Source organism: Cryptomeria japonica, chromosome 9 (assembly GCF_030272615.1).
Source record: "Cryptomeria japonica chromosome 9, Sugi_1.0, whole genome shotgun sequence".
NCBI classification, from domain to species: Eukaryota; Viridiplantae; Streptophyta; class Pinopsida; order Cupressales; family Cupressaceae; genus Cryptomeria; species Cryptomeria japonica.
Window position 1 is genome coordinate 103,781,981 of NC_081413.1, and position 144,179 is coordinate 103,926,159.

The 144,179-nt window shown below is 36.7% G+C and overlaps 1 protein-coding gene across 1 annotated transcript; it reads left to right on the top strand.

The window, feature by feature from the left end:
* Positions 1–14,214: 14,214 nt before the first annotated feature.
* On the top strand, positions 14,215–79,564 carry LOC131062802 (26S proteasome regulatory subunit 4 homolog B). Its single transcript, XM_057996544.2, has 6 exons — positions 14,215–14,878; positions 33,210–33,455; positions 50,981–51,150; positions 51,256–51,472; positions 52,417–52,557; positions 79,268–79,564. Exons 1-6 carry the CDS (start codon positions 14,402–14,404, stop codon positions 79,349–79,351), a joined length of 1,335 nt encoding a protein of 444 aa, XP_057852527.1. The 5' UTR covers positions 14,215–14,401; the 3' UTR covers positions 79,352–79,564.
* Positions 79,565–144,179: the final 64,615 nt, after the last annotated feature.

Here is a 144,179-nt window from a genome sequence, read left to right on the forward strand (position 1 = left end):
TTTACCAGCGGCTTCACTCCAAAAAGCGAAGACCATTTTTTTCCTTACCTCTATCGTGTGGCTCCCCGGTTTTGGAATCTTTGTCTTCCACTGATTTGACTGTCTCCTTGTCCTCTTCTGTACCTTGGGATGCCTGGAAGCCAGCTTGATTGCCAGTTCCACCCCCAGAAAGACTGCCATCCCTAGGGAATCTGCCATTCCCAGATTTGAAATTTGGGATTCCCGCTCGCTGCTCTCCTTGCCGCTCCACACCCATATATATATTTTTTAAATAGGGCTTTGTTGTTTTTTCATTTTTATTGTCTATTTTAGCATGTGGCGGATAAAGTGAGCAGAGATGAATTCACAATCAGTCGAAGAAAAATAAGAACCCAAACTACTAATAATTTATGGTTGCAGAGGTAGCATAGGTGACTGCCTTTTTTTAAGATTATATAACACTTCAACTGGTGCAATAAAATAAACTTTTGTTTGTTGTGTTTGGAGCCTTAATCTCATTTTTGCTCAAACCCCAATAGAGGGCCTGCCTCCCAATGCAATAGGCGGGTGAGAGGGAATGACTCAAGTAGGACTTTAATTTGGCCTACTTTACAAATAAGGGTACGACGTTCAAGTCAAGCCCTGCTAGTATTAACTCCTACCATTCTTGTTAATTCGAAAGGGATTTCACATCCCAAGTATGGTTACCTTGGTGCACGTAGAGTGTTGGCAACCCTGGATTCTAACTAAAAACTGTATTCTTAGAGGCCAAAATCCCTACATTTGATGGTTTAGGGAGTATACCCTTAAGAATGAGATACAAATCCCCTGGTTACAAGATCTCCAAATCTTTGGGGTAAAAGAATCTAGTGTAATGAATAAGTGAGTGTCGCGATGGGGAAGCCAATGTCATTAGAATCTCTATTTGTCTATTCTATTTGAGGTATTTTATCATAGAGGCCCCATTGAATAATTTCCTTTGTATCTTGAGTAGGCATGTTCTTGTCTTCCGATTGCTTATAAAAACTTTAATGTGTTAAACCCGTTGATTCAGTCCAGATTTAGGCCAATCTAGGCCCTTTCATGTGTAACTTTGATTTTCAAAGCTTTCAAAAAAGTCCACTGGCCATACCGTCTATTATATTTTCCAACTGTTAGAATTTCACCATTAGACCAAAAACACCAAAGACGAGTCAAACATTTCCCAAAAATTAGCTCAAAATTTAGAAGTTTGCATTTAACCTCTTAGTATTTCACATTTGACCTATCCATATTTTGCATTTTATCTGTCAGTCTTCTGCATTCGACCTGTTAGTCCTTCACATTCTCTTTGACAATATTTTGCATTTGCCTTCATCCTGCATCGCATCTGCATACTTAGTATTTTGCACTTGTCCTGAACTGAATCTCGACAAAATTGGTGTTTGAATTGACGACCATCAAGTCACTGTTAAATTCCATACTCTTTTATTCCTTCTATGATCAAAAGTGTCCTTTAGAATCCCTAGTTGTCCATAGGTTGCAAATCCTTAGCAGTCATCATTTTGGCATCTTAGAATTGTCCTCATCATCCAAGAATCAGGTTTAAACACTTTCCTAGAGAGTCATTGAAATCAAAAGACTCTTTATTACTAAACAATAATCAGACAATCTTTGTGCCCATACTCATAAGTCTAGTATAGGGTAGTCTTTTATCTATAATCAATCTTAGTCTCAACCTGGGTCAGAACAATAATTGATATCTCTTGCATAGTGTCTACAACTTGGTCCTTGATCATGTCATCATTATTGTCAACCTCATCATCTTAGCAGTCACATCATATCATTTAGAATAGTTCCTGTTGGCCCACTTGTGGTCCACCCAATTGAAAAATTTTAAGTCGGGCCCCTCTAGTTGTGTATCATGTCTCCATAGACTTTTTCCCTTTAAAGTTGTGTGTTAAATTCCAGTTAAGTGAAAAAGAACATCTTTAAAACTCTCTGAACCATTGAACCCCCTTGAACCAGTTCAGTCAGGTTCATTCAGTTCAATCAGGTTCAAAGGTTCAATCAAGTTCAGAGGTTCAACAGGTTCAATTGGTTCAGAGGTTCACCAAGTTCAACCAGTTCAAATAGTTCAACAGGAAGTTGTTGGAAAGTCATCATAACCAGAACATGGGTGACACTTACTGCAATCATTTAGAAATCCCAAGGAAAGCACCATGAGCATATCTGGATGTCGCATGTGCAGAGAGAAAGAATACACATAATCTGCAAAAAAAAATGTTTATGACCTTGGGAAAAAATGATGATGAGTGAGGTACTCCACATACAACCTGATAAGGAAGTTATGGTGCAGTGTGTTTGAGAGCAGAAGATGTGAAAATCACTGAGAACATTATTTTGACAAGTCTGATTTTATGATAGTCATATAGACCCGCATACAGTAGCACATATATTTCGACTCAGACATTATTTTTGAAATCTCTCTGGTCAGAATGTAGAAAACTAGGTTTTAGCTAACATATCCAAAATTGAGAAAGATCCAGCGGTGCGAACAATAGTTACGGACCCCGCACCGAGGCAAATTTTGACTGTCACAAACATTTTCAGTTCGTCCAGCATAAAGAATATTTTCATTTTGGGTTAAAATATTCAAGTGCCACTTGTCCAAATATTCTTATAAACTTTAGAGAATTATATTTCTAATTTTTATAAATATTTGATGCTATAAATAAGAGTAATGGGGAAAGTGAAAAGGAAAAAGTTAAAAGGTTTTTCAAGATTCAGTTATAACACTGAATAAAGATCTCATGTAACTATTTATTGCAAAATCATTGAAAGAGGTGGGGTTCTTTTTTTTTCTTTTTTTCTAGCAGCCTATGGGTGAGAGGGAGTGGATTTTTTTTATTTGTAAGGGACGATTTGAAGCTTTTCTAAGCAATGTTTTGTACAAAAAATATCAATCTTTGAGTTGATTTTCAGACATGAATAGAATGCAGATGATATCTTCAATCTTTGTGTTGTTGATATTCTTCTCATGACTGTAGTTGGACTTTGAGCCTTTGCAGTTGTTTATTAATGGCTTTTTTGCTATAATCGATTGTGTATGTGGATTTATTACAAGACTGTGTGCTTGAAAGTAAGCCATATTGGAGCAACAACATTCTCTGTTAGTTTTTAGTCCAAATGTTATCCATAAGTGCAGACAATTAAACTATGATTTAATGGTCTTCATTTATATCTATTTTGTAAATCTTTGGCATTCATTTTCATGGCTATGGATGAATGTTATTTTCCTTTATTGCTTTCTGGTTAAAAGCATATCAGCAATTTAATTCATTGTAAATCTTCTAAGAGAAAGTTGTACCTCTCAATTCAGAGGAAGATTATCACTTCAATGATAATCTATCCATTTGTTAGTGCTTTTTTTCCTTCATTCTGGGCATTTTGAGTTTATTTGTATAATTATTTTAGAAGAACAAATTTGTTAACTAGCAGTTCCTTAGTATGCATCAACATGGTCTTGCCCCATAACGACGTATTCTCAATCTTGCAACCCAACTTAGGATACAACAATGACTAGGAAGATATTATCTTAGGTCTGAACAACCTTTCTTAGAGACTAAATAAAAATGCACCCCAATATATAGGATTCACCTTTGTTTTAGACAAGGAAGAGAGAAAATCTCATAGAATCCAAGTTGCAGCTGAGAGAGAGATCCTTCTACAAAGGTTTGAGAAAATTCGACTTCAGTAACAATCACCATATTCAAATTCTTGTGCTAACATTATGCAGGTTTTCAAGTGCAACTTTGAGAGATAACATTCCACAAGGAGGAGAGGATCAAAAGGAGACTCAAATACCTCAGAATTTCACATTCACTCAGCCACAATTTTGCATTTGTCCTAATCCAAACTTGCATCTGACTAGTAAACTAGTGCCTTATAGGGTCAATTAGAATCTGTCAACTAGGAGATCCAAATCATTTCAAACCTTGTGATTAATCAAGCTCTTGGAGTCTATAGGTGCATCTAGTTCCTATTTTTTTAGTCATATTTAATCCCCAAAAAATCCAAAAACATAGGTGCATTTTAGTTGCATTATCATCCAAAATCCCAAAAAGCAAAACATTCTATCAAAACCAATTATAATGGTCACATCCAAAGCGTCATCCTCTTGATCTTAAACATCCTTATTCTTAGTCCAAAACCAATATAATAAACATCATGGAATGGCGCTACATGTTTTGTAGGGAAGGCGAAGAATTTACCCCTTACTTCCCTATTCCATCATCACCCACATAAATCCTAGTGCAACAGGTCTACAGATTACAACAACAAATAATGGACATTTAAAATAGTAGACCCAAAACCTCCTCATTTTCATTACTCTAATCCCAATTAAAAGACATACAATTCACAAATCCATTCTACCAACACCCTTCTCACAAACAAACATGACAAATCAACTTCAACCAAGTCCTAAGTCAAAACCCAAGCAATCAAGACCATAACCAAAACCAAATTCATTACAACCAAACACAAAACCAAAACTCAACCATGTCGAGGCATCAAAATAATTCACATTCTCCTCCAAATAATAATCATATACTAAAAATTCTCATAGAGGCTTTCCATGATACACTTTCCAAGCAAGATCAAAAGCATATACCGGTGTCTAGAAATGGCTTATCCTCTCATAAAGAAATTAACTCTCAAGTAGCCCTCATATCTCCCACCATTTTTCCATCCCATAATCAATCCTTACCATCTCCATCAAACAATGCATCCAATGATGAAATCTTTCAAGGACTATCCAAAATAGAAATCCAAGTTGATCCATTTCTTCATGCTAATCCCTTGTACAATTCGTAAATCCTAGATCTAATGCCACCATATGCTTCATTCCCAGTTAAACCTACTCCAAAAAGCCCTATTCAAAATCCTTTCTCATCATGCCAAAATGTTGAATCCTTCCAAGAATCCCCTGCACATATCTAAACTCCTACCCCATGTTAAGAGGATAATCCACTATCAGAAGAAACAAGTCCTGGAATAAATCAAGATCAACAACAAACCCTTCCATCCCATCTAATTTTTTACCAAGATCCCATCTCTCAAGATCCTTATGATGATCCCCTTATCCCTTTTAATTTCATCCAAGATGATTCCATTACACCTCAAGAGCAAAGTGTCCTTTCAAGTCTCATTCAACACCCACCTCCTAAGCAAGATCATGATATTCTTTCCATCCTTTCCAATAAATCCATTCAAAATCAGAAGCAAAATGCAAATACCAATGATACTATTCCAAATCAAGATTAGACTTTCTCTTCACCTCCATGTCATTATCCTCCATATCCACTTGAAGATCCCATCATCCCTTCTTACCCCCTTCATGGTCATAATCTTCCACAAGATCCCATCACCCCTATCAAAGCGAGTCATGAACCGCTTATCTATCAAATGGGTTCCCCTGCTTTCATCCAATTTGGTCTACTTAGTGATCATGTCATTCCATCCATACCATATCATCCTCAATATGGACTCACATCTTGTTTAAAAAATAACATGTATCCCATTGCCAAAAAAGATTTGTCAAAAAATGCATTATCAAGGCAAAGGGTTAAGCCTGCATGAACAAGGTATAGTAGAACCCCTTCATATCAAATCAAATCTCAATTATCATGGCCTTGGCTACACAAATCACTCTCAAAACATTGGTATCCCTACTAAATCCCACATTCTTGTTAGTTAAATGAGAGGGAGGGTGAATCAGATAAACTCACAATACAAACTCTTCATCAAATTCAACCTCAGTAGAACTTACTTGACATGCAACTATGAATGTAAATCATTCAAACTCATAAACTGATAAACTTGAAACATCAAAACACATTTAACACCAGATTTTACGTGGAAACCCAAATAGGGAAAAACCACTGTGGGATTTCGAACCCACAAAGAAAATATACTCTTCTAGAGTATGCTCGGTTAAAAGCTCTCCTGTTAAAGATTACATAAACACATTTGCTAGATGTGACCTGGTCAAGGGATTTCCCTCAAATCTATCAGAATCTTGCACTTTGTTAGAAGTGACCTTGTCAAAGGATCTCAAACACTCAATTAGAATGTTACCTTGCTAGACGATTTTGAAATAAGACTGTTAGGTCCACTCGGTTAAGAGATTTTCTGTCACTTACAAAAATAAATAACAGTAATAAAATATATCTGCAACTTCACATCTGAAATGTTATGGCAGACTCTATGTGCTCAAAATCATCTTGTCATAAGCCTTATCTTCCTCCTTGCTGGGCTTCTCACTCTGTTCTTCAATCAGATCTTCAATCTTTTGTACTCTGTAATCACTTCAACAACATCACTGTTCTTCTATTTGCCCGCATACATTGTTCATCAACTTTTCCTTATTTATAAGCAATTCCTAACTGCTTAATCTCCTTGATCACATTGCCCATGATTAATCTTAGCCATCAGATCTTCAAACTTGACTAGGTTCATTGAATCCATCGAACTGAAAAACATTTTATCTTGCCTTGAAACTTGTATTCCTTCCTTGGTACTTGTGCTCGGTTATGACCGTTCAATTTGTGTTGTAGATCTAACTCTTGAATTTTCATTGTCGTTGATCCTTAACAAACTTCTTGCACGACATTCCAATCTTCTATAAATCTCTAGCTCATTGGCATCCTTCATTTAATAATGTATTTATTCATCCAATGCATTATGTTACTGCTTGGTTGATACTCGGTTAATTCTAAACTTTACTCGGTAGACATTCTGTATTCATCTCGGTTACTGTCTCGGTAGCTTTGCTTGCTGACGATGCTCGGTGACTTCTTTCTTCTTTAACCGACATCGATAACCTTGGAATTTACCGACTGGCTCCTTGCTCGGTAAAATATAATAGTATCAAACCTTTACTCATTCTATTACATGAAATCTTTTCTCCTTCTTATTCAGTCTTCGAATACACATATATAGGTATCAAAACAATCAAAATAACATAATCTCATCACTGTCTAACTTGGTAATAGTTGCCCATTGAATAACTTATTACTCCCCTTCATTTTCACATTCTTTCTGTGTCACTTACCGACATCTTTATACTCATCAAAACATACTCTTTGAGATATGGCAACATCATACCGAATCAGAAAATCAATTGCTTGACATCAATGACAAAATAATATCATTAAGACAGTAATCATCCTTTATCAATTATTTCATCAATCTCCAACAACCTTCTCAATATCATCATACCAACAAACTTAATGTAATGCCAACAATTCTTCCATCTAAATCCCAACATACATAGTCCCTATCCTCCAAATCCATTTTGGGTCTTTATCCCAAAATCAAAGCCTTTGTCTCTTCCATCTATCTTAGGACCTTACATCCCTCCATCCACTATCCATATGATCCCTAGCTCGCAATCTAATTACCTTGTTATAAATCAAGATCGACAAAGGGACACATCTTTGAGCACCTTCTAGCCATCTACCTACATCAACTCATCCAAAATACCTCCATATCATTCCTATCCATCCATGAACCCCATTCCCTTTGGAAGTAATTTGGATGTCAAGCATAATATCCATAAGTCCAAAAATCCATATTCATCAAAAGATCAACATGTCCCATCTAAAAGACATGTAAAAATAAAGCAAAAATTGATCATAAAGCAAACAATAATATCCAAAAGGCCATAAAGGCCCATTAAGAAAAAAGAAAAATCCAAAACTATGTGGATTCCTAAGTCGCTCATAGAAGCAATGCATTCCAAAGAACCAGAAAGAAAAGGGAATAAAAATAATGTGGATTCCCATAAGAGCATTGTGTCCCAAAGAGAAATCACAATTGGCATGCAAACTTGTTGTTCCAAAAGCTTCCTTCAATCATCCATCTACACATCTCCCACTTTCTAAATTTATTCTTCTATCATTTCCTTCATCCATTTTGGGTCCTTATGTCCCGAATTCCATATCCACTCCATTATAAAAATCTCAAAATCCAAGATCCACTTGTCCCCCATCACTCCACCACCTCTCAAGGTGTGTGCCAATGTTGATCTTGAGGATATTTCCATCTATCATTGAGCAAATCTTCCAATATCTTATTTATTATCCAACACCTATTTTCCATCCTTCCATCCCTCCCATTCAATCCTTTGCATAAATCCTTCATCTGTTAAATAGGCGTTTGTGTCATTTTGGCACACGCTCACCCATGCTCAATCGTATGTTCAATCCATTTCTTAGATATATATTCATGAAACACTTCGAAATCCAAGGTTTTTTCTCTTTAACGCTATCTTTCGGTTGGGTTGCATACTTGATCCAAAAAGAGAATCACTTGTATCTTGATACCGACATCTTTTGATTAATAATTTCATACACTCAATACATCAATCCAGGTCATTGTAGTTTCTTAGGTGAAGACGTGACTAGTGAAAAATCTAAAATCCCGCTTCAGCGTTGCAGTAATTTTCGAACCCATGTGAGCTTCGTTGCTTTCGAGCTAACACACAAAAGAATAAATGACAAGAGAAAACACAATATCAAAAGATCAAAACAAAATAATGAGCAAGCAAATAAATATCGAGAAAAGCAAAGCAAAAATGCAATCTCAAAATGCTTTGATTTGGGAACATGTGAATAGCTCTATCGGGGCTATAAACACCTAACTAGAAATAGAGCAATGTTCGTGAGATTACAATGATAACCTCATTAGGGCTATGGATGCTCGCAGGCAACGAGACTCTTTCGAGGATGCTTTTGAAGTGGCAGTGGCTAAACTGGCTCCAAAAAGTCACCAAAAAGTATGATTTCCACATAACCTTTGTGCTAGTCGAAAATTATAGATCCTTGATCGTGATCGATAAAACAAGCTGGGACTTTGGATTATTGAAAAAGTTAATAACATGAACTTTTTGGAGCCAATTTCGTCGCGTCCTTTGAAGTTAAGGTAACTCGCGTAGCTAGTCACGCCAGATTCTAAGGATTACAATGATCATATGGACTAGAATGAATGCATTTTCACACACACGGGTAATCAAAGACTAAGTACCTTGACCTAGTTTGGGATTCTTCTTCCCTTTTGTGCATGCTTGCTAGTCACTAGATATGTTCAGTTGAATTTCCTAGAGATTCCAAGAGTGGGTTGGCTCTCTATCTTTAAAATGTTCAAGAACACTTATTTGAGCAGTGCTAGATGTTGTGACAACTTCACACATCCCCCTTTTGCAAATGGAGACCTCCATACTTGGGGGCAAATTTTATTCATTCTATCCCATCCTACCATATCTCCTCTTATTCTTTGTCCACTATCCATCACCTTATCTATATTTATATTCACTTTTCCATCTCTTGGTCTTGATCAAAACTAAGGACATAAAATATAAAACACGTTTTTAGAATCCCCTTGACATATCCATGCATATGGACCATATACCATTCATTGCACCAAGCTATCACCTTACCTCATTATATCTAGTCCCCTAGCTTGGATAAACAAGCTATCTCATTGCGAAATAGTCCTTGGAAACCAAATCAACTCCGATTTCATAATAAGCCACCTCCATCTTTCACTTGTCCATTCCATCCCACCAATTCATCCATACATTCATAATGCTCTATGCCTTGCTAGACATTGGGACAAATAAATACATCTTGCTTAAGAATAAATCTTGACATGTCTTTTACCCCAATTAGTGATACAAACATCTCTCAAAATCCCTAAAAAACATAAAAAATACAAAAAAAATACAAAAAAAATCATAAAAAGTCCTGAAAAAATCATAAATTGTCAAAAAAAATCAAATAATGTCTCGAAAAAAAAAAAAGGCCTTGAAAAAAATCCCCAAAACATCAAATAAACTCTAAAAACCCCTAAAAACTAGAAAAAACAAAAAACAAAATAAAAATCCATCAATCACGATTCACAATAAATTATCCTTTCCAAATGACAAGCATTTCAACAGACACAAAACACAACCAAAACAATATTGAGCTTAACAAATCATGTATCAACACACAAATAACCAAGCTAGTCTACAACCCGACTAATCAAATGGCTATCAATTTTCAACATCCTTATCACACAACGTGCCTTTAAAGATACATCGTTCCTAAAATAGGCACCCTATTGGATATCATGTCCTAACGGATACATCTTTCCTATAATGGGCATCCTATCAAACAATCATCCTATCTAGAAACACTTATCTTTGGCAAGAAGATCAGTATGGATGATGACTTGTTTGGTCAAGTTAGTCTTATCTTTTATTTTATTTATCTTTATTGATTTATGACAAGTCATGTTCTTATGCTACTCATGGATGTCCACAAGTGACTAGAGGAGTTGAGATGGTTCATGATCCTTTTTATTTGTCTGATGTCTATGGTGTGTTTCCATGAATTTCTGGGGCACAGGTATTTTGGGTGTCTGTGTTGGTACGCTCATTTGGCAAGTATCCTATGCACAAATGAAAGTCAAGGATATCCATGCTTGTGACTATCGCACATACCTCAACCCTTAATACAACAACCCTAGAAACGATGGATTCACTCCTTGTCTGCTACATGTTTTTTACTGCAATAGGATACCATTTGCACCTTGGCCTTTCATATCCTGGTGTACACAATTCCATTGATACATAATAAGGCTCAATGATGAAAATATTGCGCTATAATAAAGACACAAGAATTCGTGACAGTTTAATTTCCTCGTATCAACTATTCTATCCATCAATCAATTCTATTTCCTATCATTCTTCACTTTCATAACATTTCATTGTTCATCCAACTTTCATCAATCATTTGTCTTATACGGGATGTATCTTTCCTAAAATCAAACAATCATCTATCATTTGTCTTATACAAGTTGCGTCCTTCCTAAAATTGGACTTGATCTTTATCCAATCAATCTGATCGATCAATCAATCTACAAATCACTCCAACCATTTCTTCTACCTAAGCACACCCATACATGTCATCAACTAACCACTCTTCTATCTGTCATATAACACATTCTTCTTCTTTCGAGAGATCATTCATACCATTAATGCACAAACAATCTCTCGAGGGGGCATCCTACCTCCATTCCTCAACATACTAGGGCATATTTTTCACCTTTTCTTTGAAACAACGTTACTTCAGACATTGTCTCAAAGAGGGACAATATGTAGGCACTCAAAATTGTTTCGTTCTAACATCACTAATTGTTCCTCTCACTTAATTAAATAATCTTGATTATTTAATTCATCTAATTTTATTCTTTTGAAATTAATATTCATCGTTTCTCATCGTAAATTAATTACTCAATTTATATCTTAATCAATCAATCATTAACCATTCCTCTTTAAAATAAATTAAATAATATTGTTATTTAATTAATTGCAATTTAATTACCTTAATTAAATAATTTTAATTATTTAATTAAGTTCAATTTCCATTTTTCTATAATTAAATAATTTCTTTAAATTATTTAATCATGTCTTCCAAATTAAATAAATTTCTCAAATTTAATTTCAAATTAACCAAATTCAATTTCAAAATTCAAATCCCCCAAATTCTAATTTTAATTAATTTCAAAAAATTTGCATGTCATTTCATGTTTTCGAAAATCCAAAATTCAAATTTAAATTCAATTTCATGCCAAATTTCCTACAACACGTGCTAAAATTCCAACTACCACTGACTTTAAGAACTTTGACTCCCAATCAGCTTTTTTTGACTAATCAGTCAATCCAGTTAACTAATTAGTTAATTCAGTTAACTAATTAGTTAATTATGTTAACTCTTCAATCAACTTTTTCAAACAAATCCATCAATTTAGTCATCTCCTTAATCTATTCAGTTAACTAATCAATCAATTCGGTTCATCTGATCAATCAAGCCAATCATCTATCAATTAGTTCAGTCATGCAGTCAGTTCTCATTGTAATAATCTCCAATCAACTTTGTCTTAAGTAATCTCAATTATTGATTGAATCAGCCTTCGAATCGATCTTAGCCATTCGAATCTTCATTCTAGAATCTATAAATTCAACATTTATCCTTCATTTTCAACAACCACCATCTTCAAATTCTTGTGCTAACATTATGTAGGTTTTCAAGCGCGACTCTGAGAGCCAACATTCCATAAGGAGGGGAAGAGCAATGGGAGACTTGATGCTCGTGATCAACAATGGATTACGTTTAATTGATTGATTTTAATTGTTGATTTTAGTATCTTTCTTATTGTTTGTATTTCAAAATCTGTTAATTAGATAGGTTTGGTGGTTGCCTATTGAATTTATGATTAACGATGATGATTTTAGGCATACAACATGATTTTCTCCATAATTGGACTTTGAATCTCTTCAAGCACCACCTTTCATCAAATCTTCAAGGTGACCAAAGTTTGAAGTTTCTAAATGTTGATAATTAAAATTTTCATCATTTTCTTTCACTTGGCAATCTTCTTCCTTAACATCTACTAATTGTTCATAGTCTTCATAAACATTGTCCTCGTTCTTTTTGTTAATGCCTTCTATGAGACATGGCTCTGCTACAAACTTGTTGTCTTTGACTTCTCTCAGATTCCTTGCAATCACAACAAAATTAAGAAAATAATTATTTTCCAATGCATCCATTCTTCGTGCAATCATGTTCAACGTCTCATGGCATTTCCTTTTCTCCACTTCATCCCAAGACATAATTCTTATGAGTCTTCTTACACTAATCTCCATCCTTCTCACTATTACAATCCTTTTCTCTTACTCATCAATCTTCACTCACACTTCTTCTCTTCTCTACCCATAGGTCCTAGCATAGACTGCCTCCCATTCAGCTTTGGGCCTACACACTTAGAACCATTGGCTTTGATACCAATTGATATTGACAATTTCCATAATCATAAACAAGCGCCAAACATCTTTGCCCTCAAGGTGAGAAGAATTAGAATGCAAACACAAACTCGTTAAATTGATAGAAACACAATTATGATGGAAGTTATACCCAAACAAATAACTAATGCCAATTATCTCTATCAATTCAAATGACAGGAGCACATAATAACAAAACAAAAATATGTAATGAGCCCAATGATTCAACTGTAAATCTAAGAGAATAAAGCCAAAAACAAACTGTACTCTCCCATATTTATTCTATTTTGATCTTTCCTTTCATTTGTTTCACCTAATTCTTGCCAAGCATCTTCCTTTCGCCACTTTTTCCCTTTCCACCTCACAACTACCAAACAAAACACTACACTACATTTTCTAATTCGACCCCTCGGGTCCTCCTCCACTCTATCGATTTCACATGGAAGGGGTCTCTTGCCCTCTACTCTTTATCGCACCACCTTCCTTTATTCACTTATTTTCATTTTTTGTTTCTTAACCATTTGTAACTGCTTTATAATTGTTCTAAAACAAATTCTTTCCAAAAATGGCCAAAGACTTGATGCCCCTCCATTAAATTCCTCTCTATTCTAAGAAAGTTAATAAAAAGATCTACTAATACATAGAGGTAAAAATATCAACTAATACATAGAGGTAAAAAGATCAATCAATTATAATTTAAAAATTAATTATGTTCTACACAATTGTTGAAAATAGAAACTCTTATACATTAAATCTTCTAAAACCTCTTCAATTTTTTATATAATAACTAACAAATTTATAACAAATCTACCATAACTTATCAAGTACAATCAAGGGAAGCATTTATAGCTAACTTTGCGCACCCATAGATTCTAAACGGTACATTGGATTTTGACAAATTTTTTTAATCGTCTCCGCATGCGACTTAACTGCTTATAGCTATTGTTTTGGCTTTTGGGTAGTAATGATACACGCTATGGGATGCATTATTGGTGCAAGAGTAGAAAAGTACACATTTCAAAGTGTCACTCGATACCTACTCAAATATGCTCGCATAACAGTGCACTTAAAATTGTCAATACTTATGCACAAATGCTCAAGTAGTCGTATGCTATGAATGTCAATAAAAATACATAACTGAACTATAGACACGATTATTGATACATGTGACATTTATCAATGAATTTTTAATTATCTGTCTTTTAATTTTTTAAAAATTAGTAATTGAAAAATTAAATATGAGAGGTTAAAAAATAAAAAAAATTAATACAAATATCCTTTCAAAAATGTTACCAATCACAATTTGTATAACCAATTAAACACCTTCACACCTCCAAATCTAATCACATTATCCAAATCACAGCAGAACCAAAAGCATTGTACCTACCGAGTCGAGTGTCCACCCTCAAAAAGAAAATGAAGGGGAATTTCCACCATTAAAGAAAACGTCGAACCAAATCAAAGACAAAAAGCAATATTTTTCGCAAATCTGAGCACTGAAGGGAAGGAAAACTGGTTTTTCCAAATTGAAGCAGCGCAAAGGGAAGAAAAACAATGGGGCAGGGGCCTTCGGGAGGATTCAGCAAGGGAGGCGCACCAGGGGAGCGCAAGCAGGATGACAAGAAAGAAAAGAAGTATGAGCCGGCAGCACCGCCATCGCGCGTTGGTAGAAAGCAGCGCAAGCAGAAGGGCCCTGAGGCGGCTGCGCGCCTCCCCACGGTAACCCCGCTCACAAAATGCAAGCTGAGGCTTTTAAAGCTTGAGAGAATCAAAGATTACCTGCTGATGGAAGAAGAGTTCGTGGCGAACCAGGAGCGCCTCAAACCGCAGGAGGAGAAGAACGAGGAAGACAGGTCAAAGGTCGACGATTTGCGCGGCTCTCCCATGAGCGTTGGGAATCTAGAGGAGTTAATTGATGAAAATCATGCCATCGTTTCGTCCTCCGTGGGGCCTGAGTATTATGTGGGGATTTTGTCTTTTGTCGACAAGGACCAACTTGAGCCTGGCTGTGCGATTCTCATGCACAATAAGGTCGGAAACTCCGATTCTCTTTAATATCTTTTTCTATGATTAGTTAGTTAGTAGTGATGTTGCTTTGATAATTGACCACCATCGTACAAGGTTTCATTTCCGGCGTTTCTATTCTCTCTATTGAATTTGTCTGCAGGGTTTCAAAGTTTATTGATATCTTTCATTAAAGGTTGATTAGTTAGTAGCGATGTAGCCGTGCTAATTGGCCCTCCATCATATTATGTTTAATTTCTGGCATTTCTAGTCTCTTTGCTGAATCCGTCATCAGGGTTTCGAGCTCATTAATCTCCCCCTCAAATTAATTTGTTAGAAGCAATATTGCTTTGCAGTTGCCCCTCTATCGTATCATGTTTAATTTCTGGGGTTTCTAGTCTCTGCTCAATCCGTCATCAGGATTTCAACGTTCATTAATCTCTCTTTCTTAAAGATTAGTTTGTTAGAAGCAATGTTTGTTTGCTAATTGCCTCTCCATCGTATTATGTGTAATATCTGGCATTTATAGTCTCTCTACTGAATCCATCATCAGGGTTTCAAAGTTCTTTTCTCCCTTTCTAAGATTAGTTAGTAGCAATGTTACTTAGCTAATTGACCCTCCATCATATTTTGTTCAATTTTTGTTTAATTTCCAGTGTTTCTAGTGTCTCTGCTGAATCCATGATCAGGTTTTAAAAGTTGATCATTTATTAACAACGTTCTAGGCAACATAGAGCTACTTGGACAGTTTTTGTTTTAAACAGTTTGGTGACCTGTAGCTAAGGTTGGGGTCGCATGGAGGGGGGTTTCCTAAAACATAGAACTGGAGCTGCTGAGATTTTTTACAAATATTTTAAAGCTATTAGTGTCATTAATTTTGTACTGCAGTTCAGCTTAAAAGTTTAAGCTCCTAAATTTAAGGATGTTGATGGTCCCGTGAATTGTTGTATTGCAGATCAACTTGAGTTTAAACTCCTAAATTTAAGCAAGCTGGTGGTAAATAAATTTAGTTTTCGCTCTAAAATTCAGATGATTGACAAGTGGCATAAAATATTTCTTAGCTAGTGGGGCAATTTCTAGCCCCACCCCATTTTCACTTGCTTAAATTTACAGGCCTAAAAAGTAGGGGCTCCTATTTTTTTTGGAAAAGATTCCAAATAATCCCATAGCAAAAAAAAAATTCTTCATAAGACCACCTCTTCCTTAAAAATAGAACTTAAGCCCCCCATAGGACCCCTGCCTACTCTCTTCATAAAATGTAATTAATTCTTTACAGTGATTGTGTTCATACTGTATTTACAATTTTTTTTTGAGTAGTATATCTTTCAAATTTCCCGTGGGGTATGCTTTTGCTTAGATTACAAAACTGAGGGTTGGAGGCACCTTGGACTCACACTCAGCTTTGTTTTTGGAGCTATGCCACAACTAATTAGATGTGGAATTTATAATGTTGGCCGGTTCTTAATGTTTTACCATCTTTCTTGGAGACTGGAAACCTGAGGCTCTTCTTTGAAAGAACATGTACCAGACACCTAAAGAGAAGTATGTGGATGTGGTATTTATCCAATTTAAACTTTATATCCTTGATAGTGAAAATATTTCAAGCAATATTGTGAGACTAAACAAGCTCCTTTTGAGCAATGTAATGAGATTAATACAAGTTCCGGAAAGCACTAATTATAAATCCACGCTAGAAATTACCTTTGGAAGACCAGAGTCGCAACTTAAAAATCCACTTACTAAGAAACCATTCCAACACTAGAAGGCAACTTTGGAAGACCAAGAGTCACAATTTAGAATTCCACAGTAGATGGCCCTCTAGGGATTTCAATTTGGGTTCTCCACAATGAGAACACAACACTTTAACTAATTGAGCTTAACCCCTTGGATGGTTTTTCAAGTTATTGGGAAAGCTAAGGAAATCAATAAAGGCAGAGTTTTTTTTTTAAATTTTAGAAAAATACATTTTTCTGTTTGATTTCATGCCAGATTAATGGCATAGAGACAGAAAGTGAAACAAAATGAGAGTGTACCCCATGAAATATGGATTTTGTTCATTAATTTTGAGTTTTCTGATTAGACTGCATTGTATATTACTACATAGTTTGACTTCGTAGATTGTAATCACCTTAACTTGTGGTTACTTTTGTCCTTGGTGATATGGCACAACCAACTCTTTGGATGTGGTATTAATAATTTTAGTCAGTTTCCAACATTGTATCTAGTTTCTTGGAGACTAGAATTGAGGCTCTTCTTTGGAAGCTCATTTACACCCTATCCAGTGAGGAGCATGTGGATGTGGTAGTTATAATTTTTTCTACTTTCTAACATATTATCGTGTCTCTTGAACAGTTGAACCTGGTGATCTGCTTTGGAAGCTCAGGCATGCCACACCCAACAAGAAAAATATGGATGTAGCACTATAATCTTATCCAATTTGTAACATTCTATGACGTCTCTTGGCAGTTGAATAGCCTCTACAACATCTTCTCCAACAGTGTTTTGAAATAAATATTCCAAATTTTTTGAAAGAATCTAGCAGAAAAAGCATAATGCCTTGGTGAATTGTGTTTTTGAAATTAATGAACTGCCTCATAGAGTTATTTTTCTGTGACTTCTGTTGTGACTATTTTATTACCTTCATTATTTACAAGCCTAGGGATTTTATACAATTTTTTTCTGTCTTCTTCCTACCTATCTATCTGATCTTCAGTTAGGAGGTTTTCAGAGTATTTAACTGTTGCTTCTCTTATCTGTTACTGATTGTCGATCTTATTTCCTTTTAAGCTGACCGATTTGGTTATTGTATTGAGGTTCCTGTTGTCTATAACTGATTGTAAAAGAAATCTGTGTTTCTAGCTCCTTTCTTTAGCCACTAAGTCCATATTTTCTTCAAGTAGGGAATTTCCTCTTCCAACTAGGTTCTATTCAGATCTACGGTCAACTTTTCATCATTTCCTTTCAGTTATTAATTTAATCCTCGATGCTGAATTTCATATAGCACCAACTGTAAAGCAGTTTGGATCTCCCATTTCCCATCCCTGTCAATTTTGAACTTCTACCTATATGCAATTTCAATTTTGCCTTGTTTTTTCAGCCACCACGATGATTATCAATTCATTGGTCTTAAAGGTCTATCAGTCCTTAATTTTGTTTTCAAAGTATTATTCATTTAACCAACTGTGCTCAAATTTGAAATGGCACCCCCAGGCTTCTCTTCATCTCTTTATTAAAAACTGGGCTTGCCAATGATCGTATCCAACCTTGCAGGACTTTTGACTCAATCGTTTTATCTGCTTGGATTTAGTCTATAATCTATATTAACTAGAAATTTGTCAAACTAGTAACATTTCATACAATAATTCAGTCCCTGCTTGGAAAGAATTCGGTTGAAATTCTTGGCAGATGGAGGAATAGCATAACATCCTTGAGATCTTTCGGTTGATGATAGAATAGCATTAAAATCCCTGTCCACAATCCAGTTTCTAAACAATCAAACATGTTCGAAGGCCTTTAGGAATTTCCAACAGAAACTCTTGCTGCGATATTGGGCCATAGGAATTTTTTAGAGTAAACTCCTATCACTTTGGAGCTCTTCATATATAATTGCTAGCCAATTGGATAGCCTTCTAGAGTTTGAGATTTTGTTTGGTTGCAGGCAGTTGCACTTCTTTCGGAAGTCTCATTGAGGCCAATTGCTACAAATTTAATTTACTGTTTATCCAGACTGGGCCTATTCATATCACCAAAAAGAGTTAGGTTATTTCAACTGCTATTGTAATGCCCTCTTTTGGGGATATACCTGAAGTTGTCTAAAATAACAATTCCCACAATACAATTTATATACAAATAGTATTCTATTCCATAATTGCAATTCAATTTAGGGAAAATTGTAATCAATTAATATCAAAGATCTATGATCATATACAAATAATAAATAATTCCTATTGAAACATAGTATCCTAAATGCTTTGAATTCAATTAGTAGCATATTTCCAACAGCCAATCATAGTAAGAATTTAATCGGAAGGCCTGGTAGGGTGCCTGGAGATTGTCCTCACAATTAAGCCCAAGAGTGTAGAACGACCAACCAAGTCAATTCAACCCCTTGGCCCACGAGCTAACCAACTTGGGGTGCACTACTTAATTGAAGGACGCCCAGATACTGGTTCCTCACAACTAAGCCCAAGAGTGCAGAATGACCAACCACGTCAATTCAACCTCTTGGCCCACAAGCTAACCAGCTTGGGGTGGGCTACTTAATTGGGGAAAAACTGGTACTGCTGCATCATCCGAACAGATTTCTATGGAGATTAATACTATAATGTTTGCATACCAATTACTTCCATTTATATTATGGATTGCTCTTCTTAATTTCTAATTTAGCTTTGTTTCTGAATTCTTTTCCAAATCAGACTTGATGATTCATTTCACTCGAGGATTAATGGATTGTTGCTGAATGATTGGTATTTGTATGAATGACGGATTGATTGTGTTGTTTGAGGTATTGGTGAGTGATGATTAAGTGATTGTTGATTAGAGGATTGATGAGTGATGATGTAATGAATGCTGGTTTGATATATTGGTGAATGATGATTAATTAATGCTGATTTGATAGAGTGATTTGCTGATTGATTGTTTGCTTGATTTGATAACTGATGATTGCTTTTGTGGATCCACGAGTGATGATTGATAAGTGATCCTTGAATGCTTGGAATGATTTCTTTATAGTTTGGTCACCACCTTTCATAAGTATTGAGTCACCACCTTCCATTGCCACCTTTTGAGAATAATAAATTATTCTCCAAATTGATCTGCCTTGGATGTCTTCCTTAAATGAAACCTTCTTTCCTTTATATCTTCCAATGTGAGGGAGAGGTCACATCTCTTCATCATGTCTGCCCTTGACAAGAGACACAACCTTTCCCAATTATCACCCTTTTAAATAGTACAATCCTTCATAATTTCTGCTCTTTGAAAGAGTTACAACTTTTCACAATTAGCACCCATTGAAAAAGTACAATCTTTCATATAACCTTTTGCCTAAGGAGGTTAAAGAAGAACTTGGAGGCCTTGTCACCTTGTTCTAACCAATTGATTCTGGTACTCACCTTGATACCCTTGACCTTATGATTCTGAATGCCCCTAAGAGAGTTCCTGATCTAAGATAGCGAGAGCACCAGGCCTTGATTAGTGGGATCCCTTTGGGCTTGAGCTTCCAACATCATAAGGCTATCAACCAAGCCCCTTTCAGGTTTCCTTCCATCCTTAGCTTTCTTCTTGCCTACCGTCTACATCAGATTCCTCTAGCTATTCACATTTTTATTCCATCTATCTATGGCTGAACTAGAACGACCATCCCATTTATCAATCTGTTGAATCATATAGATAGCACAACTAACATCTTGGCCCTTAAGAAGACTAGTGTTAAGGAGAAAATTATCTTCTCTCATAATAGGAGGGCCAGCATTTGCATTAAATGCAATCTGAGCTTTGATTGGATGGTGATCTGATAGGGTGTAGGGGTATACCCTAACAGTGGAACCATCGTCCTCTTGTTGAAAGGAGAATAAGTCTTTATTGGAGTAGATCCTTCTTCTACCTTGCTGAAAGTTACATCAGGTGTACCAAATGGACCTATATTTGCTTTTCTTACCAACAAGGGGATCAAACAACCTAAGCTTATTTTTCATTCTGGCCCAATAGAGCTTATTCCCACTTTTCCGTTCCAACTCCAGGCCCCCTGATTCGATTACAAGAAACAATATAATAGAATAATTAATAATTATATAAGGAATATATTATATTATATTGATATCTCTTGGTGTCTTTTAGATAGATGTATTTAAGATATCTATGCTAGTTGAGATCTCGTTCTTCAGTGTTGTATGCATCACTGATTTTGGGGTCAACCTTTATAATCTCTATTTCATAACTCACCATTGATTCTATTCATCAGCTTTGATGATAGGATGAAAATGCTTTAGGTTTGTTTTTAAAACTATGGTTTCCTTGGCATCCTCAAACTATTACACTTCAATATTTTCACTTCCTAGGATCTTAAATTTGTTATCTGCATATTGGATACCAGATACAGATATGCTTTCCTGGATGTGATATGGATACCATGTACAAACATGCCCATATACAAGCCCATATTTGGCTGTATCTGATATGTTTGGATACACTCTATCCAGTTTAAGGCTCTAAAAACACATCAAAAAATTGCAAAAGAAATAAAACATTAAGAGTAATCTGTTCGAACACAAACACATACCTAGAATCTTTGAAGTTAGATGTATAAATAATTGAATATGTATGTTTCTATGATTATGTAATCCAGCTGTATTTGTAGTAGGCGTCTTGAAATTTGATGCAACTATAGTTGATACTTTATAATAGTTTATATGTTTGAAATTTGATGCAACTATAGTTGATACTTTATAATAGTTTATATGTATCCCATACTCTATCTGTTTCTGAAAGCCTATCTGTTTCAAATTTTAAATTTTGGATATCTGGCTCAAGATCTACATCCTCTAAGCCTATGAGCAAAATGGCTCATATATCTGGAAAAGTTTGTTGTGAAGCTGTGACATTACTGAAATGCTTCCTATATTCATTGCCCTGAAGTTGTCTTGTTTGAGGAATTCTCCTCTTTCAGTTCACTCGCTAGCCATCCTCCTAAACTTTGTTATTGTTTTTGCTTAATTATGTTTTATCTCATCAAGGGAGCTATGGGACCTCAGTTTTTTCTATTTTTCAGTGATTCTTTTGGTTAAAAATCCAAAATCCAATATGCTTGCACAAAATTCACCGACAATGAATCCTGCACAGTAAAAGTCCTCTTTTTTGTCGCATGGATGTTGAAAACAGAAATTTCGATGTTAAAATGAGAGAGGGATTCCATCCATCCCTTCACGCCCTCCGCTGCCACACACATTATTAGTATCAACTCCAAAATTGACTGCAAGGTACCACGGTTGCAGATGTTCGTCCTGGCAGGTGTGACCCAAACTGATTGCAACAAAGCACGATTTTGAGGAAAAAATCGTCAAACCCTGAAATAGGAAAGAGAATTTACGATTTTGAGGAGAAAATCGAAAAACCAAGAAATCTGAGGTTACAAATCATCATTTTTGTGGAAAAAAAAGGGTAAAAACCAGATAACTAAAATCTTATGCGAATATCGCGGATTACAGATGAGATAATTTTTAAGGGAAAATTATAAACCCTGCAAACATTTTTTGAGGAAAAAATCGTGAAAACCCTCCCATGATTTTTTGTGGAAAACATCAGAAACCGACAGACAATTTTTCAGGAAAAAATCGTGAAAACCCTGGGACTTGTAAGACGAGGTCTGGCCTAAATCAATCTGATCAAGGCAACGATATTCAGATATCGTGAACATACATTGTTTCCAGGTGTTGTGGCAGCTGTTGAACTTTTGATTGCGTTCCAACATGATGTTGGTCAAAGATGCCATCACAAAAATGGAGGTTGAACGAGGTCAACCTAGTGAAAGCATGAGACAGAAGAATCTGATTCAAAAATCAGAATAGAAGCAGCTGCACAAAAAATCTGAAACCCTGGAGGAGAATTCTGGCATGAATTGTAAGGTGCGAATTTTGAGGTTTTGAAGAAACCCAGAAATGAAAATTTTCTGCAAACTTAAAACAGCATAAATGGTGCCTAAAGAAAACAGCAAAAATCCCAACGTCCACAGAAATAGCAAAAATTGTGAACTATTTTTAAATTCCAAGGCAAATTTGTTGGCACAAAATTCGAGGTGCGGAAAACGAGGCACCCAGAAAAATGAGACCAACCCAGAAAAGCTCTCGAAAAACCCACCAAGAATCTGAAAACAGAATGGAGATTTGACGGCTCAAAAATTGAGGCACGGAAAACGATGCACCCAGAAAAATCTGATGACGACCCAGTTGAGGTCTCGAAAAATCCACCAAGAATCTGCAAGCAAAATAAAATTTCGACTTGAACTGAAAGGTCAAAACCCTAGTCGAATATTGCAGAAACCCTAAGAAAATTTTCAATATGCAAAAAAAAACTCCAGGTTGCAGGCCCGAAAATCTCCAGAACTCTTAAAAAAACATGAACTGCTGCCCAGCAGAAATTCACCCACGAACTAGAAACCCTCGAAACCCTAAAAAAGCCTTAAAAAAAGCAAAACCATTTTTTATAAAAAACACAACTAAGAAAAATCTGGAAAATATTCCAAAAAGAAGGCCATGAATTTTTATTAAAAAATTCGCCAAACATTAAAGAATCCCATTGACCGGCTCTGATACCATGAAAAATAAATTGAATGAATGATTCAATAATCGGATGATTACATTGAACGATATACACAGGTATATATAGAGGTTACAAGACGATGTTCTATAATTAGAACTTAATGTTAAAGTAAAAGATTAAAGAGCTAAAAGCTAAATTAAGCTTAAAAGCTAATTAACTAAAAAAGAAAAAGCTAAATGCTAAATAAAGCTTAAAAGCTAATTAACTAAAAAGCTAAATGACCATTAAACAAGGAACTAAATATAGGTGACTAAAATATAATTAAATATTCTAATAGTGAGAAGCTCTAGAGTAGTACTTTTTTGAGCTGAAGTTTGTCTCCATAAATGGTTTTCATAGCTGGATATCTGGAAGTGTCATGTTTTCATTTCCTTTGTTGCCCAATAATGTTTGCAAAAATGTATTTTGAGGCAACTTAGTACCCTTAACTGAAGAAGTAACAACTTTTTTTTGAGGGACATATATGTAATGTCCCCTAATTAGTTATACTTTAAATTAACCTAAAGAGTACCTTTGTATATTGTTTTCTTGCAACGCAAAATTAGAGAACACATATGAAGTAATACTTATGAACTGAAACATATACTAATGAATTATATTGAGTGATAAAATTCTTTTTTATGTATTAATTACTATTAGCATTATATTTGTTAGATAAAACTAGATTGTAGGTTAGTTGTCATTCTTTATTGTCCATTTCTTAGTGCACTAGGGTAGGCTAGCTGGATAGGGTGTCCAAAAGACCCTCCACCCTAGGCCCAAGAGCAAATGCTACATCCCTCTTGGCTCCATGTGGCAGGTGTTAAGCATCCATCATGGAGTGGCGTACTGTTGTGACCATTTCACACATCGCCCCATCGCAAATGGGGACCCCCTCTTTTTGCTTGTTTTTCGCTCGTTTTCGCTTCCGTTTTTAGGGTTTTGCTAGTTAGTTCGTCGTCTGGATTTAGGGTCAAGCCTTAGGGTTTTAAATTTTGTCTTTTCAAGCCAAAATCCAGTCGTTTTTGAGAGCTTTTGAGCTTCCTTTTCTAGGATGCAAATTTTGAATGCAATGAATTCGCCAAAATGGTCTAATTTTCAATTGGAATGTTGATGCAGAGCTTAAATTTGTCTAAGTATTGAAAGTGAAATGTGAATTTTTGTCCGATTGAAAATTTTGACCAAATTTTGACTTTTTTTTGATTTTGATCCTGGGCATTGGAATTGATTTGTTTTCGCCTCGTGAAGTGTTAAAATGTGAAAAATCATATTATTTTGGCCTATAGGAGCAAGATCGCTCCTGTCCCTCAGTGAAGGACGGGAGCTCGTTTTCAAATATCTCATCATCCCTGCAGAGTCCAGACAAATTTCAAGTTGGAAGTGATGGAGAACGGCGGTATCTTTCCATTGAATATAAATTGAAGATTTTCATGAGCACAGAAATGCCTCCAGGAGGAAAATCGCTCCTGTCCCTCAGTGAAGGACCGGAGCTACAAATCAAATTTCGCCTTGTCCTTGCAAGATTTTGATGACTTAATGATTTGAGGACGTCCAAAGGAAGATGCTTCGCCAAATGAATATAATTTGAGATGCTGAAACGAAGGAAAATGACCTATATTGACCAAATCGCTCCTGTCCCTCTCCAAGGGACCAGGGCGAAATACCTTATAGCTCCTGTCCCTCTCCTAGGGACCAGAGCGATTTCCTTCATTATGCAAAATCCAGACAAAGGTCAAGGCAAGTTTACGTTCGAAAACAAGGAAAAACATGAGATAAATGCGTTGAATATAAATTGAAGATTTTTGGGACGTCCATAACAGTGCTAAATGCCTAGTTCGCTCCTGTCCCTCTCCAAGGGACCAGAGCGATTTTTGATATAAATGATTTTCTTGCAAAGTTACAGATGATGTCAAGGCATGGACGAATGGAGTGAAGAGGGACGAGTCCGTTGAATATAAACTTGGAACCTGGCAAAGTGAGGTAAAGGCTACAAAAGGAGGATCGCTCCTGTCCCTCTCCAAGGGACCAGGGCGATACAATGGTGATGTTACTTCCTATGCAAGTTCAAGGTCGATACAAGTCAAGACAAGGTGGCGAGGGACACTTCAAGACTTTTTTAGCAAGCACAAACATTCAAAGGTCGTCGCAATGATGAAATTCGCACCCTATAGCCTAGTTCGCTCCTGTCCCTCAGGAAGGGACCAGGGCGATGTTGAATATATTAGTCATTTCATGCAAAATTTACGTAAGGACAAGATGTTGCAATGTTTTAGAGGGTCCATGGTATGATAAAAAGATGATATACAAGGGTTTTGAACGTAAAATGATCATCATTTTGAGCATGGAGACTATATCGCTCCTGTCCCTCTCCAAGGGACCAGGGCGATTTGCTTTGGATTCATCGTTTTGCTTCAAGTTCAAGCTAAGTCAAGACGTCATGAGATAGCATATGGTCCAAGGCATCGTTTGAAGATAATTCGCAAGAGTTTTCAACGTCCAAACATTGCCAATCAAGGTGAAAAGCTCCCATCGCTCCTGTCCTTTGGACAAGGACCAGGGCGATCCTATCAAAAGCACGCATATTCCTTCAAGATCAAAGCTAGGCGAAGTTAGGTAAGGTCAAGGACGGCGTCTAGAAGACATTGCAAAGGAGATCAAAGTGTAAAGTTGCCAAGGTTAAGGAGAAAACATGGATCGCTCCTGTCCCTCTCCAAGGGACAAGGGCGATGATCCCTTTAATACACCCAAAACTTCATGCGAACAAATGGAATAAGCGCAAAAGACACAAGTAAAGGATGTTATTCGCCAACAATGAAAAGATCGAAGTTAAAAGATGCAAGATGGACGTGGAAACAAGGAGATCGCTCCTGTCCCTCTCCAAGGGACAAGGGCGATGAACACTCAAAAGGCACTTAAACACACATGCAAGATGATCAAATGCGAAGAACCCATCGAGATGATCGACTTTCAACGTGGAGATGAAGGAGTTGGACGTAAGAAATGCAAAATCAAGACCAAAATCATGGATCGCTCCTGTCCCTCTCCAAGGGACCAGAGCGATGAGGTACGTCCCTTCCTTTTTTCCAAATTTGGCGCCAAGTAAACAATTCGAAATTTCCTTAAATGCTAAATCGATTAAAAAATTGAATATCCATTTTATTTAGCATTTAATATGGCGTTATCTTTTATTAATTATTTTTTGCCTTTATTTAAAAATCGAAATTCACATTTAAAAAACGCAAGGCATTAATAATTAATTAATTAATTAATAAAAATCGATTTGAAGCGCCCAATTAAGCAAGTCGGCCTTGTTATTTTATTGCAAATCATTTAAAAAAATGGTTTTATTAAGCAAGTCGGCCTAAGGGGTGAAAGGATGAGCGCGCTATATATGAAGGGTGAGATTTCATTTTCACATAATCATTTTTACCTTTCTTCATGCGAATTAAGAAGAGGCGAATATAGTGCGAAGTATGTTCAAAGGTGGTGCGAATTCAAACTAAGGGTGGCGCTTAGTTATCAAGGGTGGTGCGAATTTGAAGACCACACCAAATGCGAACTTGAGGATACATTAAGGCGAATTTGCTAAAGACTTGGAGGATTTGTTTGAGCGATTTGTCAAGGACAAATTTGAAGATCATTTAAGACCACGTCTAAGGCGATACTTGAAGATCACGTTCACTCCAAGGGTGGCAAAGTCAATTTTGAGGAGATCATATTGAAGATTATTTTATACCTCAATTTTTGCCTAGGCGAATTTTGTTTTTGCATTCTAGAGATTAGCTCTCTACCGAGGTATGGCGATTTTAATTATTATTGCTTTATTCATTCATCGTCATATTTCAAGTTTTGAAATTTTGATTTTTGAATTTCTCTTAGCTCAATCGTTGTTTTTTAGGAAATGATAACTCTAGAGACTTATCATGAGGTTTCCTAAAAGCTTTTCTCTCTTATTTACGCTATTTATTGCAAAATCTAGTTCTTATAATGAAGCGTTGTGTAGGTATGGCGACCTCGAAGGCGGGAGCATCCACCAGTCGCTCGGCTCTCATGAAAGAAGATCAGAAGACCGAAGAAGTGGAGACCAAGATCGTGTCTAAATGGAGCAACATTGGAGATACCAACTTGGGGAACTTTAGCACGAAGAAGTTTCGAGAGGTCCCTTACATTGGCAAGCCATCACCTGTCGCCCGGAGAATAATAGAGAGTGGCATCATCAAGGCGGCCGGTTTTCCTCCAGCTATTCAGTGCCACGAGTTGATGATCGAGTGTGCCCGTCACTACAATCCACAGTCCAGGACAATTGTGTCCAATGAGGGAAACACTTTGGCGTACCTTTCAAAGGAAGCCATAAGTGAAGCCTTCCATCTTCCAGAGCACAGGGACATGATATACAAGAGCATTGAAGGAGCCAGATCAGTGTACGATGATGATCCAGATGCTTGCCTAAGCATAATCAACAAGAATTGGCTACTCAAGAGTCGTCCCCGTCTAAGCAAAGTACCGAACACACCACACAGGATTGATTTCCAAGAGGAGTACAGAGATTTGATTACCATGCTCAACAGAGTTACAGGAGCACCTCATGCCTTCTATTTTGAGAAATGGATGTTTTACTTCATCCAGGTGATTGTTCAAGGAAAGGGTACAATACATTGGGCTAGGATAATTAGCCATTGCTTAGACGTACAGTTGAGGAGACTCAGGGCTACTAAGTCCTTCCACATGAGTTCATACGTCATCTATGCCTTAATCAGGAGCGTTGAGTACGCAGGACTACCTCACAGAGGAGTGATTGGAAGAGGACCCGGCGAGGTCAGAGCTTGTGAATCCTATACCTACTTGCATCATCCGCCAGGAAAGAACTACAAGCTAGTCAATGACACTTTCACGATGAACATAACAAGGACGTTGCAAGGTGGGATTCACAATAGATTATCTCAGGATGCCCAGGAGTTCATCAAGAGGTACGGTGCTTGGTTCCTTCAGTTTCCCAAGTTCACTTACATTAGAGTGCATGGATGTCCTTTACCTCCATACATGTTGCCGAGGTATCCGACAGACAGAATTGTGTTACTTGAAGTAACAAGGCAGTTGGCAGCATATGTGAAGGCATTCAGACACAGACATCAGAATGGAGTTCAGGTACCTATTATTTTGGGTAATTCAGTTGAGGTATGTCCTAATGTCTTAGCCATGGATGACGCAGAGAAGGAGTTAGCCTTGTATTCTTTTTCATCTTTTGCTTGGAGGAATAGCTTTGATCCCCATGGACATTTAGAGGAGACGGTCGGTAGAAGATTTAAACATGAGCACCAAATTGAAGATTTTATGATGAATCTCCTAGATGATCTTGAAGTGAAACGTAAGATACATTCTAGATTGCCTTTGGATTTCATCAGGAAATGTAGGATTTACAGAGTGGCCGACCAAGCTCAGGACAATGGCAGGCACATCCAGTCTTCATATGATAGAGAAAGCAAAACGATAAGTTTGAATTGGAATGAGCCCGAGGTCGTGGATTTAGATGATTTGATGGCACCAGTCTTGTCTTGTACTCGCAGATGGGTAGACGTTCAACATCAGAAGTTGAGAGAACAAGGCATAGCTATGTCTTTTACTTTGGAAGAGAAACCAGCCGAAGGTGGAGCCAGTGTTAGTGAAGGCAATCCTAATCCTAGGAATTCAGGTGAAGGTAACCTTCGATGTGCCAGTGAGGGCAATCTTCATTCGAGAGGTTCAAAGAGAAAGGAAAGATTAGAAAAGAAAGAGTCTTCCAAGAAAAAGCAAGGTGCCAACAAAGATCAAGCGCCAGGTACTTCTTCTAGACCAGAGAATAGAACAATTCGAGTAGAAGAGTCTATGGAGTCGATGGTACAGAATGACAGGCAGGAGGAAGGACAGGCACAACATGTTTCGTCAGATGGATCTCTTCAAGACTATGATTTAGATAATGATAATGAAATAACATCTCCTCTCAGACAAGAAGAAATAGTACATAAAGAAATTCAAGTTCAAGAGACAAGATCGAATATCCCAGATTGGTTGAAGGAAAGATTGACCAAGGTGATCGTAATTGAGGACGAGGACAGTGCAATTGATTTAGAGAGCCTTGTTGGACGTTCACATATGACAACAGAGAAGAAGAAGGCTACAAAGATGTCCAAGATGATTCGAGATGAGACTGGATCTAGAAAACTGCAGATAGCTACACCGGCAGCAGATAAATACGAGGGTGAGATCCTAGCAGAGGATTATGATATACAGACTTTTGAGTTAGGACCATCCACAACAGAGCAGACTTTAGATGATGCCACCGACACATTTGAGGCATTGAAGGACAAGTTTAGAGAAGAAGTAGAAAAGAATAGAAAGCTGGAGAGAGAGGTCGGTGCATGGAGGACATATTTCAGTCACATCAATGAACCTTTGGGACGTCAGGATCCAGTTAGATCACCAGTGCAGGCATTGCCCCTTCAATCGATCAATGAAGCAGAAAGATTCAGGAACCTGGTCCAGCGTACATGTAGTTGGATGGATAGATCTCATGCAGTGGCCATAGAATTTGTTTCGAGGATGTCGAAGATCATTCATCAGGCTATCCAAGTCCTTGAGATAATCCACAGATTGATGGCAACAGTAGCTGCATTTGCCCATACCAAGGACGTTGTCATCCCTGTCTTGAAAGTAATAAGACACACATCCAGAAGAATTTTAACGCAGGAGAGGATCTTAGAGGGTGATTCTCACAGTTTGTTTCAGTGGTCAACCTTACTCCATATAAAGAGTGTTCTCTTCGAGGACATCAGTGTTAGATGTGGTCAAGTTGAGGAGGTGATCAATCCGATCCAGGACAGAGTATTTGAGGTACTTCGTACCATTCTTAGCAGAAGGATCGAGGTCGAGACAGATGTGGATATTCAGGAATTTGAGGATAAAATCAAGATCATCTTTCGCAAGGACGTAGATGTTACAGATGAGCAGTATGATCAGATGTATGCCACCATGCTCCTGATTGATAGAACGAAGGAACTTGAACCTACTTGGGACGCAGCTCTTCTAGATGCATTCGATCAGGTCATTCACTTAGAAGAGAGTATCAAGAATCTTCCCGAGATTCCAATCACAGAAATCGAAGGAATCGTGACAAAATTCATTGCATATGCTAAGAAAGAGAATTGGAAAGGGAATAAGATTCTAGATGAAAGGTTGTTACAGATGACATGACATCTTATTTCTCATTGGTTGATACCTCCTAGATTTTTGTGCCGAATTTAATATTTGGCTATGTATTTAATATTGTTCAGTAAAAAGGAGGTCATTTGTAACAAACCCTAATTAGGGTTTAGGTGTCATGATCTTGTCCGTTGATTTACTTTCAATCTGGACCTTTCATTGTAACTGGGGATGCTATTTATACCCCCATTTTTCATTTCATTTGGGAATAGTGAATAGTTAATAGTCGAATAGTCAGATAAGAGTGAAATAGAGAGATTAGAGTTAGAAGCAATTCTTATTTTGTAGCAAGATTGAGTCTTGAAGAGAGAAATTCAAGCAATTGTTGTATATGATGACTTGGAAATCAATAAAATATTGAAGTTATGGTGTTTTGTTGCAAATTTCTTAAGTTATCTTCATGGTTGTTGGATGTACTTGAATCACGCTCAATCAAAGTAGTTTGTTAATTTGAAAGACTAAGTGTGAGATTTGATATTTGGTGGGATTCGCAATCCAAACCACTAGCTTCTTGCTGATTGTAGGAACGCCTTGCGTGGTCGACTGGAAAACATTTTGAGTCCTTAACCTTCAAGCATTTTCGTATCTAGGATATGTACCTTCGTAGTAGTGTCCTTGGTCTTTGATGCATTGAACATCATTATTACCTTAGAAGATCGCACTAATTTCAATTGAGTTGTTATCTTATGGCAAAATTGAAGTTGGTTGAGTCTTGCCAAATCTCATTCATGCTAAGTCGTTCATAGGGTTAGGCTAGATTAGACTTCCTTAAACCCTATCCTTTTGCTATTTTTTGAAAGTTCCTTTTAGTTTAGTAGAATCTTCGAGCCTTTGGAATCCGTAAGACGCCTTGGAGGAAACAGCAAATCACATCATACCACTAAAAAAGCTTGTCCACACGTGGACACCCCACTAAAAGAACCTTGGAGTCCATCTAACTGATCCTTTTTGCAGATCTTCAGCAGTTAGAGACTATTTTCTCAAGAGAGGATAAGATGCCTGTCGGTATTTTATTCTGTGTATGATTGTGTACAAAATACACGTCAACACGTACCCAGTGAGGTGTCCTATCGCCGTTCCCCCTCATCACAATCACCACCTCTCTTAAGCCCAAGAGCAGATGCTACACCCCTCTTGGCCCCATGTGGCAGGGTTTAGGCATCCACTATGGAGTGGCGTACTTAAGAGAGAGTCCCTCATATGCAATTAACCATTTGTGATATTCTAATGTAGTTATATTTGTTATTCAATTCAGCTCATTACGATAATCAATTATACTTGACATAGTTATTACAATTCCATTATATTACATTAGTGCCTTATATTAGGTTGTCATCAATGCTTTCTGTTATTACTACTTTGTATCAGTATTGATCACTATTTGTCATTATTCGATTACAATTACTAGACTGTTTCTTATATTATTAACTCTATGAATTATAACAATCTGTGAAAACTGAATTATTGCCTTATTCATTCTTGGATTCATTATAACACACACACACATGTATTATGTCTAACAGTAATGTTATGTGTAATTATTTTAATGTTGTTTGAATTATTATATATTATTTTCTTATTCAACTTTATGTCGTATTTGTGCTGCTAATTTAATTGAGATCATACACAACAGTGTAGATTTAAAGATATACATATAGGATTTTAATATAAAGAATACTGGCCGTTATATTCCAATATTAAATCAGAAACCCTTTATATACGTACCTGTCACTGAGCTCTTCCTCTTTCCTATCCTTGCTGGCAGTCTTTATAATTTCCTCTATGTATTATGAATATATATGAAATTAAGTATGACAACAAGAAAAAAGATGCCACCGCTGTAACTTAATAACAGTTCTGATCTGATCCAATCCATGGTGATGTTATTGGATGCTTTGATTCCTTTCCTTTATATCTCTCAATGTGAGGGAGAGGTCACACTTCTTGATCATGTATGCCCTTTGACAAGAGATACACCCTTTCACCATTAGCACTCTTTGAAAGAGTGCAACTCTTCATTATTTTTGCCCTTTGAAAGGGACACAACCTTTCACAATCAGATCTGCGCTTCTTATTTAAGTCAGTTCTGCACTTCTGATTCCCAAATTATCCCCTCTCAAATGAGGCTCTCTTCTCCCTTTTATACCTCATATTTGGGAGAGTCGCAACTTATCATTTCATGCCTTTTGTCCATTCGTTAACTTAATTAAATTTTTAATTATTTTTAATTATATTCTTTTATATTTTAAATTTTAATTTATTTTATTCTTTTAAATTTAAATTTTATTATTAATATTTACCATTAAATTCTATTTCAAAGTGGGGACATTACAATATAGTTGAATGAGAAATTTTAGGAGACAATGCAGTCAAGAACTTTATAACCGGGACCGACCCTTGCAATCAAATTTGTCCCCTTGATTTTCTCTGCCCAAATTAGTTAAATATTAACTAAATTAATAAAACCATAAATATGAAAAATAAATAAATAATGTTATGAAAAAGAAAATATAACTCAATATTAAAAGCTTTTTCTTCATCAGCTGTATTAACTATAGCTCAAAACCTAGCAGGTATGCTTTCTTTTAAAACAGGAATAATTTTAGCATTTCATTGACCTTCACCTAGCCACCTTTATACTGAATCATTGATATGATCATTGTTGAGAATCAATTTATGTACACAGAATTAAGGACTTACCTTTGTAAGCCTTTCCTTGAAAATAGTATTGACATGTTCTATTTCCCTTCAATGTTGGAGAATTATTTATGATAATAAGCTTTCTGATAATACTTGTTTAAGCATAATTATTGTATTTGTTTCTGTGCAGGTTCTTTCTGTTGTTGGTCTTTTGCAAGATGAGGTAGACCCCATGGTGTCAGTGATGAAGGTTGAGAAAGCACCGCTGGAGTCATATGCTGACATTGGAGGTTTAGATGCTCAAATTCAAGAAATTAAAGAAGCAGTGGAGCTTCCTTTGACCCATCCTGAATTATATGAAGATATTGGTATAAAGCCTCCAAAGGGAGTTATCCTCTATGGAGAACCAGGAACAGGGAAAACTCTTCTTGCAAAGGTATGCTATGCAGATAACTTAAAAGTTAAAAGTAAGCTTTTATCTTGTTGATTTTTTAAAATTATCAATGACAGTTTTTTGCAAAATGTGAAGTATGGCTGCAGGGGCGTTTCTTTTATATTAGGCTGATGTGCCTGGCTAGTTGGGAGTGAAAGAAGCTTGTGCTTTTTTTTTTCAAGAAAATCAGTAAAATCTTATTGCTATGATTTAATAGGCTAACATACACCAATTTTAATACAGAAAAGTTACAAATAACCCAGAGCAAGTGATTGTTTACAAGGTAGGAATTTAGGTGAGTTTGTTGTACAAGACAACAAATTGATGCCTTAGGTAGATCACATCAATACAAATTTGCTGTTTGTATTTTAATTTTGTTCTTCATATTGAACAATATTTGTGTAGATATCACGCAGCATGCTTTATTTTGTAAATCCTATTTTTGCTAAAGATGTTTTGCTTGGATAAATAGACTATCCTTGTTTGTACTTATATTTGTCTACCTTCACATAAAAAAATGTATGAAAATTGTGAAAAGTCAACTTCAAATTCTTATGGTAAATGAGCAAAGCTTTTTATTATTCAAATATATGTTTAAAAAGCATTTGTATGTTAGGGTTTTTAATTTTTGCTATAAAATACACCCAATTTGTTTGGTTCCATGATAGACGAGAGCTCTAATCCGAACAAGAGTGGGAGAAAAGTTTAGCGCACAAGTGGAGAGCAGGATGGAGTCGGTGTGGTTAAGTCAGCTGCCTTGTTTGGGCTGGGTGGGTGTGGTTAGGCAGGCATAGGGTCTTGCTATGAAGGGTGAGACCCAGCAGCTTGTGCTTGTAACTAAGTGTAAAGCATGCAGCAAAATGATGTTGCAATGAAATCGAGGAGTGATGCTTAGGGTTTTGAGGTCAAGTTGTGAGCCTGACATGTTGCAACCTTTGCTCGCAAACCTTTTAGTTCACCTTGATCTCCATCTGCACTGCATGACAATTCAATCCATTTAGGGTTTTTTATTTTTATTTTGTTATAATAAACTAATAACTTATAATTTATTTCTGTTTAAAAACTTTATATTATATATTTATAATAATATTTTATTTTTTTGTTTTACTTTTCTTTTAATTTTATTTTTTAATATTAACATTTACTAAATTAAAATTTTAATATCTTAGAATATTTAATCTAGATTTTCAATTATTAATATATAAAATTTAGTAAATATAAATTATAATATTTAAATTAAATTAAACAAATATAGTATTAATTATTTTGATAATTTTGTAAATATATCACTTATTTTTTTAAAAATCAAATTTATATAAAATGAATTTAAAATTGATTGTTTTTTTGATTTTTTTTCTCCTTGCTGAATTTAATTGCTGCTGAACATGAACATGAACCTGAACTGTGTGTGTGTATGTATATGTGTTGAAATTAAATAGCTAGTTCGAATAATTTGATGGCAAATATATATATTGTAATAACTTAAGTGATTACAATACTTGTAACTTGTAATAAAAAGGGCAGGCCCTATTTGGGCAATTGATTTAACTTGTAAATTGTATATGGGTCCTGACCCATATGTAACTTGTAAATTCAAAATTATTCTTGGCGCCAAAATATGCAAGGCCGACCAAGGTTTATTGTTGACATGAATTTATATATAAGTAAGATGATTTGAGGATCACAATTCATCAATCACAAGCGAATATATATCTCTCTACCTTATGCAATATGTTTCCGGCTGCAATCATCATCATCAGCAAAAGGATATTCATCAAGTTTGAGCGAACTTCAGTGAATTGGTTTCCTGTTGAGTGCGAATCTGATCTAGGAGTGCGAATCTACATATACTTTGCCGAATATCCGTTCATGCTAGGCGAACTAACTCAGGGACAAGCGAACATCAAGTCTGAACTGCCGAACCTGATTCAGACTGGGCAAAGCACATTGGGTCTGCCAAATTCATTCTCAATTTGGTTGACAGTGATCTGCACTCACAGATAAATTCACTCTCATTATTGTGTGGCCTAAATAGGGTAGCTATTGTAATTTGCTACCGAGTTAATTATAATCAGATCTGAATCTTGTTGCTGGGTTTTTTTCTCCAAGAGGAAGGTTTTCCCAGGGTATATGTGTGTCATTTGTTTGCTTTACCTTGCATTCTTATTTCCTATTAATTAATGTAAATCTGATTGCTAAAATTAATATGGTATCAGAGCTTGGTTTATAGATATTAGTAACCTACTATTCAAGTTTAGACTACATGGCTTCCTCTCTCAGGGCTGAAGATAGGTTGGAAGGTTCTGCAAATTACACCTCTTGGAAAGTCAGAATGCTGATGGCTTTAAATGACCTTGCTGAATATGTTAGCAAGGATGCTAAAGAACCTTCTGACGAAAAGGAAAAGGAAGAATGGAAGGAGGACTTTCAAGCTAGAAGGTTGATCATTGATTCCGTCAAAGATCATATTGTGTCATCTATCTCCAAGATGAAGTCTGCAAAAGAGATGTTCAACAAATTGGAGAAGATGTATGAAGTCAACAACACTAGCCACATTCTTGCATTGAGGAATCAGCTCATTCACATCTGATTGGAGAAAGGGGAATCTATCACCTCTTACTTCATGAGGATGACTGATCTAAAGGATCAACTTTCAACAGTTGGGAAGGAAGTTGAAGACAACGATCTTACCTTGACTGCCCTCAATGGTCTTCCTTCAACTTGGGAACCATTCGTTCAAGGAATCAACGCTAGGATTGAGCTTCCCAAGTTTGAACGGTTGAGAGGAGATTGCATCCAAGAAGAGTCTCAGTTAGCTGCTAAGACAACAATTAGGAGCTCTCATGGAGATCATCACATGCTTGCAGCCCAATTAGTCAAGAAGAAAGGTGGAAATTGGAAGAAGAGCAACTTCAAGAGGAGTAGAGATTTCAGACCTTCAGCAAGCCATGATTCAAGGAAGAAGCCAAGAGACCTCTCACGCATTCACTGCTTCAGATGTGACAAGTTTGGTCACTATGCGAAGGAATGTCAATATCAACTCAAGCAAGGAGAAGCGAATCTCAATGAAGTTGAAGAACAGAAAAACAATGAAGACTTCCTCTTCATCTCTGCCTTGTCAAGCAATGTGCCGATTGACTGCAACACATGGCTGATTGATAGTGGCGCATCTAGACACATCACGAGCTACTGAGAGCATCTTTCAGACTTGATAGAGAAAGAATCCAATCTTCATGTGGTAATTGGTGATGATGCTTGATATTCGGTAAGAGGTTTCAGTACCACTACTTTAAATTTAGATTTTGGTATCTCTCTACATCTCAGTGATATTTTATTTGTGCCTGGAATTAAAAGGAATCTTATCTCCATTTCTGCACTAGAAGATAAGGGTTATCAAGTAGCATTTTCTGAGGGTAGAGTACTTGCATTGCCTAAGAATTCTAGTTTTAAATCTGCTCGTGTCATTGGTAATAGATATGATAGCTTATACAAACTTTCAGCTAAACCTATTCAAGCTCTCATTCATGAGGCTCCTGAGATAACAAACTATGGCATAGGAGGCTTGGTCATCTACACTTCCAAGCACTTCCCTTACTTGAGAAGATGGTCAAAGGTATGCATAAACTTAGTCAATTTCATGATGATGCTTGCAAAGGATGTGCTTTAGGTAAGTTTACTAAAAGTCCATTTTATAAAAGTGAAAGTAGAGCTAAAGAAAAACTAGCACTTGTTCATTCTGATTTATGTGGACCTATATCTGTTGCTTCACCTAGTGGATGTCTATATTATGTTATGTGGACCTATGTCTGTTGCTTCACCTAGTGGATGTCTATATTATGTTATATTCATAGATGATTTCTCTGGAAAGACTTGGATTTACTTTATGAAAACTAAAGAATTTGATGAAGTACTAAGTAGGTTCAAGGAATTTAAGGCTTTAGTTGAAAATCTATCTGGAAAAAGAATTAAAGTTTTAAGGTCTGACAATGGAGGTGAATACATCTCAGGTAGTTTTCATGACTTTTGTGTAGAGATAGGAATCAAGAGGGAGTTCTGTGTTCCCTACAATCCTCAACAAAATGGTGTGGCTGAAAGGAAGAATAGATCCATTGTTGAAACGACTAAGGCAATGATTCATGATCAGGATCTTTAGACTTTCTTATGGGTCGAAGCATCTAAGACTGCAGTGTATATTCAGAATAGATGTCCTCATTGTGTGTTGAAGAACATGACTCCTGAAGAAGCCTTCACTAGAGTCAAACCTGATATCAGCCACCTAAGGATCTTCGGAAGCCCTGTCTATGTTCATGTACCAAAATAAAAGAGAACTAAGCTAGAGCCATCTAGAAAGAAGGGTATTCCTTGTTGGATATAGTGAATCCTCCAAAGCATTCCGAGTCTACATTCTAGGGCAAAGGTACATTGAGGTAAGTAGAAATGTAACCTTTGAAGAAAATATTACTCTTAAGAAATCTAAAGGTTCCTTGGCTGATAATGATAAAGGAATTAATGAAAATCAAGATATGGATGTTGATATTAACCTTGAGATTCAGAGGGAGCCTATTGAGCCCTTTGAACACATTGAGCCTTCTGATCCTTCTAAGCCTCTGGATCCAACTGATGGACCTAGAGACATTGTAGTTAGTAAAAAGAGACCACTTTGGGTTAGGAACACTATCCAAGAAGCAGAAAAGTTTGCAGCTCCCAAAGGAACATTTAGAGAAAGGATACCTCAGAAGCTCTCCAACTATGTTGAAATGATGTGCAACATTATTGAGACCAAACCATCAAATGTAGGAGAAGCTATGAACCAACAAGCGTGGACGAAGAATATCAATCCATCATTAAGAATGACGTCTGGGATATTGTGCCTAGACCTAAAGGTAAGTCTGTTGTATCCTCTAAATGGTTGTTTGAAATTAAACATACTGCTGATGGAAGTATTGAGAAATATAAAGCTAGATTTGTAGCTCGTGGTTTTTCTCAAAAGGAAGACATAGATTATGAGAAAACATTTGCCCCTGTTGCTAGATATACTTCTATTAGAACCATCATAGCTATTGTTGCAGCTAAGGGCTGGAAGTTACATTAGATGGATGTAAAGACTGCCTTCTTTAATGGTGTCATTGATGAAGAAGTCTATATTGAACAACCAAAAGGTTATGAGATCCATAATAAAGAATCTCATGTGTGCAGAATCTCATGTGTGCAGACTGAAGAAAGCTCTTTACGGCCTCAGGCAAGCTCCTCGAGCTTGGTATGAAAGGATTGATAAGTATTTGGTTAGTTTAGGACTCTGTAAGAATGATGTTGATTCTAACCTTTACTTGAAAGTATTTGATGGTGAAATGTTAATTCTAGTTTTATATGTGGATGATTTATTTCTAACTGGTGAAGAAGTCTCATCATTAGATGTAAGAAAGAATTAGCCACTGATTTTGAAATGAAGGATCTAGGTCTAATGCATTACCTTCTAGGTTTAGAAGTATGGCAAAGATCTAATGAAATTATTCTTAGGCAAGGAAAATATACCATTGATATATTGAAAAGATTTGGTATGATGGATTGTAAACCTATGTCTACTCCTATGGAAACTAACTTGAAGAAATTGAGTTTATCTGCAGTTAACTCTGATTTTGCAAATCCATCGGAGTGCAGGTAGTTGATTGGATCCTTGATGTCTCTAGTTAACACTAGATCGGATATTTGTTATGCAGTGAGTGCCCTCAACCAGTTCATGAACAAGCCTAAGCATGTTCATCTTGTTGCAGCCAAGCATATCATGAGATATTTGCGAGGCACAGTTGGCGACGGGTTGAAGTATCCAATCAACACTGTCATCACCTTGGAAGGCTACTTTGATTCTGATTGGGCAGGAAGTGTAACTGATAGGAAGAGCACTTCAGGAATTTGTTTCAGTTTGGGTTTTGCCATGATCTTCTAGGCCAGCAGGAAACAATCCTCAGTTGCATTGAGTACTGCAGAAGTTGAGTACATTGCGTCAAGTGTGGTATCAAGAGAAGCAGTGTGGCTTCACAAGCTTCTTGTTGGGTTGTTTGGACAACCTTGGGAACCCATAGTCATTCATTGTGACATTCAAAGTTGTATTAAAATATCTGCTAATCCAGTGTTTCATGACAGGTCAAAACATGTGGAAACTCATTATCACTATGTTCGTGATATGATACAGAGAAGTGCCATTCAACTGAAATATGTCAGCACTAATGAGCAGATTGCAGATGTTCTAACCAAGCCTCTAGCTCGTGTGAAGTTTGAATACTTCAGAGAGAGACTTGGAGTTGTTGAGAACACAACTCTGGCTGAGAGGGAGTCTCAGTCCTAGTGATGCATTGAGTTGCATCTTCCACCCTCTGCGGGCAATGCAAGGTGGAGTCACCCTCTGCAGGCAATGCAAGGTGACATTGAATCCTTCTCAGAAAGAAGTATGAGGTTAAAGACCTCTTCCACCCTCTGCAGGCAATGCAAGGTGGATCCATCCTTTGCGGGCAATGTAAGATGGATTTTATGGAAAGGTCCATGATGTGTTATTACAATATATGGTTACTCAGTATAATCCTCCCTAGCTAAGAGGGAGTGTTGAAATTAAATAGCTAGTTCGAATTATTTGATGGCAAATTGTTGATGTGTATTTTGTACATGACCAAACACAGAATAAAATACCTAGAGGTACCTTATCCTCTCTTGATTAAAGTCTCCGAATGCTGAAGATGTCGCGAAAAGGATCAATCGAGATGACTTCAAGGTTCTTTGTTGTAGGATCTCTACGTGTGGATAAGCACCAGTGGTCGTTGTATATGCTGTTTCTTCAAGGGGCCTTACGTACTTTCAGAGAAAGCTTGTTCGTGTTATTCTCTGTCCAAATGCAGGAATAGGATTTTCCTAACACTAATAGATTTTCAAAAAATGTCAAAAGGTAAGGGTTTCAAGGAAGGGATGCTTAAACTATTCCTAAGAATGACTCAATGAAGATTAGACTTGATAAGATTTTACCAATTTCAGTTTCGCCAAGAAATTACAACTCTACTGGAATTGATGCAATCTTCTATAAGGGGATTCAATAGTTTTTCAAATCATCAAGGATATAGATACTATCATAGAGATACATATCAATACTTCTAGGAATGATTGAATTCTTAATCAATCTCAAGGTTTCCAGTTGACCACACAAGGCGTCCTTACAATCAGTAAGAAGCTAGTGGTTTGGAATATGAATCTTATCCAAGATCAAGCACAACACTTCGTCTTTCAAACTTAAAACTTAAATGCTACTTCAACTGAGAGTGATTCAAGAAGATAAACAATCATAGTGATAGCCACAAGTATTGCAATAAAACACCATAACTTCAATATTTTATTGATCTCATAGCCCAAATGGACAACAATTGTTCAAAATTCTTTCTTCACTACTCAATCTTGCTACACAATAACTTTCTTTTCTCTAAGCTCTCTCTCTCTTTCTCTAACTTTTCTAACTGTAACCCTTGAAAATGAAATGAGTGAGGGTATATATAGCATCCTCAAATACAATGAATGGCCTAGATCAAAAGAAGATCAACGGCTGAGATTTTGACACCTAAACCCTAATTAGGGTTTGTTACAAAAAAGTCCCCATTTAGATAAACATCACTAATCCATAGCCAATAAAGAATTGGCACAAAAATCGAGGAGACATAGACCAATAGGAATTAAGCTGCCACATCATCTTATAATAACTTTTCATCTAGAATGTTGTTCCCTTTCCTATGCTCTTTCTTAGCATATTCAATGAATTTGGACACAATTCCCTCAATCTCAGCAATGGGAATCTCAGGAAGATTCTTCATTCGTTCTTCCAAGTGAAAGACTTGATCAAAAGCAGTGAGAAGAGCTATCTCCCATCCAGGTTCAAGTTCTTTGGTCTTCTCAATCAGGAACATAGTAGTGTACATCTGATCTCGTTGCTTATCTGTGATGATGTTCTCCTCTTTGCAAAAGATGACCTTGACTCTCTCCTCCAACTCTTGGATGTCCACATCTGTCTCAATCTTGATCTGCCTGTCAAGAATGGTACACAATACCTCAAACACCTTATCTTGAATTGGATGAATGATACCTTCAACTCGATTGCATCTGGTGTTGATGTCTTCAAAAAGGACCTCTTTCATCTGGAGCAGAGCTGACCACTGTAGGAGGTTATGAGTTCCTCCATCCATTATCTTTTCTTGTGCCAGAATCTGTCTTGGTGTTTGTCTTATCACTTGTAAGACAAGAATGATAACATCTCTAGTGTGAGTGAATGCAGCTACAGTTATCATTAGATTATGGATAATCTCAAGGACCTGAATAGCTCGATGAACTGTCTTCATCATTCTTGTTGCAAATTCAACGGCTACCGTGTGGGATTTATCAATCAAAAAGCTCATAAGCTGAACCAAGCTCTTCACCCTTTCTGCCTCGCCTACTGATTCAAGAGGGAGTGCTTGTAAAGGAGATACTGCTGGATCTTGACGTCTCAAGGGCTGATTAAGATGACTAAAATAGTTCCTCCAAGCACTGACCTCCCTTTCAAGCTTCTTATTCTTTTCCATTTCTTCTTTGAGTTTATCTTTAAGTGCTTCAAATGAATCAGTTGCTTCTTCCATCGCTTGTTCAGAGGTAAGTGGACCAAGCTCAAATGTTTCTAGGTCATACTCATCTGCAAGAATCTCATCCTCATATTTGTCCACCACTGGTGTAGCTACCTGTACTTTCCTGGATCCTGTCTCATCTCTAATTACCTTAGACATCTTTGTGGCCTTCTTCTTCTCCATTACCTCATGAGAATTTCCTATAAGGCTTTCCAAGTCAAACACATCTTCTTCCTCTTCAACCACAACTACCTTTGTCAGTCTCTCTTTCAGCCAATCAGGAATGGCAGATCTTGTTTCCCTCACTTGTATTTCTTTAGGTAGTGGCCTGTCTTCCCGGAAAGGAGATGTTGCTTCATCATCGTTCTTTTCTTCGTGTTGCTCATTAGCATCAACTTGGGGAGATTGACTTGATGAATGTTGAGGCGTCTATCCTTTCTCTTGCTTATCATTCTGTACCATGGATTCCATAGACTCATCAACTTCATATACTATCTGCCTCTGATCTTCCCCTTGACTCGCCTCCTTTTCATGCCTGGAAGATGTGCTTGGTGGGTGATCAGGGTTTGTTTTCTGCTTCTTCTTGGAAGGTTCTTTCTTCTCAGGTCCTTCTTTCCTCTTTGAGCCTTTGGAATGAGAAGTATTCTCACTCACTCTTGCTTCTCCTCCTTCTGGTCTTGCCTCCAAAGTAAATGTCATTGATACATTCTGCTCCTTCAACTTTTGATGCTGTACATCCACCCATCTGCGAGTGCAGGATAAAATGGGAGCCATCAAAGCTCTCAAGTCTAAAACCTCGGACTCATTCCAATCTATCTTCACTTCTTTGTCCTCTTTCTCATAGGACGACTGGAGGTATCTACCATTATCCTGGGCTTGATCGGCTACTCTATAAACTTTGCATTTCCTGATAAGATCTAAGGGTACCCTGGAATGCATCTTTCTTTTAACCTCTAAATCACTTGGGAGATTCATCCAAAAGTCCTCCACCTGAAACTCATGCTTGTTCTTTCTACCGACTGTCTCCTCCATATAACCATGAGGATCAAAATTCTCTCGCGAGGCAAAGGATGTGAATGAGTATAAGGATAATTCCTTCTCTGCATCTTCCGCGGCTTGAGTATTAGGACACACCTCAACTGAATTCCCTAGTATGATGGGCACGGGAATTCCATTTCCATGCTTGTGTCTGGATGCCTTCGCATAAGCTGCCAACTGTCTAGTCACCTCAAGTAGTACTATCATGTTTGTTGGATATCTTGGCAACATGTAAGGTGGTGAAGGACACCCGTGAACTCTGATGTATGTGAACTTTTGAAACTGGATGAACCATGTGCCATACTTCTTCACAAGCTCTTGTGCATCCAGAGACAGTCGATTGTGAATTCCTCCTTGCAATATCCTGGTAATGTTCATCGTGAAGGTGTCATTGACTAACTTGTAGTCACTTCTAGGTGGATGATGCAGATGAACATAAGAATCACAAACCCTTATTTCTTCGGGTCCTCTTCCAATCACTCCTCTGTGAGGTAGCCCTGCATATTCGAAACTCCTGATCAAGGCATATATAACATATGAGCTCATGTGGAATGATTTGGTGGGTCTTAGCCTTCTTAACTGTACGTCCAGACAATTGCTAATGATTCTGGCCCAATGAAGCATTCCTTTTCCTTGAACTATCACTTGTATGAAGAAGAACATCCACTTTTCGAAGAAGGCTTGAGAAGCACCTATAACTCGATTGAGCAAAGTTATCAAGTCTTTGTATTCCTCCTGAAAGTCGATCCTATGTGGTGTATTGGGAATCTTGTTCAGACGAGGCCGACTTTTGAGCAACCAATTCTTATTAATGAAGTTCAAACGGGACTCAGGATCATCTTCATAGATCGACCTTGCTCCTTCTAAGCTTTTGTAAATCATGTCTTTATGGTCCGGAAGATGAAGAGCTTCGCCTATAGCTTCCTCTGAAAGGTAGGCTAAGATGTTCCCGTCTTTGGTTACAATTGTCCTTGACTGTGAGTCATAGTGGCGGGCACACTCGATCATCAGCTCATGACACTTGATTGCGGGAGGGAAACCTGCCGCCTTGATGATGCCACTCTCGATCATCCTCCTTGCAACAGGTGATGGCTTGCCAATGTAGGGGACATCTCGAAACTTCTTCACATTGAAGTTTCCTAAGTTGGTGTCTCCAATATTACTCCACTTGGACATGATCCTGGTCTCCAATTCATCGCTTCTTTGATCTTCCTTGATGAGAGCCTGCCGGCTAGTAGATCCTCTGGCTTTGGGGGTCGTCATTTGATGCCTACACAAAAGATTAAAGTTAGTCTTCGAGCATCATACCTTAAAGCATGGAACTACCTTTCAAGGGAATAGTTCAAAACATTAATTTGAAAATGACATGATAACTCAAGAATTATGAATTTTCAAATTATGAATGAAAATCAGATTGCACAAGACTTAGATTTTCAAAGGATTGCTATGAGATCAAAACAAGTCTTGAATATAAACTTCAAAAATTTAATTCTTCATACCTCCTTCTTTGAAAGCTTAACTATCAACCTTGGAAAAATGAAGAAAGAAGATCAGACTTTGCTGGAAAAGGATTGAATTGCTGGCCTTCTTGGATGAATTATGTCTTAATTAACCTTCAAAAGAGCTTCACCCTCCACTAGCTTTTCAAAATCTGGAAATTATCCTTCAAACAACTTCAAAATCTGGAAATTATCCCCCAACTCGCTAAGAAATTTGCTCCTATGATCTGCTCCTCAAATTCGCATAAGAAGGAATGAATGAATGATTTTGAAAATGCTACAACACTCCTCCATTATATAGGGCGCTCACCCTAATTAAGCATAAGGCCGACCTAGCAAATAAGGCAAAAAATAAAATAAAAACCACTAAAAAGGAGGCCGACTTGCTTGTAAAGGCAAGTAAATATGTTTTGAGCGCTCACCTTTATATTTTAAATTTTAAAATTAATTTTGATGCCTTCAAGGTGGATTTTCAATTAATTCAAGGCCTAAAAATTAATTAATTAAATTGCCAATGCCTTAATTAATGCGAATTTAATTCAACCTCCCAAATGTCTTGAATTTGGGTAATTTAGTGCAAATTGGGGAATATCAAGGTTTGATTGAGGCTTAATGAAGCTTCCTGATGATTTCGCCTTGGACCCTTTGGAAGGGCCAGGAGCGATTTTTTCAATTTGGTCCCGAATATCCCATTCCTTGACTCCAAAATCTCCTGGAAGGTGAGTTCATATGTGTCTTGACCTAATCAAGTTGTTGCATTTCAATTTTTTATCATTTCTTATGAGTAATTAGGTGAAAATGTAAATTTCGCCCTGGACCCTTTGGAAGGGTCAGGAGCGATTTTTGCTTATTAGGTCAAAATTCACTTTAATTTGATCGTTGACCTCCTCCAAGGTAACCTCCAGAGTTCATTTCTCTCCATCACTGGGTTAGCTCATCAAAATTTTGAAGGAAATATTGCATTTTCAAGAATTTCACCCTGGACCCTCTGGAAGGGTCAAGAGCGAAATTCTCTCCTGAGCTCAAAATTCTCATTATTATAAGTCCAAAACCTCACCAAGGCTTTCCAAATGGCATCTTTCACTGAGGTCCAGGCTTAGTCTCACTCAAATCTTGGAGAAAAAGGTGGATTTAGGGTTTTTCGCCCTGGACCCTCTGGAAGGGTCAGGAGCGATTTTTCTTGTTTAGGCTTACTCTTTCATCATTTTAACTCCAATCCACCTCACAAGGTTAGGCAATGATCCTCTTCATTCACTCCACCCAAGTTTTGCTTGTTCTTGCAAGGTAAAATAGGGGTTTTTTAGATTTTCGCCCTGGACCCTTTGGAAGGGTCAGGAGCGATTTTCCCTCTCTGACCTAGAATCATCAACTTTTGAAACAAACAATTACTCATCAATGGTCTTAAAGGTCATTTCTACCTTGGTGTATCCTTGCCTTAGCACAAACTTAAAAGGAATATGTTGATTTTATGATTTTCGCCCTAGACCCTCTGGAAGGGTCAAGAGCGAATTTTGAGTTTTAGGCCTATTCCTTCATGCTTTTTAACTTCAAATCACTTCTAAGGCATAGAACATCATGCCTCTCTCCCATCCAAGTCCTGAAAACCAAAATTTTATCTTGAAATGCAAGGAAAATAGGAGGAATTGGAAATTTCGCCCTGGACCCTCTGGAAGGGTCAGGAGCGAATTTCCTTCTTGGCTTCAAAATTTGCATCCTTAGCAATCCAATTCAACTTCAAGGCAATTCAAACGTCTTGTCAAACCCATGTCTAAGCTTGGTCTAGTCCAATCTTTTGGAGGAAAAGATAGGTTTTAGGATTTTCGCCTTGGACCCTCTGGAAGGGTCAGGAGCGAAAATCCTTTTCTAGGCTTGGTTGCTTCCTCTTGACCATCTCAATTATCTTCAAAGGACAAAACATACTTCCTCACATTCGTTCAAACCATAAAAACCAAAAAGATTGTTTTGACCTTGCAAGAAAAAGGTGTTTTTTAGGAATTTTGCTCTGGACCCTCTGGAAGGGTCAGGAGCGAAATTCACAATTGTGCTAAATTCCTTCACCTCTTGATAATTTCTTCCAACCTCAACATATTCCCAGGGACAATTCCTTCTATGTTTCACCTTATCCCCGACTTGACTTAGCAAAATTTGATAGCAAAAAGTGCTTTTGAGAAAATTCGCTCTGGACCCTCTGGAAGGGTCAAAGAGCGATTTTCACCATTTTGACCAAAATTTTTCATTTTCTACCTTGAAACTTCTTTGCTAAGTGGGATTTCATCTTGCACTGTGCTAGGAATAGGATTTCATGTCCAAGAAGGGCTAAAAATGTGTTTATAAGGAATTTCGCTCTGGATCCTTTGGAAGGGTCAGGAGCGAATATCATGATTTGGGCTTGATTCTTCCTTTTTCCAACTCAAAATCACCTCAAGAGGTAACTAAACAACATCCTTCACCCAATGGATAAGGTCTTAAGCCAAAACAAGGTTAAAAGAATAGGCTTGCAAGGAATCTCGCTTTGGACCCTTTGGAAGGGTCAGGAGCGAAATTCACCTTCTTGGCTAAAATCCTTCATTTTCATCACGCCTTTGACACTTCAATTCAACCAAACCAAGCAAGAAATGCCTCCTATAAAGTTTTTCGCCCTGGACCCTCTGGAAGGGTCAGGAGCGAATTCCTCAATTTAGGCTCAATTCAATCATCATTTCAAGTTGATTTCACCTTTCAAGAAAAAGACACTACTCCTCTTTCATCTATGCCAAGCTTGACTAGATTTTTTGCAAGAAAAATAGAAGGATTTGAAAATTTTCGCCCTGGACCCTCTGGAAGGGTCAGGAGCGAATTCCTTAATTTAGGGCAAAATCCTTCATTTCTTCATGACTTCTAACATACCTAAGGGTTTGAATATGCTCATTCTTTCTTTCATGATGCCTTAGGCTCCTCAATTTGATCAAACAAGGCAATAAATGTCTCCTATAAAGATTTTCGCCTTGGACCCTCTGGAAGGGTTAGGAGCGAAAATTAGGTTTTAAGCAAAATCCTTCATTCTTCAAAGTTGAAACTTCTTCAGGAGGCAAAAGGGAGTTGTTCTTGTTTCACTCATGCCCAAAACTTGACCTTTTTCATTGCAACATGGGAGCTATTGAGAATTTCGCTCTGGACCCTTTGGAAGGGTCAGGAGCGAAATTCACCTTTCTTGTCCAAAAATCTTCATTTTGCACGCTTCCAAATCTTCAAATGTATCAAATGATGTCCAATCTTCATTCCAAGAGATCTTGCACATAAAAAGTTAGCCAAAGTTAGTGAAAAATAAGCTCTTATAAGATTTTCGCTTTGGATCCTCTGGAAGGGTTAGGGGCGAAATCTCCATTCCAAGCCAAATTGCTCAATTTTAATGTTTTAAACTACTTCACAAGGCAGAGTCAGGTCCTTTTCCAAGCTAGGAACAAGTTTGCAATTCCATCTAAGGCAAGAAAGAGTTTTTAGGATGAAATTCGCTCTGGACCCTCTGGAAGGGTCAGGAGCGAAAATCCTTTTTCAGGCATCATCTTGCTTTTCAAAAATCCATTAATTCCATCTTCGGGCAAAACATATCAATTCACCTCCAAACATGCTTAAGAAAGTATCACTTAGTCACAAAATGAGGAGAAAAAGAGCTTTACAATGATTTTCGCCCTGGACCCTCTGGAAGGGTCAGGGGCGAAATTTCCCTTTCAGGCCAAGACTTACCTTAATTTGCTTCATCCTCCATCGAACTTGATCAAACCTTCTCCTTTTCTTCACTGATTCCGCGCAACTGACACAGACAGGGAAACAAGCAGGGCTCTGACAAGAAAACCCTTAATCTAGACCTATCCTGACCTAAGACCTATTCTCCCTGTTCCTTAATCTAACCAACTTGACTCTCCTGAAAGGCATGCTTCATTCTGGCAATCTTGAGGCTTCAGGCAAACGACTAACAACCTCCTAAACCAGACTAGACTTAGCTTGAAAGAAACCCTAAAACGAGCTTCCAAAGTTTAGCCCTAATCTAGCTAGCCCAGGCAGACCACTCACTCACTCAAAACCCTAAAAGCAGAGAGAAAAACAAACAAAGAGAAAACAAAACCTAAGGCAAAAAGAGGGGGTCCCCATTCCAATGGGGCGATGTGTGAAATGGTCACAACACAAATATATATATTGTAATAACTTAAGTGATTACAATACTTGTAACATGTAATAAAAAGGGCAGGCCCTATTTGGGCAATTGATTTAACTTGTAAATTGTATATGGGTCTTGACCCATATGTAACTTGTAAATTCAAAATTATATCTTGGCGCCAAAATATGCAAGGCCGACCAAGGTTTATTGTTGACATGAATTCATATATAAGTAAGATGATTTGAGGATCACAAATCATCAATCAAAAGGGAATATATATCTCTCTACCTTATGCAATCTGCTTCTAGCTGCAATAATCATCATCAGCAAAAGGGTATTCATCAAGTGTGAGCGAACTTCAGTGAATTGGTTTTCTGTTGAAGCGAATCTGATCTAGGAGTGCAAATCTGTCCTAGGGCATCCAAACCTATGTATACTCTGCTGAATTTCCATTCATGCTAGGCGAACTAACTCAGGGACAAGCGAACATCAAGTCTGAACTGCCAAACCTGATTCAGACTGGGCAAAGCACATTGGGTCTGCCGAATTCATTCTCAATTTGGTTGATAGTGATCTGCACTCACAGATAAGTTCACTCTCATTGCTGTGTGGCCTAAAGAGGGTAGCTATTGTAATCTGCTACTGAGTTAATTATAATCAGATCTGAATCTTGTTGCTGGGTTTTTTTCTCCAAGAGGGAGGTTTTCCCAGGGTATATGTGTGTTATGTGTTTACTTTACCTTGCATTCTAATTTCCTGCTAATTAATGTAAATCTGATTGCTAAAATTAACAATATGTACATATGTAAATATACGTTTGTTGCTGAAGATGAACTCGAACTGTATGTATGTATTACATATATATATGTATTGTGTGTGTGTGTGTGTACACATACACATACATATGTATATGTATATGTATGTATGTATGAAATTCCTTCTAGAAGCCAAATGGTGAAAGATCAAGAATCATCACTTAAAATTCCACCTTAATTGTCACTTTGGGAATTTGAACTCAGGTCTCCACAATTTGAACCCTAACACTCTAACCTCTTTTGAACTTAACCCCTTAGACTTGCATTATGATACGAATCAAGAGTGATAATTATTAAGAGCAGTTAGTACATTAAGAACAATATTAAATGATAATATTATAGCAAGTTTATGATGATTATAAAAGGGAAAACATCCCAAATAACAAGTTCAAACACCAGAAAATCCTTTTGTGCAAGTGTCTCATTTGAGTAATGTAAATGTACAACAGTTCATATATTATCCCTTACCCTGCATATATTGTACTGGTTGGTACATTATTTGAAATCAAACTTCTATAATTCTGTGGTTGAGAGTTTAGTTGTGGATTTGTAAAAATTCCTAAAATGACCTCTACACATTGCACTGGATTATAGAAGTGAATAGGCATGATTTCCGAAAAATTTAAACATAACTAGGTTGTTTGAATCTAGGACATGGTTCAACTTGGAATTGCAGGTAGTGGGATATTGATTTCCTCCTGCATATTTGTACCCTTGCATTTTTACAAAATATTAGAAATTTGTTTGACCTGATTGACAGCTTATTAAATATTGATGAGACTGCTTTTTTCTCTTCCAAAATATTCTTAGAAAGATAACAGCCATAAGGTAAGAAGATGCATGGGAGGCAATGCAATTTTTAAATTTTATAATATTTCCTTTAATTAGTTCGAACTCCAAAAACTTAAAGCAGTAAATGACACTTTGAATGTAAAATTTAGCCTCCAATTAAACAGTAAATGCTTGTAGAAAAGATTGAGAAAACTAAGCGAAGTGAACCCAAGATCTGACTGCTTGCATGTTAGACACAGAACACCCTTGAAAAAATCTAAACTAGTCTGACTTGATTGATAATTTCGAAAGTGTTCTACTTTTCTTTCCCAAAATTTCTTATCTTGTAGAGTTACATATTTAGAGGAAAATTTAAACATCTTTTGTTCAACCTTCCAGGATATGTTTGAAATGCTTAGAAATATTTTCTCATTTCTTATGATGGACTTAGTTTGGAAGTCTCTTGAATCTATGTTCTCTCATTGTTAAGTTTTATTTTTTCCCCTCATTATCTTATTTCTTGAACACTCGCTGATGGAGCTCCAAACAAACAAAAATAATTTAAATTTAGAATTATATGGAGGTCTTTGAAATATGAGTATAAAATGGAATGTATAATTTAACAGGTTTAAAATTGGTGCAGGCTGTGGCTAACTCCACTTCAGCAACATTTTTGCGTGTTGTTGGAAGTGAACTTATACAAAAGTATTTAGGAGATGGCCCGAAGTTGGTTAGAGAGCTATTTCGAGTTGCTGATGATCTTTCTCCTTCAATCGTTTTCATTGATGAAATTGATGCAGTTGGAACAAAGAGGTACCTGTTCATTTAACCCCCATTTTAATGTACTTTAGATTCTGGTAGACTGATTAGGATTCTTAGTTTAATGGATCTTACTGCTGTTTGGTTTTAAATTTGCAGATATGATGCACATTCAGGTGGTGAACGTGAAATTCAGCGAACTATGTTGGAATTGCTAAATCAACTAGATGGGTTCGATTCAAGAGGTGATGTGAAGGTTATTCTGGCAACAAACCGAATTGATAGTCTTGACCCTGCTTTGTTACGTCCTGGAAGAATAGATCGAAAGATTGAATTTCCCCTACCGGACATTAAAACGAGGAGGCGTATATTCCAGGTGATAACTAGATTTCATGGTAAAAAATACCTCTGTACAAGCTAATGTTACAACAATAACATTCAATAATGTTACTTGTTTGAAGTTTTTGGGTTCAAATTAGAAGTTAGCTGCTCAACATTTAAAGTGGGATGCTTATTTAGAACTTTCTTGTATAATTTTCTCTTAGACATGTAAATAATAAAATTATTTGACTATTTACTCTTTAGACTTTTAGTTCGCAAGATGTTCAGGTCGACACCTTTATGTGTTTGCATGAGATATGTTTAGGATTGAATGTTCCTTTTATTGTCCTGTGATTGAATTTTCTTACATTAACTATTAATATAAACCATTATTTTTGGTCCCAAATGAACAAATGCAATTCAGTTGACTTCACTCTTGTGCAAATTCTGGGTTTCAGAGGCTTTTAGAGAACTCAGTAATCTCGGGCAGTTTATTAGTAATAAATTGCTTGGTAAATATAAATGTAATTTGAGATGTCTAATACAATATTTTTCCTCATTTATTTCTTTCTTTTTCACCCATCTACTTGGAAAATCGTAGCTTGGTTAATTTCTCTCTTTTTCACCCATTTACTTGGAAAATCATAACTTGGTTTGTTTTATAAAAGAAACTCAATAATAGGTCAGTTGGCAATTGTATTCTATTGTTCAATTTATATTTATAAATCAATTTAATAACTGTATCTTCTCTTACATTTATGCCTGTAGCTATAGACATTTATTTTTTGATATTATTAGTATCTAATTATAACCAATGTGTTAATGCCATGTTTGAAATTTGAGATACTTTCCATTAGGCATCCCAGTGCTCTAAATCAAATATACAGTTTGTTTTGCTTGTTTTAAGCAGTCAGTAGAAGCAGTTCTGATGGTTGTGTTCTAGTTCAGGCTTTTTTTTAAGAATCCCCAGTTCTTACGTGCTAGTGCTATATTTTGCAGATACATACCTCAAGAATGACCTTGGCAGATGATGTTAATCTAGAAGAATTCGTGATGACTAAGGATGAATTTTCTGGGGCGGATATAAAAGCTATATGCACTGAAGCGGGATTGCTTGCTTTGAGAGAAAGGCGTATGAAGGTAGGTTGTAAATGAAGATCAGTGATGCATTTGATCATTTTGTGCGGTTGTTTTTTTGTTGAATGCATTATGTTTTGAATTGTCTTCATGATGATCGATTGTAATTGGTACTGATTGTCATTATTTTACTGGCTATTGTTCAATCAAATTATGTCTTGCAACTTTATTCATTCTCCTCCTGACTTTATCCAATGGGAAACTGATATAACATTAACCCGATGTAAGGAAATTCAGTTTAAAACACTTTCAGCTTAGGTGGATTTTTCTGATTCCTTGTAAGAAGATTATGAACAAGATTATCTGAGATATGTTCTTTATTGAATTTGAGATTTTCCTGCATCTTCACACCATAGGAACTATGAGGAATCCTGCCACTAGTGAACTTCAATGTTGGAAAGGTATATGGGTGATAATTAAATATCATAGTTTGCAGACTCGTTGGACTCGCCACGGACTTGCGAGTCTGTTGGTGGGCCAAGTTGAATTGCCAAGGACTCGCAAGCCGAGTCCGGGAGAGTCCTGGCACAAGACTCGCGATTCTGTGCCAAGGACTTGCGTGAGTCTGCAGTCGGGACTCACGAGTCCGATGAGAAGACTCGCGTCGCAGTGAAACACGGCCAGCCAAGGCTGAAAAGTGTTTTTTTTAATCTTTCACTCATTTGGCATTTGTATTTGCTCAAAACAGGTCTGTAGGGTTTGAAGAAGGAGAGGAAACAAGATCAATTATGTTTTCTTTGTAAAACTACGTTTTTTTTTGCCGAGTCCTTGTCGAGTCCTTTCCCGAATTTTGGCCGAGTCTGAGTCCGAGTCCAATTTTTGGGCTGCCGAGTCCAAGTCCTCAAACTTTGGTTAATATATATGTGACACTATAAGAGTCAATGGGGATTTGTTGGATTGATGCACTACCCCTGGAGTATGCTGAAAGAATGGAAACTTTTTCTATGAATGACCAAAGATGTTAATGCAAATGGAGTTATATGATGTTCAGTGCAGCAAGGGAATATGAAAGGCTTTTGCAGGGCTGGAAGTCAATATCTGGCATGTTGAGTTTTAAGCATGATTATCTCCGTACTTACACAGCCACAATCTGTTGGCTGTTTAGCTGCAGTTTGTACCAACAATGTAAGCCAATGCCATTAAAAGAAAATAATACTATTTGATAAAAAAATTAAAAACTGATGCAATTGCAGATCAATAGAATATGCCATGTGTTCTCAAGGGTATGTGATAAATTCCTCCTTTCTTGGGGGATGTGTGTAGTGTGATGGCCAAAAATGACACAGCTCTTCTTCCAATATTGTATCTTCTTCTTTAAGCAATTAATTGTATCAGAAAGCTGAAGGATTCATATTTCCAAACAGAGATTCTTTAGGATGTTGTGGGAGATGTTGTAGACACAAATTTTAGTGCAGGTTACCACCTATGTGATCAATATCTGTTGTATATTTGGTTTTAATGAAGCATACACAAAGTTCTGAAATAAGGCCGTTGAAAATATGGTTTGAAATTCCTGAGTAAGTTTGAGTTGAAGAACTAGGCAGTTTTTTGAATTTAAAAAATATATGGATCTATACAATTTCTTATTTCTAAAAACCTGTTAAAGTAGAGAATTAAAACCTCAAAATCAGCGAAACACCATCTAGAAAAGAATAATGAGCAATCACCAAATACAGGAGGATATACGGGGCAATATCAACATGCTTGGAAAATGGCAAATAACAAATTGCAACAGAGACAATCTTAAGAGGGTGTTAGTCCCTCTAAATTGGAAGCCAAATGTATTTAGGATGCATGTTTGTACCTAATTATGATGCCTTGGATTGCAGTTAGGCATGGACAAGCCACACTATACCCCAACAATCACAAACATCCCCTGATATTTGGGTTTCACACCTAAATGCAAAGATCCAAAAGCAGCTTTTGGCTAAAGGGAAGGCCTACTCATTGTATTTAGCAAGAAAGATAAGATCTTGTAATGCGACATCATCATGGAAGGTACATGGAGAAAGCCACACTGCATCATTGCAGCTTCAATAGGCAGTAAGTATGTTACCATTGGCTACTGAGACCCAAGAACACCTTTTTAGAAGACCAAGGATGTGACCATCTTGGGGAAGGCTTTAGCAATCCCAAATACAGCTCATTATTTTCTTTCCTAGTAGCCATAATTTGAGTGCAGATCTTTTGGCGCTCCTCCAATTAGAGACATCTGAGATCTTTGTATTTCCCTGTTCTTTTAAGGGACACCCAACTTTGTACTAATTTATGGTCTGCACAATCCTTCATACCTTATGCACCATGTGATCTATTTTGAACCTTTCTAGCTCCTTTCAATTTCCTTCATATATGTGATATATATAAGGCTCTTCTCATGTTCCCCCCCACACACCTTGTGTGTGTGTGTGTGTATGTACACATCTCAGTCATTGAAAAATGAGGAGTCAACAAGGCTCTATATGGAGTATATATACATATACATCCAAGTCATTGAAAAATGGGAGTTGTATATGTATGTCATTCGAAAATGAGTGGAGCTAAAACGGTTCAATATAGATTACACAGTGCACATGACATGAAAGGTCATGTGGGCCTTGAATATAGACATTTACACATTTAAGTCACTGGAAAATGAGGAGATGACAAGGTTCTATGTTGAGTATATAGACATATACATCCAAGTCATTGAAAAATGAGTGCTATATATTTCATTCGAAAACAAATGAAGCTAAAAGGGTCAATATAGATTACAATATGCACATGGCATGAATTGTCACACGGAATGTGTGTGTGTGTGTGTGTGTGTGAGAGAGAGAGAGAGAGAGAGAGAGAGAGAGAGAAGAGAGGATCATTGTTGTTTCTTGTTCAATTCCATGTAATGTCCCTGTTTTGAATGAGGGCACCACTTCTCTAATCCATGGTTATTTAGTGAGTGCACTGTTAGTGTAGGAGTAGCAGATAGTTAAAACTGTAGGTATTGTCAATTAGGAAGAAATGATTAATGGAATAAGGCAGTTGAATTGGTCTCACACCTAGTAGTTGTTAGTTCAGTGTGAGATTGCCATGATTTAGGGATGCATTCAATTCCATGGATGTACAAGGGAAACACCTCTAATTTGCAGTTGTTTACTGAGTGGACCATTAGCGTAAGAGTAATAGATAGTTAAAACTGTATTTATTGTCAGGAAAAAATAATTAATGTAATAAGGTGGTTGACATGGTCTCACACCTAGTCGTTATTAGTTAGTTTGAGATTGCCATTGATTTGGGGATGGATTTGTCAGTTATATTGCCTATGATTGAAGGATGGGGAGCATTGGATATAGGAAGTGTTGGGAGGAAAATAAAAAGGCACTTCAAAGATTTGGAAACAAAAAATTAACTTCGTTCTTAGGCTTGTGACACTGTTGTAGTAGTTGGTGGTGTTTGGGGATGAAGCCCTTAGGCATGGTAATCTGATCAACTTGGGGACAGAGACACCGAGTAGATATCAGTCCATCATGTTGATGAAAACCCTTAAGGAGATGCCAAGTTTTAGAGTGATTGCAACATTAGAGGTGTTTAGATTTGCATATGTATTAGACTAGTATTTCAGATTTGTTAGTTGTATTAGACTGGTAGTAGATTTCAAGAAAAATATTTATTGATGTAGTATTTCTAATTTGTTATTTTGTATGCATTTATGTTAGTGTGAATGACATATATCGCCTAGTTAGTTCTTCACTTAGGTGCTTTTCACCCTCAGTTTACTTAGGGACCTTTTCACTTCATACCACATTGGTTTTGGTTTTAGTCTCTTAGGTGGTATATCCTATATAGTCACCTATTACTCTCAATGTAATCACTCATGCTAATAAGCTATACATGCAATGTTTCTTTAATTTTTTGGCATTTTGATGAAATGTAAACCATATTATTATTTTCAGATGGATTATGGGATCAGTGAATGGCACTTGCACATTCAATACCTCTAAAAATTGCAGCTTCATCTTGCCTTCTAAATTTATTTGTTTTTAAAAATCCAAATGTTAATTTTTATGTTTTATTTTAATAGCCGTCCTTGAATCTTGGAGAGAAACAGTCATAGCAGTTTTCAACATGACATCAGCATTTAATATCTGAATTTGTTGAAAGACTAAAATGTCAATAAAGCATATAAATTATACTCAAAACTATATGGTCTTTTAGTGACGTGAAAAGGAGAGCTAGCCTCTTCTAATAGATATCCATGATCTGCTCCTCTTGCAACAAAGCCATCGTATAGCTCTTGAAGAGCACACAAATATACTGAGTGGGGGCTGGTGAATCAGTATATCTACCAACTTTTACTTCTTCAAACATGATTAGATGTAATAGCAATACTTTATAAAGCTTAATCAACCACACATGCAAATAAGAACACAAAGGAACAAAAGTTTTACGTGGAAACCCTAATGGGAGAAAACCACAACAAATCAATGCTTTTATATAATTCTTCTTTTACAATGTTTGTAGGCACCAACCTGCTAGAGGCACCAACCCCTAAGTTTGTGAGCACCAACTCCCACTTCTGAATTTGTAAGCACCAACCTACTATAGGCACCATCTCCTACTGCTAAGCACCAACTTAGCGAGAGACACCAATCTCTCCTTTAGGAAGTACCAACTTTCAAATCAAGGTTCCGCCTTTGAATGTTGCTTCAACAATAGATGATGGACAATTCAATCTCTTCAATTCTTATACCTTCTTGTATTTTACCCCCTCAATGGATGATGATCTTCTCACAAATTTGCCTTTACTTTTCTTCTTTGATCTGCCTCTTATTATTTTTTATGTAAATTTGCTTGAAATAGTCTCCTCAATTCTTCATATGCTCACTTCATAAATCTGCCTTTAAATAATTTTTATCTACTTGCTGGTATATATATGATTTTCCTCTATCAATCAAAACACTCACACCTCTCCTTTTAGATCTGCATGCATTCCTTATCTAATCTGAATATATCTTTACACATATTCTGCATTTATTCCTCATACATGGAGTGCATATATTCTTCAATACTGGTCTGAAGTCCTCTTCATAATTATCTGTCCTATGTCTGCTCTATATCAGAAATATATCTTATTCAATGGCTACTCTTATCTTAACACTTACACAGCAACCACACTTTCTATTTAATTTTCAAATATCATTTATATCTCCCAAGAGGACTGATTCCAAGAAGACATCTATCTTCATACTAAATAGTCACCACCTTAAATCACACCACTTCAAAACAAATTTTTTCTCCTTTAGTAACTGCGCCTCTTTAATAAGACTTCATAGACCTCTCTTAACAAATCGCACTATTTGAAGAACAAACAACTCTTAAAGATTCTTTCTTGTGAACAACTCATTCCTTTTGTTTTTGTAAATGCTAATCGCTCATTTTAAATATTGAATAAGATGTTTTTGTCTTATTGAAATAGTGATCGCAGCACTTTATATGGATCAGACTTGCTTCTAAATATAATTGCTGCTTTTAGTGGTAGTCATTGTTTTAGTCACTGCTTTAAGCATATCAATTGATGCTATCAAGAGATTGATGTTTTATTGACACGAGTTGTTTGTTTTATTCTCACTGAAGCTGGCAATGTAAAGGCTGATCATCAAAGTGTAATTGCTGCTTGTGGGATCACTTGGTTAATCAAGTCACACTCTTCTTTATTCTATGGGGCTTGCTCCTTAATATGAATTGCTGCTTACAATATTACAATCTTTTCAATGATTATTTTTAATCATTATGAGATCGCTGCATATGCTGATTGCTTATATAAAATATGCAATGGTCTTTAATTACTGCTTATTAAGGATATATGAACTGTTCATGTTGTAGTCGCATCACCATGAATCCTCTTTGGCACTTGCTGCATTTTATATGAAGTCACTGTTAGAAATCCTTAACCGATCATGCTGCCAATTGGAGTTTTCACTGACAATTACTCTTAAGATATTATCGCTGATATCTAGTGAAGACAACATTATCTCTGTTAGACATAATCGCTGAATAATAATGTTGAATCTGCTCCTCAATTTGGTGTGTCTCTCTTTATCATTAAACCGTGAAGTTGACAATCTGATGATAACCTTTAGATAAGGAGATCGTTGTGTCTTTCATTGTATGTTCTAATACAATGATCTTATTAAGATATTCAATCTGCAAATGCTAAACTTTGAGTATGTCTATACTCTATACCACATTAATGTAATGGCCTGTGCAATAAATGTCTCCATCTCTTATGTATGTATGATACTTTCCATATCATGACCAAAGTTCCCAGACTTGGACACGGCTCGGACTCGGCAAGGCCGACTCGACTTGTGACTCGGCAATGACTCCGCAAAATTAAAAAACCCTTGAAATTTAGGGATTTTTAACGATTTGAAAATTGTTTCATGCACCCATTATTGAATAAAGCTTAAAGACACTATAACATAATCAAATAGAAGCTAATTTGATCACATACATAAACATACATCCATCACATGCGTAGAAATGTAAATTGTGTTAAATTTAAGTGATCAGATTATAACAGAAACAAAATTCACCACAAATGAACAGTATGAACACCAAGTTACCCTGGGAAAACCTTCCTTATGAAGGTGAAAATTCCAGCCACAAAATTCTCAGTTATATTTAATCAGGTCTGAATATGATTTACAAAGAATGGCTTCACTACTTGAAGCTTTATGCACATATCAATATACCACACAAGGTAATATAATAATCGAACTGTAGAATTCTGTTATAAACTCGATCTGCTGAATGTATGTTAGACCCGATTCTTCTTGCTGTAGGATGAATGCTCTTCAACTTGCCAGATTCAATGAACACGAACTGCAGAACAATGAATCGGACTGCTGTAGAAGATAACTTGATCTGCTAGGGAATACACGATATGCTTAGTATGTTGGATGAATATTATCGATGCCTTACATATACCCGAACACAGGTTCCTCCAACCATCACGACTCCTCAAGAAGGTTGGCTTTTCCTTTTAGCACGTAACCTTTTCATAAGTAACGATTTATTATATATATATTAACACGTCTTATGCTTCCCGATTTTATTATCAAGGATGGCGGATTAATTAATAAATAAAGGCAAGTCGATATAGCTAAATTGTCTAAGGCCGATAGGCCACATAGACGATTTAGTTGACTATGTTGGCCATGAAGGAGACGACCGACGCTATTACATTAACAAATTGTAGCTGAAGGAAATAGAAAACCTAGATATATAGAGCTATAAATGTTTTCAAATGTATATAAAATCCATGACATCAAATGTTCCCAAACATATATGTAACTGCAAACAAAAACAAGTCTATGGCTCAGGCTCTAGCTCATCCTTAGCCTCAGCCTCAGAGTAGTTTGTCTGCCTCCTACAAAGGCGTCTAAGGTAGGTCTTGGATGACTGAGTAGTCATAGTCTCGGCCTATGAGGTGCCACAATGATCAACATCAGTTGTGCTTGTGCCGGATCGTGCTCTATCCTCCTCCTCTGCCCTAGCCACAACCTCAGCCTCTTTGTCTGCCTGGTCAACCCACTCATGGTCCTCCTCAGTAAAGATGAGATTGGTAGACTCAATGATCTACTCAGACTCTGGATCGATCTCTGCTAGAGTGATTAGAGAGGAGTCAGTGTCCAAAATCTGTTTGGTCCTAAGACGGAGGTTGTAATTAACAAATACAATATCATTCAACCTCTGCATAGACAATCTATTACGCCTTTTCGAGTGGATGTGCTCGAACATGGACCAATTGCGCTCACATCCAGAAGCGCTCGAACATGTCAATTTTTTTTTGTTTTGTTTGTTTTTGCAAGTCAAAACATTGACATGCCGCAACGCGAGTCCTGGAGCTCAGACTAGGTGACTTTTGCCATAACTCGCCGAGTCCGAGTCACGAGTTGTCAAAACTCGCCGAGCTTGGCTCGACTTGGCAAACTCGCCGAGCTTGGCTCGACTCGGCAAACTCGCCTAACTCGCGATGAGTTTTGATACTCTGATCATGACACATACTTTTCATACTTAAGAGTGGTCACATCTATAGGCAAATATGTTTCAACAATCTTGGCTTGTGACACTAATGACAACCTTTCTTCTTTAATAATATTCTTGCAAGCAATCTTACTCAGTACTTTGAAATCAATGACCACTTTTCAACTCTTGATATTAGTGACAACTTTCAACTCTTGACATCATTGACAAGCTTGTCTATAAAATTGTCTTCTTACCTACTTGACATCAATGACAACATTTCCAACAAAACTTTCTGGAGTTAAATTGATGTTATGTAATGTCCCCTTATGTTGTTACTTAGGAAATAGGAACAATTAGCTTATAATTCAATTGCAAGAGATTCTTTTCCATTAAACCTTTGCCAATACAAGTGAATTAGCTTAATTTATGCGAGAATTATAAAGGCAACTGACTTGTATAATGATGATGGTTTCTTTGTCCAACGAGTTTGATGTATAAGGATTCACTTCTCTAATAAGAATTTTAGACTATGCCATGTTAAGAGATTACATCAATAGCTGTATATTGATCTAATATAGACTGAAATATATGAATGGTATCTCTGAAATATACTGGTTCTTATATGATCAGGAGTAATGCTGCTCCCAGTAGTGCTGTATAAAGATGCAAGGGTTCCCTTTGATCAACCCGGTTGTTTATGTGTCTTGTGAAATTGTGATATACTACTTATTGGTCGATCAACATTAGCTGGTATAGCTTTATTACTATGCAACGATGAACTTGTTTGGGGTCTGGTAAGACCTTCAGACTTATACAAATGCTGGTCTGATCTGTCCCACGCACAATAAGACTGCTGCTCAACCGGAACACTCCATTAAATGGATATGGAGTAGAAAAATAAAGTTGTCTCCGCATGATATACCCCTTCAATCCTTAATTTATATCTTCTTATCAATGAGACATATATCTTTGTGAGAGGTAGTGTCTCTTCCTTGCTAAATCGCACCATTTGATAATAACAATTATGTCCTTTCTTAGTCGCTGGGTTTAAGGAATAATAATAAGACTAGTATGATGCCTTTTCTATCTTGATCGTTGTACTAATACAAGCTCACATTTGCTTCCTTTATTAAATTCTTTGCCTTCATCGTTCGATACACTTTTTAAACCATTCGTATCGCTGTAGATCGTCCTTTATCACCCCATGCTTGCTAACATTGAACATTCAGTTGAAACATATTTATTCTTTATGAAGTCATATTGGCTTCCTTTCATAATACGCTGCCTTGTGAATCGATCCATAATGTATCTCGCTTCTTCAATCTGATCAAAACAATTGGATTATATTCATTAAATATGCATCAGTTTGTATCATTCAGTATTAACCATTGGCTTGTTTATATGACAAAATACATGTCCTGTCTTGTATTCTGTATGCTGCTGTCTTGTTGTGGTTACCCATATATATATATTGATCCCTGTTCGTGAATGTTTCTCCCACGATAATGATCAATGGTTGCTATTCTCTAAACCATGACTAAGAAATGATCACCAAAAAAGTATTCAAATCATAGCATCAATATGGTCGACCACCTTAAGTGGCTGTGGAAGATGGGTGTCGTTCTTAGGAGGGTGTTCCTGATAGACTCAAACAAGGTTTTTGCTGGCTTAATATTAAGCCCGATGAATACTAAACAATACCCATACCTTCGTATCTATATGACTAGGCTTATGGATCTTCTTTTCAACTCCCTCAACACCGAATCCTTCCGTTGTTTCATTGTTGCTGGATTTGTATTCAATTGGAGCGGCATGTATGCCCGTTCCTGTTCTTCCAAAGCCTGAACAAGGGTCATGTCTGAATCTTCCTAGCTATGGCACTATTAATTGTTGTATTAAAATAAACTATCATCATTGCTTTCCATTTAGAGTATCATAGGCTTTATACTAACATCATGGCTCTCAAACTTAACTTATAACCTTGACAATATTTCCAACACTATACTTACCACTTAATCATTTGTCCTTCATATCATTATAAAGATAATACAAGGAGCTTTCTCAATAACATCAAAATACTTGACGGAGTCTTATTTGGGGGACATCACATGTTATGCTTGCTCCCTGTGCTACTGAAATGCAGTGGATCCTCAAAATGGTGTATGCATCATCCTTGAGGATATCGTTGCTGTCATCATAGATGCGATGGAAAATCACATCCTGCTTGCACTCTAATTTGAAAATTTTCTCTGCTTGATACAAAATCCAACATCATAAATGATGAAAAATGTAATGACACAGGACAGGGTTCCTGTGTTGTTTTCTGAAACATGAAAAGAGCCAAGTTCGACAATTTTGCTCAAATCCTAGTAATTCTTGTCTGCAATCTGACTTCATACATTTGTGTACATCATTTCTGTTAAATAGAACACACTAATCAATAGTGTAATTTTTTCTCTTTCATGGATGTGCACACAGATGGTTTTGCATTAGTACCATGTAAATAATGATGCATGCAAATTGCAAACAAATCGGTAATGCATGAAATTGAACAATTTAAAATACACAACATAAACAAGCATCAGCGATTTCACAAAATGAGTGGGAGGAATGTAGCCAGTTCTATAAATAGACATCTCCTTGTCAAAACAACTTAGAGACACGCCAGTCTACTTAGAAATTTTACTTTGATGAATAACCACCTTTCAGTGGGTGTACTTTCAGTTTTGAGCCCCGTTGACCTTTGATCATTCTGAACATTAATTTAGTTTCCTCCTTGCTCGAATTTCTAATGACACCTGTCATTTTGCTCCCTCACATTCAATCTTACATGATTATAAATATTACAATGCACAATGCTATATTTGTTTTAAAAATCACACAGAACCTTATGGTCCATGATGATTCCTAACAACTAACACGTTGAACTCTTTGCTAGCAGAATCTTCATTGAAGCTGTCAGTACGTTTCTACTTTGTTATATTCGGTTAGGGATTTTTTTCTGAAGAGTCTCTAGATTTTTTGTTTTCATGGTTTTTATGTCAAATTCAGCTGTCGCATGTTATGTAACTTGGTACTTTCACATGTCTAGCCTTGATGGCTATAAAATCCAATTATTGACAAGGAAATGTTTTTCTTTAGTTCCTTTTCATTTCAATGGTAGGTATTCCTAAATGTGAAATTTTGTTTAATGATTCTTGTAATGGAATTATAAGGGTATGTAGAGAGAATATTAGATTTGCTATCATCTAGCTTTTATCAACTGAATTTGGTGAAGGGGTGTGTTGATGTGTTTTTTAGGCACAATCTAACACAAAATAAAATACCCAAGAGTATCCTATCCTCTCTTGATCAAAGTTACTCAAATGTTGAAGATTAGCTTAAGGATCACTTGAGACAACTCCAAGGTTCATGAATGTCGGGTCATGACATGTGGATAAGCACAGTTGATCGTTGTGTTTGCTATTTCATTAAGGGGCCTTACGTACTTCTTAGGATATGAATGCTTGATTTCCAAGGAATGGTCTTCTTTTTGAATGATATGCAATGGGGCTCACTTACTACTACTACTAGATCTTTAAAAAAATGGCAAAAGATGAGGGTTTAGAGAAGCTAAGCTACACCTAGAATGCAAGGATGAAGGATGATCACTAGTGAAACTCTATTAGTCTTAGCATTGCCATACAAGAACAACTCCACCAAAACTAGTGCAATCTTCTAAGGATATCAAATAAGTTTTCCAATTATTACCAAACATAGACACTATCAATTGGATACATATCAATGATTGAATAACAATTAGAACTTAAGCACATTTATGAATTCCAGTTGACCACGCAAGGCGAATTTGCAATCAACAAACTGCTAGTGGTATGGATTATGAGTTTCACCATGCATCATACACAACAATCTAACATTCAACTTAAATACTTAAACAAAATTCTAAAGCTTGAATTGAGAAGATGAATAACCATACAATTGCTTCAAAGATTGGATAGAAACACCACACTTCAATGTCTTTATTAATCTTAGCAGCAAAACAGCAACAATTCTTCAAGTCTCTCTTCTTTTTTACAAATGAAAAAATGGAGGCTTATATAGAGCTCCAAAAGAATGAACACCTAAGCCCTAATTAGGGTTTCCAACCCATTTTACTAAATACTAGGAATCAAAAGTGGAGCATTATCTTAATCATCAACAATGAGGAGCAAGAACAACTAAGAAATTCAAATGACAACAAATTTTCCAACAGATTTTCTTCTAGAACCTTGTTTACTTTATCTTTCTCTGATTCCATATGCAATGAATCTAGACATGATTGACTCAAGTTCCTCTATGGTGACACTTGGCAAAGCATCTAGGTGCAAATCTACCGTGTCGAACTGATCAGAACACGCCTCAAGGGTCTTTTCCCACTTTGCTTGCCTTCTTTGGAAGTGACTTACGAAGATCATGAATGAAAGGATATCATTCAACTGGCTTTCTTGAACAAACTCTAACCTCTGGAAGTAGACACCCATTACCTTCTACTTTAACTTTTCAAGATCTTAGCCTTCTTCTTCATTCATTTCTTGTCCCAGTAGCTCTTCCAATGATACAAGGATCTTTGATTGAATGTCGTTGACTGATTCCTCCATCCTTTGACATTCCCTTTTCACCCTATCAAGTGTTGTCTTTGTTATCATTAAAGAACTATGCCAACGATGGAAGTCATAAATGTTACCTTCTTGAATTACACCTTCTTGTATCAATACTTGAGTCAGAATATATTGCAGCACCTTGAGATGAACAATCATCTTGTCCTATGCCATTGGGAAGTCTTCCCACTGTTTTTCTATGCTTTGAAGCCTTCCTCTAAAAATTACTACTTCACTATATATTCTCACCACCTCTTGTAGAAACTCTTCCACTTGCTTTGAGATATTTTCCATCCATCTCTTCAATCCTTGATTTGAATTTCTCATTGCTTCAAGGTTCTTAAATGACTCCTGGGAGATAGAAGGAGGTGGAAAAAATGTTTCATCCTCTTGTCTAATTGTTTTCACTAGGATTTGTATATACTCCTTCAATCTTGCATTTTCTGCCTCTACCTTATCCTTCTTTGGATGGATATGAGATTATCCCTCACCTCTTGAAACTCTTGTTCCTCAGTAGTGTGTCCAAGGTCAAATGTTTGTACTTCATATTCCATGGCGGTGATTTTATCTTTGGGCTTATCAATGGTAGGGATTGCTATTTGTAGTATGTGTGATCTTGAATCATCCCTAGAGATATGGGAGAACTTCTTTGCCTTCTTTTGTTCCTTAGCTTGATTAATCCTTGCAAGTAAATCATCTATGCCTCCAATAGGTTAATCTTCTACACTTGCTTTCTTTTTCATCCTTTCTTTTAGCTAATTAGGAACTGTAGATAATTCCATACCTTCTTCCATTCTGCTATCTCTATTGACTTCCTGTGAGTCAACTTCATCTTGATTTTCGCTTATGTTTTGATTATGACCTTCTAAATCTTCCATTAGGATTATTCTTTCTTCCACACAATTCAGAATTGTTGATGTTCTTCCTTGGTCACAAGTAGGTTCTATCCCTTGCTCATTTCCTTAGTTGTCTTCTTCAATTGAAGTTCGGTTCATTCCCAACTCTCTTACTGAGGAAGTACTTGTGATTGAAGAGGTAGTGTTTGTCTTTGACTTCTTTTTTCTGGATTCAGCACCAGCAACTTCCTTAGTACTTGCATTCTTCCTTTTCCTGGAGACTTGAACTTCTCCTTCACTGTTTATTTCTTCATTACTCTTCATTGCTTCATCTTCTTCTTCGGAGGAATCTTCATCCATCTTATCTTATGTGAGTGATTTCCCTTGTCCTGTCAAGTTATTGATTTGCTGATCAACCCACCATCTTGAATTATCCAATACATCATCAAAGTGTTGATGTCAGTGAGTTCAGGTTGGGACCCACTAGGTGCTAGGATAGATTTATCTTTCCCCTGCTCAAATTGAGGTAATACTTGCTCCCCTTCATCTTCATCTTGATTCGGAACTGGGAAGATATTACATTTCTTGATGAAGTCAATTGACATCCTGGACCACATCTTCTTTCTAACCTCAAATTCATCTACTAGATTTGCTCAATAGTCCTCCATATCAATTCTATGTTTGAACCTTTTTCCTCTGATGGTAGGCACTCTATGGTAAGGATCAAAGTGTAACCTTTGTTTATACACACCAAGCTGATAAAACTCTAGCTCCATGTTTGCTGTCTCGGCGGCTTGGGCTGAATAACATGCCTCCATCAGCTTACCAATCGAGATAGGGTATGAGATTCCTTGTCTTCCTTCCTCTTTTTGGATGAAATCAAACTCTTTCAACTGCCTTACTACTTCAAGTAGTACCATCCTATCAGTAGGATATCGTGGAAGACGATATGGATGGTATGAACAACGTTGAATCCTGATGTATGAGAAGGTGGAGAATTGGATGAACCATGAACCAAACTTTTCTACCAATGCCATTGCTCCTTTAGATAGTCTCATGTGGAGTCCTCCTTGCAACAACCGGGTGAGATACATTGTGAACACATCATTGATTCTCCTAAAGTGTTGTTTTTCATGTAGCCGCAATCGAGAATAACAATCATACACCTTGAGCTGCCATTTCTTGATGCCTACCTCTCCTTTGCATATCAATCCTTTATACCTTATGTGCCTAGCCAATGCATATACAACATAGGAGCTCATGTAAAATGTCCTTGTTCTATCCAATTCTCTTACCTGGTTATCCAAGTTATCACGGATCAACTTAGCCCAATTTATCATCTTTAGCCCTAGAGAGACCTCTTCCATGAAAAATTGATTGCTCAAATAATTGGATAATCTATTCAACAATATAAAATTGTATATAAAGAGATTACAAGATGATGTTCTAAATTAAGAACAAGTCGTTTAAGTGAAAACTAAAAAGCTAAAAAGCTTAAAATATTAAATAAAGCTTAAAAAGCTAAATAATAAGAAGCTAACTATGTGTCTTTAATAAAGAAGCAATAGTTTCACTTAACACACTAAAAAAGCTAAATAAGTCGATTAAAAAGCTAAATAGCTAAATAAGTTGACAACTAAGATGACCACTAAGATGACAACTAAGATGACCAAGAGTAACAAAAGCCATCCAAGCTAATTTAGCCCTCACACGTGAATTAGAGATTTGGCACGCACAAATTACCAAAGCCTGAAACCATGATTTTGAGGAAAAATCAGCAAACCCTTTTGCAGAAGAGTATTGAGCACTGTTTGCTCCAGCAACTCCAAAACAGACTACAAGATACCACGGTTGCAAATGTTCACCCTAGCAGTGCGACCCAAAACTGACTGCAACAAAGCACGTTTTTTGAGGAGAAAAATCATCAAACCCTGAGAATTTCACCAATCACAAAATCCCACACGAACTTCGCGTATTATAGATGTTTTTTGAGGAAAAATCGAAAAAACCAGCAAACAATTTTTGAAGAAAAAATTTAGTGAAAACCTACGAAAACTGAATTTTACAAATCATCATTTTTCTGGAAAAAACAGTAAAAACCCAAAGATAGGAACACCCATCATCAATCCAGATACCCAAAATCTCATGCGAACTTCATGAATTACAGATGATAATTGTTAAGAGAAAATTATAAAATTATAAACCCTACAAATAATTTTTGAGGAAAAAATCGTGAAAACCCTATGAACAATTTTTTAGGAAATTAAAACCTAAAAATAATTTATTTTGAGGTGAAAAATTATAAAATACCACGGAATAATTTTTAAAGGAAAAAATTATTATAACCCATTTTTTGTTTTCAAGGGACAAATTTTAAAACCCAAAATAATTTCTGTAAAAAATAATTATAGCCTCAGTGCGAATTGCTTAGAAGATTGTAGAAAAGTCTTCGGGCTGAAAAGACTTTCATCGCGGCAAAACCCACGAACTAAAATGGAGGCGTGAATCGCATAAGCCACCATCAAGAAGAAACACGGAAAACAACGGAAAGGGCAAAACAAATACCCTTGAAATCGTGTCGAATTGAAAGGTCGCGTGTCGAAATGGCGACTGCAGAGCATGTGAAATCGCGCCGCGAACGACAGGTCTGTCACAAAAAAAACGTCGCTAAAAAATAGCGTCGAATAATTTGCAGGTGGTTGCAAAAATCATGTGGGTAGGATTGCAGAATGATCAATGTCGGAAGGTAAAAAAATCGTGCAGAGAAATAACGATTGCAGCCACCACGAAAAAGTGTGAAAAACACTGGAAAATCCGCTGAAAAAATCACGTGTAGGTAGCAGAAAAAGAACGCGAAAATCGTGTTGTGCAAGTCGCAGCCTAGAAACCCTCCCGTAAACCATGAACTTAGCCACACAGAAAAATGCATCACGTTTTTGTCGCGAAATCTTTAGAGGAAAAAAAAATAGTGCGGCCCGACCCACGTTAAAAACCCTTTTTCTAGACACGAAAATCCTTCACAAAACCTGCACGAAAATCTGCATAAGCCCAAAACCCTTAAAAATTTTCAGAGATCAAAACCCTCAACCTGCTCTATGAAATCTCTCCAATTCAGATTTTGGGAAAACCTCCCTCTTGGAGGAAAAACCCAGCATCAAGTCCATATCAAAATCCTTTAATCATGAGCAAATTACAAGTACAATGAAGATCATATCACTTATTCCTTGAACAAAAGGTTCCCATGATGGAGGAAGACCATTTAGAGCCATCATAGTTAGGTCACTATCTTCAATAGTCTTTCCAACAGTAGGGAGCTGATCCTTTAGCTCAGAGATCCTCATGAAGTAAGCAGCTACAGGTTCTTCCTTCTCTAATTTAATGTGATTAAGCTGCTGCCTTAATGATAGTATATGACTGGTGTTGTTGATTTCATACATCTTTTCCAAAGTGCTAAACATTCCTTTTGCAGTCCTAATTTTGGAGATGCTTGTCACAATATGATCTTTGACGGAGTCTATTATCATCCTTCGTGCTTGGTAGTCCTTCTTCTTCCAAGCTTCCTTTTCTTCTTCGCCACTAGGTTCAGCAGCATCCTTACTGACATATTCAACAAGGTCATTCAAGGCCATCATTATTTTGACCTTCCAAGAAGTGTAGTTGACAGACCTTCCAACCTATCTTCAGTCCTAAGATAAGAAGCCATGGAAACTGAACTTTGAACAATAGGTTAGACTGAAAAATTGATAAATCTGATCACAACTATTTATGAACCAAGCTGTGATACCATGTTAATTTTAGTGATCAGATTTAGATATAACTTAGAAATAACACAAAGCAATCACACAAAAGAGACAAGACACCAAGAATACCCTAGGAAAACCTCCCTCTTGGAGGAAAAACCCAACATCATGGAGGAAAAACCCAACATCAAGTCCAGATCAAAATCCTTTAATCATGAGCAAATTACAAGTACAATGAAGATCATATCACTTATTTGATTAAGTCACCAACCTAGGGCAGAGCTTTGCCCTATCTCAATCATTGATGTGCAGGCCCTAATTTGCTGATCCCACAAGTAGGGTTTTGGCACCATAGAAGAGGATGATCGCTGCTCTAAATTAGTGAGTTAGACAACTCAATATTGCCCAGCATAGTCGCCCATAATTTGCACAAGTCTGCTCCACAATGGTGATCAGATTCGGGTTTGGAATGGAGCTCAGAATGATCAATAGTTCGCTTAGATATAAGGTAGATTCACAGCTCAGATTCCACATTAATTCACCCAGCCACAAGAACAGATTCACATTAATTAGGATGACAAATTCGCTAGTAGAAGACCACAGATAGCAGAGCAAATATTCGCTGATGATGGAATGCTTGTTCTTTGAATGTGTAGATTGAGTCTTGTTATATACAAGATTCAATCATCTTCTTTCCCAAGTTGGCTGACCTATTTGGCCGACTTGATTTTATATTTTATTCCTTTACATTGGCACCCAAATTTGGGATTATAATTGAACTACAAGTTACATTATTTTCTCTAATTGGGCCCAGGCCAATACTTTACAAGTAATTGCTCATGATATTGTTGTTATTACAATATACATTAAATTTTAATTTTCACTTAGGCAACATTAAAATTTAATCAACATAATCTGATCTAGCTATCACATTTCAACACTCCCTCTTAGCTAGAGAGGATTCTATGAAAAATTGAGTCACATCATGACCATGCTCCATCATGCACTTCTACAGAGGATGGATCCAAAAACTTTCATTATGCACACCTGCAAGAAATGAATACACAAATATTTAAATAAATACACATCATGAACTTCTTTCATGATATCCATCATGCACATCCGCAGAGGATGGATTTGAGATACAACCATAGATATCCATCATACACATCCGCAAAGGATGGATTCAAAGAATACAGTCATGGATTCCTTCCATGATATCCATCATGCACACCCGCAGAGGATGGATCCACCTTGCATTGCACTTAGAGGGTGGAAGAGGTATTATACCTTAAAGAAACTAACACCTTGCACTCCACAGAGGGTGGTCCCACCTTGCACTCCGCAGAGGGTGGAAGAGGTATTATACCTCAAAGAAACTACCACCTTGAACTCCACATATGGTGGTCCCCACCTCGCACTCTGCAGAGGGTGGAAGATACACACAATGTATCATAGGAGTTGAAAAATCCCTCTTAGCCAAAGTATATTCCAAAGAAACAAGGAACACATGTTAGTTTTATCATAAAACATAGAATTATGATCAAGAACGTCCTTGTAATAATCAAATAACAATTATAAATTCAGAACTGATTTGAATTCAAATGTTTAGCCATACTCTTTCAAATCCAACACTAGAGATGTCAATCAAATTTCAACATCAATGGTTAGAAAACAACAATATGTTTAAGTGTTACTAAATATAATGCATTCACTAAGGTTTATGGGGAATATGTAACTCCCTCTTAATCCCTATCCAAGTGATAAATTCACAAAACTTGTTGATTTACTCTTACTTACGAAATGGACCCATAGCATAGTTTAAAAATAATAATAAAAATTTCAACTATATCCTTAATTGAAAGAGAGAGTTGAAAGCTTGTATAGGCTTTCATATCTAATCCTGATGGCACGAGCTGATTTGAGGTTGGACTCCTTAGGCCATGCAAGAACTCTTCCTTCAAAAAATACAACCTGATAACCTTTATCTTCTAGAGCAGATATAGAGATTAGATTCTTTTTTATTCCAGGTACAAACAAAACATTACTGAGATGAAGGGAAATACCAGAATCTAATTTTAACGAAGTAGAGCCAAAACCTTTTACTGCATAACGAGCATTGTCACCAATAGTCACATGAAGGTTGGACTCCTCCACCAAATCTAAGAGATGTTTCCGATAGCCTGTGATGTGTCTAGATGCACTACTGTCAATCAGCCACGTGTAACTATCTGATTGAACATTGCTTGACAAGGCTAAGACAAAGAGGACATCTTCATTATTCTGTTGTTCTGTGACTTCATTTAGGTTTGCTTCTCCTCGCTCGAGTTGAGATTGACAGTCCTTTGCAAATTGACCAAATTTGTTACATCGGAAACATCGGATGTGAGACAAGTCCCTTGGCTTCTTCCTTGAATCAGGAGCAGAGGGTCTGAAATCTCTGTTTCTCTTGAAGTTATTCTTCTTCCAATGGCCACCTTCCTCCTTAGCTGTGAGGACATGATGAACATTATCATGAGGACTTCTGATTTTTCCTTAAGCAGCCAAGCGTGATTCTTCTTCAATGCAATCTCCCCTCAATCGATCAAATTGAGGAAGCTCAGCTCTTGCACTGATTCCTTGAACAAAAGGACCATTTAGAGCCATCATAGTTAGGTCATTATCTTCAACAGTTTTTCCAACAATAGAGAGATGATCCTTTAGCTTAGAGATCCTCATGAAGTAAGCAGCTACAAGTTCTTCCTTCTCTAATTTGATGTGATTAAGCTGCTGCCTTAATGATAGTATATGATTGGTGTTGTTGATCTCATACATCTTTTCCAAAGTGCTAAACATTTCTTTTGCAATCTTTCATTTTGGAGTTGCTTGTCACAGTATGATCTTTGACGGAGTCTATTATTATCCTTCGCGCTTTGTAGTCCTTCCAAGCTTCCTTTTCTTCTTCACCACTAGGTTCAGCAGCATCCTTACTGACATATTCAGCAAGGTCATTCAAGGCCATCATTATTTTGACCTTCCAAGAAGTGTAGTTGACAGATTCTTCCAACCTATCTTCATTTCTAAGATAAGAAGCCATGAAAACTGAACTTTGAACAATAGGTTAGACTGAAAAATTGATAAATCTGATCACAACTATTTACGAACCAAGCTCTGGTACCATGTTAATTTTAGTGATTAGATTTAGATATAACTTAGAAATAACACAAAGCAATCACACAAAAGAGACAAGGCACCGAGAATACCCTGGGAAAACCTCCCTCTTGGAGGAAAAACCCAACATCAAGTCTAGATCAAAATCCTTTAATCACGAGCAACTTACAAGTACAATGAAGATCATATCACTTATCTGATTAAGTCACCAACCTAGGGCAGAGCTTTGCCCAATCTAAGTCACTGATGTACAGGCCCTAATTTGCTGATCCCACAAGTAGGGTTTCGGCACCACAGAAGAGGATGATCGCTGCTCTAAATTAGTGAGTTAGACAACTCAATATCGCCCATAATTTGCTTGCACAAGTCTGCTCCACAATGGTGATCAGATTCGGGTCTGGAATGGATCTCAGAATGATCAATAGTTCGCCTAGATATAAGGTAGATTCACAGCTCAGATTCCACACTAATTCGCCCAGCCACAAGAACAGATTCACATTAATTAGGATGACAAATTCGCTAGTAGAAGACCACAGATAGCAGAGCAAATATTTGCTGATGATGGAATGCTTGTTCTTTGAATGTGTAGATTGAGTCTTGTTATATACAAGATTCAATCATCTTCTTTCCCAAGTCGGCTGACCTATTTGGCCGACTTGATTTTATATTTTATTCCTTTACATTGGCGCCCAAATTTGGGATTATAATTGAACTACAAGTTACATTATTTTCTTTAATTGGGCCCAGCCCAATACTTTACAAGTAATTGCTCATGATATTGTTATTATTACAATATACATTAAATTTTAATTGCCACTTAGGCAACATTAAAATTTAATCAACATAATCCGATCTAGCTATCACATTTCAACAGTTTTTTCTAGTGGCTTACTAATTTTATTAAAAAATTCACCAAACTTGAAACAATCCCATCGACTTACTCTGATACTATGAAAAATTGATTGCTCAAATAATTGGATAATCTATTCAACGATATACAACCGTATATATAGAGATTACAAGACGATGTTCTAAATTAAGAACAAGTTGTTTAAGTGAAAACTAAAAAGCCAAAAATCTTAAAATATTAAATAAAGCTTAAAAAGCTAAATAATAAAAAGCAAATAATGTGTCTTTAATAAAGAAGCAATAGTTTCACTTAACGCACTAAAAAAGCTAAATAAGTCGACTAAAAAGCTAAATAGCTAAATAAGTCGACAACTAAGATGACCACTAAGAATAGAAGATGACCATTATAGAATAGATATTAAATTATTTTAACATTCCACATAACAAAACATCCATATCTCGAATGTTGCTCCTTGTGTGTGCGCCCCATGATTCTATTCAGCAAGAATACCATATCCCCATACTCTTCTCTGAAATCAAGATATACAAACTTCTTAGGTATCTTAGATTGCGGTGTCTTGTGTCCACTCATCCAGTCTGAAATGATGTGATCCGTACATCTTCCTAATGCCTCTTCGAAGAAAGTCTCTGATTCTTGCTTGGTCAATTCAATCACGGAATACCAAATGTTTCTCTGATTGCTTCCTTTGTGAGGTGTGCCAAGATCATTTCATTGGATGCTGCTATGGTCCTATCTTCGGAGTTATAGTGCTTTGCGCATTCCACCATCAATTCACTGCACTGGACTGCGGGTGGAAAGCCAGCAGCTTGACAAATTTCCTCTTGATCATGTTGGTTGCCATGGGAGACGGCATTTGCTCACGTGTGCCAAACATCCTCCCCTTGAACTTGGTTAAGTCGAACTGCTCCAGGTTGGTGTTTCCAATTTTCCTCCATCTTGAAGTGATCTGAGATTCTGGATAAAAACCTTTAAGCAAGGCCTTTATTTGATCTTTCCTTGATCCTTCACCCGACATGTTCCTGCAAGAATTTCGAAGTTAGAATGCCTCAAAATTAAATTATGCTTATGTTGCTAAGTTCTGATATTTTATCAAATAGTATGAATACTTTTAACTGTATGAAATCAGAACTTAGATTGATTAAATTCTAGAAATATTATGATGATGCATGTAACTTATACTTCAAAACTTGAATGTTATAACCTTAAATCTGATTAATACAGAGAAAATTCTGAGTCTCGCCTCTCTTTTCAATGATTGAAGTTATATTTCTGAGAAAGTGATGACTGGGTTTTTATATACACTCAGAAATCTGAATTAAAACCCTCAAGGCTTTGGTCTTCGATCAGCCTCTTGACTCCTTCTATGAGTTGATGTTCAAAATCTCCTTCAAGCTGTAAAGAATTTCACAGTATATGATCTGCACTTTGATCTTCAATCCTTTAGGATGAATTTAAGATGCTAATGAAGGCGAACTTGGATGTCTAAGGGTAGTAGCACACTTCTTTCTCTTCCAGCAATGTCATTAATCTTGGACGATTTTCTTCCTTACACTTGCTGAGCGACTTATTTCTGACTGAACCTGCTATGCGAATTTATGATTTGCATTTGAATTGATGTCATTGAAGGGTAATCTTCCTTATACTTATATGACTTTAAGTTTGGAGTCGCACCCTTTCAAGCTCCATGCCAGCCGACTTGAGATTTTAAGAGGTTTAATTAATAAAATCATTTTCTTTTTATTCTCCATATGCTGGCCGACTTGATATAGAAGCGCTTTGTTATTGTATTATTTACAATTTCTTAATCGCCTTATGTTAAATTAAACCTCTTGCAATTTTGCTTCACTTCTTAGCCGACTAAGTTGAAATCCATTTGTCATTTGCTTTAACCTTCTTGCTTAGAGGTTGTTTATGACTTCTAACTCTCATCCTTGGAGGTTCGAACTTCCATCCTTAGAGGTTCGATTTTTATCTTAGTGATTTTCAACTCCTATCCTTAGAGGTTCGATTTAATACTTGATAGTTTTAACTTCCATCGCTCTAGGTTGAATTTAGTCCTTTGTTTTAACCCTCATGTTTAGAGGTTCGAATATTGATTAAGACTTAGATCTTAACCTCCATCCTTATGACTTGAAAGTCTCATCCTTTTCACCAATTTTAAGCAAGTTTATAATTCCACCAACTCGTATCTCTAGAGGTTCGATTTTGATCTTAATTATTTCCAACCTCTATCTTTGTGACTTAGAAGAGCAAAGTTCATTTCCTTATGCTTTTCAACCTGCAGCCATGTAACTTGAATTTGTCTTGTTATTTGCTTTAACCCTCATATCTAGAGGTTCGAATTTTGATTGAGCAACTTCAAACTTTTATCCTTAGGACTTGGAAGTATCAAGTGTGTGAGATGTCGATTCTTTCCTTTATTCATCGAATTGATCCTTCATCTTCTGCAAGCAAACCTCATCTCTCTCAATTTGCATCTCTTTAACCTTTGTCCGAATTTGTCTCATTTAACCTTCAAGTGGGTGCGTCCTCCTTTGATCTCACTAGCTTAATAATTCGATATCCTTCAACTTTTGCAATCAGACTTTGATATTATCTTTCATCCATGCGACTTGAAAGCTTCATCTTTCATCTTCCAACCCTCATCCATGTGGCTTGAAATTTCGCCTTAGGTAAATCCGCCCTGTCATTTTTTAGAGAATTTGCCTTAGTTGTTTGACTCATCTCTTTGGAGGTTCGAGTTTTTCCATTACTGATTTCATCCTTCAGCTATGTATGTTGGAGTCGGTTTCATCTCAGATGTTTGGAAGTTCTAATTTCAACTTGTCTTCTCCAGTGAACTTGGTATTATGCACAGCTACATCTTACTGAATAATTCACCAGCTTTCATCTTTGCAGTTTGCGGGTTTCATGTTTCTCCCTTCCTTCCAATGAGCTTCATCTCTTGCTCTGTTCAACATTCATGCGCAGGAGTTTGCCAACCTATATCATTAGGAGTTGATACACAATTCTCATACTTAGACAACCTTGACAACTTCACTTGAGTCAATCCACAGGTTGTCCTAACGAGACAATCATTTGAAGTGAAGTTTGTTATCTTAAAACTTTTGGAGCTTGCTAAAATCATATCAGTTTTACCTATCAAGACCACTCCGAGAACACATTGTTGCTGGATCACAACCCTATACGACCAAGCAAAGCAAAGGAGGGTCCCCATTTGCAATGGGGTGTTGTGTGAAGAAGTCACAACAGGGTGCAATATGGTTTTCTTTTTCTTTGATAGTTTAAAATTAGAATGCATAGAAATTACTAATGGACAATCAGGTTATTATTCTAATGATGGATTTTTGGTCTTTTTGTCGATGTTTTTAGTATGCTATTTTTTTCATTAATATTCATCTGATCTTGCTAGTAATTTGAGTTCTTTAATATATAAAGTGCTAGTTTTCGTGTTTTGGTTATGTATAGGCTGTCTTTTAAGCAAGTTTCTTCATCATATTGGCATCACTAAGGCTAAGTTCCACAGGCAGGGGATGTTTCTATCTTACAGTTAATGTATCAGATTGGTGTCTTATCATCTTAGTAACTTACTAAGTGTTGATGTCTTATTTAAATTGTTGTCTTCACGTGACTGCATGTTCAAATTGGTTCATTGACGACACTTAATCTGTAAATAGAAGTGTTAGATACCATGATATCAACAGGTGCAAAGTAGAGAGATTATTTCTAATATGTAATTCAAGTGCCTGCTCTTGACTTTTCATTATGGTAAACATCTATGCATCTACAATGGACCCAGCGATGTTTCTCAACATCTGCAGATTGCAGGGCTTTCCATGTTGAGTGGGAACAGTGCAAATTTGAAGTAATTACTTGTAGGCCAAATTGATATTCCCAAACCAGTCACAGCTGTATAAATTCTGAAAAATATTTTAAAAAGTGGATGTCATTTATATTAAGTGTACATTGGGGTGATTTCCTATGGGCTTTTGAAAACCAATTTCTACTTGGAAGATGTGGGTATTTTTTCTTGTAGTTCTCATTTTCTTGTATCAAACTATTTCATAGCTCGTGAGAGTTCTTTTTGCCTAAATGCATATGAGAGTTTCTATGAAATCTTGAACCATTGCAAAAACCTAGTGTATCAGGTACATATATCATTCAGCTGCAGGCATTTCAATCAATTAATGCTCCAAATAACAAACTCTCTGATTGCTTTCAGTAAACACTAGTTCTATGTAGTACTTTGAGAGAGTTCATAGAAAAATGTACTACTTAGGGCTCAGTGTACTTTCAATCGAGTCATTCAATATATAAGATATTAAACCAGGCCTGCATTCCAGAGTCTCCCTTTTTGTGGGGGATTGGGAAACACAGGAATGCTTTAAAGGGTATGCCTACTGCGTAGAAATACCCTTTTGATCATAGGAACAATGTTTGAATGAAAAAATTAGAATGGGTGAAAAGTGGCAATGAGGAAATAGTGGTGAATGTGACTAAAAACAGTACATAGGTTAAGTCCAATAAAAAACAAAAGCATTTAGTGTGCCTACCTTAAGATAGACTTTTTCAATGGATGTAATGATGGTTTGAAGAGACTCTTAGAAGGGTGAATTTATCTTCCTTGGAAACAGATGTAGGCTGTGATTGGCTTTGGACATGACAATCAAAGATTGGGGTCCTTTTTAAAATGTTTTTACTTGTTTACAATAATGTTTATAGTCGAAAACTCTTTAAATCACGTGCATAGTTCTGCTAATAAGGATTATCATTAGATCAATTTTGAGCTCATCTTTTCTGACTTGCAATATTTTCCTTTTTGTTGTACTATTAAAGCTTGTGCTAGTTGCCTATTCGACTGGCAAATGTCGGGAAGTTTTTCCTTAGGGATGCAGAATCAACATATAACAAAATTTCCATGAACACTTGGATGTATTTTTTTATTGGTTGGTAGTACAACACAACTACAATTCTTAATTAAATATTGTGTGTGCCCTCTGTTTCCTATGTGCATATAATGCTTTCTCACAACACTACTCGGCACCTTTTATTCCTTTGATGGTAGGCAATCCCCATATTCCTTGTGTGTGTGCAGAATACTTGGACATTCCCCATATTCCTTATGTGTGCGCAGAATACTTGGACATAATGCCCTTTGGTAGTACAACACAACTACAATTCTTAATTAAATATTGTGTGTGCCCTCTGTTTCCTATGTGCATATAATGCTTTCTCACAACACTACTCGGCACCTTTTATTCCTTTGATGGTAGGCAATCCCCATATTCCTTGTGTGTGTGCAGAATACTTGGACATTCCCCATATTCCTTATGTGTGCGCAGAATACTTGGACATAATGCCCTTTGGTAGATATGTTTACTAAAGTTCTGAATTGGAATAGTTATTTGGAATCAGGATCACTTAACTCTTTTAGTGTATGCCTGGAATGATTTGCTGTTTTTTTTAATATTTCAGGTGACACAAGTTGACTTTAAGAAAGCAAAAGAGAAGGTTATGTTCAAGAAGAAGGAAGGTGTTCCAGAGGGTCTGTACATGTGAAAAAATATGCCATTTTTGTTATCAGCTGTTTTTAAGATGATATATTTAAGACTATGTATATGGTACTTGTTAACATTATTTTCTGGATATGATTCTATTTTGCACTACAATTATTGGCAGCAATGTCCATATGTAGTGTTTGGATAAAGTGTTCATATTTGTATGAATTTTTGAACATTAAGATGAAGATGCTCAATCCTTGGATTTTGGTTATATTATTTATTTTCAAGGAACTGCAAATCTTTTTGACTTTTGAAATGTTCTGGTATAGGTTTACGTCAGGTTCCTTTTGTGTGGTTTTAGACTTCTTGTGAAGTTTTATGTGACAAGTTCTCGTTTGCTGAACGAGGAGTCTTCTTGTGTAGGATAACAAACACATTAGTCCTGGCATGCATTTGTAAGGCAAAATATTAGAAAAATTCTAGATAAGACACTGTAGAGGTCTTTTTTCATTGGATATGTACATTTCATGGGGGTTCTTAAGAGTAGTAATTATAAAATTTAATTACGTATATGAAACTTCACAGTGCTGATAGCAGCAAGTTTCTCAGAAGTATAATGAAATTTCCTATACGTTACGAATGCATTTGGTTGATGGTATATGATCACTGAATTATGGGAAATCATTTTGGATGATATTTCTATGTTGAATGCACATTTTTATATAATACTAACTGGATATTCACTTTCTCTGAAAGTGTATTTGTAAAGTATCAAACCTTAAGAGTAATTCTTGTTTGTATATCTCATATCTTTTTAGGTGAAGGTCTTGCAAAACATAGCTAATTTTTTTAGTATGCGACTTTAAACAGCAACGATTTGTTTTTTAGAACGGGGGATTTAGTGGTGTGGGGTAATTCTGATTGGAGATTTGTAATTAGATATGGATTGCTTTTGGGTAACATTTCATAGGGACACACCCCTGGGTGTCTGAGTGACGACCCAGATATGTTAAGGATTTGGGGACTTGAAGGGAACATCTTTATTATTCCCTCAAAATTGAAGAGTCTAAAAGAGTTCAAAAAATATTTTTTAGGAGAGATGCTGAAAAGCTAAATTGGGGAGGATTGTCGCTTCAAATTCAGCACAATGTATTTATTTTTAAAACGTCAACTGCTTATAGTTTTCTGTGTTTCTTCCTTCCGTCATCCCCTGCTGTGCGGCCCTCCAGAATTTTTTGTGCCTGCTTTTTAATGTCCTGAAAATTGTATCCTATCCTGGAATCTTGGAGGAACACTGCAAGGTTTGAGACAATATTAAAGTTTACTGAACTATGGAAGGTCATTGTGGATGATGTATCTATATTCAATGCTTATTTTGAAGTATCAAACGTTTGAAAGAAAAACTTGCTATGGATGTCCATTTAAAAGTTTTATTATCATTCATGCACACCTCTCTTGGGAAGGGTGTTTTGGTATGATAATACGATAATACTTCGATTAATTCAATTGAATAAGTATTCATTATCTATAAAGGGATTCTTTTGTAGTGATATTTTATTTTTGGCTGTTTGGACTGCCTAATTCTTACACTATGCATTTATTTGCCATTCATTTAGCAATAATGGAACCACGGTAGCCTTTGTGAAACAAACACCTTCACTGGCTGAGCCACAACTTGGGATTTGATCATTTGGTCATATATTGTATGGTATTAGTTGTGACATGCAAGGTCGATGAATGTCTTAATTTCAAATTTTGCTTAGTAAATTGAATTAAGAAATTTTTTACAGGACTTATAATATGGGTGAAAGATAAACAGAATGTGCCATTTTAAAACTCTGGTTCAAAAACAGTGAAGTAAACGAAAAATGTCCAGTTCATTAAAATAATAAAATATGCATGACCCTTTTTTTAAATTGTGATGCTTGTCATGCATTTATTAACTTATTTACAAAAGTATATTAAATTTTTAATTGACCCTAAGATGGCATGGTATTATGCTTTAACCCATATATATTAATTTGGCAACTTTAACGAGGAAAGAAAATAATAGAGAAAGAGTGTTTGTGATTTGACATTAGAAGGGGATGCATGCAATATGGTTATGCCAGAGTTACAATTTCCTTGTTGCCAAGGAACAATAATTAATGAATCACTATAAGTCATTTACCAATTGAAGTAAATTCTGTACGATAAGATGTATTCGTAATGTTGCATCTAGATTGGGAATGTTGGTGAGATCATGACATGAATGAAGATTTTGTGGAAGTTAGACATGGTGCAATCGAAATTGAAGAATTCACTCAAAAAGAGTTGGAGCTAGTTGAATTTTTTATTTTTCAACGTTCTACTAACTAGTTGTAAAAGAAAAGGATACTCTACATTTTGGATGCTCTTATCAACATAATTTTCAAAAGGTATTTGCCCTCATAGGGCTGTGTCTATTCTGGCTCCAAAACGGACCTTTCGTATGATGTGTTAGCGACAAGTTAGTCAATCACACCCATTAATTGTAAAATTGACGGGTGTAAAATGCGTGTCTAACACCTGTGTTAGTCAATCCGTACTGTCGTTTTGGAGCCAGAATAGATGCGTCCCCCTTGTAGAAAGCAATGCCAACGAGATTGATTTGACATAAAGTGTTAGTCAATCCGTACTGTCGTTTTGAAGCTAGAATAGACACGTCCCCCTTGTAGAAAGCAATGCCAACGAGATTGACTTGACATAAAGTAGCAGAAAAATGATCTAGTACAATGATGAGGGCCTTATATTGTTTGCTTAAATATACACTTAAATTTAACACGATGATATTGAGGAGGATAATATAATGGAATATGATTGGGCATTTGCTAAGTGATCTTTGGTAGTAAAATATGGAAAAGGTAAGAATCTCATGTAGGTATGCTTAAGGGCAATCTATATAATGTGGTGTGAAATAAAAACTTGAGAAATACATCAAGTTAGGATATAAGTAGGACAATAAGAAAGGTCAATTAAGCCATGGGATACAAGTAGGATAATATGTACGAAACGAAGTAAAGAAAACATTGAAACAAATCATAAAAGGGCAAAGAAATGTTTACCTAGCTCAACTTGTAAGCCATGAGATACAAGTAGTACAATATGAAACAAAGTGAACATTGAAACAAATCATATAAGGGCAGAAAAATGTTTACCTAGCTCAGCTTGTATGTTGATTAATCTCTAATAGAACTATAATCACAAAAAGGCATTGTAACACATTATAGGTGGCTTACTATTTTGCCTTATCTTTATGGACTTATTTATGAGACAGAGGAATAATTTTCTATGGGGTAATAAGAATGATCATATTATAGGATTAATTGGTTGTAGTTTTAATACAAGCATCTTCAGAGAAACTTATCATCATATTACAAGAATTAGGTTCCCATGTACAATTCAGACCAAGATTTGAGATATTTTTGTAGATCCTCATGTTCCTCCATTCCCAAATGCTCTTACTTTAGATTGTCTCATTCCACTTGATGATATCGACAATCTTCCCTTTGGTGTAGAACTTGAGTGTCTTGATGATCTAGAGACTTCTCTTGGAGTTCTTACTTTTTCAATTGAGATCATTCATTCTTCTTTTGTTGGTGATTCATTGAGTACTACCAATTGATAAGCACATAGTTATACTGAGAGTCTGGGGGGGGGAGTGGTGAATCAATATAACAACAATCTTTATTTTCTCAAAGGAATATCATAAGAATATCAAATGTAATAATAACAACATAAGATGCAACAATTACACAACACAAGTAGAACAATGGTGGAGCGTGCACCATTCATGGGCTACTTGTCCAAAGTCTCCTTTTTGGCTTGACAAACCATCCACTTGATTTGTCCAAAACTAGGTGCTCAACAACACAACACTAATGCGGCACAAAAATAAAAATAAAAATTGTAGAATGTACAAATGATGTAGGGTGACAATGTTTTGGCATAAATTGATGAATATTCATTTACCATGTTAGGGAATTTGTAGAACATACTATTGTTGACACATGTGACATGTATATATGGTAAAAAACCTTCTATATGGATTAGATACAATTATACGAACAAAACTAATGGTGTGGGGAAATTGTTGATGGTTTGATAGTTAAGATTGGCATTTTTAGGTCTTTTAGATGTGATGGTAGAGTTTTTTTAACCCAAAATATCCAAATTTGTAGCTACCTAGATTTGGAAACCACCTCCTAACTTCAAACCCTCATATATTTGATCTCACATATCCAATTTAGACCAAAAGAATGGAAAAATGACTTTTTTGGACACTCTAAACTTGATGGCAAGCTCATATTTGCACTAGCATGCACCAAAATTAACTTGCAATATGAAGCCACAAAGAGAACCCCCCTAAAATCTAACATTTCTATCATAATTTTTTTTATTCTCCAGGTCATCATATGATGCAAGATAAGAGAATACTTAAATTTTTCAAGATCCACAAAGATTTGTAACCTAGCAATAACTCATGCTCAAATGAATCTCAAATCTGAGAAGGGGATATGCAATTCTGAAGCTTTGATACCATGTTGAATTTGCTCAGAGATTCAAGCTCTTAGGATCAATTGCAACCAAAACTTCCTTCTACAAGAGAGAAAAAAAAAGTGTAGATTTGCAATAATATATGCAAGATGACTATATTGATACAATTATAAATAATGTACATATGGTGCCTTTCTTAAATAGACAAGGTTAAGATGTAGGATTAGACAAGATCATGACAAGTGTCTTACTCCTTTGACATGAGACAACTAGTGATAAGATCACATGACAACTAGTACCTTTTATGAATATTCCTAGTTTCCTAAGTAAGCTTAGTGCATGAACATGTGTGAATAGGATCTAACCATTAACCAGTTAGATAATGTGCCTTGTGCACTACAAAGGGAAAATTGCATAGGTAATACCCTTGTTCACACTTACTCTATCCTCTTTCACAATGAAAATATAGTGGTCTCCTTTGAGAGGGTTAAGCGAATAAAGTCTTCAAGACACAATTGAATGGTTCTTCATGCCTTCTTGTCAAACTTTTAAAAATCTTCATCAAACATTCTATTAGGATTTCCTTCAATTTCCACTAATTTCTATTGGCCTCTTTCTTCCAAGAGATCCTCGATATTTAACTTCTACAACTCATACCTAGAACCATTGAACTTAATTTTTTTTGAGTGGTAAAAAATGCCATGACTACAACCATAAAAGGATATGCAAAACTCACTAAATTAAAGACAACCACAAAAAATCCTCACAAAACTTTCAATAATATTTTCCTCTTGAATCATAAATGTAGGCTTTGATATTACATTATGATTATATACATGAATAAATATAGTGATGATATAAAAAATAAGTTTTCTAATCCATTTAAATCATGTGATAACAACCATTATAAATTTAAACTAGAACTTGGAGAAACATGCAATATTTAAATGTATTCTAAATGAATAGAGTTTCGAGATGGTGAGGAGCAGGTTTTGAGGGTTTCAACGACAGTTTCAGAATGGCGGAAAATCAAACAAGGATGGCTGGAGAGAACCTTTGAATCCTGGTATTACGGGTAAAAAAGAAGTGCCACCAGAGGCGGGAGCGATAGATGTGGAAATAGACATCTCAAACGAAGTTGAAGAAGAGTTAGATCTGTGGACAAAACACGCAGTTATCGACAAATTCATTGGAATTAGATTCAACAGAAATAAAATTAAAGAATGGGTGTATAGCAATTGGGATTCCAAAGTTATTATCAAATTCACGCCTAAAGGTTTTTTCATTGTCTTCTTTACGGATGAAGAAGTGAGAAACAAAATTTTGATTCAACAGAATTGGTTTGTGGAGGAGAGTCCGTTATATTTGCAGCCTTGGCAACCCAATTTTAATCCTTTACTCTTGGCAGTATACAATCATCCTGTATGGATTCGTCTGTACAATCTTCCTTTAGAATATTGGAATGATTCATGCCTTGAAAAAATTGGAAGATCGTTGGGCACACTGATTGATATTGATAATGAAATTATGGAAAGTGATTCATACTTGTATGCAAGGCTTAAGATAGCGGCTGTGAAAAAGATTCCTTCTAATCTATCACTTTTGTCAGGGAACAATGTTTGGATGCAGCAAGTGGAAGTTGAAGCATATCATCCAACTTGTGGGAGATGCGGTTTAAAGAACCATCAAAGCGCAAAATGCAGAGTCTTTGTCAAACCCGCAAGGAATGCCAAGAAGTGGGTTACAAAGTTGAACATGCAGTTAACGGTTACAAATGCAAACAAAGGCGATGAAGTTGACAAAATTCCAATTTAGACATCTAAATCGCCATCCCCAAAGTGCACTGGAGCACGCTCAGAAGATGTAAAAGAGGATGATGTTAGATTGTCTCCTTCCAGACCAGATCCTATCAATCACCAAGGTTTTTCAGATAACGAAATCAACTATGACTTGGAATCGGAAGATGAGTTTCATTTGGATGACGAATTGGACAACATCGATCCCAGAAGCATTAGTCAATCAACAAACATTTTGTTGGGTAAGGCTAAAGGTGGAGAGGTAGGAAAAGCAATCGCCATAAGAGAGAAGACAAGGCCAAAGAGAAAGGGATTATTAGTGTATTGGATTTCATGAAAAAATCCAAGGGAGATGGACTCTCCCTTGGTGCGAAATGAAAATAACTACTTGGAATGTCAGGGGGCTTTTAGCCCCTAACAAAAGTCGCTTGGTCAAACGTGCCATGGCTAGAATATCGAGTGAAGTTATTCTGTTACAGGAGACCAAGCTAAATATGGACAAAGCTTCAAGATTTCTTCTTTCATGCAAAAATTGGGATGGTTTTTTTCAGGAAACCAATGGTTTTGCGGGTGGATTGGCAACTTTATGGGACCTTGATAAAGTTTTAATTAAATTGATTCAGAAATCTGAGAACTGGATCTTCTGTTGGGTCAAATTTTTAATTGAAGACATCGAGTTTCCATTGTTTAATGTGTATGGGCCTACCAAAATAGAGGACAAACTCAAAGTATGGATTGAAATTACAGAGCGAATCAAAACTACAGATTGGGAGAAAGCGGTGGTGGTGGGGGATTTCAATGCATTGCTTGATATTGATGAAAAGAAGGGTGGCTTAAGAATGTCCAATCGAATCATGCAATATTTCAGGGACTTTGTTTCCAACAATCATCTTTTTGATGTAGTCCCAAAAAATGGATGTTTTACTTGGACCAATAGAAGAGCAAAGTTTGCAAGCATTTTAGAGAGGCTTGATAGATTTTTTGTAGGACCGTTTTGGGTTGAATCTTCTTTTAACTTGGAATCAAGTATCTTGCCTTTTTCCCTCTCTGATCACTTCCCGGTTCAGATTTATTCCAACGTTTCTCAAGCCAAGGTCAAAGGGAATTTCAAGTTTTTAAGCATGTGGGGGAGGGATCCTAATTTTCACAAAAATCTGGTGAAGTGGTGGATGGAGAGCAATATTTTTGTCAGCACACCCAACTTTTGTTTCTCTCAGTGGATGAAGTTTATCAAAGATAAAATAAAACTTTGGAATGTGGCCTCTTTCAAAAATATATTTTCTGAGAAAATCAGAATAGAGGAGGAGCTTGACAGCCTGAATAATTCGATTATTGTTAATGGCATGTCGGAAGACGATTTCTTAACAAAAAAATAGCTAAAAAATGATCTTGCTGAAATTATGCTTCGAGAGGAAATCTATTGGCGAGAAAAATCAAGGGAATTCTAGATTAGTGCGGGAGATGCGAACACCAAGTTTTTTCATGCATCGGTAAAGGCCAAACGTGGTAAAAACATAATTGATTCCATCAAGAATTCGAATGGGATGCAAACCTCAAAGAAAGAGGAGATTAAGGAAGTTGTAGTTGAATATTTTAAACAGATTCTGGGATTGGTGGATGGTCAGACTCATGGTGGGTTCTCAAACCTATTGGAGGTTATCGATAGAGAAGTTATTCTGGAGGACAACAATTACCTGATGTGCCCATTCTCGATCAAAGAAATCAAGGACACCACTTTTGCACTTCATCCCCACAAGGCACCAGGCCCGGACGGGGTGACCATGGAATTCTTTCAGAAGTACTGGTGTTTCATGGGAGAAGACATCTGGAAGGTTGTTGAAGAATTTCACAAGAAAGGTAAGTTTGTCAAAGAAATCAACAATACCATGATCACATTAATTCCCAAAAAGAAGACTTGCAAGACTATGGCCGATTACAAACCAATTTCGTTGTGCAATTCTCTATACAAAATCATATCCAAGACTATGGTCAATAGATTGAAGATTATTTTGGATAAATTGATTTCTCCTGAACAACATGGCTTCACCTCGGGGAGGGAGATCGCAGATAGCATTATAACTGTAGCAGAGACCATCCATACCATGAGTAGAGTCACGAAGCATGGAATGACTGTGAAGCTTGATGTTAGCAAAGCTTATGACCGGGTAATTTGGCCTTTTTTGTTTTCTATTCTAGAGAAATTTGGTTTTGAGAGAGGTTGGATAAATTGTATTAAACACTATGTTTCTTCCATATGCTATTTGATCATTGTTAACGACTCGGTGTGCGGCTTTTTCTGTGCTACTAACGGGTTAAGACAAGGAGACCCCTTGTCACCCTTCCTGTTTTTTTTGATGGCAGAAGCTCTTGGTAGAAATATAAAAAAGTTAGTAGCTTTGGGTAGATGGAGAGGCATTTCAATTCATGAAGACCTAAATCCTATATCTAATTCCCAATTCGCTGATGACACTATTATTTTTGGAGAAGCCACAGAGAGGGAAGCAAAGACAATCAAAACCATCTTGGAGGAATATGAGATTGGTTCAGGACAAAGCATGAACAAAACTAAATATGTGGTCTACTTCATCAATATTAGCAAGAGAACCCAACTGAAGATCGCAAACATTTTGGATTTTTCAGATTGGTGAGTTCCCCATCAAATATCTTGGAGTGCAACTATTTGCAGGGAGATCCCAGAATAAGATTTGGGAGGAGGTGTTCAATAAATGTCATACCAAAGCGGCAATGTGGAAAAACAAATGGCTTACACAGACTGGAAGGATCCAAATGATCAAGTCGGTATTGTTGGCTGTACCTATTTACTATATGTCATGTTTCAGATTATCCTCCAAAGCAACAAATGATCTAGATGGATTACTTAAAAAATTCTTGTGGGAAGGGTCTAAAGATAAGAAGAAAATCCCTTCGATTAATTGGGAAATGACTTGCCTAATAAAAGATGAGGGAGGGGTTGGTCTGAGGAAGATGAATTTGCATAATTTGGCACTTGGCACCAAGTTGGCATGGAAAATGTACATGCACCCTCAAAAAATTTGGTGCAAAATATTATCCAAAAAATATCTTGATTCCCCAAACTCAGAAAGAATTTTCACTTTGGAAAATTCAGATGGAGGATCCCCTATTTGGCGTTTTATTTGGGAAAGTAGGAGAATTATTATAGAGCATTTGTCTTGGAAAATTGACAATGGCAAAAAGGCAAGGTTTTGGAGAGACTCGTGGAATGGAGATCCCCCCTTGGCTGAGGCTTTTGAGGACCAAGATTGGCTCAATCAGGTGGAAGCCTCAGTCGGCCCATTTGCTGCAGACTATATGTAACACGTGCCTAGTTCTACCGCTCAGATAAATTGGAAAGAGGTGGGGTAATGGAATCAGGAAAACTGGAAGAAATTGGAGGAATTGCTTTGCAGTAAGAAAAAGATTCACTACAATTGTGAAGAGGACAGTTTGCTGTGGTATGCGGCCAAATCAAGAATGTATAAAGTGCAATTGGGTTACAAATTAGAAAGACACAGAGAGAAAGACATTGAGTGGCCCGAGGCATTGAGCGGGCATAAAAGTGTTCTACCTAAGGCGGGTGCTTTTTTGTGGATCGTGTTGCACGAAGGTATTCTTATAGGGGAGAGACTAAAGTTGATTGGCATCTCGGGACCTAGTGTATGTACGTTATGTAAGGAGGATGGAGAGACGGTCGAGCATTTACCTTTTTGGTGCCCCTACGCAAAGTGGTGTTGGGACTGGCTCCTTGATTGTTTGCAGTGTCATCTGGTCAGGAATCAGTCGCTAAAAGACTTCCTTTGTTCTTGGCCAAATTCGGCAAAGTCTTCCAAATGGGGTATTCTTTGGGTTGTGAGTCCATCTATGTTGACATGGCATCTTTGGAAGGAGAGAAATCGCCGTATTTTTAATGACAAGGCTTTGGAAGTTGATGTCCACATTCCAAAGATCAAACATGCCATTGAAGAAGTGGTTAATGTCAAGACCCTTGGTAGAACTTATAAAACATATACAAAATGCGACATGGCGAAGGAAAACATTTGGATATTGTCGAAGAACAGTGACTACAAATTCTCTGACTCGAAATCTTGTAGAAAAAGTATTAAGTGGACTCCTCCTCTCTCTGGGTTTTGAAAATGAACTTCGATGGGGCTTGCAGAGGGAATTCAGGTGAGTCTGGATATGGGGCAATTATGAGTTTGGCGATATGTTGGGGGCTAAATATGGCTCGATAGGAGTATCGACCAACAACATTGCTGAAGTAACAACACTTGTGGCAGGCCTTGAATGGTGTGTGGAGAAAGGGGTTCACAAGGTTATGATTGAAGGTGTTTCACAAGTTATCCTCAATGGCATATCTAATCAGCGATTCACAGATTGAAAGCTAGACTATTGGATCCCTAGGATCCAACACCTTACAGGGCACATCTCTGAATATACTTTTACACACTCATACCGAGAAGGAAATTCAACAGCGGATTGCCTGACCAATATGGGAATATGCAGTCCATGCTCCAGAGGATCCAACACCTTACAGGGCACATCTCTGAATGTACTTTTACACACTCATACTGAGAAGGAAATTCAATGGCGGATTTCCTGACCAATATGGGAATATGCAGTCCATGGTCCAGATAGTTGTCTTCAGCGGATGAGATTCTGGACGCTCTGCTGCAGATCTTGATTTGGGAGAAATCATCAATCCCTAGGGCAGGGATTGGGTAGACCTAATTCCTTGGCTTTGTGTGTTCGAGAGATAAGTTGAGTTCGAGGGCCTCTTCATGTGGTGTGGGTGATGACACGCACATAATACGACGCTCTCCTTTCTTTTCTTAGACAACAGAGGCAGATTTGCTTGGATTTTGTTTGGGCAGAAACCTCGAATTTGTTTCCCGACCGACTATTTTAGGAAGTATGGAGGATTCACAGGGCAATTTTAGATTAGTAATTTGCAAAGACTAGTTTTGTGTTTGAGGAAGCTTCTTCTCAGTTGCCACAGAATCATGGTTCATCACTCCGGGCTAAGTTGTATGTGTCGTAAGGAGTCTTTGGTAGATCAATGTGACCGCTTGTTCGACATTGATGTCGAAGGGTAGGCAACAATCGTTGCGATTGTTGAGGAGGCACTTAGCGGAGAAAAGCATTCGTGCGATGGATTCATCTACGAGACCATTCTATGCCTGTTAGTGGACACTCTTCCTTCCAAGGAGGCATGCATTGAGAAAATGGACAGGTTTGTTAGGGATGTAGATGCCAATGCAGTAGGCAACACTGTCATGGAACTGAAAGAGGAGTGAGCGAGCATATTGGGCCCTTTCTTCAACCCTGCGTGCTTCCTCTCCGACATGGATGTTTCAGATTCAGATGATGAGACTCAAGTTGTTGCGAGAGAATTACGGTCGAAGAAGGAAAATTTTATGGGCAATGTTTGGGATGTATTTCGTGCAGGGGTCTCCTCTGGCGAATTGGGCCCATTTTGAAGGATGATGAATGAGGATCTCGGCTGGTTGCTAGACAATAATATTGAAAAGGTGGCAACTTTGGGTGATCGCATTGCAACTATTCTGAGGCTTGTGTAGTGGCATTGGCTGTGCCTGGATGTTGACTATTTTTTGTTATTATAGTTTGGGCCATATCCTTTTTGGGGGCCCGATGCATATGTAATTCTGTTTATTATCAATATAGGGTGCTATCCCCATAATAGATAACACTTACAAAAAAACAAACAAAAAAACATGCAATATTTAAATTAATAAATAAAAATCAACAAGTATACATAAATAAACACATACATTAGATGCAAATGAATAAATATAATATCCACCATCAGAGGGAGGACACACATACATTAATCCAATATAAGTTTTACATAAATACACATGAATTTCTCACTTCAATTTGAAAATATTGTAGTAGCTTAACAATTCTTGACCTACAAAAAACTCGTAAAATAACTATATAAGGCATCTAATTTATAGAGAACTATAAATAAAAAGTCATGATTTTTTTTTCCAAAACCAAGAGTACCAAAACCCACAGTATGTTAAAAAAAAAATTCTTTCATGATCAATTTATTATTACATCATAAATAGCATCATAATAAATAGTATCTTTGAACCATGTGGAGAGTTGGAACATATTCCAAAGTATGAATCTACAAAATTGAGTGACCAAGAATTATGGGCACCAACTATCATAACAACATGTTGCAAGTTTGGGCAGACTGAGCTGTTGGTGTGTTGTTATTGATGTCAATATGCTTTGGTTGTCATTAGTGACTGGTTAGTATAGTTGATGTTGAATTTCCTATGCAATTGTGTTGAGATATTTGCTTTGCATTTCTTCTATATTGTACATCTATTCATGCAATTTGGATATGTTGTCAACCAGTGTTTAGAGATTTTAGATTCGGGATTTGGTGTTCTAGATTGCAGTGCAATGGAGGTTGTGTTCACCAGTGTGTGGTGGTGTTTGACAGTGTTTCCATGTGAAATGCATGCTTCGTATTTATCCATGTTATGGTTTCTGGTGTTGTGGTTTTGGAGATAAGTTGATAGTGTCCTTGGCCTCATTCTTTTTAATATAGCATAAGTTCTTAGGCTTTAGAGGCATATTTTCAAAGTTCAATGGTGTTTACTCTAGGTTTGGTTGACCTTGTGTGTTTACACTTCATATTGTTGCTTCTATGATTATGGATCGATGTGTAACATGTATGATGTTTATTTTGGTCTATGTTAAGGCATGTTGTGGTCCACTTTACATTCTTTTCCACTGCAGGAATTTTTAGTGCCGACTTAATTTGAATTTTGTTTGATTAAGATGTCTATCCGACCTTGGGAGATTTTGCATATGTAAGGATGATAAAAATAAAGGACAATTTATCGAGGACAAAAAAGGCAAGAAAGTGTGAGTCGTGGAATGTGTGTATCGACATATGTGATGAAGGTGTGTGAAAGAGGATCTATCCCCTTGATTGTTTGACTTGGCGATGAGTGTTGTTTGAGTTGGTAAAAAGTGTTGAGCAGTGTGGACTTTCATGTGTTAGCTACCAGACATAGTGAGTTGAAGGTATCTATAGATCATACGATTGCAGATGTGTACCAGTGGTGGATTCTTTCTCTTTTATTCTTTTTCATCTAAGCAGTGAGCCTTTCTTTGTAAAAAAACACCTTAACCGGTGTCACCCTAATAGGTGTTCATATATTGAGAATAATATTCTTTGTGGTTTTTCCCTTACCAGGAATTTACACATCAAATTTGGTGTTTCATTGTATGACATGTTCTGCTTTTCATGTTCTTTCATGCTCATGTACATAACAACAATTTTGGATTTTTGTGGACAACTATTTCACTCCCCCTCTTAGTTGTCTTGTACATAGAGCATTCAACAATTGGTATCAGGGCTTTGATTCCTTGGAGAACACCTTAACCTCTTGAGGAGATCCTAATGGTGCACAAACTAACAATCCCTATGTTTGATGGATCCGACTATACTTTTTTGGAAGGTGAAGATGCAAGGTTACCTTCTTTTTCTTGGTTATGAAGTTTGGAAGTCTATTACACAAAAGTACATCAAACCGACGACTGGGTTGAACACTCTGAATGAGATCAAGGAATTTGAAGATAATGAAAATGCAAGGTTTGCTATTTTTAGTGCTTTTTCTATGACTGAATTAACAAAAGTTGTATCTTTAGAATTTGCTCATGATGTTTGGAATAAATTAGAAAATACTTATGAAGGAGATCATATAGTCAAAGCAGCTAAGTTGTAGAATGCTTAGACTAAGTATGAATGTTTGTGGATGGAAAAAGAAGACAATATAACTAGCTACCCGTAGATCATAGATGATGTTGTAAATGAGATCAAAGGTCTTGGTGGTAACTTGCTGGAAGATGAAATTGTGAAAAAGGTACTCAGAACTCTTACTAAACCCTACAACTCTAAGGTTTCAACAATGGAAGAATCACAAAATTAGAATAAGTATACTTGAGAATACTTGTATGGCTCATTACTTTCTTTTGAGAGAGAATTTGGTACTACTAGTGCAAGAACAAAAACTGCACTTAAGGCTATTAAATCAACAAAAGATGAGGAATATGATGAAGAAAACTTTTATGAGATTGAGGCAAACTTTGTGAGAAGAATGAGGAAAGGAACTAGAAAGTGCAAAGTTAAGTTGCCCTTTAAATATTTTAGCTGTGGAAAGGTTGGTCATTATGCTTCTAGATGTCCCGACAAAATTGCAAATCAAAATAATAAGGAAAGAAAAGGAAAGTTCAATAAGAAGGGTTATTATGTTAAAGGAGATGCTAGTATTTTTGATGATGAATTTGATTATGAAGAAGACAGTGAATGTTTGTTATTGGCAGTAAAGGAAGAATCTTGTTCTACTAACCTTGACAAAATTGCGAAGGAAAAATATTTGGAAGATGCTACTAAAACTGAAGGTACTGTTGTATTTTCTTTTCATGATAGAAGAGATAAAGATGAATGAATTATTGATAGTGTATGTTCAAATCATATGATTGGTGACAAGAGTAACTTTGTAAATCTTGAAAAATATGATGGAGGCGTTGTTAGATTTGGAAATGATTAGACGACTAGCATAGTTGGAATTGGTTCTATCAGTTTTGATGGCAAACATAATACTAGCAATGTTTTCTATGTTAAGGAATTGAATCGTAATCTTTTGAGTGTTGGTAAAATGTGGAAATGGATATAATCTTGTTTTTTAGGATGATGGATGTGAGATCAGAAAAAGATCCGAAACTATGATTGCAGCTAGAAAGAGGACAGATGGAAATGTTTATCAGTTTAGGACAACTGGCGGATATTGCCTGATGGCACAGATTAATGAGAGTTGATTATGGCACTAGAGGATGTGTCATATTAATTCTGATAATTTAGCAAGGATTAGTTCAATTCAAGCTATGAGAGATTTGTCAAAGATTACAGAGCCTACTAATGCTATTTGCATAGAAAGTCAAGTAGGAAAACAAACAATGAGAACTTTTAAAGTTAAAAAATAATCTTATACTGAATTGTTGGAATTAGTGCACACTGATCTTTGTGGTCTGACTAGAACAAGAGGTCAACAAGGTGGCATGTATTTTACACACTTAATTGATGATTACTCTAGTTACTTTCTTAAAGGAAAAATCTAAAGGTCTAGAAAAGTTCAAGAAATTCAAGGCTATGGTTGAAAATGAGATAGATAGAAGAATCAAATGTTTGAGGTTTGATAGAGGTGGAGATTTTTCTTGTGATGAGTTCAATACTTTTTGTGAGAATTATGGGATAAGAAGGCATTTGTCTCCTCTTAGGATGCCGCAACAAAATGGCATGGTTGAGAGGATGAATAGAAAAATTTAAGAGGCTGCCAAAACAATGATGAATGATGCAAGTCTACTAGAAAGAAGCAATACACATGGTATACACACTTAACAAATTACAGATTAAAAGAAACTATGGAAATACATCTTATGAACTATAGTATGGAAGGACTTCATTTGTGAAATATTTCAGAATATTTGGAAGTAAATGTTATTGTATGTAGGAAATAGGGAAAACATCAAATCCCAAATTATGTAACCACGAAACATAACAAGCTATGAAATTGATCCTAATACATTCATTGAAAGAACGAAAGCAAAACACTAAAATAAATACGCAAACCATCCCAATGTGTTGCCTTCATTGACCTCCATTGTTCTTCTTTTACCTACAAGTGCAAACACAAGTGGAAAAGAAAGATTGCAATGAGTGAAATTGACACAATAAGGGTACTTGAAATATGGTTGTCGAAAATGAACAATGAGAGCTCAATTTATAGGCTTTTTAAATCACATTGAATCACATTGAATGGACAATATCAGCTGAATTTGACGGTTGAAATTTTGTGCAAGGATGAGCTAAAAGAGAAATTACCATTAGAAGTGAAGAGAAAAAGTCATTAAATCAAAAAGAAAATGGAAACTTCCATTTGCACTCCAAATATTCCATTTAAACTCGACACAAACTATGGCAAATGGAGAGAAAAGGGGAGAGGGGAAAATGAGGTGGAATTAATAATTTAAAATTATTAATTTCACTCATAACTCAAATTAGCCAATTAATATATAAAAATATTAATTGTGACATGGACAAGGAGGGTGAATAAATAAATATAAATTTATCTATTAAAAAAGAGACATGTTAACAAAAGAGTTGAATAATTATTTAATTAATCAACCCAGGGGAAATGATTTGAATAATTCAAGATACCAACTCAATTGTTGAATTAGGTCATAATAGTGATGATTTATTGGCTAATAATTAATAAAAATTAATGACAATTGACTGAGGTTGACAACAAAATAGGACAAAGATAAAAAAAGACCCAAGATTGATAACGACTTTGATAAGAGACTAATAAGATCATTTGATAAAGTGCAATGAAAGGCTGATAGAGTGTCACAGAGGACTGATTGAAATTTATTGATAAAGAGGTTGATAATTAATGACAATATAAATATAAAAAAAAGGGAATTAAGTCTAATTGTCAAGATGAGACCAATTCGAATGATTTGAAAATGATAAAATGCCAATCATAATGATCTAGGACCAAATGCGAATGAACAAGACCGATTAGGGTTGGATTTGAAATGAACTAAAACTAGAGGAATGACACAATATCAACATATGATGAAGATCAAATGCGACATAGAAGACATATTAAAAATTAGGTTAGCGACATAGGAGTAATGACTAATTTTGAGTGTCTACATTTTACCCCTCTTTGAGACAATGCGATTATGAGTGTTGTTTCAAAGAATAATTAAAAAGATCATGCCCCAGTCGATCGAGATGGAGGTGGGATGCCCCCTCGAGAGATTATTTATGTATGGAAGGAATGAATGATCTCTCAAAAAGAAGAGAAGAAATATTTTTGAATAAGGGAAAACAGGTTTTGAAGGGACCTGAAACCCTGTACAAAGCAGGTTAATATGGGAGAACCTGAAACCCACATCTAATTATATTCAAGAATAACCACTAAATGAAATAGAGATAAGACGAGACGAAACAAAGCCAAGAAAGGGGATCGAAAAAGACTGATCCCTCCAAAAAGAAAAGCTTCCTGACAAATAAAAGCATATACATAGGAAATCTGCAGGCAATTCGATAACCAAAAGGAGAAAGAAACGAGCAGTAAAAAAATAGCTGCCTAAAGGGGTTTTAGCAATAGGCCCCACCAACCTGGAGAAAACAACTAACATTAGGATTTCCCTTTTGATCCCTTCTTTTGGGATCTAAGGGTCATGTCAAAAGAGGGCGAAGACCTTTTAGAGTTGGAAACCAATAACACTGAGAGGGGGGGGGGGTGAATCAATGTTATACTGGAATAGTAAATTTTAGCCTTATTAAAACATGCATATACCAACCGGTATACCGGTAAATACAAAATTGAAAGAAGTAAAGCAACCAATAAGACAAACACATAAATGAGAATCATAACACACAAATTTATACGTGGAAAACCTCAAAGAGGAAAAACCACGGTGGGATTTTTGACCCACAATATCAATCCACTGGCCATATGAAGAGATATTACAAAATATGAGGGGCCTGCACTTGCACGAAGGCTTACAACCTAGAGAACACTGCTCAATCACAATAGAAGCCTCATTGACTACATAAAATTCCAGACTACAATCCAGAGAAGTGTGAACTGCTAAGATAGCATCTTCAATACTAGAATACAGTTCCAGTTTAAGCTCTGTCTGTTTTGGTCTGAATCCCCAAACCCTTTGCCGGAATAACCCTTACAATAATTTCCTCACATACATAATCTCTTTGAATAATTTCCCATCATATTACATTAACATATCCATCACCATGTCTATATATTTTTATATCTATTACTCTGTAAATGATATAATCTTAACTGACCTATATACCCTATACAAATTTTTATGCCTTATGTCGGCTTACAAAGATATATACAATATCAAAATTACATGTCGGCTAGATAACATAAATGTATAAACATTAAAGAAAATTGTCGATGCCAGATCCAAGATATGTCGGCCTCCAATATCGATAACCTTTACTATACCATGTCGACCTGCATTGCCGGTGACCAAAGAAATCCTCTGTCTTGCTAGTACACCATAGAATCAAAACATGAAGCCAAAACGCAAAACCATGTTACCATCAATGACAACATAGTGAAACCAACCAATAGAGTGTTAATTGCCAACATTTAGAATGTTTGTTTTTAACTGAAATCCAACCTTCTTCAACCTTAGCAGCCTCAACTTGCCACTCCAACGAATGCAATGTAGGAAACCCAACGCCCAAGGAGGGGCTAACTAACATCAAAGAGACAACATGAACAATAGATCCAGGGCTAGGTACATCCCTGGAAGAAGAAATAGACAAAGGGACAACTCCAGTAGATGCATTAGAAGCTGAAACATAAACAAAAATAAAAACAGGTATAGGGGCAGTACCAACAGACGTACCATCCAGAATCCTATCACACCCACCTGCATGGGCAGAACCAACAATCTGTAAAATATCAAGGCCACCAGATGGTTCATAAGGAATCAAAATGGGAACACCATTTGAAATGTCAGCAGAAGGGACAACACCATCAACAATATCCACTGAAGGAGTATCAGATCCCGTCCTAGGGACCAAGGGGACAGATCCAACAGAATCCACCACAGGCTCTTTAGAACCATTGATGGGAAGATCCTGCCCAACCGTTTGAGAAGAGCTCTTGAATACTATATAATGTTGAGAAGAGGTACCTTTCCACCAAGAAGAGGGCTTCTTCACTTTAACTTTCTCTAAATCACATTTAGTCACGACAAGCCCAGTCTTGAAGCATCTTCTATATCTGAAGGGAATCCCTTCATAATCCAAAGGTTGAATCCAGAAATCCTTGGGTGTTGAAAGTTTGTTCTCTGCAGGTAGCCCCTTAGAAGCATCAATATCTACCAAAATACGAGCATAGGTGGAATGAAGGATATCAGAGGACTCCACATCTACCATAAGAAAATCTCCTAAAGCCTCACCCACTTCCTCAAGGAGTTGGTCCACCCAAAGATGAAGTGGGAGGTTGGGGAGTCTAACCCAAATTGACATTTTACAAAAGGATTTAGATGAGGGATTAAAATCCTCATGCCATGGTTTAATCATCAAAGGGAAACGATTCTCCCAAAAAAAGGGATCACATAGAATGATCTTTCTATCCATCACTTTATCAAACTTGGCAATAAAAATTCCCTTTGCCAAAGGAAAAATCTGAACCGAATCCGAAATGAGGGGTTCCCAATGCTTAGAGATCCATTCATGGAGTCTTGGGAGACTGGGCCAAAAACCCCTAAACCGACATATAACCGTAGTAGAAGAAATATCAGAGGCAACCTGATCAATCTCTTCAACCATCTTTTCTTCCAAATTAATAGCAATAGACTGACAAATAGGAAAAGGTTTAGTCTCAACATCAGCAGATCCCTTACCCCTTCCAAAAGCCAGATGATCCACATAAGATCCCCTAGAGACCCCAAAGTCTAAGCAATCCGCACCCGAAACATAGGCGGCCAAGTCAACACAAAAAACAAACATCAATGGAGGCACAATATGCACATCATCACTAGCATGGGCCATTCCATTAGAGTTGTCGAAAACATCAGTACCCCCCACTGAAGCGAAGGCACCTAGAGCAGGTACCTGCAAAGAGGCCGAGGGTTTTGAGTGGGAAGACATCGAAGGTATACTCAGATTAGAGAAGAAATGTTAGAAAGAGAAAATATGAGGGAACAAGAGAATAGTTATTTGATTAGAGATAAAGAGTTGGATGATTGATAAAATAAATGCTAGTAAGTGGAAATTGGACAAAGAAAAAGGGCGAAGAAACCTTGCGTTCACAAGTGCACAGTACTGAATGAGAGCCTTTATTTAATATGGAAAAACAAACACGACACATCATGGCATTGAAGGCCAGAGCGATAATGCAATCCCTTTGCGTAAAATAGACACATTGTAGACAAGGAATGAGTAAAAAACAACCTAAGACAATATGTGTGTCAAGGGTCCAGGTATGTGCGGCGTTCACAAAGAGAACGTACTTATCACAAATACCCAAGACATATGTGGCCCAAAAATTTATGAAACACTCCACAATCAAAAAAAAAAACAAAAACAATCATGAGCCATCCTGACCACTCTAAATCACTTTATGACATCATCAATTAGCATAGGAACACGATCAAAGATAAATCAAAGAAAGATAAGACTCACAAATTGAAATAAATCAAACAAACATACTGATCTTCATTGCCAAATGGTGATGATGTTGTATTGAAAGGACGATCATGCTGTCTGGTTTTAGGGAATGCAGTACCCTGTCTAAGACAGGACAGTTTGGTTTCGAGTATACTACACCCTGTATAAGACCCATGATAATGTTAACAAGGACCGATGATATTGATGATTGATTGATAAGACAAGTTGACCAGTTTGAATGCTTGGTTGATTGAATAATTCATCTGTTAATGCATGATTTTGTGAAGCACAGTGCTGTAACGTGTTATTTGTTTGTTGTCTATGCAAATGTTTGTCTATGTACAAGAGGGACAATTTATTGGCAAAATGAAACAAAAGTGTTTATTTTTGGATTTTTTATGTTTTCCAATTTTCAGGGTTTTTCAAGATTCTTTGATTTTTTGTTGCTTTTTAGACATTTTACGATGTTTTTGTGTTATTTTAGGACTTTTTTCTCTTTTTTTTGTAATTATTTTAGGACATTTTTTGATTTTTTTGGTAATTTTTCCAGGACATTTTTTCTATTTTTAGGGATTTTTTCAGGACTTTATTTGATTTTTAGTGATTATTTTAGGACTTTATTTGGTTTTTATGGATTTTTTCAAAACTTTATTTGATTTTTAGGTATTTGATTTTTAGGGATGTTTTCAAGACTTTATTTATTTTTTATGGATTTTTTCAAGACTTATTTGATTTTTAGGGATTTTTTCAGGACTTTAAAATCTATGTACATGCCGTAGCCTCTGATCTGTTCACTATGATAACTTCGTCAATTGATCATGACAAGGGATTTGCCCCCAATTAAGGTCCAAAATATGTACAGTGACTAGGATAGAAAACACAAGTACAAGGATTGGCAATCGACCGAGAAAGACATTGATGTTGACTAATCACGAGCTTGGAGAAGGACATTGGGTCAAATCAAAATGGATAGGCATGATAAAAATTTGTGCTATGTACAAAGGGAATCATGATAGACGGTGGAGCGATGACCTTGCTACACGTAGTGCCTGTTTGCCAGGTTCTCACCACGATACTTGCCCAAAGCACATGTTTGCCAAGTTTTCACTAGAGGGCGAATGTTTTTTCTTTACTATTTTTGTCTTTTTTCTTTTTTTTGTTGTTGTATTTTTTCCACTTTTTATTTTTTTATTTTTTTCACACTTCAATTTTTTTGTATTTTTTTAGGATCATATGAAAGAATTGCTAAAAGAAACCTATGTATAATACTTCCGGAGGTGCATGTTGTTCACAGGATCTGATAGTGGTTCACTCTCTGGGGTTGCAAGCTAATATGTACCTGATCCATATGCTGCAATGACAAGGAAAGACCCAACCCAATTAGGTTCAAATTTTCTCTTGATAATCTCAGGTGAATTCTCAGGGTTGGCTTTTAGGACCAAGTCTCCCACTTCTAAGTGTTTCCCTCTGACTTTCTTGTTAAAGGTGTGACAAAGACGGTTTTGATATGCTTGCAAATGTGTTTGAGCTGTGTGACGCCTTTCATCTAACATTTCAAGTTGGCGTAGCCTAGAAACTCTGTATGATTCATCATCTATCAGGTGTTGTAGAGATACTCGTAATGATGGCCCTCAGCCTCCAAAGGTAAAATAGTTTCTTCCCCATACACCAAGGAATAAGGTGTTGCGCCAGTAGGGGTGCATATAGAAGTGCGGTAGGCCCATAAAGATAGATTTTATTGGAATCCAAGAACACTGAGAGGGGGGGGGGGTGAATTAGTGTTCTCCTGGTATGATTAATTTTAACCTTATTATCACAACAACTTAGTAACCGGTATGCATAAAAGCAAATAACAACAAGTAATAATGCAACCAAAAAGATAAACACCATAACACAAAGATTTATATGTGGAAAACCTCAAAGAGGACAAACCACGGTGGGATTGGTGACCCACAATATCTATCCACTGATCAGACGAATAAATATTACATACAAGGGGCCTACACATGCATGAAGGCCAACAAACTAGAGTGCATTTCTCATCACAAAAGGAGTCTCACTGACTACAAAAATTCTTTGGACTACAATCCAGAAAGAAGATTGAACTCCAAGAATAACATCTCCTATGCCTGAGTACAGTTCCGGTTAAGCTCAATGCTGGGGGTCTTAAACCTCTTACACAAACCCAATTCGATCACCTATGATCGACCAAAACCTCTGCATATGATTACAACTTTATTTGCACGTAGATAATCCTATAACCACACTCACATGATCTACAAAGAGATATTACATCATATTTATACAAACCCTAGACCTAAACAATTAGGTCGGCCACCTAAGAGATAATACAATAAATCCATTACATAAACCCACAAACCAATTGTTGAAATGTGGCGACTAATCAACAAAGTACTGTACACTAAGCATGTATCCTCGTCGGGGTCCGGGGCTAGGCTAGGCCCCGGGCAGGGGTTCGGGGGTGGGAGCCCCCGAGAATTTTTTTTTTCTTTGCCGTTTTTGTTGTTGATGAAAACTGACATTGTAATAAAACCCTAAAAAGGCCGACTTTGTTTGTTGCCCTAAAAATGCATGTTATAAGCGTCTGGGATGCTTAAGGCATTGTAATGTTGATGTACTATTTTTGCTAGATAATAAGAAAGATTGGACGGCTGTGTATGGTGGACGTAACCCATTTTGGGTGAACCACGTTAAATCTCTGTGCTATCTGTGTCCTATTTTATTTCTTTATCTTTTGTATTTAAATCTGCATATAATTGTTAGTTCATATTTGCTTCGGATCTGCTTGAAACCCTAACAATTGGTATTAGAGAGAGGTTTTTCTGTAAATTGGTAGGACTTTCAGATTTGAGTGGGAGCAATGGAGGATTCCAAATTCAAGGTCGAAAAGTTTAACGACCAGAATTATCAGTTATGGAAAATGCATATGGAGGATTACCTGTATCAAAAGGATTTTTGGCGGCCATTAGAAGGAAAGGCAAAGAAAGCGACCACAATGTCAGATGAAGAATGGGACATTTTAGATAGAAAGACACTGGGATCCATTCGATTGTGCCTTGCACCGTCTGTAGCTTTCAATATAATAGAAGCAAAAAAGGCTATAGATTTGATGGCGACATTGGCTAAGCTGTATGAGAAACCCTCGGCTTTGAATAAGGTATTTCTTATGAAGCGTTTGTTTAATTTGAAAGTGAGTGAGGGAGGATCTGTAGCGGAGCACTTAAATGAATTTAATACAATTACCAGTCAATTGTCTTCGGTAAAAATTACCTTTGCAGAAGAGGTTAGGGCTCTCTTGATTTTATGTTCTTTGCCAGAAAGCTGGAATAGCTTGGTTATGGCTGTAAGTAACTTTGTCTCTGGTAAAAATACTTTGGTATTTGATGATATTGTTGGTGTTATCCTAAGCGAGGAAATGCGAAGGAAAAGCACAGGTGAGACTCCAACATCATCGGGTAGTGTTTTGAATGTGGAGAACAGAGGAAGATCAAAGGAAAGAGGAAAAGGCCCTTGGAATGAGAAGTCACGAGGGAAGTCAAAGAAAGGATGCTCTCAATCTAGAGGAAAGAAAGATTGCTGGTACTGCGGAAAGCCTGGTCATCTAAAGAAAGACTGTTGGTCTCGGAAAAAAAAAGGAGACAAAAATGAAAATGACAGTAAGGAAGCTAATATTGCAAGTAATACTTTACAAGATGCTTTAATCTTATGTTTGGATAATGTTAATGATTCCTGGGTAATAGATTCTAGGGCTTCATTTCATGTTACACCCCATAGAAAATATTTTCTAGATTATGTTCAAGGTGATTTTGGATAGGTATATTTGGGTGATGATGAGCCCTGTCAAATTCTTGGAAAAGGAAAGATAAAGATCAAGCTGCAGAATGGAAATGACTGGTTTCTGCAGGAGGTAAGACATGTTCCTAACCTAAGAAGAAATTTAATTTCTGCAGGGCAACTAGGTAGTGAAGGTTGCATAGTTACCTTCTCAGACAATATCTGGAAGGTCAGTAAAGAATCATTAGTAGTAGCTAAAGGTGTGAAGGTAGGCATATTATATCTGTGTACTGGTAACACTTACTCTACCTTAGCTGCTATAGATAAAGTTACTGCAGGGACAACAACAATAGATGTTGCAAGAACAGATTCGATAATGTGGCACCATAGGATTGGGCACATGAGTGAGAAAGGGATGAAAATCCTTCACTCCAAAAATCTATTGCCAGGACTAAAGAAGATTGATTTAGAGTTCTGTGAAAACTATGTTTATGGTAAACAGAAAAGAGTCAGATTTCTCAAGGTTGGGAAAGAGAAGAAGAGTGAGAAGTTAGAGCTTGTACATTCAGATGTATGGGGACCGGCTCGGGTATCATCTCTTGGTGGCTCTTGTTATTATGTTATTTTTATTGATGACTCAACCAGAAAAATATGGGTATATTTCCTAAAACAAAAATCAGATGTTTTTGAAACTTTTAAGAAATGGAAAGCTTTGGTTGAGAATGAGACAGGAAAAAAGTTGAAGTGTCTCATATCGGATAATGGAGGTGAGTATTGCAACAAAGCATTTGAAGATTACTGCTCCTTAAATGGGATTTGAAAGTAGAAGACAGTTCCAGGAACTCCATAGGAAAATGGTGTGTCAGAGAGAATGAATAGGACTATCATGGAATGCGCGAGGAGCATGAGATTGCATGCTGGATTGCCCTTACATTTTTGGGCAGATGTTGTACATACTGCTGTCTATTTGATAAATAGAGGACCTTCAACCCCTTTGGATGGTGGTATTCCAGAGGAGGCATGGACTGGTAAAAAGGTAAATTATTCTTTTCTAAAAAGTTTTGGTTGCGAAGCTTTTGTCCATGTTGATAAAGAAAACAGAACCAAGCTTGATGCTAAATCTCAGAAATGTACCTTTATTGGATATGGGATAGATGAATATGGCTATCGGTTATGGGATTTTGAAAATAAGAAAATAATTAGAAGTAGACATGTTATATTCAATGAGAAGGTTATGTATAAAGAACAGATGCAGGAAAAGAAGCATGAATAGGACAAACAAGAATATGTGGTGTTGGATGAGATTCCTGAAAATGAAATGCCACAGGTACCTGATGCTCAGCAACAACAGATTGTCCCACAAACTCTTGCAAGTGTTATACATTCTACGAGGACAAGTAGACCCCCTGGAAGATTTTCTCCTTCTTTGTATTCTATTTTATTAACGGATTCTGGTGAACCGGAAGAATATGAAGAAGCAATGCAGGTGGATGCCAAACAATAGTGAGAGCTAGGCATGAAAGAGGAGATGGACTCCTTGATGAAAAATAAGACTTGGGACTTTGTCCCTTTACCTGCAGAAAAAAGAGCCTTGCCTAACAAATGGGTTTATCGGCTGAAGGAGGAGGGAGGAGGTCAGAAAAGATATAAGGCCGGACTTGTGGTAAAAGGTTTTGCACAGAAAAAGGGTATAGATTATGATGAAATATTTTCTCCAGTTGTAAAAATGACTTCAATTAGAACTGTACTTAGTCTTGTGGTTGCAGATGATTTACATCTTGAACAATTAGATGTGAAAACAACTTTTCTCCATGGAGATTTGGAGGAGGAAATTTACATGTTGCAACCACAGGGATATGAGGTCAAAGGTAAGGAGAACTTGGTGTGCAGGTTGAAGAAAAGTCTGTATGGCCTAAAGCAAGCACCCCGACAATGGTATTTAAAATTTGATGGTTTCATGGCTGAACACAGTTATCATAGATGTCATTCTGATCATTGTGTATATTTTAAGAGATTGGATAATAACAGTTATATTATCCTGTTGCTTTATGTTGATGACATGCTTGTTGCTGGTTCTAACATGGAACACATAAATGATCTTAAACAAAAATTAGCCAGGTCATTTGCTATGAAGGATTTGGGTGCAACTAAGCAAATTCTCGGTATGAGGATTACACGAGATAGGAAAAATAGAACCTTGAATTTGTCCCAAAGTGAGTATATAAAGATGTTGAAAAGATTTAACATGTAGGATGCAAAAGCAGTTAGTACACCTTTGGCTAGTCATTTCAAATTGACTAAGGAGATGTGCCCAAAGGCACAGAAAGAGGTTAATAAAATGTTTAACATCCTATATTCATCAGCTGTTGGCAGTCTGATGTATGCAATGGTATGCACAAGGCCAGATATTGCACATGCAGTGGGAGTTGTGAGCAGGTTTATGAGTAATCCGGGTATGGAACATTGAAATGCTATGAAATGGATCCTTCGATATTTGAAAGGAACCACTACGAAGGAATTATGTTTCAAAGGATCTAATACTACTCTGAGTGGATTTGTTGATTCTGATATGGCGGGTGATATTGATTCATGGAGGAGTACTACAGGGTATGTTTTTACTATAGGGGGGAACTGCAGTCAGTTGGATTTCTAGGCTGTAAAAGGTTGTTGCACTTTCAACCATTGAAGCTGAGTATGTTGCTGCTATAGAAGCCAGCAAGGAGATGATTTGGTTACAATGTTTATTGGAGGAATTGGGTTAGACACAAGAGGATCACCCATTGTATACTGATAGCCAGAGTGCCATTCATCTTGCGAAGAACTCTGCTTTTCATTCAAGGACAAAGCACATTCAGCTCAGGTACCACTTCATCCAGACTGTTTTGGAGGAGGGTCAGTTACGACTTGAGAAGATTCACACAAGTGAGAATCCTGTCAATATGTTCACGATGACAGTTCCACAGGAGAAGCTGATTTCTTCATCAGTTTCTGTTGGTCTTGTTGATTGATAATTATGGAATTTATACCAGTTGAGTCCTAGTGTTTTATCCAGCGGATGTTGCATGTACAGTGGTGTCATGTAGTATCAGTCTCCAAGTGGGAGATTGTTCGGTGTGGAGCCTGATCAGTTTCCAAGTGGGAGATTGTTGAAATGTGGTGACTGATTAGCAAAGTACTGTACACTCAGCATGTATCCTCACCGGGGTTTGGGGGTGACAACCCCTGTGAAAAGTAGGGGTTTGAGGGTGGGAGCCCCCAAGAAATTTTTTTTTTGGGCCATTTTTTTGTTGATGAAAACCGACATTGTAATAAAACCCTAAAAAGGCCGACTTTGTTTGTTGCCCTAAAAATGCATGTTATAAGCGGCTGGGATGCTTAAGGCATTGTAATGTTGATGTACTATTTTTGCTAGATAATAAGAAAGATTGGATGGCCATGTATGGTGGACGTAACCCATTTTGGGTGAACCATGTTAAATCTCTGTGTCCTATTTTATTTCTTTATCTTTTGTATTTAAATTTGCATATAATTGTTAGTTCATATTTGCTTCGGATCTGCTTGAAACCCTAACACCAATGATAACCTAAGTTGGCCTAAGACCAAAACAATATTAACCAAATAATAAATCCAACCGATAATGCATCAGGAGAATCCACCAACACATTACACAAACCGGTCCATAACCTAACAAAATAGCACCAGACCTAAAATAGGTTGCCATAAGCCAAATGCAACACCACCAATCAATTGGATCAGGAACATGATAACCATCATTATCCTGAGAACCTTCTAGAAGCCACACCAACACCACTTATCGAATCCATCAAAAATATCTTCAACAAAGCTCTGCTGGTAAAACCCTTACCAGTAACCAAGTTGATTACTGGAACATATGATAGCTTCCAGATGATCAAATCCCGAACCAACTGAATGTGACACGCATCTGAATGACATGAATGACCAAATCAAACCAATTCCACCAAATAGAACATGTCAGAGATAAATCTCCAGATCAACATCAAAGTCCAACCACTCTACCAGAATCTGGTAGACAACCGAATAAGCTAGTGTTGACATCAATGACAAACATCAATGCAACACATAATCAATTCCTCCGAATTGCCAACAATCTCCCCCTTTGGTACTGATGACAACACTAGATGTGAAAAATGTCCAAATACCAAAAAATGCCAAACAAGTCTCCCCCAATGGAAGACACACAACAAATGATATATCAATGAAGTTATGAACCAATTAACCATCAATAGACCAAGCTCCCCCTGTGTCTGATATCTCTGTTAAGATCTTTTTTTCACATGTATATCTCTCCCCCTTTGACATCAATGCCAAAAATATGACATATGCATCAAAGAAAAACCATAGATCCTATAAACCACACAACTGACTACTCCCCCTAAGTAGTAGCACCAACTCATCAATCAGGAATGAATGATAGTTTTGATAATGCATACTGGACTGATGCCAATCAACATCACTTAAGTCTCTACCAGAGGGACAAAGACCCTCAATCTGTCTCTAAAGTACTCAAATGATTCCTTGGGCAATGGTTTAGTGAAGATATCTGCAATTTTCTCTTTAGTGTTCACATAAACTAATATGACTTCATTTGCTTATACCTTTTCCTTCAAAAAGTTATACTTGATTGATATGTGTTTTGTCTTTGAATGAAATACCGAATCCTTTGATATGTCAATAGCAGCAGAGTTGTCACAGTGAATAACTACCGGTTAATCACAGTCTATCCTTATGTCTTTCAAAATTTGCTTCATCCATAGAATTTGTGTACAAATACTAGCAACAACAACATACTCAACTTTAGCAGTAGATAAAAAAGTACATGACTGTTTCTTATTGATCAATAAAACAAGTTTCTTTCCAAGAAATAAAGCTCCACCAGATGTTCTTTTCCGGTCATTTATATCTCCAACCCAATCTACATCTGTATATGCACATATTGTAAACTCATCATCTTTAGGATACCATAAACCATATTCAGTTGTTCCTTGTAAATATCTGAAAAATCCTTGCTACTGGAGAAAAAGTTTCATCATAATCAATTCCTTCCTTCTAAGAATATCCTTTGCAAGCCAATGTAGCCTTGTTCCTCACAACTTGTCCATCTTCATTCAATTTATTCCTAAAAACCCATTTAGTTCCAATAACATTCTTATTTTTTAGGTTGGGGAGCTAAAGTCCATGTGTTGTTCTTTTCTATCTGATCTAATTCCTCTTCCATAGATTTCATCTAACATTCATCCTACATGCCTCAACTACTGATGCCAGTTCAATTTGAGAAATTAAGTATACCTCTTCAGCTGCCAATCTTCTCCTTGTCATCACTCCTTTGCTTTTGTCTCCAATGATCCGATCTTCTAAATAATTCAACCTTACATACCTGGGAGTCTTCTGACTTTCTATTTCTCTTCTCTAACTTCAGTTCCTATTGAATTCAACGATTTTGTCAGGGTAACTGGTTCAAAATTTTGTTCCCGTGTAGGCACTATCGGATCGGTTATGATCATTTCCACTTTTGGTTCTCTCTCATAAGTTCTTATTTGACCTCTGTACTGCTCATCCTCCTTGACATTAATGCTCTCCACAATTCTCTGCTATCTTTTGTTATAACATCTATATGATTTTCTTTCATTTGAATAACCAAGAAATATCCCTTCATCACTTCTAGGATCAAACTTTCCAATGGAATCATCTCTTTTGATATAGCATTTACTACCAAAGATTATGAAGTAATTAAATGTAGGTGTATGACCAAACCATAACTCATAAGGTGACTTACCGGTAAACCAAATCCAAGATCCAACAAATCTTTGCCGGTTAACCTTCAAACTGACTTCTCCAATGTCTGAAACAGGCTTTCAGACTACTACCAGGGGTAATGAAAGATTTGTCATCAATTTGCCTCCCCCTAAGGCTAATGCCTTAGTTACTGGATGAGTTTCCTACTGGTGCAGGAACATTCTTCTCTGCCAGTTGAGTAACCAGGGTACTTGCTTCAGCCGGTTGATCCTGAGTTTTTCTAATCCACTTCTTCTCATGCTCCTTCTGGATATCATCAACCTTTTATTTTCCCTTCTTATTGGATTTGTCATTTCCTGCCGGTAGGTTCTTGCTTCTGCAAAATTTAGCAATATGTGATAGACTTATAAAGCATTGAGAGGGGGGGTGAATCAGTGACAACAAAAACAATACCACTTTAAACACTGATTGGTTGAGATACTTAACAAGTTTAATAAACACCATGCATGCAATCCAAAATGATATTAGAGCATCCACAATAAGTAAAATATCCACCATAACACAAGTGTTTATACGTGAAAAACCCAAATGGGAAAAACCATGGTGAGATGGGACTCACAAGTTAACTATCTACAGTAATAGGTAATTGACCGGTTAAGGCCTACAAAAGTGCTCTTCTAGGAGCGAATCCTATTAAGATCCCAAAGATCTGTCAGGAGCTATACCCTGTTAAAGGTAGTACCCTGTTAGGAGTAACCTCAGTAGAGGATTTCAGAATCCAAACTAATGGATCACCTTGTTAAAGGATTTGTACAACGAAGCTTTTTAGAGCTTACCCGGTTAGGGGATTTGACTGTTGTAGTGATTAGAAAACAACAGGTGGTGTGATCTATAAGTAGCACAACTTGCTTGAATAGATCCTCTTTTGTGCACTCAAAACTGCAACACCAACATATTCTGCAATGACTTCAACAACTTAATACTTCTATCTTTGCATCAAATCATCTCTTAAGAAATATTTCATCATAATGTCATTATATAGACATTAGATTTCATGTCGGCTTAGAAATCATATCACAATTTCCTAGGTGCAGTGTATATGGACAATCTCACATAACTCATCACAAATTGCCACCAAGTTTGTCGGTTAGGAGTAACTCATCACGATCGGTGATAATTCATCACACAATCAATGAATACCGGTTGGAACACCGATACTGGTTAGAGTTAACCACTATCAACATGTAAACCGATTGTCCTCCATTTGCTTCTTTGATGATCTTTGCTGAATCTTCAAGTTGGTGTCAAGTCATTCCTGTATTTATCGGTTGTCTACATGTACCGGTTGACACTCTCTAAACCATCATAAACTAAACATCCAATATCAGTTGCAATACAAGTAACTTTAGAAGTAATATCGGTATGTCTAAGATTACAAAGACAATGTGAACATATGTGTGTGTGTACATGTTCCATCAATGACAAGACATGAAGTCATTCATTACAATCATTATCAAGCCAACAATCTCCCCCTTTGGCATTGGTGGCAACACTTAGAAAATTTTACAACTTTACAACTAAGTGTGCAATTACAAAAATTGTACAAAAACATATTTCAGCTCCCCCTTAACAATACATACAAAATTTTCACAACACACACACACACACACATTTCTATTCCCCCTTTGACAACAATGCCAAATTGAAAAGTATAATATATATATATATATAGAAAAATTTGCATCAAAAGTTTACATATACAAAATGTAAGAGTCTATATTAAGGAGTGTTCATTTGAATTTTCAAGAAAATATTACTGAAAGTAAGCTTCATTCGAGAAAAATCATTTTCCCATGTTTCTAGTAAAGTTTTAGTAATCTCTATGGTTGTCATGACCTGTGCAGAAAATTCTTCCATTGCATCAACTATACTCATATCTCGAGTAGCTAAAACTGCTTCTGCATTCTTATAAGCTCATTGCAGGATGTCCACCTTTGGTCTCAATTAGTTCTTTAACTCCTTCAGGGATCAGAGTCTCTTTGCCTGTTCAAAAGCATACGAATCTAACCGATTTTGCAAATCATCAAGAAATTTGCCAAAAGCTAAGACTGAATCCTGTAAAGGTATGTAGCCATTACATATCTTTTCTAGTTCCAGTTCTGTCTCTGTTCGCTTCTTAACTAAATGAGCATAGAAAAATGAAATATTAGATGTGTAGGCTAGAATTCTGCCTCCTATCTCAATAGCTTTTCTCAAAAGATCTTTGTTCAGGGATAAAGCAATCTTCCCTATATCAATATCTTTCATTATTTGTTCTCCTCTTTTCTTCTTGTAGTTTTTCTCAGCTATAGTCTGAGTTGCTTCCTCAAGGGACTTGAGTTGGTCAGAAGAATCATCAACCAACTGACCAAGCTTGTTAATAGGAGTTGACAAGTTCCCTATAACAGTCTCCAGTAGAAGACTTGGCAGCCTTTCTATAGCAGTTTGGATGGTTTATGCTTCCTTCCTCTATTCCTTAAGCATCTTCTTCTAAGCTTTGGATTGCATCACAGTTGCAATCTCCAATAATTTTGATGCTCTCATATTGTCAACATCTATAGGCCCTTTGATGTAAAATGAGTCATTATCATCATCATTCTGCTACTTGACTAATGCCTTTTCTGGTTCAACAGATTTCTCCTTCTCAATTTTCTCTTCCTCTTGTTATTTCTCCTTTTCCCGTTCAGAGGACTTCTCTGTAGTACCCCCACTTGTTTGAACTTATTAGACTCATATTTTATTATTGTTTACTTTCAGTGGATACATTACCATGATGTGCTATTCAGACTTCTATGACATTATTTCATGCTTTATCTGGAAATGAGATGCATAGTTTATTTGCAGTATTTCAGTACTTATGATTTATGGTATTTTATGGATTATTGCTATGTACTGACACTTTACTTTATCTATGCAACGTGTAATTATATGTTGCTTGTCTGCGAGTGTATTGGATGCAAGGGGACGATTTTCCTTCACTCACTCCGGTGAGACAGGGAACGTTGCGATTCTCCTTCATCGGTGTGCATGCCGTGTTTTCTATATTGTATATATGCATGTGTGGTTCGGTGATACAAGATGTTGCAGGTACAAGTACTGGGTAGGTACGGGGTATCATCTCCACCTGGCTTCATAGGTTTGAGCGTGCCTTATATTGTCCGATGGAAGTGGAGGAGGTAGTAGTTGACCCTAATTTACTCAGTTACACTCTTGTGAGTGTCATCAGTTGGTCGTCCTGTCAGTTTGTTTGGCCTTCGTGTATTGTCGTTTGACTTTTTCTGAGTCTTTGCTTGGGGTTTGTTCAGTTTGTGTGTTTTAGTGGATTTAATTAATTAAATAAAATCTATGGAGTTATCTCATAGTTGGTATTTTTGAATTATGGATTTTATGCATTGAGATTATAAATTTAATTAATTAAAAGAAGTTATTAAATTAAGTTGCAAGCTGCATGATATTAGAAATATATTTTATTTAAATTTTAGTGAAGATAAATTAGATTAATTTCATTTATTGTTTCCTAGAATTTTAAATAAATAAAAGAATAAATAAATAAATACATGAATAAAAGAATTATTTAGAATTAAAGTATTGCTTTAATTTCTTTATTTAGAAAATTAATTGATTTGCATGAGAAAAGAAAAGAAAAGAAAGAAAAATGATTTTTCATTATTGCATGTTAACTTATCCCTTTGTTAGGAATTAGAAAAGAAAAAGAAAATTATTTTTTAATTACAAAAAAATTAAATATTAGGGTTTTGGGAAAAATATATGCAACCTAGAATTTTAGTTAAAAAAGGGGAATATATCTTTTATTTTGGGGAGAAGACAGGGAAAGAGTTAGGGATTTTGGGGAAGAAAAATTGTTTGGAGGCTTGTTGAAGGATTGATTCTCTCCTACAAATTTCTTCAAGGAAAGCTATACCAGGTTGGGTGGCTTCTTTTGATTATTTGTTTTAAAGATAATATTTCTATTTCTTCCCTCTTTCTGAATGATGTGTGTGTTAAAATATTTGTCAAATCTAATATACTGTCTGATTATTTCTTGTTCTTGGCTAAAGTCCATTCCTGAAATTAGTTTCTAGTTTATGGAAAGAAGTTATTTCCTGGGTGTTAATAGATTAAAATTTTGAGAAGATTGGGAATAGTTAATATGACAAATTTTGCCAAGATTTTTATGGTGCATGGAAATTGGAAGATTTGGGAGAAATGGGTTTTACCAGAGAAAATATTCCCTTTTTGTTGGGGTTTAGTTTTGATATTTGGCTATGGATGTTCTGTCAATATTTGTGTAATCTCTGGGTAATTATTTAGTTAATATGGTAATAGATCTAATTTTAATTAAATTTATTTGGGTTTTATAAGTTATGGGGAAATTATTTTATTTAAATGTTTATGGGGAAAAGTTATTTTAATTAAATTCTGGAAAATAATTTTTATTGAATTAGGAAATTCATTGTAAGTTTTATGCTATTGAAAACTAAAAAAAATAAAATAATAAATATATAAAAAAGGGTTAGGGCAGGTAGCAGTACTACCGACGGTAGTATGCTATAGGCGGTAGTACATGCTACCGTTGGGTAGCATGTACTACCTACGGTAGTACGTGCTACCGTGGGTAGCAGAGAGTTTATTGATTTCACATTTCTCTGTGTATACTTTGGACATGGGCACTTTCGGTTTTCATGCCAGGGATGTGTAATTTGGTTTTTTGTTAATTAATTTATTATATATAATATGTATTTATATATATATATTTATATATAAGTTGTTTTTTATTATGGGTATTATATTATTTTAATACTGTGAAAATTAATTCACGAGTTTACATATATATTTTGTAATATGATTATAAGTATATAATATACCATGTATATATATGTATTCATATAATTATATTATATATATAATTAAATTCAGAGTTTGAGTATTTTCAGAAAAGCTTGTAATTTTTAGATTTTATATTTATGCTTGGAAACACATTAGGAGATTAAATTCATATGTGAATTTATTTAACCTTATTGGACAAATGACAACATTGATTTTCTTGTATTAATATAGTTGTATTTTCTTACTTTGTGGAAAATCTTCAATTGCAAGTATTTTATGCTTTTGGCTGTTTAAAGAAAAGATTGCCTGTATTAGGATCTTGTGTAAATGGTGTTTGTAGTCAAGATTAATTTCATTGCAATTCTAGTTGAGTTGTCGTTATGTCATATGTTGTTATATCTCCTTGGTCAGGTGTTGCTGTATAACCCCATTGATGTGAGCCATTGTGTGTTTTGTCCAAATGGTCAATCTTGGGTTAGTGTTTGTGTATCCTTCACCTGTGGTTTGTCAGGATTAGATATGACTGTCTGTTTCACCATAGAGTTCTCGTAGAGAGACCTTTCCTGTTAGTGTCCTTTGAGAGAGAGTGGCTTTCGAGTGGGAGCCGCGCCCGGAGTGGATGGCAGGATAACCTGTCGAAAGTCAGTTAAAAAGTGATTTCCTAATAATTGATTAGGGGGTGGGTAGTTTATAATATTAATTAAGATAATGCGCCTCGCACATGGTTGAGTGCTTGTATAGGCTCAGGATGTGGTGAGAAGGCCTGGAATGGCAAACTTACCACCTTGTCTTCACGAAAGGATTGGTAGGGTCTGCATGAGACTTAGATGGAGTCGGAGGTTCGGGAGAGGTTACCAGGATAACCCAAGATGGGGGTCGGGACCTATGGACGCCTACCATGGTAACCACCATAAGCCATGCGATGACACTCTCTCCTTAGAGTCACTAGTGTTTGTGAGTTGAGTCACATGGATGTTTGCAGAGTCATGTAGTTCTTTCGTACTTGTCTTATTTTGCTTGCTTGAGGGTTTTCTACTATCTCCTAGCACAATGGGGTGGTTCCATTTTGGGATCACATGGTTGGGTGGTAGTGCCACTTCCCATCGAATGTTCTGGATTGTATCTTCAGGTGAGGAAAGGCTTCGCTGGTGTTTCTTGGTTCGTGGTTCATGTACTAGCTCATGTTCGTGATCTTTGTTCAGTTGAGACCTTGTGGTCATTATATCAGACTTTTATGTAACCTTGATATTGTAACTTTTGGATTCCGTAGTATTTTTGGAAGCCATGTATTTATGGATATTGTAATATTATGTCAGTGGAATATATGTTAATTCAGTTGCTTTGATCTTTTGTATAGATGGTTTATGAATAAATAAATGCATTGGAATACTTTGATTCTTTCATTATGGAATTTAGATGTATGTGAAGTTTTAATCTTAAGGATTTAATTTATCTAATTAAATGGACAATTGGATTAACCATGGTGTTAATATAATCTACGAATTAATCTTCGTTGGTAACCCTTAGGAAATCATGTGTTAGACTTCCGCCGTGTTATTAAACGTGCAATGGTTATAATTAATGCACTTTATCTTTTAATTTTTTTTTTTTCACCCTTTAGTTGCCTAGTTGTGTTGTTTTCCTTTAGGGTTCCTAGTAGGGCATTACATTCTCTGCAACTTTTTTTGTAGGTTTCTTCTGGGTAGCTTCTGAAACTGATGGTAGTTGTGTTTGCAATTGTTGATCTTTTACCGGTGGGGGTGGAATATCCACACTTGGTTGAGTTGCTAGTATATCTACTACATTAACTTGTGAATCAGTAATAATTGGTGGCTGCATATTTGGTTCAATAATGTTCCCAGATAGATCAATGGTATCCTATATGTCATCAATATCACCAATTCCCGGTAGGAAATTCTGAAAGTAAAAGAATAAACTAATCAATAACTGACCAAATTTGAACTTTTGACTGCTATCCTTCTTAGTTGATTGTAGATTCAATATTAATTGACTCCTTATGGCCTCACATAGGTCATAATTTGCGTTCTCAACAATCATTCTATAGGTTGTATGCACTGCTGTAGATGGCACACCATTCATTCTACTAGAATAGAATATCCTGTAGCCTATTACCATAGTATCTAGTTTAACCACTGGGTCCTTAATATTATTAACAAAAAATGCACGCCCATCAAAGGTAGATGAGGTTAAAGCTGTTACAGTCTCTTTAGAAATTCTCCTCAGCTTGGGAACTTCACCGGTAGACCAAAAACCAGTCACAACATGGATAGTTTCCTTGGTTATAGTGTGTGTCCTTTCCAAATATATGTTTTCACCATGAACACGATTTAGAATGATTCTGATGTGTTCTTATTCAAAATCCTCAAAAAAATAAGCTGCATTATGAAAACCCTTCTCATAAACCCTAATATACTCGAGTTGTATCTTTCTGCTCTTATCACAAAGGGATTTCAATTGAGTGTAAATTGATAGTGATCATAAATCTTCAATTTTACAATCAATATAACTAGATAAATCACATTTTATGATAACACCTTCAGGAACTTGAGATAAAGCATTGGAAGACACTATTTGTTCTGATTCCACAACCTCCATAGGTTCTGATGTGATCATTAGCCTCTCTACTTGCTTAGATGACGAAGCCATTCAGATAAACTTGATTCGAAAAGGGATTTACAAAGAAATACCTTAATTCTCGCGCATTGCCTCGGTTATTGGTTTATTACTCAAATGCACACCAGTTCCACCTTCACTAATCTCTGAATCAACTTCAATCATGCAATTTACAACACAAATTCATTTAAGACTAGCTAGCAAATCTCTCTTCGCTCTGCAAGTGCTCAATAATTCTCTTTCGAATGCATTTAGGGTAAAAATAGCATAGTAAAACTCACTTTTATCCTTTTTACCTATTGCATTAATTGTTTAACTGCTAGGGTTACAAACCCTAATACACCACTTGATGATACTTTCAATATTAACAGGTGTAAAACCAGTTGATAAACTTTTAAAAAACCAATTGACAAAGATATCAAGATCTCTCACAGAATAACTAAAAAATGCAAGCTTTCTTACCACTCATCTTTCAAGGGGTCTGAAAGTAGATTTACCGCTATGCTCCCCTTAGCCTTATTGAAAGGCTCAATTCACCGGTACAAGATTCTCCACAATGGGTGAAGGATTAGGTTCTTCTGCAGGCATATCATCACTCTTCTTTTTCTCAATTTGGATCTTCTCTTCTATGGTTTCCTTAGTATTTACCTTCTGCTTACCTTTCTGATCTACATAATGATTAACCGGTTTGTTCTTCCTAGTTCTACAAAAATTTGCCATGTGTCCTGGTTTATGAAAATGATAGTAGGCCATTCCAGATGATCTCCAAGGTCCTGCATTGCCTCTTCCAAGTCTCCTTCTGCAATTCATAGCCACATGACCATAATTGTTACAAATGGTGCAAATGACATTAGTTACCTTTTCCATCTCAAATGGACTAAACCGGTTGACATAAGGTTTCTTCCAGTTCATGTTACCCCAATTGTCATAGGTTCTCCTCCAGTTACCATTAGGTCTTCGATTCATGTGAGGTACTGGATTATTTGCTCCATATCTGCATTCAACTAATATATGTCCATATATATTGCATGTAAAACAATGACCTTCAAATATCCTAGATACATACCTAGTATTTGCATTGTAGCCTGTATTCTCATTGGGTTTGTTTCTACACACATTTGCAGTATGTCCAGATTTATGACAGAAAAAGCAAACATGTTTAAAAAATTTCTTACTAGTAGGCTTGTTAGCCTTAGGAGCAGTTTTGTCCTTGTGAATGTTGCTCTTTGTTTCAGAAGACTCTCCTTTCTTAGATGTGTTAAAGCCTAGTCTAGATGTATCACCTTTCATCCTCTGTGATTGGATCTGCTCATCCAACATAGAAGGAATTTTATTGAACTTTTCCATCTTTCCATTATCCTCAAGTGATTTCTCTTGTAAGATCTTCATTGTGTTTTGTAAGAGTCTCTCTTAGGGATGATGCCATTTCAAGATCTAGCTACAAAGCATCTTTTTCTTCTTTCTCTTAATGCCAATTTTCATGCAAGGTTGCATTGTCTTGTTTGATCTTAGCAATCTCATGATCTCTTTCTTTGACAAGGTCTTCAGCTGCCCTCCTAGCTTCCAGTTCCTGGCTCATACGGATAGTTAGGGCTTCTAACTCTCTTCTCAGATTTATCTTTTCACCATTAAGTTTTTCAACATCTTCAACTAATGCATCAATGTTAGCTTCATTTGAAGAACTATTATAAGATATTTCCAATAGTTGTTCAGTTAGCTCTCTCCTTTTGACTTGTGAAGCTTTAAATCTGACCCTTAGGGTTTAAAGCTCTTCCTTGGTAGCTTCAAGCACTGTAGCCCTCTCAAAGTAGCTCATATCCCCTATGGTGGCTTTAGGGTTTCCTTCCAAGCAATTAAGCCTTAAGGAAGTTGGTTTGTGATACCAATTGATAGACTTATAAAGAACTGAGAGGGGGGTGAATCAGTGACAACAAAAACAATACCACTTTAAACACTGACCGGTTGAGATACCTAACAAGTTTACTAAACACTATGCATGCAATCGAAAATGATATTAAAGCATCCACAATAAGTAAAACATCCACCATAACACAAGTGTTTATACATGGAAAACCCAAATGGGAAAAACCATGGTGAGATGGGACTCACAAGTTAAGTATCTGCTGTAATAGGTAACTGACCGATTAAGATCAACAAAAGTGCTCTCGTAGGGTGAATCTTGTTAAAGATCCCAAAGCTCTGTTAGGAGCTATACCCTGTTAAAGGTAGTACCCTATTAGGAGTAACCTCAGTAGAGGATTTCAGAATCCAAACTAGTGGATCACCTTGTTAAAGGATTTGTACAGTGAAGCTTGTTAGAGCTTACCCGACTAGGGAATTTGACTGTTGTAGTGATTAGAAAATAACAGGTGGTGTGATCTAGAAGTAGCACAACTTGCTTGAATAGATCCTCTTCTACACACTCAAAATTGCATCACCAACATATTCTGCAATGCCTTCAACAACTTAATACTTCTATCTTGGCATCAAATCACCTCTTAAGAAATAGTTCATCATAATGTCATTATATAGACATTAGATTTCATGTCGGCTTAGAAATCATATCACAATTTCCTAAGTTCAATGTATCTGGACAATCTAACATAACTCATCACAAATTCCCACCAAGTTTGTCAGCTAAGAGTATCTCATCACGACTGGTGATAACTCATCACACAATCAATGAATATCGATTGGAACACCAATACTGATTAGAGTTAACCACTATCAACATGTAGACCAATTATTTTCTTCTTTGATGATCTTTGTTGAATCTTCAAGTTGGTGTCAAGTCATTCCTACATATACTGGTTGTCTACATGTACCGGTTGACACTCTCTAAACCATCATAAACTAAACATCCAATACCAGTTGCAATACAAGTAACTTTAGAATTAATACCGGTATGTCTAAAATTACAAAGACAATGTGAACATATGTGTGTGTGTGTACATGTTCCATCAATGACAACACATGAAGTCATTGATTACAATCATCATCAAGCCAACAATATGTCCTACTTGGTTGCATTCATAACATGTGACATTCTTCTTCTGAATTTCCTTTCTATAACCTTGATCATTTCTTGACCTACATTGATTAGGCATATGCCCAAACTTTCCACATGCATGACATTTCATATTCATTCTACAATTTGTTGTCCTATGACCATAGTTTTTGCAATTAAAACACTGAGCGATACCTAAATTATTATTTTGATTGACTCTATTTCTGCATTAACTTGCCATATGAAGAAACTTATTGCAAATAAATAATCTACCTTTAAATTTATGTGCATTGGTTTGTCTTATCGATGACCTTTGATTCTGGTTGACTGGTGGATTCTCCTGATTATTTTTCTAATTGGATGCATCATCATGATTTGTAGTACTGAAGCTTTCTCCATGCTCAAATCCAAGACCTCTAGTGTCTCCATTGTTCCTTTGATTCTTAAATAATTCATCAAGCTTTGCATAACTGGCCTTGAACTTGTATTTTTACTCATTTGCAAAATCCATATCACCTATTAGGACTGTCATCATTCTTTCCAACTCTTGCTCATTTATTTGAGATTGCACCAATTCAGTTCTCAACATATCATTCTCATGTGCCAACCTAATGCATTCTTCAGATATATCTTTCAGAGATTTGGCAAGATTTTCTTCATTCTTCTTCGGGGCTTCAATCTCCTTGTACATCCTCATGGTTATGGCTTGCATTTCATTCTTCATGACACCATTTTCCTGACTCAACTTATGCCATAGTTCCTTAAGAACATTCTTTTCTTCATCATCCTGATTTTGTAATTGATCACAAAGTTTTTTCCTTTTGTCTTGGGAAGATGAAAACCTCTCTTGCAGAGTAAGGATGAACTCCTTTGCAGATATTAGCTCATCTTTTATAGATTCAACTCATCTTGCAGCTTCATGTTCATCAACCTTTCGACATCATAGTCTTCAAGTGCTACTTCAAGTTCTTTCCTCAAACTCATCTCCATGGATTCCAGATTCAGGATCTTTCTCAAGTTGTTAGACTTATTCCAAGGCACCAGGCTCTGATACCATTTGTTGGAATCCAAGAACACTGACGCGGGGGGTGGGGGGGGGTGAATCAGTGTTCTCCTGGTATGATTAATTTTAACCTTATTAGGACAACAACTTAGTAACCGATATGCATAAAAGCAAATAACAACAAGTAATAATGCAACCACAAAGATCAACACCATAATACAAATATTTATACGTGGAAAACCTCAAAGAGGAAAAACCACGGTGGGATTGGTGACCCATAATATCTATCCACTGATCATAGGAATAAATATTACATATAAGGGGCCTGCACATGCAGGAAGGCCAACAACCTAGAGCGCACTGCTCATCACAAAAGGAGTCTCACTGACTACAAAAAATCTTTAGACTACAATCCATAAAGAAGATTGAACTGGAAGAATAGAATATCCTATGCTTGAGTACAGTTCTGGTTAAGCTCAATGTAGGAGGTCTTAAACCTCTTACACAAACTCAATTCGATCACCTATGATCAACCAAAACCTCTGCATATGATTACAACTTTATTTGCACACAAATAATCCCATAACCACACTCACATGATCTACAAAGAGATCTTACATCATATTTATACAAACCGTGGACCTAAACAATTAGGTCAACCACCTAAAAGATAATACAATAAATCCACTACATAAACCTACAAACCAATGATAACCCAAGTTGGCCTAAGACCGAAATAATATTAACCAAACAATAAATCCAACCGGTAATGCATCAGGAATATCTAGCAACACGTTACACAAATCAGTCCATAACCTAATAGAATAGCACCAAACCTAAAATAGGTCACCACAAGCCAAATGCAACAACACTAATCAATTGGAACATGAACATGATAACCATCAACATCTCGAGAACCTTCTAGAAGCTGCACCAACATCACTTATTGAATCCATCAAAAAGATCTTCAACCAAGCTCTGTTAGTAAAACCCTTACTGGTAACCAAGAGGCTTACTAGAACATATGATAGCTTCCAAATCATCAAATATCAAACCAACCGAATGTGACACACATCTAAATCACATGAATGACTAAACCAAACTAATTCCACCAACCACAACATGCCAGAGATAAATATCTAGATCAACATCAAAGTCCAACCACTCTATCAGAACCCGATAGACAACCAAATAAGCTAGTGTTGACATCAATGACAAACGTCAATGCAAAACATAATCAATTCCTCCAAATTGCCAATAGATTTAATTGCACATGACAATCTCGGCTAGCATCATTGACAACCTTTTTGAGTATCTTGATAATGGTTTTATTGGATGCCTCAACTTGGCCATTACTCTATGGATAATAAGTGGTTGAGAAGCGATGCTGAAAGTGAAACTTCTCACAGATTTCTCAAACATCTTTGTTTTTGAATGGATGACCATTGTCTGTGACTATTGCAAGAGGGACCCCATATCGACATATGATATAGTTCAAAATGAACTTGGAAATCTATGTGCCAGTGATATAGGCCATGGGTATAGCTTCAATCCATTTTGTAAAGTATTATGGGGCCTTTATGATAAACTTATGTCCATTTGCTGATCTCGGGTGGATCTTTCCAATATGATCCAATCACCATTGAGAAAAGTGCCATGGAGATATGATAGGCTGAAGATCTTGTGCTGGTGCATGAATGTAATCTCCATGCATCTGAAATTTGCAACACTTCTTAGCAAAGTCATGGTCTTGTTTTTCCATTGTCGGCCAATAATATCCAACTCGGACCAACTTTTTAGCAAAACTAAGACCATTTAAATGCCCCCCGCATATACCATCATGAGCTTCATGTAAAGCTGTTTGTGCTTCATTATAATCCAAACACCCGAGGAGGGTGTGGTCGAAAGAGCAACGATAAAGGGTGTCTCCAATAATGACATATTTGGTAGCTTGTATAATAAAGGCACAACGTTGGTTGGTAGAAAGGTTTGGGGGTATGGTTTGGTGTTTTAGGTATTCATAGATTTCTTTGTACCATAGGAAGTTAGGACAAATGAGGGCACACACCAAATATGATATCAGAATTTCAAAAGATGGGACCAACAACTGCTCTACCAGAAATTCACATCTGCCCATATTCGGAGGCATATCCAACATAGAGGCAATAGTTGCCATAACATCTGCTGATTTGTTCTGAAGGCAGGGGACTTGATTAAATTGGATAACAGTGAATTTTGTCTTGAAATGTTCTACCATGTGTTTATAAGGGAGAAAATTTTCATCTTTTGTTTCATAGTCATCATTTACTTGGCGGATGACTAACTGAGAATCTTCATAGACCCATAGATGTGTAATATGCCACTGAATTTCTATTATGAGTCCAGTAACAAAAGCCTCATATTTTTCAATATTATTGGTGCAATCAAAAGTTATCCTGCAGGATTTTGGAATAGCATCACCTTGAGGGGTTACAAATAAGATACTTGCCCTTGAGCCAAATTTGGTGTGGGATCCATCAAAATATAATTTCCATCCATTAGAAGATGTGGTAGCAAAGACTAATTCATTTGGAAAATCAGTCAACATTGGATGATCATCTTGGATAGGTGCATGTGTGAGTTGATCAACTATGACTTGTCCTTTTATTGCTTTTCTTTCAATGTATTCAATATCAAACTCACTTAAAATCATGACCCATTTTGCTAGGTGACATGTGAGAGTTTCTTTGCTAAGAAAATATTTCAATGGATCAATCTTGGCTACCAACAAGTTCTTATGGTTTAGCATATAATGTCAGAGCTTTTGAACTGCAAATACAACTACCAAGCATGCCCACTCAATGGTAGAATAGTTTAACTCATAACCCACTAATGTCTGACTAATATAATAAATAGCCCACTCTTTTCCTTGTTCATCTTGTTGGGCCAAAAGAGCTCCTAATGCTGTATACAAAATGAGGGGCTTTCCATCTATGGGAGGCATTAAGATAGGTAGTGATAGAAGATAATATTTTAAAGCTTGGAATTCTTGTTGACACCGATTGGTCCATTTAAAAACTACTCCTTTGTGCAGTACATGTTAGAAGGGGTGACACTTATCTGCCAATTGAGCTATGAACTGCTGGATTGATTGTAACTTGTCCTGAAGGCTTCTTAGCTGACGGAGATTTGTAGGAGGAGGCATATCCATAATTGCTTTAACGTTTGTGGGATCCACTTCTATGCCTCTTTAAGAAATAATGTAGCCTAATAATTTGTCAGATGTAACACCAAACACACATTTTTTTGGATTCGGCCTAAGCTTATATTGTTCCATTCTATCAAAAATCATGCCAAGAATACCAAGATGACTATCCCGAATAACTGATTTGCACACTTCATCCACATATTCCTCCATTAGTGTATACATGAAATCATAAAATATTGTTGTCATGACTCTCTGGTATGTTGCTCCAGCATTTTTGAGGCCAAAAGGCATCATGTTCCAGCAGTCGGTGCCCCAAGCACATGCAAATGCAATCTTATGCTGGTCTTCGGGAGCTATTTGGATCTAATTATACCCAGAAAAGCCATCCATCAATGACAACATATGGTATCCAGCGGTCATGTCCACTATAATGTCTATATTTGGCAGAGGAAAGCCGTCTTTAGGGCATGATTTGTTTAAGTCTCTAAAATCAGTGCAAATTTTGATGCCCCTAGTTGCTTTGCTGATGGACACTAAGTTGGAGATCCACTTTGTGTAATCAATTTTTTTGATAAAGCCCACATCCAATAAATTCTTGAGTTCAACTTTGACTACTAGGGCCACTTGCGGATGCATTTTTCTCAGTTTTTCTTTGACATGCTTGGCACCTGGTTTCTGCGATAAATGATGAAGAACTAATTCTGGATCCAGGCCAGGCATGTCTATGTAAGACCACACAAAATTGATCCACTTCTAATGGAATAAGTTAAGAAAGTCTATTCTTTCTTGTTCTGATAAAGAAGCAACAAAATGTATGACCTTAGGGTTGTCAGGTGTACCCTAAATTTATCTCTTCGGTCATCTCCACCAGCAATGTTGATTTGTCTTGACCTAATGGGGGTATGTCTAATCTTCCACCTTTGGGTGCCTCAAGAAGGTTTTCACCTGTAGGTATTGTAGACACCTAAAAATGTCTCATTGATCATGTACTAATTATTCCTCTAATTGATTAAATAATTCTTTAATTCTTTAATTAAGTTAATTAATCTTATTCTTCTAATTTCATATTTCCTCATCATCTTACTAATTCTATTTTCTATTGTATCATCATTTAATCATTTTAATCATTTTCGAATGTTAATTAAATATTTTATTATTTAATTAATTCTGATTAATTCCATAATTTAAATAATCTTTATTATTTAAATTTTTTTGTTCTCAATTTCTATCTTTAATCATCTAATCATTAACCTTTTTCTAAATATTAATTATTTAATTAATTATGATTTAATCCTTTAAATTAAATAATCTTTATTATTTAATTAAAATCCATTTCTAAATAATTAAATAGTTTCTTTAAATTATTTAATTAGCTAATTAATTCTTCCAATTCCAAAACCCCAAATTCTAATTTCATTTAATTTCATATTCTTCTAATTTCATTTAATTTCATATTCATCTAATTTCATTAATTCTTCTAATTCTTCTAATTTCTTCCAAATTCAAATACATGTGCATGATTTCAAAAACCAAATTGAAAATCAAAGTCAAGTTCTAAATATATTCAAATGCTAAATTGAATTAAATAAATTCAATTATTTAAATAAATTTTATGCAAAGATTAAATTGAAAATCTTAGTTAAAGTGCAAGCAAATGCTAAATTAATTAATTAAATCATTTATCTCTCCAGTCTCTATTTCCATCTGCTAGTTCTCTTGGTAATCTTCTTTATTTCTTCCATTCATTCTTTTTTCTTCTTTCAGTTAGCTCTTTCTCAATCAGTTGACTCAATTAATCTATTCAATCTATTCTGTTTCACCTCCAAGTCAGCGGTTCAACTATCAATCAGCATGTGAGCTCACCTGAGTTCCACCTCTTGATCATTCTGTTCCACCTTTTCAATCAATCTCATCCAAAAATCTATAAATTGAGCATTCAATCCTCACAATTACTCTAGATCATGAACTTCGAATCTTTGTGTCAATTGCAGGTTGCCAGTGCAATAACTGAGAGCCATCATACCACAGAGAGAAGAAGAACAATGGAAGCCATGATGCACAATGGGGAGTTTCATATTGTTTAATTTAATTCCATTTTGCATCTATTTAATTGGTTTTATGTTTCAATTGCTTAGATAGTTAAGGAATTTGTGATCGTCCTTATTTCCTATTTAACAATGGTGTATTTGAGCATAGCACATTTTGGTGAACCCGACGTGAACAACAAATAATTAACCTTCTCTGTTTTCTATGTTATTTTTGCAGATCGTATAATTTTTTTCCTTTTTTGCAGGTTTTGCATAGATTTCAAGACAAACCTCTTCGTCACACATTCGCGGTTACATCATCACACAATTGCATAGACAAATCTACGCAATTGATTAGACAGGGTTACACATTCGTGCAAAACCCATCACGCAATCAACCTTACAGGATCACACAATTAATCTGATACTGTCACGCATTCATTTTGGATTGTTTTATTCTAATAATTTTATTTTCATTCCTTTTCTGTTCTTTGATCTGTTTAATTTTGCATGAAATTGAGTAAATCTGGAAACAGATTATTTTTATTGCATGTTTTGGTTTTAACGGTTTATGGCATGCAAGGTACAATTCAGGATTTCAAGTGCCAGAAGGACAAAGGAACAAAGAAGACAGACCAAATGCTATCAAAGGGTTCTCAAAGCAGAAAAGTAGATACAAGATTGGGAAGATCAACCAACCTTCGATAGATACAACAACTTAGTTCTCTCATATCAAGTTAAATATGATTTAATTAACATTGAATGGATGATGAGAGATCTAGCTAGGGCCTCACAATTGGTTTTGCAGGTTTCTGATCGAGTTTAGTTTCACTTTTTATTTTTTTGTGTTATCTGCCTGTTTGTCACGGTATCGTCCTGTTATAATTACGCAATCGATTTGTTAGTTTCACGCATTCTCTCTATCAGGATTACACATTCGCTTTATTAGTTTCACGCATTTGCTCTGTCAGGGTCACGCAATCGCGCAGGTATTGTCACGCATTTGCTTTTGTCAATTTTTTGATTCTCTGTTTTCTATTGATTTGATTTTACTGCTAATCATCTGTTTGCAGCCTGTGGCGAATTTACAGAAAGGATCAGATTAGTATTAGATCAATTGCACTCATAATCTCACACTTCAACTTTTAGTGCTTAAAATCAACAATGGTTAAAATGGACATGCATGCACAATCTCACACTTCAGCTTTTGGTGCTTAAAATTAGCATTGGTTAAAATTGACATGCATGTATAACACTTTGATTTGGGCTTAAAATCAACAACGGTTGAAATTGACATGCATGCCTTCACATTTCAATTTGGTGTTTAAAATGGACATGCACATGTGTATTCAACACCTCAATTTGGGCTATAAAACGAACGTGAATCAGATTGCATTAGATTAAAACACATTTGGTTTTCTTAAGGTAAAGAATTTTTATTGTGTTTGGGGTGGACCTACTGTTGCATTAACTAACTTTCCACCCGCCTTCAAGGTCTTGGGAGAAAGGAAGGAGGTGACAACGACACCCAATTTTATTTTATTTCACGTAGTGAGGGGTATCTTTGACTGGGGATTTCATCACCCCACAGAGGTACTTCGAATTGGGGATATCATCTCTCCCAGCGTACTCTCGAGCAGGTTTTTCGAGCCGCTATATAAATATACTAGTCAGGCGGCTAGAGTGTTGAGTTAATTCAACGTATGTGGGGGCCTTCCCTGCACCGATAAGCTCAACTAAAGTCTTAAGTGACTTGCTTTAAGAATCTATCGTTGGATCGGGACCCCTCAAAACTCTACAATAAGAACCAACTTAATAGTCCAAAACCCTACATTCAGTGATTTCAGGAGTGTGGATCATACCCCATAGATACCCTTCATGTGCCTTACACTATGATACAAGAATCCCTTGGCTATAAGATCTTTGGATCTTCGGGGTAAGAGAGACTGACATGCCCGAGAAGTCTGTGTCGTGGATTGGAGCCAGTGCTACCAGACTCTCTATCTGTTTGTTTTGTCTTGGTATTTTGTAAGGGCCTCATTGAATGGTGTCCACTTTCCATCTTAAGATTGTATTCTGTGCTTTTTTATGTATCGTTGTATCAGACTAGTATTGAGTTAGTCCTTTGGGCTATTTCAGACCCTATCCTGCATATCTCTGAATTCTCTGAGATTGTTTGAAAAACCAGTTCAATCAACTATATCTACCTCCAAACAATTGTTCTCAGACTTGGAAAAACCACAAAACTTGTCCTAAACATAGAATTACTGAAAATGAAGTCCATTTTAAGACAATCAGATAGTCCAACAAACTCAAAGTTTTACACACTTGTGACCATAGGAAGTCCTTGCATAGTCCTCATTTACGTCCTTACTATCGTCCTTAGTCTTTGCATAGTCCTCATTTACATCCTTACTATCGTCCTTAGTCTTTGCATAGTCCTCATTTACGTCCTTACTATTGTCCTTAGTCTTTGCATAATCCTTATTTACGTCCTTACTATCATCCTTAGTCCTTGCATAGTCCTCATTTACATCCTTATTATCGTCCTTAGTCCTTGTATAGTCCCCATTTACATCCTTATTATCGTACTTAGTCATTGCACAGTCCTCATTTACGTCCTCATTATCATCCTCATATACGTCCTTGTCTAAACTTCATATACGTCTGTCTTAGTCCATTGTCATTTGCATAATCATTCTAGAAAGTCATACCCCAAACATCCAAAACACAATCAGATGATCAATCAAACTCAACCTCAACTCAAACAAGTTTGTCAAGTTCAACAAATCAAACATTGTCACATTAAGAAAAATGGAGAAAATATCTTACATGTTGTGATCCTAGGTCCAAACCAAACAAGCAAATATCATGGATTGGAATTATACATTTCATAGGGAAGGTGGAGGATTCATCCCTTCCATTCTTATTCCATCGCCATCCATAGAAACCTTAGCTCAAGAAATTAAAACTTTGCAACAACAAGTGACTGACATAACTAGTCCTGACAGCCATAGGGGCTCATTAGAAAAAATGATGACATAAGTGATGGCCACGAGGGGATCAACATCAGACCAACCTTTTCCTCTTCTTGTGAGACCATTCAAACATGCCAACCTTCATTTGTCAACAAAATCATTCCTACCTCAGTTCAACCAATATTAGAGTCATGTAAAACTTATTTTTCTTTAAACCCACTATATCAATCATACTAATCATATCAACCCAAAAATCAAACCTCTTTCAACCACATTCAAAGTACCTCTTTCAACCAAAATCAAACCCCATTCAACCAAAGTCCAAATCAAAATTCACACCAAACCAACATTCAAAGTACCTCTTTCAACCAAAATCAAACCCATTTCAACCAAATTCCAAAACAAAATTCACATCAACCCAACATTCAAAGTACCTCTTTTAACCAAAATCAAACCCCTTCCAACCAAAGTCCAAATCAAAATTCATTCAACCAAAATCAATCATCTTTCACCCAAAATCATACTCCTTTCAACCAAATCCCAAATCAACCATATCTATCCACCATTTCATCATCCCCTGAAGTTACACAAGATCAATCCATGCCATCTCTATCTAATAACACAACCTGCCAATGGCTATCCATCGTACAAATCTAAAATTCCAGTCATGATTCAGAGGATCTCATTCAAAATCCTTCTTAATCAGGCCAGAATGTTGAAACATTCTAACAATCTCCCATGCATTTCCAAACTCCTTCCCTGTGTTAAGAGGATGATCCAAAATCAGAAGAAATGAGTCCTGAAACAAATAAAGATCAAGAACAACCACTTCCATCCTACCTAATTTTTGATCAAGATCCCACCGACCAAGAATCTTATGATGATCTCCTCACTCTTTTCTATTCCATTCATAATGACAGCCTTTCATCTCAAGAACAAAGTGTCATTTCAAGTCCCATCCAACATCCACCTCCTAAGCAAGATCAAGACATCCCTTCCATCGTCCGTAATAATCGCTTTACAAACCAAGATCAAATCATACCTTTACCTTCATGTCCTAAACAAGATCCCATTATTTCTCCAAATCCTGATCAAGGTCCCTCCATCCCTTCATCTCCATGTTATAATCCTCCATGTTCTGCACAATATTCCCTCTCAAAAAAACTTACCATTTCTCCTAGTGATCCCAATCCCTCTACACAAGCTGTTCATGAACCCCTTATCAATGAAATCACCAATCTAGATCATACTACACATAGCAACTTGTCAACAATTGTATGTGAGACATCATCACATGCCAATGTAGTGACAAAAACAAGCATAACACCAGCTAATGAGATCAAAACCTGGTTGACTTCATCAATAAAAACAAACATAACACCTGCTCATGTCATAACTTTGAAAACAAAATTAATTTGTCTCATATTGTTGGCATTCTACACTCTAGTGAGAAATGATGGTGTTGTCATTGATGACAACTTATCGGCAACCTTATGGATACCTTTAGGCACCGGCATCGGCAGAAATTGGCACTGACAAACACTTCACCAACAGTGGCAACAATGTATACCGACATCCCAACCGACAGGAATGAAGCTTTGTTTATTGTATTTAATTGTAAATATCTTTTGTAAAGCTGACATAAACATTGATAAATCCTAGTCACTAAGTGAAAATCCTAGTCACTAATTGTGTTAATTTGGATGTTCCAAAGGACCTTAGGGATCGATTGACTGCTTATCTATGAAATGTTTTGCACCTCCATTTTAATTGGTGTATTACAAAGGCCAAACAAACACAGTCAACCTTGTTCGAATAGGAAATGCATCTTCATCATGCATATTGCATTAACATAGGTCGTGTAAAAAATTCATTGTCTCCACATGCATTATGCAGATCATCATGTCATACAGGTCTGCACACTAGGGGCATAATTGAAAAATTCCAAAAAATCATATAAAGTCCTGAAAAATCCAAAAAATCATATAAAGTCCTAAAAAAATCCAAAAAATTGTATAAAGTCATGAAAAAATCCTAAAAATCATATAAAGTCCTGAAAAAATCCAAAAACAGTGAAAATCCTACAAAATCCAAAAACACTGAAAAACTCAAAATCCAAAAACATTGAAAAACTCAAAATCCAAAAACATTGAAAAACTCAAAATCCAAAAACATTGAAAAACTCAAAATCCAAAAACACTGAGAAACTCAAAATCCAAAAACATTGAAAAACTCAAAAAATCAATCAAAAACATTCAAATTCGATCTTGAAAAAAATACCAAAAACATCCATATAATGTCCTGAAAAAATCAATCAAAAACATTCAAATATCGATCCACATAATCCAAAAACAGCCAAAAAGCTCTTGGAAAAAAACTAAAAAATAGAAAATCAACCAAAAAACTTGCAATAAAATGTCCTGCGAGAAACAAATACCCTAGCAGATATCTAGCAAACACTTCGCATGAAGTTAACAAAGGATACAACTATCCAATCAAACATCTGCAATCAACTAATCAAATTGTCTTATCAATCATATCATATCCATATCAAAGTGATCATTATCTTGTCTTAAACATAAGAGGATACACTCAAAATCAGACAGGTCAGTCTTAAACGAGGTCCGCAACTTTATGAGATCAGACATTATCAACCATCACATCAAGCAATTGAGAACGAAGACACAAGGTCAGTATAGCTGCTGAATTTTGTCCAAGTCAGTCTTTATCTTTTATCATTTGGTGACATATTATGTTCCTATGCTACTCAAGGATGTCCATAAGTGACTAGAGGAGCCATGATGAGCATTATCTTTTTCTTTGTTTGTTGTTTGTGGTGTGAACCGATGAAGTTCTAGGGAAATTGCTCTAGTGGGTGTCTGTGATAGGAGCATTCAGCTATTGGATGCCACACATACCTCAACCCCTAGTGTAATTCTTAGAATGGAGTTCACTCCTTGTCTGCTACGTATTTGTTTCTACAATGAGATATCTTACATCTTGGTTCCTTATACCCTGATGTGCTAAGATTCATTGTTCAATAATAAGGCTCAGTGATGAATATATATTGCGCAATAAATAATGACACAAGTTCATGAATCAATCATTCTCATTTCATCTCATTTGCTTATTGCTAGTTTGCTAATTCTTTTCTGGTCATCTCTTTCTAAATCATTTTCTATCATCCCAAGGTTCATTCTCCCATAGTCTATCTCAATATCATCTTCACATCATCTATCTCTATCTCTAATCAACTAACTATTCTTTCATCTCGCATTCTTTTTTTTTTGAGAGATCATTCATGTCTTTAATGCACAAACAATCTCTCAAGGGGGGCATTACACCCTAAGCGCCACTGGGGCATACTGGGGCAGAATTTTAACATCATTGTGACATTGTTTCAAAGAGGGGAAAATGTAGACACCTAAAAATGTCTCATTGATTATGTACTAATTATTCCTCTAATTGATTAAATAATTCTTTAATTCTTTAATTAAGTTAATTAATCTTGAAGAGGGGAAAACAGATTTGAAGGTCAAATGATCAAAACATAATGACATAAACATGCAGAATGCTAAAATATCATTAAAAGACCATTTCACCTTGCTATTTTACCTTCTCCTTCAGATTGAGCTTGATGAAGTGAAGGCCCCCTTGATAATGCTCCATTTGATGTGCTCCTTTGATTACTGGATGTGGATGGCTCTCCAATGTTGTGCACAAATGAAATGGATTTGAAAAATGATAAGAATGAGATGATCAAGTTGCCAAGATGATTTCCTGGGCTCAAAAGGGTAGCATAAACTTACTGGATTTCAAGATGTTTTTAATGAAGGGATGGAGCCCTATTTTATAGGAAGAGGAGAGGAAAATGGATGGCTAGGATGAATTCGAGATGAAGGGCTAAGATTTACTTGTGAACTCACAGAAGGTCCAAGAGAGGGTGTGGAGACCAAGAAATATGCCTTCAAGGCATTTCGTATCTCCACACTCCACAAGATGCATTGGAGGAATTAAAAATTCTCCAAAAAAGGATATCATGGGGATTGGAGGAATAAAAAGGAATTAAAAATTCCTTGGGAGAGGGGATGCCTAGAGGAATGTGTGATTTCGAAAATCTTACATTCACCTAGGAAAAGAGCATTTAAAGCTAGTGGCTGGATGAAAAGGACAAAGAGTTGACTTTGTGGCTAATCATGCTGATTAACCATTAACGACTCATTAGGAGGGGGATTAGAGGAAATGTTAGGTGGGATTAATATTTTTAGGAGAGAGAATGAGTGGAGGGAATAAAAAATTAGAAGAATAATGTTAAGTGAGTTTAGGGAGTTTCTAGAAGAATTTATTAGGTTAATGATGAATTAAGAAGATGATTTGAAATTAATTAGCTAAGAGGAAGATTTGTGAGGATTTGATTTTTTTTAGAAGAATAAAGAAAGGGATTGATTTATTAAATAAATCAATCATGTGCTATAGTGACAATATTAATTATATTTAATTAATATTGAGAGGAATTTGAATTAACATAATTAATTAATTAATTATGCGAGGAATTAAAAATAATTAAAATAATTATTTTTAAGTGTCTACATTTTGCTCCTCTTTGAAGCGAGGTGTGATGACACATTGATTCAAAGAATAATCTTGTTTTGATGCTGATATTGGTTTGATAGGATGCCTCAGCTCTTGATTGATAGATTATGGTATGGTGATGCCCCCTCAGGAGATCAATTGAGGTATTTGATCTTTGGAGTTTTGTGAAATTGATATCCCGATAGATTTGATTTGATTCGATTGATAAGATCTAGATTTAGTCTGGTTTCAAGAAGAATTCATCCTGTATAAGACAAAGATGATCAAAGTGTCTGGTTTTAGGAAGGACTCATCCTGTATAAGACATGATTGATCAAAATATCTGGTTTCAGGAAGGATTCATCCTGTATAAGACATGATCAGAGTGTCTAGTTTCAGGAAGGATACATCCTGTATAAGACATGACTGATCACAACGTCTGGTTTCAAGAAGGATTCATCTTGTATAAGATATGATCGGAGTGTCTGGTTTCAAGAAGGATACATCCTGTATAAGACATGACTGATCACAACATCTAGTTTTAGGAAGGATTCATCCTATATAAGACATGATCAGAGTGTCTGGTTTCAGGAAGGATACATCCTGTATAAGACATGACTGATCACAACGTCTGGTTTCAGGAAGGATTCATCCTGTAAAAGACATGATCGGAGTGTCTGGTTTCAGGAAGGATACATCTTGTATAAGACATGACTGATCACAACATTTGGTTTCAGGAAGGATTCATCCTGTATAAGACATGATCAGATCACAACGTCTGGTTTCAGGAAGGATACATCCTGTATAAGACATGACTGATCACAATGTCTGGTTTCAGGAAGGATTCATCCTGTATAAGACATGATTGATCACAACGTCTGGTTTCAAGAAGGATTCATCCTATATAAGACATGATCGGAGTGTCTGGTTTCAGGAAGGATACATCCTATATAAGACATGAATCAGGATCAAAATTGATTATGTGAGGAAAAAAAAAAATAGAGGAAAAAAAATTAAGGTGGAAGGGATAGATGAGGAACAAATATGAAGCAGTCGTGAGATATTTGGAAAGAAGAATACGAGATGCGAGACCGCGGAGGAAAATGGGGGCAATTGAGAACTCCATGGGATTATTGAGTTTAGGATTTGATGGAATGATGGTGAGATTTTGTGCACAACAAATATGGAGAGCCAACCTAGTTTGATGTTGCCCTGAGTGACTTGCACCATTGATTATAGAAATCAGGATGCCATGAGAAACGCAGGGCGTGGACTGACTCTGTAGACAAACGAGAATTTCTTGCACACAACAATGCGAGTGTTAAGAAACACTAATACAAAGTTGTGGGTTCATGCAAGGAAACCCTCAAACACACCGATACCTCTTGTACACGAGAAGGTAAGTGTTGATAAACACTAGTACCAGGTCGTCGATTTATACAAGAAGGATCCAAAACATGCCATACTATGAAATATGCCCTAGTATGCACCTATCATAACATACCTGGATATGGAAGAACCCAGGCAGTCGTAAATAGTGGTAGTCGTAGGACAAAAGATGCAAGCCTATATGAAAAAATCTAACAAAATCTAACAAGTCTCTTCCTTGCGACCACATGATACCTCTTGCCAAGAGTAGAACTAGGATGGACTTGAGATTGTTTCTCAAGACTTCTTGAAGCTTACACACAGAGGCATAAAATATCAGTTTCAATGGGACATTCCTTGTTCATGACTCAGGCGAAGACTTCATCATCATACGCATGTTTTATTGGGAGGTGGAAAAGAAGGAATGTTGCACATGGGTGGGCTGGATAGCAGATGATTTGTAGTATCAACATGATAGACAGTGGATCCAGTTATTTACCTTGGCGTCTGCACAGAGGTTTTCACCAAGGTACTTGTCCATAGTGCCACCAAGTGGTTTTCACTAATGGACGAATTGTTTTTTCTTTCTTTTTCTGATTTTTTAATTTTTTTGTGTCATAAGGTGCCTGTTTGCCAGGTTTTCACCAAAGTGATTATTTTTTCAGGATCTTTTTCTCATTTAAATTTTTTTTTTTCTTGATTTTTTTTGTTTTTTTTACAATTTAAGACTTTCTGAGGACTAAGCATAAAATATTTTGAGGTGCATGATATTCATTGGATCATCCAAAGGATCGCCTTCAGGAGTAGCCAACTGATAAGCTCCTGATCCATATTTTGCTGTGATTACATATGGTCCAAGCCAATTAGGCTCGAACTTGCCTTTCTTTTCTCTTTCTTGTAGATTTTTCTAATTTTTCATGAGGACAAGATCACCAACTTGGAATTCTCGGGTTCTGACTTTTTTATGATAACTCATGCGCAGACGGTTTTGATATACCCGGAGATGATTCAAGGTCTTGAGGCACCTTTCATCTAACAATTCTAGCTCTTGTAAGCGGGCAATTTTGTATTCTTCCTCTGGTAGGATGTTTTGCAGCGATACCCTTAGAGAGGGGATCTCGATCTCAATAGGAAGGATGGCTTCAGAACCAAATACTAGGGAATAAGGAGTGGTGCCTATGGGGGTGCGGATGGAGGTGCGGTAGGCCCACAATGCAGGATGGATTTGGAGGTGCCAATCACAACCCACTTCATTGTCTGTCTTTTTGAGGATTTTTATTAGGGTTTTATTAGAAGCCTCAGCTTGGCCATTGCCTTGGGGGTAATATGGAGTGGAGAAGCGGTGTTGGATGTTGAATTTTTTGCAGAGTTCTTTGACATCCTGGTTCTTAAATTGTTTACCATTATCTGTGATGATAACTTTTGGGATGCCATATTGGCAGATTAGGTAGTTCAGGATGAATTTGGATATTTACTTGCCAGTGGTGAAAGTAAGAGGGATAGCCTCTACCCACTTGGTGAAGTATTCGGTGGCGGTGATAATGAATTTATGTCCATTGGAAGATGAAGGGTGGATTTTCTCAATGAGATCGAGCCCCCACTGCGAGAAGGGCCATGGTGTAATGAATGGCTACAATTCTTGTGACGGTGCATGAATCTTGTCGCCATGCTGTTGGCAAGGGATGCATTTCTTCACATAATTGTATGCATCTTCTTCCATTTTAGGCCAATAGTATCCTGTTCTCAAAAGTTTATTAGCCAATGTGAGTCCACTTGAGTGTGCCCCATAGATACCCTCGTGTACTTCGCGTAATGCCCATTCTGCTTCTTGTTTATCTAAACACCTTAGGAGGGAACCATCAAAATGCCTTCTAAACAAGGTGTCTGCAAGGATGGTGTAACAGGCACATCGGTGGATGAAGGTTTGCTGTTGGGTTTTGGTGAGGTGTGGGGGAATGGTGTTGTCTTTGAGGAAAATGAAGGTTTCTTGGTACCAAGGGAACTCGAGACTAATGAGAACACACACCATTTCAGACTTTGGTAGGTCGTATGCCGGTATAAACAATTGCTTGACCAAGAACTTGCACTTCTGACTGTGTGCTGGCATTTGAAGGAGGGAGCCAATGGTGGCCATTGCATCTGCAGCCTTGTTGTTTGTTCATGGGATTTGGTCAAACTTGATTGCCGTGAAATGTTGCTTAAGATCTTCAACCATGGTACAGTAGGGAAGGAGTTTATCATCTTTTGTCTTGTATTCATCATTGACTTATTTTATGATGAGTTGGGAATCTCCATAAACTTGTAATTCCTTTATTTTCTAGTGGATAGCCAAGTGTAAACCTATGATGAGGGCTTCATATTCTGCTATGTTATTGGTACATGCAAAGGCTATCTTGTATGATTTGGGGATTCCATCTCCTTGAGGTGTGACCAATAATATTCCTACCCCTGATCCATTTTGAGTGTAGGAGCCATCAAAATACAATTTCCATGTGGAGGATGTGGTAACAATCATAATGAACTCATTTGGTAATTCTGTGAGAAGAGGATGGTCGCCTGGAAGTGGAGCTTCAACCAACTGATTTGCAATGACTTGTCCCTTGATTGCTTTTCTATCCACATATTCAATGTCAAACTCACTTAAGAGCATGACCCATTTATCCATTCGGCCAGTGAGAGCAACTTTGGACAAGAGATATTTAAGTGGATCGATTTTAGCAATTAGTTTTTTTTTGTTGTTTAGCATATAGTGTCGGAGTTTTTGTGTGCTAAACACTAATGCCAAACATGCTCTTTCAATGGGGGTGTAATTGAGTTCATATCCTACCAACGTCTGACTGATGTAGTAAATGGTGTGTTCCTTCCCTTGATCATCTGTCTGTGCCAATAATGTCCCCAATGTTATTGCAGTAGCGCATATATACAAAATAAGGGGTTTCCTAGGAGTAGGAGGCATAAATATTTGAGGTGATGCTAGATATTCTATTAGTTTCTCAAAAGCATTTTGGCATAAGCAGTTCGATTTGAATTTTGTGTCCTTGCACAGGAGGTGTGCAAATGGATGGCACTTATCTGCTAGTTGTGAAATGAAATGTCTGATAGACTGGAGTTTTCCCTGGAGACTGCACAGTTGTCTGAGAGTTTTTGGTGGAGGCATTTCCATGATAGCTTTTACTTTTGCAGGATCGACCTCGATGCCTCTGCGGGAAACAATGAATCCTAATAGTTTTCCCGATGTGACTCCAAACACACACTTTTTTGGATTCAACCGTAGTTTGTATTTTTCTAATCTTTCAAAGATCTGCTTTAGAATGGGAATGTGGTCTTGTCTTGTCTTAGATTTGCCTAGCAGATCATCCACATAGTCCTCCATAATTTTGTGTAAGAGGTCATGAAAAATTGTTGTCATTGCATGTTGATATGTAGCTCTAGCATTTTTGAGACCAAAAGGCATGACCCGATAATAGAAAGTACCTCATGGTGTTGTGAATGCAGTTTTATGCTGATCCTCATCTGCTATCCTGATTTGGTTGTATCCAGAAAACCCATCCATTAACGATAACATTTCATGTCCTGTTGTAAGGTCCACAATCATGTCTATATTGGGGAGCAGGAAATCATCTTTAGGACAAGCTATATTTAGATCTCGAAAATCTGTGCAGATGCGGATGCCCCCAGCAGGTTTGCCGATAGGTACAATGTTGGAGATCCATTCAACATAATCTATTGGTTTGATAAATTCTACGTCTAACAACTTTTGGAGTTCCGCCTTGACCAAGAGTGCAATATGTGGGTGCATTTTGCGCAATTTCTGTTTTACAGGTTTTGCATCTGGGCGGACGACGAGATTATGAACCACCAAGGTAGGGTCCAACCTTGGCATATCAGAATAGGACCATGCAAAATTGATTTTTACCTCTGTAAGGAAGTTGATGAAGTCTTGTTTCTCGATTTCTTTGAGGGATTTGACAATGAGCACATTTTTCGGAATGACCTCGGTGCCCATGTTGATGCTGTTTGGTTCTTCTATCAACAAATTTGATTTGTCCTGTGGAAGGTAACCAATGGTAGGGAGGTCAAATCCCTCATCGTAAAGTGCCTTTTCCAGGTTTTCACTTTCAGATACGCCCTTTGTTTTTATTTTTTGTTCATCCAAAGGCGCCTCAGGGAGGTTTTCACCTAGGGAATCATATCTTTTTATTTTATTATCTTTTTTGTGACTAAGGGCATTGACTTGACTACCAAAGTATCCCTTTTTGTGTAGTTGAATACCCTGGATTCTGCTACAATCTTCCATATTTTGCGCTGTTAGGAGAGCAATGAGAGCATTATCGTCAGCGCAGATATCTAAAGTGGGTTTGTCTTGTTGGCCCCAGTCAATGAGTTCAGGATGGACAAGATGTAGCTCATGTGAAGTTGGAGGGGTTACGGGGGTGATGGTATTGATGTAAGCATCCAAGAAGATATCTTTCTCATATTCATAAGGCATTTCATGGAATTCCTCTTTGTCAGCGCTTTCGATATCCGAAGAAGGACTAGAAGGGGCACCAACGATAGTAATCTTAGGCACCGGGGTGTACCCCAAGCCTCTATTGTATCTGTAGGAGATAGGATTTATGGGTGTTTTTCTTCCTTTCTCCTCTGGTCCCAGGCCGTGTCCTTTGTAACCCATTTTTTCAACTATGGCAGATGCTTTTGGGTACATTTCTTTGGATATTCTTGTTGGATATTCATCTTCTTCCCAGTACATCCATGAAGAGATATCTGCTTCGAGGCTCTTGTTATCAAGTGGGCCCCATTGCTGGAAGGTGGTGTTTTGGCATTGCATGACTGGTTTCGGGTCCTTTTTTATCTCTTTTGATTTGCCAAATGACTTAGGAGAGAGAGGGAGGTTGCCTATTAATAAGACATCCTCCAATTTGTATTCTCCACAGCCATTGTCCAAGATCTTGATTTGATTATTTGGTTGGGATGATGCGGAGGCAACATTTGATGTGTTAGATGGAGGCATTGGCAAGGGTCTATTTAGTGGGAAATGATATAGATGCTTCCCCTCTAATAGTTTGCAATATTGAAAAGGTTGGGGATCACCTTTGATAGTGATCTCTCTTCCGTTATAGGAGAATTTGATGCATTGGTGATAGGTGGAGGGTACGACCTGCAAGGAATGAATCCATGGCCTCCCGAGGAGAATGTTGTAGGGGAGGTCAAGATCTAGTACTTGGCAAGGGGTTTTAATTATAATGGGGCCCACTTGAAGAGGTAAGGTGACCATGCCCTTTGAAATTCTTTCTGCATCATCATATGCCTTTATTGTGATCCTTATTGATATGTCTATCATATCCTCAAAAATTCCCAATTGTTTTATTAATTTGTATCTACACAGATTAAGCCTGGATCCACCGTCTATTAGGATACGTTTGACCTTGTGCTTGTGGATAAGAGCTTCGATGTGCAAAGGTTTGTTATGGTCTTCATCTGCGGGAGCATCTTTGGAGTTAAATACAATGTGTTGCTGGGCAACAAGGTTTCCAATGAGGGCTTGGAATTGGGTGGCGTTGATGTTATCAGGAATGCGTGATTGGAGAAGGGCTTATTCCAAAATTTCTTTATAGATCGGGGAAGTCTTGAGAAGTTCTAAAATGGAGATTTGCGCTGGTGTCTTCCCAAGTTGATCAAGGAGGTCATATCGGCGGGTGGAAGACATGGGTGGGGGAGGAACTCCTTGGATGGTGACTCTTCCTCGATGTGTAGTTGCATTGCAGTCATTCTGAAAATGGGAGGTGGAAGGCGTGGCGCCTTGAATGACTATCCGAGCAGGATTTGGTCTGCTTTGGGAAGAAGGAGGATTAACTCCTTGGATGGTTATGACATTGACATTATTGTCTGCAGGTTCAATGTGACCTACCAAAAAATCAAAACCAGTTACGTGATTAGCATAGTCATAACCCATTGCACTAGATGATGAGCCTTTTCCTTTATCATGCTTCTGGAAGGGTTCCTGGTACATTTTGAGTTTGTCATTGTTATTACCAGGTTTTGTATTTGCTATCTCAATCTCACCTCTATCAATGAGATCTTGTATGTAGATCTTCAGTTTCATACACTTTCATGTATCATGTCCCTTGATACGATGGTATTCACAATACTCATTTTCATTATACCATCTTGGTTTAGGTTGATTGGGGTCAAACGGGCGAGTGATTGGAAAAACCACTATACCTTGCTTGGACAAGTTTTTGAAACACCACTTCAATAGGCTCAACCAGAGGAGTGAAATCTCTTGGAGTCTTGTTATTCGATCGGGGTGGTCGTCCCTGGATTGAGACATTGTTGTGAGGTTTTGGGGATTGATTTTGGTTGTTTAATTGATGATTGTTGGTGGTGGATTTTGGGGGAGCGGCCACGGTTTGGACCCGCTTTGCATCAGTTATACCATCATTGACCACATTTTTGTTTTTGGACCGGAATTTTGGCTTGTTGTTATAATAAGAGGAAGAACTTTGTGTTGATTTTTGGTAATGTTTCAAGGTTCCTTCCTCCAACAAGACACGTTCGAGGGCGAGACCCTTATCTGTCAATTTTTGGAAGGATTTGATACATTGAGATATTAAAGGTCTTGAAAGTTTAGGCACCAAGTTCTTTTGGAATAGCCTTATTTGATGTTGTTCTGGCATGTCCCACTAGAATTTCTTGATAAGATGTTGCCATCTTTTTAGGAAATTGGTGAGGGTTTCTCCGGGCCTTTGTTTTGTATTACATAGGTCGATCATAGAAACATCATTACCCATGTTGTATGCATAGTGGGCCACAAATTTTTCTGCCAAGTCTGGAAAAGAGACAATGGAACCTCATGGTAAAGATGAGAACCATGCCAAGGCGTCTCCCGTGAGACTTTTGGGAAAGAGTCTGCGAAGATAAAGGTCACTATAGGAGACTTCTTGGCATAAGATGTGGAATTCTCGGACATGGTCGTGAGGATCTCCTTTGCCTTCATACTTGGTGAATTTAGGGATCTCAAGGGGGATATGGTGCAACTAATATAGACGGGTCGTAAGGACAAGGGCAAAACTCTTCGAATGAGTAAGTTTTCCTTTTATTAGTCCTTTGTTTCATGTCCTTGATGATATTCTTCATGTCTTGAATTTCCTTGATGAGGTCTTGTTGTGGACTTTGATATTGATGAATTGTATTTGACCCAAGAATTGGATGAACCAAAGAAGGTGCACCACCACCAATATATTGATATGATGAGGAGGTGGGAACATGGGATGTGATGATCGATGTTACTGGGGTTTGAGGGACAGTTGGTTGCGGTCCGCCAACTGTTGTGACAGGATTAAATACGGCCCGAATAAAATTTGCGACATTGTTGGGAGGAAGGGAAGTTTGTGGAATAGAAATTTGTGGTTGAGTAGAAGGAGGTGATATAGAAGTTTGTTGGAGAATGGATGAGATTGAATTGATAGTGGTATGGATGGTAAGGAGGAAGAAGGTGGGATGGAGACCATGGTGGGAGGTATCACGGGTGGCATTGATTGAGCCTGGATGATTGATGGGGCTGCAATTGATTGAGTTTGACTGGTAGGTGCAACACTTTGTGTGGGAGTGAGGTCTCCTTCTGTTTGTTGGGTGAGAGCGGATCTATTAAATTCAGGTGGAAGTTAAGCTCCATGTTCAAGGAGAGTTTTCAGAAGTATAGTAGGATTGTGTTTAATAAACTTTTCCATCATCTCTTGGTTATAAGAATCTGCTAGGAAAGTTTGCACTTCTGGACAAAGTTCATTTTGGTTAACCATGTCAAGATTTTGACTTTTATCTTGATTGCTAGGTTGTCCCACTTTGTGTATGATCTTGCGTGGGATCTTCATATAGGACACCAATGTCTGGCATGCCATATTGTTGTTCAGCCATCTTTTTCTTTTGGGATCGAGTTGCGACCATACACGATATTTGTGATGAAAAGACTTAGGAAAAATGTGATGAAAGGATTTAAGAAATTTGTGATGAAAGGATTTAAGAAATTTGAGGATGAAAAGACTCGAGAAATTTGTGATGAAAGGATTCGAGAAATTTCAGGATGAAAAGACTTGAGAAATTTGTGATGAAAGGACTTGAGAAAATTGAGGATGAAAGGATTTAAGAAATTTGAGGATGATTGATGAAGAAGGTATGGTAGTGATGGTTTAGAAGAAACTTGATAACTAGGTTGTCTTTGGTATGAACATGAAGGATCGATTCGAATGGCAAGTTGTATGAAGGGATACGACCACCCTGATTTGGACGATAGTTGGTGTTTCAAAGGACAAACTTGAATGTTGATGGAGATGACAGACTCTTAGCTTCTCTCTTAGGCTTATGAAAAATGGGACGGACAGAGTTTTGACGCAATTTTGGACTTTGTGTGGGTAATGACTTGGACAATTGTTTGTGTCTTGACAAATGTTTTTGCAAAGTGTTTGGGGATAGTGATGTGTTTTTAGTCTAATCTTGGCAAGTATGTATCAAACAAAGCAAACATAGTGATCAAATGCATATTATATCAAAGACACTTATGCTCATATACAACATTCTTAAGGCTGGCAAGGACAATAGTCATTGAATCCCAATTGGTTTCCCATCTACGCTTACCCAGAGTAGACACTTAAATGCTTGACCCCACTAGCTCCCCTCCATGGCACTCACTTCTCGGGGTAGCCAAGCATCAATTCCCACGAAAACTCCTCAAGGAGAACTTTGTATCTCTACTAAGGGCCGTAAGAATATGGGCCGCTTCAGAGGTCCGACCTCCTGTACCAATGACTAGAAGGTTTTTGGCCACTATGAACAAGGTGTTTAGTAAGTCTTCCCGTTAGGAGCTACCCTTCAAAGTTGCGCAAGCGCAATTGAGGCCTATAGCCCAACGAAGCACCAAGAACTTAGTAGTCACGCAAGCATGATTGAGATCTCTAGGATCCTACTAAGCACCCAATGTGAGAGTGAACTCTCATATAGCCCCAACCATTAACCCTTTCGTAGTCAATGGCCTATTTATTATAGTGAGTTGGGAACCCCAGGTCTGGGTGTACTCACT

Excerpts from the sequence above, each read along its gene's own strand:
- LOC131062802 (XM_057996544.2), top strand. The coding sequence starts at position 14,402 with ATGGGGCAGGGGCCTTCGGGAGGATTCAGCAAGGGAGGCGCACCAGGG. Across the intron at positions 33,456-50,980 it reads GGAAAACTCTTCTTGCAAAG|GCTGTGGCTAACTCCACTTC; the intron begins GTATGCTATGCA and ends AAATTGGTGCAG. Across the intron at positions 52,558-79,267 it reads TGAGAGAAAGGCGTATGAAG|GTGACACAAGTTGACTTTAA; the intron begins GTAGGTTGTAAA and ends TTAATATTTCAG.